Source organism: Hemitrygon akajei, chromosome 1, assembly GCF_048418815.1.
Source record: "Hemitrygon akajei chromosome 1, sHemAka1.3, whole genome shotgun sequence".
In the NCBI taxonomy this organism is placed as follows: Eukaryota; Metazoa; Chordata; class Chondrichthyes; order Myliobatiformes; family Dasyatidae; genus Hemitrygon; species Hemitrygon akajei.
This window is the reverse complement of record NC_133124.1, coordinates 107,022,392-107,157,578: the sequence shown is the minus strand read 5'-3', so window position 1 is coordinate 107,157,578 and position 135,187 is coordinate 107,022,392. Positions and strand designations below refer to the sequence as shown.

The 135,187-nt window shown below is 40.9% G+C and overlaps 1 protein-coding gene across 1 annotated transcript; it reads left to right on the top strand.

The window, feature by feature from the left end:
• Nucleotides 1–36,478: 36,478 nt before the first annotated feature.
• On the top strand, nt 36,479–129,446 carry pth1r (parathyroid hormone 1 receptor). The gene is made up of 13 exons (XM_073049124.1): nt 36,479–37,004; nt 90,518–90,623; nt 103,113–103,220; nt 104,438–104,562; nt 106,034–106,128; nt 109,728–109,917; nt 111,082–111,235; nt 112,229–112,289; nt 118,200–118,266; nt 118,372–118,466; nt 119,174–119,315; nt 123,631–123,672; nt 127,243–129,446. The coding sequence occupies exons 1-13, from the start codon at nt 36,930–36,932 to the stop codon at nt 127,603–127,605; spliced, it is 1,623 nt and encodes a 540-aa protein (XP_072905225.1). The 5' UTR covers nt 36,479–36,929; the 3' UTR covers nt 127,606–129,446.
• Nucleotides 129,447–135,187: the final 5,741 nt, after the last annotated feature.

Here is a 135,187-nt window from a genome sequence, read left to right as displayed (position 1 = left end):
AAGCCTTGTTTTTACATTCAGTAACCCATCACAGTGCTAAAGAAAATGAGCAAAAGAAAAACAGAAAGTGATAGTAAGCGTGAATTCAATGAACAGTGGGAAAATAAGTTCTTAGTTACAGTGTTCTCACATAATAGAAGACATGATCTTAATAGACACCACAAAACACAACATCAGACTGAAATAGAAGGAAAACTGAAGCTAGTGCTTGGGTCTGAGTTATGGAAAGAATATGTGATTAAGAAAAAGGAAGAAATCAAAAGAAGACAAAATATATTTGTTAAAAGTATCATTAAGGTAAGTAATGTTTATCTTGTTTTTATATTAAATCAATGTATCATGTAAAAATGCTAAACATGTCTATACTAACATATTTTTACAAGAATTGAATGGGGGTACAAGAGTTGTATGGCGCATCTGAACTCGTGCATGAAAAAATTGACGCATGGAATGTAAAAATTTAGCCACCTCGCTCCAGACATTCAATCTCTTTTTTATTGTTACCACAGGACTGAATATGTTTGATACTTCCAAGATGTTCTAGAGCAATTCACCAGTGTTTCTTCAACCACAGCAATCCCCTCCAACCTATGACAACTACTGGAAAGAACTAGTGTAGCATACAAACAAAAGCTTCTGATCGTGCCTCGTGTTACCTGGAATTATATTGGTTTTCCTTCATGAACTTTGAGTCAGATTTCTGGAATTATTTATTTTTCAGAACTATGAGAGCACCTTCACTAGACAGGGAGTAGAAACTTAAGACAATAGCTCACTATGGTCTCTGCAAAAGTAATCATACATGGCCACTACATGCTGGTTTTAATATAATACACAAATTTGCCTAAACATAAATAAATAAATTATGACCCTTGCATTTTTCCACAATGTCCAGCAGATGGCAGGCTCTGTTCATCTGTTAGACACTACTGCACAGAAATGTGGTCCAATTCACAAAAAGCACTCTCACAGAATTATAGCTTGTTCCTAATTCTCTTATTAGAGGCAACACGGCAACACTTTGTATGAAAGTTTATGTTGATATTAATCTTTTCTTTAATTTCCTTCTTAGTATAAGGAAATGTATTTTTGGAGAAAATAATTAAATTATCCATCATCCTGAGGATAAACCATCTGAACACTAGCCCATAACTCACTCGAGGATATGCTGAGCTTGTCAATTTCATCAATTTTGCTTCTAACTTCCACCCTGCCCTTAAGTTCACTTGTCCATTTCTGACACCTCCCTCCCTTTTTTTGATCTCCCTGACTCTGGAGACAAACTGTCAACTGACATCTTTTATAAACCTATTGATTCCAATGGTTGTCTTGACTACATCTCTCCCTACCCTGTCTCCTGTAAAAATGTGATTCCCTTTTCCCAGTTCCTTTCTTTCTAAGACATTTGTTCCCAGGATGTGTGTTTCCATTCCAGGACATCAGAGATTTCCTCCTTCCAAAGAACAGGGTTTCCCTTCCTCCACCTGCAACTCCTCCTTAACTTCCTTAACATCTGCGCTCACCCCTTCTTCCCATCTCCTTAACAGTGATAGAGTTCCTCTTGTCCTTGCCTGTTACCCCATGAGCCTCCGCATCCAACACATCATCCTCCACAACTTCTGCCATCTCCAAAGGGATTCTTCCACCAAACACATCTTAACCTCCACCCTTCTCTCCGCTTTCCGCAGGAATTGCTCCTTCTGTGATTCCCCAGTCTATTTGTTCCTTCATACTAATCTCTCTCCAGCTACTTATTCCTGCTAGTGGTCAAAGTGCTGCTCCTGCCCATTTATTTTCTCCCTCACTTCTTTACAGGGCCCCAAGCAGTCCTTCCAGGTGAGGCAACACTTGACTTTGTTACTTTGCTGGTGTCAGCTACTGTGTCCGGTGCTCCCAAAGTGGTCTCCTCTACATTGCTGAGTCCCGTTGTAAATTGGGGAAACTGCTTCGACAAGCACCTCCGCTCCAACCACCAAAGGTGGAATTTCCCTGTGGCCAAACGTTTTATTTCCGATTCTCATTCCCATTCCGACACGTCAGTCCATGGCCTCGTCTTGTGTCACCCTCAGGGTGGAGGAGCAACACCTTATAATCCGTCTGGGTACCCTCCTACCTGATGGCATGAATATCAATTTCTCCTTCCGGTAAAAAAAATTTCCTCCTCTCCAGCCTTCATCTTTCCTACCCATCTGGCTTCGCCTATCATTTCCTAGCTATTCACCTTCTCTTCCTCCCACCTTTTAAACCGGCATCTTCTCCCTTCCTTTCCAGTCCTAAAGAAGGGTCTTGGCCCAAAACGTCGACTGTTCATTCATCTCCATAGATGCTGCCTGACCTGCTGAGTTCCTCCAGCATTTTGTGTGTATTTCAAAGATATCTATTATTCTATATGCAAGCTATATCAATCATCCCTTCATGTAAATCTAGGCTGTAAATAATAATCTATAAATCATCTAAGATCCATATTTAGGTGCAAGACACACAACACGGCTTTCCGCAGGGATCGCTCCCTTGTCCATTCGTCCCTCCCCACTGATCTCCCTCCTGGCATTTATCCTTGCAAGCGGAGTAAATGCTACACCTGCCCCTACATCTCCTCCCTCACTACCATTCAGGGCCCCAAACTGTCCTTCCAGGTGAAGCAACACTCCAGCTCTGAGTCTGTTGGGGTCATTTACTGTGTCTGGTGCTCCCAGTGTGGCCTTCTGTATACTGGTGACACCCAATGTAGATTGGGAGACTGCTTCACCAAGCACCTACCAAAAAAAGTGGGATCTCCCAGTGGCCAGCCATTTCAATTTCACTTCCCATTCCCATTCCAATATGTCCATTCATGGCCTCCTCCACTGTCGTGATGAGGCCACACTTAGGCTGGAGGAACAACACCTTCACTCACCCCACCTTCATCATTTCCCATCGCTTTTTCCCTCCTCTCACCTTGCCTCCTTGCCCGCCTGTCACCTCCCTCTTGTGCTCCTCCCCCTGTTGTTTCCTCCATGGCCTTCTGTCTCTTTCACCAATCAACTTCCCAGCTCTTAGCTTCATCCCTCCCCCTCCAGGTTTCACCTATCGCCTGGCGTTTCCCCCTCCCCTCCCTCTACCTTTTAAATCTATTCCTCAGCTTTCTTTCTCCGGTCTTGCTGAAGGGTTTTGGCCTGAAACGTCGACTGTGTTCTTTTCCATAGATGCTGCCTGACCTGCTGAGTTCCTCCAGCATTTTGTGTGTGTGTTGTTTGGATTTCTGGCATCTGCACATTTTATCTTATTTATGTTTAGATGCGAGACCATCACTTAATCTTGGTATTTAATTATTATAGATATGAACTATAAAAAAATCTAATATATAAAAATAACTGAAAATATACTAAATTATAACAAATTAAATAATGTAGGGATGCAGCATCAGACGATGTGTTGTAGCTGCACGATATGGGAGCTGGTGGACCCCACTGGGTTTCTGATGACTACATCTGCAGCAGGTATTGGTGCTTGAGGAACTCAGGCTGGTGGGCAATGAGCTGGAATTTGAGCTTCAACCACCATGATGCAGCAGGGAGGGGAAGAGTCACCTGGACACTGTGTCAGCAACTGAACCATGGCACCGTGTGTCAGGAATCATTTATGAGGGAGGAGAGAATTTGTAATTGTGGATAAAACAGCCAGGGGAATAGACACAATTGTCTGTTGTGAGAACTGAGGGCCCCGAAGGCTGCGTTGTTTTCTGGTGCCTGCATTCGGGACATCTCATCTGACCTGCAGAGGAATTTGGAGGGGAGGGGTGAGATCCAGTTGTTGTGGTCCACATAGGTGCCAATGAAGTAGGAAGAATGAGGGAATAAGTTCTGCTGAGGGCATTTGAGCAGCTGGGGACTAAATTAAAATGCAGAACCAGAAAGGTAATTGTCTCTGGATTGTTAGTTGAGCCACGTGCAAATAGGCACAGGGTTAATAAGATCAGCGAGTTAAATGCGTGGTTTAAAAATTAGCAAGGGAGAACGTGTGGGATATTGACACCTGTATAGGGGAAGGATGGAGCAGGTCCAATGAAACAGGCTTCACCTGACCTAAGCTGGGATAAGTATCCTGGTATATCACATTACTGGGCTGTGTATACGTCTTTAAATGAAATAGCGGGGGGTGGGAGGGGATATTCCACTGCTTGGAAAAGTATGGATAAAGTAAAAGGGAAAAAAGGTGAGTGCAGAGAAGTTATTGAGGTCTCCAAAATAAAGAATACGTCAAAAAGATTAGAAAGGAATTAAGTTCAAGCAACAGGGAGACAAAACTGAAAAGGAGGGTGGCAGATACAGAACAAAAGGTGTTAAATTTGAATGCACACAGTACACATGATAAGGTCTTTTAGTGCAACTAGAAATCAGCAGGTATGATATTGTGGACATCACAGAGTCGTGGTTGGAAGAAGGTCACAGCTGGGTGTCTTCGGTGAAGGAACTCTTGGAAGTGGTGATCATGGTGCGATAGAATTGACTCTGCAGTTTGAGAGGGCGAAGCTAAAATCGGATGTATCAGTATTATATTGGAGTAAAGGAGCACAAGAGAGGTGCTGGCCAAAGCTGATTGGAAAGAGACATGAGCATGGATGACGGTAGAGCAGTAACCATTGGAGTTTCTGGGAGTAATTCGGAAGATGGAGGATCAGTTCATCCCAAAGAAGAAGTAGACTGGAGAGATAGTAATGAGGAACGTTTACTGAGCACATTGTGTCAGTCTTCACTGTGGAAGACACGTAAAAGCCAGAAATTTGAGAGTGCCAAGGTGTACGAGTTGAGTGTCGTTGTTATTGCTAAAAATAAAGGTGTTTGGAAAGCTGGAAGAACTGAAGGCAGGTAAGTCACTTGGATCAGATGGACTACACCCCAGGGTTTCTGAAAGAGGAAGCCAAAGGGGTTATGGAGGCATTAGTAGTGATCTTTCAATTATTACTAGATTATGGAATAGTTCTGGAGCACTGGAAAATTACAAATGTCACTCCACTCTTTCAGAAAGAAGGAAAATAGAAACATACCAGTTAGCCTGACTTCGATGATTGGCAAAATGTTAATCATTATTAATGAAGAGTTTTCGGTTACTTGGGGCCATATGATAAAATAGGCTGAAGTCAGCATGGTTTCCTTAAGGGGCAATTTTGCCTGACACATTTGTTGGAATTCTTTGAGGAAATAACAGGCAGGGCAGACAAAAGAGAGTGAGTGGATGTTAATTACATAGAACATAGAACATAGAAATCTACAGCCCTTCGGCCCACGATGTTGTGCCAACCATCTGACCTACTCTAGAAACGACCTAGAATTTCCCTACTGCATAGCCCTCTATTTTTGAAAGCTTCGTGTACCTACCTAAGAGTCCCTTAAAATACCCTACTGTTTCCACTTCTACCACCATCGTTGGCTGTGCATTCCACATCCCCACCACTCTTTGTGTGAAAAACTTACCTCTGACATCCCCCCTGTACTTATTTCCAAGCACCTTAAAGCTATGCCCCCTTGTGTTACCATTTCAGCCCAGGGAAAAAGCCTCTGGCTATCCATACAATCAATGCATTTCATCATCTCATACACCTCTGTCAGCTCACCTCTCATCCTTTGTTGCTGCAAACTATGTTCATTCAACCTATTCTCATAAGGCACACTCTCCAATCCAGGCAACATCCTTGTAAATCTCCTCTGCACTCTCTCAATTGTATCCACATCATTCCTGTAGTGAGGTGATCAGAACTGAGCACAGTACTCCAAGTGGGGTCTGACCAAGGTCTTATATAGCTCTAACATTACCTTACATTTCTTGAACTTAATCCCACAGTTGATGAAGGCCAACAAACCATACACCTTCTTAACAACACTGTCAGCCTGCGAAGCAGCTTTGAGTGTCCTATGGACATGGTCCCCAAGATCTCTCTGATCCTCCACACTGCCGAGAGTCTTACTATTAATATTATATTCTGTCTTCAAATTTGACCTGCCAAAATGAACCACTTCACACTTATCTGGATTGAACTCCTTCTACCACTTCTCACCCCAGTTCTGTATCCTATTGATGTCCCACTGTAACCTCTCACAACCCTCCAGACTATCCACAACACCCCCAACTTTCGTGTCATCAGCAAACTTACTAACCCACCCTTCTACTTCCTCATCCAGGTCATTTATGAAAATCACAAAGAGGGGTCCAAGAACAGATCCCTGCAGAACACCACTGGTCACCGACCTCCATGCAGAATACGAACCATCTGCAACTAATGGAATGTTGGCCTTTATTACAAAGGGAATTGAGTACAAGAGCAAGGAAATCCTCTTGCATTTGTACAGAGCCCTGGTGAGACCACACCTGGAGTATTATGTACAGTTTTGGTCTCCAGGGTTAAGGAAGGACATCCTGGCTGTAGAGGAAGTGCAGCGTAGATTCACAAGGTTAATTCCTGGGATGTCTGGACTGTCTTACGCAGAGAGGTTAGAGAGACTGGGCTTGTACATGCTGGAATTAAGGAGATTGAGAGGGGATCTGATTGAAACATATAAGATTATTAAGGGATTGGACAAGATAGAGGCAGGAAATATGTTCCAGATGCTGGGAGAGTCCAGTACCAGAGGGCATGGTTTGAGAATAAGGGGTAGGTCATTTAGGACAGAGTTAAGGAAAAACTTCTTCTCCCAGAGAGTTGTGGGGGTCTGGAATGAACTGTCTTGGAAGGTAGTGGAGGCCAATTCTCTGGATGCTTTCAAGAAGGAGCTAGATAGGTATCTTATGGATAGGGGAATCAAGGGATATGGGGACAAGGCAGGAACCGGGTATTGATAGTAATTGATCAGCCATGATCTCAAAATGGCGGTGCAGGCTCGAAGGGCCGTTTGGTCTACTTCTGCACCTATTGTCTATTGTTTATTGTCTATAACCACCCTTTGCCTTCTGTTTGCAAGCCAAGTCTGGATCTACCATGCAAGGTCTCCTTGGATCCCATGCCTGCTTACTTTCTGAATGGAGAACCTTATCAAATGCCTTACTGAAGTCCATATGCACTACTTCACTGCTCTACCTTCATCAATGTGTTTTGTTACAATCTCAAAGAAGTCAATCAGGCTCATAAGGCACAACCTGCTCTTGATAAAGGCATGCTGACTATCCCTAATCAGATTATGTCTCTCTGAGTGTTCATAAATCTGTCTCTCAGGATCTTCTTCAACAACTTGCCCACCACTGAAGTAAGACTCACTGGTCTATAATGTCCTTGGTTATCTCTATCCCCTTTCTTGAACAAAGGAACTTGCAACCCTCCAATCATCTGGTACTTCTCACATCTCTGTTAATGATGCAAAGATCATTGTGAGAGGCCCAGCAATCTTCTCCTTTGCTTCCCACAGCCGCATGGTGCCTAACTCGTCTGGATCCGGCGACTTATCTAACAGTGCTTTTCTGAAGTTCCAGCACATCCCCTTTCTTAATGTCTGTATGCTCAAGTGTTTCAGTCTGCTGTAAGTCATCCCCACAACTGCCAAGGTCATTTTTCATGGTGAATACTGAAGCAAAGTATTAATTACCTCCGCTGCCTCTTCCAACTCCATGCACATGTTTCCATTATCACAGCTGATTGGTCCTATTCTCACACGGCTCATCCTCTTGCTCTTCACATACTTGTAGAATGCCTTGGGGTTTTCCTTAATCCTGCTTGCCAAGACCTTCTCATGGCCCCTTCTTGCTTTCCTAATTTCATTCTTAAGCTCCTTCCTGGCAACATTGTAATTTTCTAGAGCTCTAACAGTACCTAGTTTCTTGAACCTTTTGTAATGTTTTCTTTTCTTCTTATCTAGATTTTCCACCTCCTTTCCACATCCTTCCCTGAACATTTGCCACATTTCTGCCATACATTTCCCTGAGAACATCTGCTCCCAATTTACGCTCTCAAGTTTCTGCCTAATAGCACCATAGATCCTCCTACCCCAATTAAATGGTTTCCCAAATTGTCTGCTTCTCCAGTGCTATTGTAAAGGAGATAGAGTCGTAATCACTACCTCCGCAATGCTCTCCCACCGAGAGATCTGACATCTGACCAGGTTCATTTCCCAATACCAGATCAACTACTGCCTCTCCTCTAGTTGGTTTATCTATATATTGCATCAAGAAACCTTCCTGAACACACCTAACAAATTTCACCCCATCCAAAGCCCTTGATCTAAGGAGATGCCAGGTTAATATTAGGAAAGTTAAAATAACTCATCACATCATTCCAGAATCTGCCTCCCTATCTGCTCCCTGATGTCTCTGTTACTATTATGGGATCTATAAAAAACACCCAGTAGAGTTAATGCCCCCTTCCTGTTTCTGACTTCCACCCACAATGACTCAGTAGACAATCCCTCCATGACTTCTTCCTCTTCTGCAGCTGTGATGCTATCCCTGATTAGCATTGCCACAACCCCACCTCTTTTGCATCCCTCCCTGTCCTTCTTGAAACATCTAAAGCCAGGCACACTCAGCAGCCAATCCTGCCCCCGAGACATCCAAGTCTCTGTATTGGCCACGATGTCATAGTTCTACGTATTGATCCATGCTCTAAGTTTATCCGTCTTGCTTATGATACTCCTCGTATTAAAATAGGCACATCTAGCTGACTGCATCTTTGCTCTTCCATCTGCCTATCCTTCCTCACAAACTCCCTACAATCTGTCTCTACTTGTGCGTTAACCACCCCATCCTCTGCCTCTTCAATTCGGTTCCCACCTCCGAGCCAAATCTAGTTTAAACCTTCCCCAATAGCATTAGCAAACCTCCCTCCCAGGATATTGGTTCCCCTCCAGTTCAGGTGCACTCTTCCCATCACGAATATTCTGCAACCACTCAGAGACATCCTGTACCCTAGCACCCAGGAGGCAACACATTATCCTGGCATCTCTTTTGCTCCTATCTGTCCCTCTAACTATCAAGTCCCCCATGACTATTGTTCCGCCTGACTTCACCCTAACCTTCTGAGGCTCAGAGCTGACCACAGTGCTATTGGTCTGGTTGTTGTTGCCTAGCCCAGATAAGTCATCCCCTCAGCAGTATGCTACCTGTTGCTGAGGGGAATGACCACAGGGGGACCCTGCACTGACTTCTTTCTCCCTTTGCCTCTCTCGGTGTTCACCTATCTACTCCCCGAATTTTGCACTCTGGATGTAACCACCTGTTCAAAAGTCTTGTCTATTGATTGCTCTACCTCCTGGATGATCCTTAGTTCATCCAACTCCTTAATGCAGACTTTCAGGAGCTGGAGTTGGCTGCACTTCCCACAGGTGTAGACCATCAGGTTCTATGAATTCCAACACCCAACAGGAGGAGCATTCCGCGGCCATATCTGCCATCTTGCCTGTACTGTAACTATGGGCAACCAAGACCAAATCAGCAATAACAAAAGGAAAAACTTACCCTTCTTACCTGCTTCTTTGGTCTCAGCTTCTTCTCGTCGAAGCCCCTTAAGTCAAAGCTTCTAAGTTCCCACTCTGACTCTAGCCCTCATCCCAATGACGGCCACTCTGCTGGATCCTATCTCTCTTTTCTGGTTTAAAAAATAAGAAAACCCCCACGCCAGGAGAAAGAACTCACTGTGTTTGGTGGCGCTCTGCCTGCAGTCTGCTGCCGCCAATGCCTCTGGTTTTCAGAAGGCATTTCACAAGGTGCTGTACATGAGGCTGCTAAACAAGATAAGAGCCCATGGTTTTGTAGGTAAGATACTAGAATAGACTGAAGATTGACTGACTGCGGAAGGTAGAGAGTGGGTCTTTCCTGGTTGATTGCCAGTGACTAGTGGTGTTCCACAAGGGTTGGTGTTGGGTCCACTACTTTTCATATTAAATGTCAATGATTTGGATGATGAAACCGATGGCTTTGCCATTGTTTGCAAACCATACAAAGGTAGGTTTAAGGGCAGGCAGTGTTGAGGAAAGAGGGAGTATTGGGAATGGGCAAAGAAGTGGCAGATGGAATATAGTGCAGGGAAGTATATGGTCATGCACTTAAATAGAAGGAATAACATTGTTGGCTATTTTCTAAGTGGGGAGTGAACTCAGAGTTGCAAAGGGATTTAAGAGTCCTGGAACAAGATTCCCTAAAGGTTTACTTGCAGGTTAGACTGTAAGACCATAAGACATAGGAGCAGAATTAGGCCATTTGGCCCATCAAGTCATGGCTGATCCTTTATTTCCTCCTCTCAACCCCATTTCTAAGCCTTCTCCCTGTAACCTTTGATGCCGTGTCCAATCAATAACCTATCAATGTCTGCCTTAATACATCCAATGACCTGGCCTCCACAACTGCACGTAACAATAAATACCACAAAATCACCACCCTCTGGCGAAAGATATTTCTCCGCATCTCCGTTTTGAATGGACGCCTCTCTACGCTGAGGTTGTGCCATCTTGTCCTAGACTCTCCTGCTATGGGGAACTTCCTTTTCACATCTACTCTTTCTAGGCCTTTCAACATTCAAAAGGTTTCAATGAGATTCCACCCCCTTATCCTTCTAAATTCCAGTGAGTACAGACCCACAGCCATCAAACGTTCCTCGTAGATAACCATTTCATTCTTGGAATCATCCTTGTGAACCTCCTCTGGACCCCCTCCAATGCCAGCACATCTTTTCTAAGATGAGGGGCCCCAAACCGTTCATAATACTCAAGGTGAGGCCTCACCAGTGCCTTATAAAGCCTCAGCATCACATCCCTGCTCTTGTATTCTAGACCTCTTGAAAGGTTAAGTCAGTATTAAACAAGGCAAATGTAATGTTAGCATTCATTTACAGAGGACTAGAATATAGAAGTAAGGATGCAATGCTGAGGCTTTATAAGGTATTGGTCAGTCTACATTTGGAGTACTCTGAGCAATTTTGGATACCATATCTAAGAAAGGATGTGCTGGCATTGGAGAGAAGATTCATGAGAATTGGCCCAGGAATAAAAAGGTTAAGAAGCAATTGATGGGTGTGGATCTGAACTCACTGGAGTTTGGAAGAATGGGAGGGGGTGATCTTATTGAAACCTACTGAATATTGATTTGTCTACGTAGAATGGACATGGAGAGGATGTTCCCCATAGTGGGAGAGTGTAGAACCGGAAGGCATAGCCTCACAATAGAAGGACAACCCCTTTTAGGAGAGGTTAGGAGGAATTACTTTAGCCAAAGGTTGTTGAATCTTTGGAAATCATTGCCACAGATAGCTGTGGAGGACAAGACATTAGGTATATTTAAAGTAGAGGTAGATAGGAGTTTGGCATCAAAGGTTACGGAGAGAAGGCTGGGGTATGGGGTTGAAAGGGAAAATAAATCAGCATGATCGAATGGTGAAGCAGACTCAATGGGCTGGATGGCCTAATTCTGCCCCTATGCCTTATGGTCTAAGCTTCTGTTAAGTTAAAGGGCATCATAAAAGGTTCAAGGGGGTACAGATTTACAAGTCTTTAAAGTAACAACTTTGTTCCAAATTACAAAAAAATCAAACAGTTCAGGATTCACCTCTTGAGAAATAGAATTAATATACACAGTAGTTACGTTAAACTTATGAAACTACTTCCACTACAAATCAACAGAAAGTTTATAAAGCTCGAAAGAAAGTGTGAGAAAGAAGGTGACAGCCCAGATACTAAGCAGGTACAAGAAACCTCTGTTTATTTCTCTAGACAGGAGGCCGACGCATAGATTTGGAAGAGGAAGGTATAGCATATCTAAGTTTGCTGATGACACTAAACTGAGTGGAAAAGCAAACTGTACAGAGGACTCAGGATTTGAGTGAGTAGATTTTCCCAGCGAGTAGTGAATCTGTGGAATTCTTTGCACAAGGAAGCAGTTGCAGCTTCCTCATTAAATATATTTAAGACATAGATGTGTTTTTTTTTGCACAGGAGGGCAATTAGCGGTATCGAGAAAGGGCAGGTCAGTGGAGCTGAGTCCATGGCCAGATCAGCCATGATCTTGTTGAATGATGGAGCAGACTCGATCAGTCAGGTGGTCTACTCCTGTTCTTATTTATTATGTTCTATTATGTAATAATTCCTTGACACAGCAAAAATCTTATCTATATTTAGATCAGTTTTCAACTGATTTTGAGTACGGTATTATATCTAAACAATTAAAATAAAATTTTATCAATTTTTGTTATTGTATTTGAACAGTCGATTGCACTCAGAGTTTGCTGAAAATACTGCCATTTATTTATTTAGTGCAGGTTCAACATTTTAAAAAGACCAGAGACATCAATTTTATGTAAAGTACAGATTGGGTTGGGTTTGTTTGAAGCCAAGTAAGAGTAAGAGAGAACGATTTTACAAATTATAATCAGTTGGCAACAAACGCACATGTGAAGATTTTGATTCAGCTGGGATGCCAGTCAGATATTTGCACTCCAGTCTCTCTCTAGGTTTCACATGAAGCATGGCCTTCAGTGTAAAAGTATTTTGCAAAGGTGTTGGGGATGGAGACGAATGGAAACTGAGTAGGGAATAAAATCTTATTTATGTAAGCATCATTCAAGCAGCAGAGGTCAGAAGACGTATATGTATTTCAGATACTCATGATATTTCCAGCCTTCTCCATTGGTTTTCTTAATGGTAAGTTATATGCTGTTTAAATCTCCAGTGGATGCTCAAAGTTTTCTGGAACAATGACATTCTATCGGGCTGACTAATGTAATTTAGTCTATAGATTTGGATCTGTTACAGAATGATGTTTGGGGTTTTTTTTTGGGTATGGCTTACATGTATTTTTTATATACGGTTAAAGCTCTTTTTGCTGGGCTTATTTTGACTTTATTATTTTTCCATATTATTAACCTATTAGCATTGAAAATAACTTATTAGGTTTTTTTTCCTTTTTGTTTTTCTTTTTAAGCTGATATACGCTTTTTTATACTCTTAACATTTAAATATTAAGATTTTTTAAAAAAATAAAATGTCGTTTCTTCTTCCCGACAGACTTCAGTGCTTGGAACGTCATATCTGTTTTGATGTGTTGGAAAGTTTTAAACTTTCATTTAAAATACCAATCCAGTATTAGTCATTTATGGATTTTATCATTTTAATTCTTTTTTAATCCTTTTGTTTATATAGATTTATAATACTAATTTTATATTTTAACTTTTGTTACACCAACCCTCTCTTATAATGTGGGTTGTTTGTATTTTTTTTAACTTTGTTGTGTCTGAGTTGCTGTCTTGAGACACGGGGGTAATTTTAGTATTAGATTGCTTGCTTGCCTCTTTTTGGCTTTTTTCCTGGGGTTCTGAGGGTGGAGGGAGGGGGATTTTTCTTTTTTCTTTTCTTTTTGCTTGCTTTCTGCTTAGTTTTATTTCATGGGCTTATATGAAACTACAAAAATGGTCGCAGTGCCGTGACTTCTGGTTTCTCCTTGAACTTACTTCCTTCTTCCGGGTACATGAGTTCACTTTTTTTTCAAACTTATGTGTTAACTGTAATAAATATTGTCAATATGGATAGGACTATCAACTTTGTTTCTTGGAATACTAATGGTTTAAATCATCCGATCAAACGGAAAAAAACATTCAAAGTATTCCATAGAATGAATGCTAATGTTATTTTTGTACAAGAGACTCATGTAAGGAAGGTGGATAGTCAACAGTTGTTTAGGTTTTGGAAGGGCCAACAGTATCACTCAAATTCGCAAGCCAAAGTAAGAGGTGTTTCCATTTTTATAGATTCATCAACTTCTTTTATACATCATGAAACAATTTCAGATCCGCAAGGTAGATTTTTGCTTATTACTGGTCTACTTTTTAATCAAAAAGTTGTTTTAGTTAATGTTTATGCTCCAAATACTGATTGTCCTGAATTTTTAAATGTTTATTTACATCCTTTCCTAATTTGAATCAATATAGATTGATAATGGGTGGGGATTTTAACTGTTGTTTAAACCCTTTGATGGATAGATCCAAGCCCACCCAAACTCTTCCGAATAAATCGGCTTCTCTCATTAACTCTTTTATGATTGATTCAGCTATTTGTGAAATTTGGCGTTTTTTACACCCTAATGACAAAAAGTTTTCATACTTTTCCCATGTTTACCATAATTACTCAAGAATTGATTACTTTTTCATTGATCACCATTTACTTACAGATGTTATGGATTGTAAATATGACTCTATTACCATATCTGATCATGCACCTTTGAAGTTATCTATTAAGATGACGGATTCATATATTAATACTAAAGGTTGGAGGTTTAATCCTGTTTTATTGCAGGATTCTGACTTTGTTAACTTTATTAAACAGCAAATTGATTTGTTTTTCTCAACAAATTCTACAGCAGAGATCTCTAGTGGAACTTTATGGGATACTTTTAAGGCATATATTCGTGGACAGATTATTTCATATTCTGCTGGAGTTAGGAAATGAACTAATTCTAAAATATTAACTTTTAGAATATAATTAATATTGCTTTGATAAAATCAAAGCAATTGACAAGATTTATTCAATGACCCCTAGTAAAGAACTTTATAAAGAAAGAGTGGAACTTCAAATGGAGCATAGCTTATTATTATCCTCCTCGATTGAAAGTCAGTTAATTAAATCAAAAGCCCAATTCTATATATATGGAGATAAGTCTGGTAAATTACTAGCTAACCAATTGAAAATTGCTTCGGATAAACGACAGATTACTAGGATTCGTAAACAAGATGGTACTTGGACGATCGATCACAAAGAGATAAATAAAGCCTTTCAAGATTTTTATAATTCCTTATATCAATCAGAATGTACTAAGGACTCTTATATAATAAATGAATTTTTAAGGAAATTGAATATTCCAAAAGTAACCGTTGAGGATAGTGTATTTTTGGATACACCTATTATGGAGTCTGAAATAGAAAAGGCTATTTTTTCAATGAATTCGGGTAAAGCTTCTGGTCCAGATGGTTTTTCTACAGAATTTTAAAAATCTTTTTCTTCCATACTTTCTCCTTGGTTTTGTAAAATTATTAAAGATGCATTAAGTATAGGCAAATTACCACAATCTTTTTATGAAGCTTCTATTTCTTTAATTCTTAAAAAAGATAAAGACCCTACTGAATGTGCATCCTACCGGCCTATATCCTTGTTGAATACGGATTTTAAGATTTTTAGTAAAATTTTGGCTATTAGATTAGAAAATATATTACCTTGAATTATTTCTGAAGATCAGACTGGATTTATTAAAAATTGCTATTCATCTTTTAACATTAGAAAATTAATTAATATTATTTATACCTCTTCGTCTAAAATACCAGAATGTGTCATTTCTTTAGATGCTGAAAAAGCATTTGATAGAGTCGAATGGTCATATTTATTTAATACAATGCACCATTTTAATTTTAGTTCAAAATTTATATCATGGACTAAATTAATATACCATAAACCCTTAGCTTCGGTTTTTACCAATAATCAAAGATCCCCTTTTTTTCCAGCTATTTCGTGGTACAAGGCAAGGTTGTCCTTTAAGTCCTTTATTATTTGACATTGCTTTAGAACCCTTGGCTATAGCTATTCGTGAATCACCCAATATTTTCGGTATTACCCGTGGGGAGACGACGTATAAGGTATCATTATATGCGGATGATTTGTTATTATATATATCTGACCCTGAAAGATCTATTCCTGCTATTTCTTCTTTGCTTGCTCAATTTAGTAACTTTTCTGGTTATAAATTGAATTTTAATAAGAGTGAACTATTTCCATTAAATATGCATGTTCCAATTTATAATCATGTACCATATAGAATTGTTACAGATTATTTTACTTATTTAGGTATTAAGATTACTAAAAAACATAAAGATTTATTTAAAATTAATTTTCTACCTTTAATCGATCAAATTAAGCAACTTGCTAATAGGTGGTCTCCACTATCTTTGTCTTTGGTAGGCAGAGTTAATGCCATTAAGATGATGATACTACCTAAATTTTTATATTTATTTCAAGCATTACCAATTTTTATTCCTAAATCTTTTTTTGATATGGTTGACTCTAAAATATCTTCTTATTTGTGGCAGAACAAAAATCCTAGACTAGGCAAAAAATATTTACAGAAGCCTAAGAAGGAGGGCGGCTTGGCTCTACCAAACTTAAGATTTTACTATTGGGCAGTTAATATACGGTATTTAATATTCTGGACACAAGAATCGACTACAGCTGCTTGCCCACAATGGGTAAATTTGGAATGTAAATCTGTGCAAGATTTTTCACTGATTTCAATCTTAGGATCTTCACTTCCTTTTTCATTATTCAAAATGAATAAACAGATAACTAATCCCATAGTCAAGTATACATTACGAATTTGGTTTCAATTTCGTAAATTTTTTGGCTTGAATAAGTTTATGCTGTCATGTCCTATAATATCTAACTACTTCTTTTGGCCTTCATCTATAGATCAAGCTTTTCTCTTATGGAAAACAAAAGGTATAACATGTTTTCGTGATCTGTTTTTGGATGATAACATTATGTCCTTTGAACAGCTATCTAATAAATATAATTTACCTAAAACCCATTTTTTTAGATATTTGCAAGTCAGAAATTTTTTGTATAATGAATTAAAGTCTTTTTTGAAAGAATGTCCATTGGACATTACAGAAAGAATTTTAGCCCTCAATCCTTGTCAAAAGGGTTTAGTAGCTATCATTTATAATATGATTATGAGTGTACAGCCAGATGTATCAGAAAAAATTAAGAAGGAATGGCAAGAAGAATTGCATTGTCCTATATCTACTGAGCAATGGGAAAATTTTTTATCATTGGTAAATTCGTCCTCTATTTGTGCTAAACATGCCCTAATACAATTTAAGGTTGTACATAGAGCTCACATTTCTAAAGATAAACTTGCTCGATTTTATTCTTATGTTAATTCAACCTGTGACAGATGTCATTCTGATGTTGCTTCATTGACTCATATGTTCTGGTCTTGTCCTTGTTTACAAAATTATTGGAAAGATATTTTTAATATTATTTCAAGAGTTTTAAATATTAATTTCCAACCGCATCCTTTTACTGCAATTTTTGGTTTACCAATGATAGAGAATAATCGTCTATCCGCTTCATCTCAACGAATGATTGCATTTGTTACATTAATGGCTAGAAGATCTATTTTACTGAATTGGAAAGAAATTAACCCTCCAACTGTATTTCAGTGGTTTTCTCAAACTATTTCTTGTTTGAGTTTAGAAAAAATTAAAAGTGTGGTTTTTGATTCTTCAGTTAAATTTGAGGAAACTTGGAGACCATTTATTCAACATTTTCATATGAGTTAAATGGTCTGATCCTAAACCCTACTGTTATTATCCTTAATTATTTGGATGGAGGTTCGGAGTTATCAGCACTACTGTATGTATTTAACATTATGCAATTGCCCAGGTTGGTTAGTTTTTTTTAAAGTTTTCTTTTAGTTTTTTTGGGGGTTTTTTTTCTCTTTTTCGATTCTTTTACATTAATACTATGAGTTTGGGAGGCCTTATATATTGATTATTATATATCTGATTGTCTATTTAAACTATTAATTATGTACTCTCAAACGTTTTGTATTCATATTTCACTTACGTTTTTCTTAAAATTAATAAAAAGATTTAAAAAGAAAAAGCATGATCTTCCTGCCTTTATATTCTATTCCCCTTGAAATAAATGCCAAAAATACATTTGCCTTCTTTACCGCAGACTCAATCTGTGAACTAACCTTCTGGGAGTCTTGCAGGAAGACTCCTAAATCCCTTTGTCCCTCTGATGTTTGAATTTTCTCCCCATTTAGGTAATAGTCTGCACTGGTGAACCTTTTACCAAAATGCATTATCATACATCTCCCAACACTGTATTTCATCTGCCACTTTTTTGCCCATTCTTCCAACTTGTCTAAATCCTGCAGTATCTATGGGAGAAAAGGAATTGTTGATGTTTTGGGTCAAAACTCTGAAGGACTTCGACACAAAATGGTTTCAACATGAAATATTAACAGTTCATTTCCTCTTACAGGTGCTGTTTGATCCAATGAGTTCTTTCAGCAGATTGTTTGCTGCATTATGTAAAGGTATCTTTGCCTTTTGTTATTTATCTACCCTCTCCAATTATTACATACAATTTAGGGAGGACTAAAGAACATGCTTGCTTGAGTGGGTTGATTTGGAATAGAGGTTAGGTTGATTGGCCAACATATCCTACTACTACAATCAATGGTCACTCTGTTAGGGCCACCTGTATGTTAAAGCAAATATCTAATCAGCCAATCACGTGGCAGTAACTCAATGCATAAAAGCATGCATACATGGTCAAGAGGTTCAGTTGCTGTTCAGACCAAACATTAGAATGGAGAGGGAATGTGATCTAAGTGACTTGGACCATGGAATTATTGTTGGTGCCAGACAGGGTGGTTTGAGTATCTCAGAAACCTCTGATCTCTGAAGATTTTCACACACAACAGTCTCTGGAGTTTACAGCAAATGGTGTGAAAAACAAACAAAAAAATCCAGTAGGTGGCAGTTCTGTGGATGAAAATTCCTTGTTAATGAGAGAGGTCAGAGGAGAATTGCCAACCAGGTTCAAGTAGACAGGAAGGTGACAGTAACTGAAATAACCATGTGTTACAACAGCGGTGTGTAGAAGAACCTTCAACTTTGAAGTGGATAGTCTACAGGAAGAGAAAACCACAAGCATGCACTCAGTGGTGTTTTCTGGGGTACAGGAGGTATCTAATAAAGTGTTGTTTAATAGTCAACAATATATTTCAACACAAACAACATGCAATTATATAGAGATTTAGAAAAGAAACAATTCAAGCCACTGCCATAGAAACCTAAATAGAAATATTGAACCAAAGGAGGTGATATTGAAAGGGATGGGTGAACACATAAAAAGATAAAGATAACGATCAGCTGTATAACGATCAGCTGTATTTATCTCACATATGTCTAAACGTTGAAACATACAGTGAAATGCGTTGTTTGTGTCAATGACCAGCGAAGTCCTGGATTGTGCTGTTTGTGAAAGTGTCACCATGCTTCTGGCAACAACGTGCAACAGCGTGCTCACAACTCACTAACCCTAGCCAAACGTCTTTGCAATGCGGGAGGAATCCGGAGCAGGCAGTGGAGACCCTTGTGTTAATGTATGAGGAGAATGACAGTGGTGTGAATTCAACCCTGGCCGGTGATTGTTAGCACTGTAAAATGATTGAGCTAACCATTACCCTATCATGGCACACCAATTCATTGAAAAGATGTGTGTTAATGAGAAGAAAGGGGTAGAAATTTCAGCATGTGGACCCAAGATGGCCTAAGGCTAATGCTGGATAAAGGGGATGGATTTTGCATGGGGAAGTGGAGGAAGACAAAAGAGGACCTCCCAGAGAACCGTGAGACTAAAAGAGAGTCCAGAGGTAGTGAAGAGTTGTACAACTAATTAGTATTAAGTCAAGTTAAATCAAGTTTATTGTCATTTAATGATATACATGTATATAACATATATAACCATATAATGTATACAGAAACTAGACAATGTTTCTCCGAGCCAGGGTGTAAGGCATAGTAGTGCACACAACATATATGACACAATAACTTATGAAGGTAAGGATACAATCTACAGATGAATCATGCATAAATAACAAACTAAAGTGCATTAATATTAAATACTGTAAGGTATGGAACAGATTAACCAGTGACACTTCAAATACAAAGCAGCAGGTGTTAGTGTGAGTTTTTGGGTCGATGATTCATTTATACAAATGACTTCGGTCACCAGTCTTCTGTTCTCTGACAAAGTACTGTGGATTGTGTTCATAACAATGCATTTCCTAAAAGCTGTGAACCCAGTTTATCTGTAACAATGCTGTTCCTAAAAGCTGTGAATACCGGAATACTAGCCCAGACGCTGTGGATGGAAGTGTGAAATTTACAGGTAGTTTCGAAGACAGCATTATTTATACTTTGTAAATATGAATTGTCCTCTATGTTAGCACGTAAAATACCAAATACCTGTATTGTGGATTTAACTTGCATTCCTAAAGGCTGGGAATACCAGCCCAGATGTCCTGGCGTCGGGAGGAATGGATGAAGTCAGAAGGTGTGATGTTTTGTATGTAGCTTCAAAAGAAAGCATTGTCTATACTTGTAAATATGAATTGTCCTTTGTGTTTAGCAAATAAATATCAAGCCCACATTGGGCTAGCAGACCTTTTCCACCGAAAGCATCTCCGTCTGTATGATGCCTGCTGAACCTTGTGTTGTTGAATAAAGAAGCTGCTTTGTATCTACCAGTAACTCTAATGAATCACTACCCAAAAACTCACTCTAACAGCGGGGAGTTCAGAAGCCTGATGGCCTGGGGGAGGGAACTGTCTCCCACCCTGACCGTTCTTGTTTTATGCATCGGAGTCTCCTGCCTGATGGTAGAAAGTCAAAGAGGATGCTGGATGGATGAGTGAGATCCTTAATAATACTAAGGGCCCGGCATACACAGTGCTCCTGAAAAATGTCCCCGATGGACAGTAGTGAGAACCCTGTGATTCTCTCAGTCGTTCTCACAGTCCTTTGTAGGGACTTCTGGTCTGATGCTTGGCAGCTCCAATACCAGATGGAGACACAGCTTCAGCTTGTCAGGCCACTCTCAATGGTGTTCCTGTAGAATGCAGTTAAGATGCACACAAGGACAAGGATTACGGCCACTGGAGGGACAAGGAACCCATCTAAGTCATCAATCATGTGAACGATGAGGTTACATGATAGTCAGCAGCGGGATATAGAGAAGACTTTGGATGGTTGGGGTGTAAGGAGAAGGGTAGATGTGTGATTGACCGGGCTAACATTGGATCAGTTCTCCATGTAATAAAGACTGGGAATGGACGAGGGTTTCAGTAGATACATGGATGTGCATTGTTATGTGAGTGAAAATGTGAGAATGCTCAGCCTTTCTGATGATGTTTGGAAGTCAAGTTAAGTCAAGTTTGTTGTCTCTTAACTAAATACAGTACATGTATATAACCATATAATGTATATAGAAACAAGACAACGCTTCTCTGAACCAGGGTGTAAAACACAGTAGTACACATAACATACATAACACACTAAAACTTATGAAGGTAAGGATAAGCTCTACAGATCAATCACACATAAATAACAAATTAAAGTACATTAATATTAAATATTGTAAAGTACGGAACAGATTAACCAGTGACACTTCAAATACAATGCAGCGGGGAGTTCAGAAGCCCAATGGCCTGGGGGCAAAAGAATCTGTTTCCTATCCTGACCATTCTTGTTTTATGCATAGGAGTCTCCTGCCTGATGGTAGAAAGGCAAAGAGGATGCTGGCTGGATGGGTGGGATCCTTACTAATACTAAGGGCCCGGTGTACGCAGCGGTCCTGATAAATGTCCCCAGTGGATAGTAGGGAGACTCCTATGATCCTCTCAGCTGTCCTGAGTCCTTTGAAGGGACTTCTGGTCCAATGGTTGACTGCTCCCATACCAGATGTAGATGCAACTTATCAGGACACTCTCAATGGTGCTCCTGTAAAATGCCTTTATGATGTGGGGGAAGCTTTGCTTGCCTTAATCTTCTTAGGAAGTGGAAGTGCAGCTGTGCCATATTGTTCAGGGAGGTGGTATTAAAGGACCAGGTGAGGTCATTCATGATGTGAATTCCCAGGAATCTGGGGTACATTACTCTCTCTATAGAGGAGCCATGTATTCGCAGAGGGGTGTGGTTCATCTGCACCTTCCTGAAATGGTTTCTATGTTTCTATTTAAAAGAATTGCAGAAGGATGGGAAAGTATGTAACAGTCTGGTCAGAATGTGGAATTAATGGGTCTGGAATTTGACTCTTCTCTCTAAGTTGTGAGAGCTCCAGAGCTTTGCAGATCAGTGGCAGTGACTTCTGCCCCTTTCCCCACTACTGATCCACTATCCTGCTCGTGGTCTTTCCTGACGCAGGGATTCTGACAGCTCTTCCATCCACCACAGACGCTGAGTTCCTCTCCAGATTGTTTGTTGCATCCTCATCTTATGCCTGGACTCCGATTTGCTCACTCTCCTTCTCTACCTTCATGACCAATTCAATTCTCTCCCAAATACATGAATATACATACTGGAGCAGTAGTAGTCCAACTCCTGGTTGTTCTGCCATTTTAAGAAGACCACTACCATCCTGGTACCTAAGAAAAACAAAATAAGATGCCTGAACTGCCCAGTGGCTCTGACATCCACCAACAAGAAGTGTTTCAAGCAGCTGGTTAAGCACATACATTTACTCCAGTCTTCCAGACAACCTTGACCAATTGCAATTCACCTACTGCCGAAACAAGTTCCTAGGAAAGACTGTCACTAATAGTCTGTGCTGATCCAAACACATTGACACCACAACTAAGAAAGATCACCAGTGCCTCTATTTGGCATGTCCCTGTTGACCATGTCTCTTACCATTTTTTCCATCTGAATAACCATCTCATTTGTCTTGTTGACATTGAGGGAGGATTTATTTGACTGGCACCAGGCCTCAACCTCTTCCTCCTCCTCTTTGGAGACTGCCTTATCATTGCTGCTGACGTGCCCCACCACTGTTGTGCCATCGGCGAACTTGACAATATGATCACTTGGGTGTTTGGACATACAGTCATGTGTAAGCAGAGTGTACAGCGATGGGAGGCACCTGTATTGAGGATGATGGGAAGGGTGGAACGGGCTGTGCATCCTGACTCTCCGAGGGCTTTTGGTTAGGAAGTCCAGCACCCAGTTACACAGTGGTGCATTCAGACCGCGGAGTAGGCATTTGTTCACCAAGGTCTGAATGCCAAACTGAAATCCAAAAACAGTATTCTAATGTAAGTGTCAGGAAGTGTCATAAGTAGCATGAAGTCCTAAAGAGAGAATATAGGAAACTGAAAAGCAGCATCTTAAGAGAGGTAACCTCTACGTTGCTGCCTGTCCACGTGCTAATGAGGGGAAGAATAGGTTGAATGAATGGCTAAAGAATTGTGTAATGGGCAATGGTCAGATTTGTGGATCATATGAACTTGCTGTCAGATTTTCTAGAGCTGTAGCGAAGAGTTTAATCTAGTTTGGAAGGGGGATGGGAGACAGAGTAATGGGTTAGAAGATGAAGTAGTTGGTGCAAATATAGACGTTTTCCATAGAGAGATTGTGAGGAAGGATAGGCATTGGAAATGGCGTGATTTCAGTCAGTTGGATGGGATAAAATAGGTCTGTTTTAATGTGAGAAGCATCTGGATCCAGGGTGATGAACTTATGGCATGGGTCAGTACATGGAACTATAACATTGTGGCCATTCCAGAGACATGGCTGTCACAAGAGCAGTGATAGTTGCTTATTGTTCCAGTGTTCAGATGTTTCACAAAGGAGAGGGAGCAAAGGACAAGACTTGGGGAGTGGCATTGCCAGTCAGAAAGAGCCACCCCAATAGCAACAGCGACACTGAGAAGCAGATTCAGAGGCAGATTTTGGAAAGGTGAGAAAAATTACAGGGTTTTTGTTATGGTGATTTCAGCTTCCCTAATATTGATTGGCACCTCCTTAGTGCAAAAGATCTCAATGGGATGGAATTTGTTAGGTGCATCCAGGATGGATTCCTGATACAATATGTAGACAAGCCAACTAGAGGAGGGATCATATTGGATCTAGTAACAAGCAACGAACCTTGTCAGGTGACAGATGTCTTGGTGTGTGAACATTTCAGAGACAGTGACCACAACTCCCTGCATGGGATTCAGGATAGGTTTGTCCCACTGAGGCAGGGAAAGAATGGTTGGGTGAAGGAATCATGATTGACCAGAGATGTGAAGCATCTCGTCAAGAGGAAGAAAGAAGCATACTTAAGGCTTAGGAAGCAAGGATCAGAGAGGGCTCTGGAGAACAAACCAGGAAGGACCTTAACAATGGGCTTAAGAGAGCTAGAATGGGACATGAGAAGACCATATGTGAAGAAGAGGAGGATGACTAGAATGAAGATAGCACCAATCAGGCATAGAAAAGGAAACTTGCGCCTGGAATTGGAGGAGGTAGGGAAGGTCCTTAATGAATACTCTGCTTCAGTATTCACCAGTGAGAGGGTCATTGATGATTGTGAGGTCAGTGTAGAGCAGGCTGATATGCTGGAACATATCCATATTAAGAAAAGGTATGTGCTGGAATTTTGAAAAACATTAGGAGAGATAAGTACCTGGGGATGGATGAGATATACCCCAGGTTACTATGTGAGGTGAGGGAAGACATTGCTGCACCTTTAACAATGATATTTCTGTTATCACTTTTCGGAGTAATAATACCAGAGGGTTCAAATGTTATCCATTTGCTCAAGAAAGATAGTAGAGATAATCCTGGGCATTACAGATGAGTGATTCTTGCGTTAGTGGTGGGAAAATATTTTGTGAGGATTCTTAGAGATAGGATTTATGAGCATTTGGAGAAGCTTAATCTGATTAGGAATAATTAGCATGTCTCTGTGAGGGACACGTTATGCCTCACGAGCCTAACTAAATTCCGTCAGTAAGTGACAAAAGAAATTGATGAAGATTGAGCTCAGGATATGGCGTTTATGAATTTTGACAAGGTTCCCCCATGGTAGGTTAATTCAGGAAGTCAGGAGGTATGAGATCAAGGGTAAACTGCCTGCGTGGATTCTGATTTGGCTTGTCCACAGAAGGCAGAGTTTGGTATAAGTTAGAGAGTATTCTGTCTGGAGGTTGTTAACCAGTGGTGTTCCTCAGAGATCTGCTCTGGGTCTCCTGCTCTTTGTGATTTTCATAAATAACCTGGATAAGGAAGTGGAAGGGTTGGTTAGTTAGTGTGCACATGACACGAAGGTTGGTGATGTTGTGAATATTGTAGAAGATTGCTGTAGGTTACAATGGGACATCAATATGAGATGCAGAGCATGGCTGAGAGTGGCAGATGGAGTTCAATCTGGAAAAAAAAGTGCAGTGATAAAATTTGGAAGGTCAAAATTGAAAGGAGGTTATTGGGTTAATGGCAGGATTCCAAGTGGAGGAACAAAGGATCCTGGCAGCTTGGAGGCGAGGAAGAATCAAGGCAGCGGGTCCTGGGCCTGGGTCCGACAGCGAATCGAAGCAGCAGGGCCCAGGTCTGAGAATGATGAACGATCCGAGGGTTGGCTGATTTAAGTGCTAGGTCAGGGTGTCAGAGACAAGGGACAGGCCGATTCAGCTCACTGCTCCATGAGGTCTACTCATCTCTGTGCTGAACTGAGGCTGTGGCCTTCAGCTAACGGGCTCCAGAATTGCCTGCTGTGATGACCGGCTCCGTGGCTGTGGACTCACTTTTATGAATTTCAGTTCTGAATGTTAATTTGTTACTTTTATTGTTTGCATGATCTTTCTGCAATTTTTTTCACCTACAGTTGGAAATCAATGTCATTGAGAAAACAGAAGTGGTATAGTTAATGTAGCATTGATTTTGAGAGGACTAGAATATAAGAGCAAGAATGTAATGTAGAGGACTTATAAGGTACTGGTGGGACTGCACTTGAAGTATTCTGTGCAGTTGTGGGTCCCTTATCTAAGAAAAGATATTGGAGAGGGTCCAGTGGACGTTTATGAAAATAATTCAGGGAATGAAAGGGTTAAGGTATGAGGAGCATTTAATGGCGCTGGGCCTGTACTTGCTGGAGTTTAGAAGAATGAGGAGGGATCTCATTGAAACCTATCAAATATTGAGAGGCCTAGATAGAATGGATGTGGAGAGGATGTTTCCTATCGTTGGGGAGTCCAGGTCCAGAAGTGAGGAACATTTCTTTAAAGCAGAGATGAGTAGGAATTTCTTTAGCCAAAGGGTAGAGAAACCAAACCATGGACGGCTGTGGAGGCCAAATCTTTCGATATATTTAAAGTGGAGGCTGATAGTTTCTTGATTAGTCAAGGCATCAATGCTTATGGAGAGAAGCAGGAGAATGGGATTGAGAGGGATAATAAATCAGCCATTATGGAATGGTACAGCAAATTCAATGGGCTGAATGGTCTAACTCTGCTTTGGTGTCTTTTGCTCTTATGTTCTATGTTCTATATAAATATCAAGCTCTGACTGTTTTGTTTTGAAAGCATAGTTCATGCACAGTGGTATCAGGAAATAAGCAGCCTGTTGCAAATCTGACAGAAATATTTTCAATTTTAACATCACATTTTCTGAAAATATATAATCCCTCAGAGGGCACATGTCATAATTCTGGGAACAGAAATAAACCAAAGCAGAGTGAATTGTAAGATAATAATTCATATTAATTTGCTCATACTACTTACTGAGCTCCTTTTCATCTTCCGGTTTTGAGTTTCCATTCTGGTATGTAGTCCATATATTTGATGTGATTATTGAAAGAGGTGAACATTTCTCTCCTTTCTCTTGCAATATTACCTGAATGACCATCATATATATGTTTTCAGATTCATTGAATCCTAAAAATATTACCAAAAACAATGGAACTAATCGGAACCACTATGAGATACCATTAAATCTTATCTGATAGAACTCTGGAAAGTTGAACTGTTGAACATAAACGAAACACAAGCAATTAATGGCTGGTTCAAAGGAAATCAATGTTCAAGAAAACACAAGTTGTTCTCTTTCTGCTGGAATTTTTCACTGGAATGATAACGCCCTTTAGTTATTTATGCTTTCTTTTTCAGTGTAGTTAATGAAAGAACTCATGCAGTATCAAGAAAAGATTCACCCACGAAATTCGACCATGACGAATTCCAATTAAAAGTGTGTATGGAACTGGAGGAGATAGCAGAGGTACTTAATGAGTACTTTGCTTCAGTATTTACTATGGAAAAGGATCTTGGCAATTGTAGGGTTGACTTGCAGCGGACTGAAAAGTTTGAGCATGTAGATATTAAGAAAGGGGATGTGCTGGAGCTTTTGGAAAGCATCAAGTTGGATGAGTCCCTTAGGCTACTGTGGGAGGTGAGGGAGGAGATTGCTGAGCCTCTGGCAATGATCTTTGCATCATCAATGCAGATGGGAGAGGTTCTGGAGGATTGGAGGGCTGCGGATGTTGTTCCATTATTCAAAAAAGGGAGTAGAGATAGCCCAGGAAATTATAGGCCAGTGAGTCTTACTTCAGTGGTTGGTAAGTTGATGGAGAAGATCCTGAGAGGAAGGATTTATGAACATTTGGAGAGGCATAATATGATTAGAAATAATCAGCATGGCTTTGTGAAAGGCAGGTGGTGCCTAATGAACCTGAATGGATTTTTGAGGATGTGACTAAACACATTGATGAAGGTAGAGCAGTAGATGTAGTGTATATGGATTTCAGCAAGGCGTTTACAATGTATCCCATGCAAGGCTTATTGAGAAAATAAGGAGGCATGGGACCCAAGGGGACATTGCTTTGTGGATCCAGAACTGGCTTGTCCACAGAAGGCAAAGAGTGGTTGTAGACGGGTCATATTCTGCATTGAGGTCGGTCACCAATGGTATGACTCAGGGATCTTTTCTCGGACCCCTATTCTTCGTTATTTTTATAAAAGATCTGGATGAGGAAGTGGAGGGATGAGTTAGTAAGTTTGCTGATGACACAAAGGTTGGGGGTGCTGTGGATAGTGTGGAGGGCTGTCAGAGGTTACAGCGGGACATTGATAGGATGCAAAACTGGACTGAGAAGTGGCAGATAGAGTTCAACTCAGATAAGTGTGAGGTGGTTCATTTTGGTAGGTCAAATATAATGGTAGAATATAATATTAATGGTAAGACTCTTGGCGGTTTGGAGGATCAGAGGGATCTTGGGGTCCATCTCCATAGGACACTCAAAGCTGCTACACAGGTTGACTCTGTGGTTAGGAAGGCATACAGTGCATTGGCCTTCATCAACCATAGGATTGAGTTCAAGAGCCAAGAGGTAGTGTTACAGCTATATAGAACCCTGGTCAGACCCACTTGGAGTACTGTACTCAGTTCTGGTCACCTCACTACAGGAAGGATGTGGAAACCATAGAAAGGGTGCAGAGGTGATTTACAAGGATGTTGCCTGGATTGGGGAGCATGCCCTGTGAGAATAAGTTGAATGAACTTGGCCTTTTCTACTTGGAGCGACGGAGGATAAGGGGTGACCTGGTGGAGGTGTATAAGATGATAAGAGGCATTGATCATGTGGATAGTCAGAGGCTTTTCCCCAAAGCTAAAATGACTAGCGTGAGAGGACACAGCTTTAAGGTGCTTGGAAGTAGGTACAGAGGAGATATCAGGGGTACGTTTTTTATGCAGAGAGTGGTGAGTGTGTGGAATGGGCTGTCAGTGACAGTGGTGGAGGCGGATACGATAGGGTCTTTTAAGAGACTCCTGGAGAGGTACATGGAGCTTAGCAAAACAGAGGGCTATGGGTAATCCTAGGTAATTTCTCAGGTGAGGATATGCTCGGCACAGCTTTGTGGGCCAAAGGGCCTGTATTGTGCTGTAGGTTTTCTATGTTTCTATGCTTCTACTTACTAAAATATTATTTGCATATTCCTTAAGCCGAAATGGTCATACCCTCTCAGTTCACAAGCTCATTGATCCAGACCGTGGCTTTTCTAATTTCATAAACATGAGAAATTCTGCAGATGCTGGAAATTCAAAGCAACACAAAATGCTGAAGGAACTCAGCAGGCCAGGCAGCATCTGTGAAAAAGAGCAAAGAGTTGAAGTTTCAGACTGTGATCCTTCTTCCGGACCCTTCTAATTTCATGTTTCCTTAGTTAAATCTTCATCTTATATTACTTTACTGTTGCTATGACAACATCATGGCAGTTGTCTCACAACTCCAACAAACAAGATTTGATTTTAAATTCCAGCACTCTCTAGGTGGAGTCTGCATGTTCTCACCATGGCTGTGTGAGTTCTTTTCCTGGGTGAAACATTCCAAAGACAAACTGGTTGGTAGGTTAATCTGCTGGTGGAGGTTGCTGGTGGGAGAATCGGGAGGTGTAAATGAGTATATGAGAGAAAATAGATTATAAAAACAAAGTGGGAATAGTATTGTTCTGAGAGTCGACATAGACTTGATGAGCTGGATGACATCCTTTACTGTTTATATTTGTGACCAGAGCATTGTAAATTTTTGCAAGTTATCCTCTGACTTATAGTCCAATATGCTGTCTATAAGTCTATAAGGTATAGGAGCAGAACTAGATTATTTGTCCCATTAAGACTGCGCTATTGCTCAATCATGGCTGAATTTTTAACTTAAATCACCGAATCAGCCTTCTCACCAAAACCGTCTTGCCAATTAGAATCTAATACACCCATTTCTTGGCCTCTACAGCCTTCCATGGCAATGAATTCCAGATTCATCACCCTCTGGCTGAAGAAATTCCTCCTCCTCTCAGTTTTAAAGGATTGAACCTTTATTCTGAGGCTGAGCCCTCGGTTTCTAGACTGTCCGACTCCACACTTTATTTGCTTTGTTGTCTGATGTGCTAATACATGATTGGACTTGTTCAGAATTGAACGGAACAGAGTATATTTTTTTTAAAAATCAGAAGCCTGTGGAATGAATTTTGAAAGTCCTTACATAATATCCACGAAATAGCTCTCCCACGTGAAATTAATTAAAGACTCAAAGAATTCCATTAGATTTGTGACACATAACATATTGCTTTTAAATTCATGCTGAGTAACTCCTCTGCAATGTTTAGATAAACATTTGTATCTCATACAAAATTCTCAAGCGTGTTCTGGGTAAATTTTCTGGGTAAATTAGTTACCTAATAAAGTCTGCCTCCTTTTTGGATATTTTAACTGCAGTTATTTGGTTTTAGTCTTTCCACTGAATATACTGAGAAAGAAACCAGAGGAAAGAAGAAAAGGAAAAAAAAAAGAGATTTAAAAAAAACTAGAGATGGAAAGAAAGAACTTTAATTTATAAGCCTCTGGTAGACTATTAATACATGACATGTAATTACTGCTGCAAGTAATTACACATTTTCTGATCAGCCATGATACAAATGCACTCCTGATTAACCTTAAAGAAAGTTATTCACAGCAATTTAGTGGTCACCTTTGTTCTATGACAGGGAGTTATTTACTCACTTTAAGGAGTACCTAACAATATCTCTGGCATTCCGTATCAGTGATGATATAAATCAGGTTTGAAGTGCCAATCATATTGATGAACTTTCAGGCACAAATTGAGAAGTAAAAAGCACAACACACACAAAACGCTGGAAGAACTCAGCAGGTCAGGCTACATCAATGGAAAAAGTGTACATTTATGTACATAAGAGTGCATCTACGGAAAAAAAATTTCTCTCAGCATTTTGTGTGTGTTGCTTGGATTTCCAGCATCTGCAGATTTTCTCTTGTTTATGAGTAAAAAAACAATCTTTGTCCCACTTTTTAAACATTTTATGAAAAGCAAAATAAATATTATAACATGCACATAACGTTAAGATGGAGCTTGACATAACGTTAAATAATGAAAGCAACACACACAAAATGCTGGTGGAACGCAGCAGGCCAGGCAGCATCTATAGGGAGAAGCGCTGTCGACGTTTCAGGCCGAGACCCTTCGTCAGGACTTTCATTAAATAATGAAAGCTGAAATATCTGACGGGTTGACAATCCATGGACACAAGATCATTCTTTTAGGACCAGGAAAACAGTTCAGCAATGCATCTTCAAAGATCATTAAAAACTAATTCAAATCTCATGAAATAAGCTGCAAGGGTTTTTAATAACAATAAATAATTTGTAAATTGGAAGTTCTCATCAGACCTCTGATTCATGAAGATTACAACAGATAAAATCCCAAAGTGATGCTCCCTTCAGATGACAGCAGTGTCTGCATTTCCGTGACTGAGTGTGAACATGCAGTCTTCACTCGTTGCTATGAGCTGTCCAGCATTCTGTGTGTGTCCATAGATGCTGCTTGACCTGCCTGGTTCCTCCAGCATTTTCTCTGTGTTATTAGCTACCGGCATGCAACCCAGACAAAAGCTGACCTACACCTGCAAAATCCAGTATATAGGAAAATGAAGTAACTGATTAGCTGATAGGAAGTTGCCATAAATGACAATTCAGTGAAGAGTCACTTTCTCTGCTTTTGATTATGGTGATTGATTGATTGTTAGAAGCTGGCTAAACCAATTTGGAGACTCCCACAACTGCAAAAAATCTTCAAGTGGCGACATGGGATCCTTACATTCAATCAACAGGGGAAATCAGTTTAAGCTTTTTGTTCAAAGACAGCAATTCAGCATCCTCTGCACCTAAATTTTAAGCAGCAAAAAGAGTATGGTTTCAAGTCCCACAGATACGATAAGAAGTGAGATTTTAATTGTTGAGCCACACCTTTCAATGGTCAGTATAAATTTGTATAGGGACTATTTTAGGTAACTTTAAAGTTAATGAGAAGAGGGCATATCCTAGTTGATGGGGTCCTTAATAATGGATGCCACCTTTTTGAGGCATCAGCTTTTGAAGATGCCTTTGATGGTGGAGAGACCAGTGTCCATGATGAAGCTGGTTGAGTTTTCAACTCTTCGCGGCTTTTAACAATCCATTGTAGTTGTTCCTCCAAACTATACAGTGATGCATGTACAAACAAGCTGGATGAACTCAGCAGGTTGGGCAGCATCCATTGAAATGTCAGGATGTCCTGACAAAGGGTCTCGGCCTGAAACATTGACTGCTAGTTTCAATGGATGCTGCCCAACCTGCTGAGTTCAATCTGCTTGTTTGTATGTGTTGATTTGACCCCAGCATCTGCAGTGTACTTTGTGTTTACTATACAGTGATGCAACCTGTTAGAATGCTTCCATGGTACATCTGTACAAATCTGCGGTGTCATTGGTGACATACCAAATCTCCTCAAACTCCTATGAAGTATAGCCGCTGTTGTGCCTTCTTCATAATTGCATCTATATATTGGGCCCAGGATAGATCTTCAGAGATGTTGACATGAAGAACTTGAAGTTGCTCACCCACTGCTGATCCCTTGAAGAGTACTGATGTGAGTTCCCTCAACTTTCCCTTCGTGAAGTCCACAATCAGTTCCTTGGTCTTATTTACAATGAGTGCAAGTCATCGCAACACCACTCAACCAGCTGATGTATCTCACTCCTTCTTGTCTTCTCCTCACCAGCTGTGATTCTGCCAACAAGTTGTGTCATTGGAGAATTTATAGATGGCACTTGCGCTGTTCTTAGCCACGTAGTCATGGGCATACAGAGAGTAGAACAGCAGGCTATGCACATATCCTTAAGGTGCACAAATGTTGGTTGTCAGTGAAGAGGAAATGTTATTTCTGATCCACACCAACTGTGGTCTCCCAATGCAGAAGTCAAGGGTCCAATTGCAAATGGAAACACAGTTGTCCAGTTTTTAAACTTGTTAATTAGTACTGAGGGGATGGTGGTGTTGAACTCTGAGCTGTAATCAATAAACTGCTCTCCCTTTCCACTGTTTGATGCAGGAATTGCTGCTGTTCATTTTGTCAAATGCTGAGTGGAGAGCCAGTGAGATTACATCAACTACAGACATGTTGTGGAGGTAGGTAAATTACAGCGGTCCAGGTCCTTGATTAGGCAGGGGTTAATTCTGGCCATGATTAACCTCTCAAAGCTCTTCATCACAGTAAATGTGAATGTAACTGGATGATAGTCGTTGAAGCAGTTCACTCTGCTCTTCTTGGACATCAGTATGATTAATGCCCTTTTGAATAATCAAGAATTTTTAATGATAGATCTTCTGAAGCAGCAGAAGATCTTTATATTTACACGAGCTTTCCATGTCTTTGTACTCCAACCCCTCCTATCCAGGGTCTTCAGATCGATCACACATAAATCCATTGTTTCTGCGGAAATATATTTAATTTTTTGACTCCATCTATGTCACAACTTCCATGAACTTCCCTAGACAACTCATACCACAACTATACTACCCCCTGTACACCACGTATTTTCTTTACGTTACCAATTGTTTTGTATAAGTCCTTTGCCACATGGAACATTTATCTGGTTGGTTATATTCTTCTTGAAATTCTGTTGCTTCCAGATTGGATAACACAATGTAAAGAACATAAAAACTATTTTAATTACTGATTACCAGGAAATAAGATGCTGGATTTATTTTTAAAAACTCAGATATTTGTGAGGATTTCAGGAATGGAACAACTTTTCATTTCAAGGGCCCAGAAGCAGCATTGCATAATGCCCATACAAACACAACACAGAGTAAATATGGTGTGAATATTTGTAGCATTGACGTTTCCAGTTCAGGTGAATGGCAGAGATACTTGAAGGCAAATTAAAATCTGTTTGACCAGAAGCTCCCACTACCCTGTGACCAACTATCTCAAGTGCTTCACATACAATTTCGTACTTTGAAATTCAATGAGTGCTCATGTTATATTTGAGATTTATTACACTAGTCATTGACCTAGTGCTGTAGAGGCATGAGAAAGGAGTATGTATTTGAAACAAAATTTACAATGTGGTTGACAGAGAGGAAGAATGATTTTGACCAGGAGAATTTAGATGGTCAGATTAACTGGGCAGAGAAGAGGGAAATAGATTTTAATTTGAGTTACTTCACTTGGGAAAGTGCTCCAGGACAAGGGAATAAGTAAAATATGTGAGAATAATAGGAAATATGGAGGAAGAGAGGGATCTTCGAGTGTATATTGAAAGATCCTTAAAGTAAGGAGGACCATAAAACCATAACACATAGGAGCAGAATTATGCCATTCAGCCCATCGAGTCTGTTCTGCCATTCCATCATGGACAGGCAGAAAAAGTGGTTAAGGTACATTCAGGTCAAAGAAGGTAACAGCAGGCTACATCTTAAGCAATGTTAAGCCACACTTTGAGTATTGTGTTCATTTCTGATCACCATATTAGAGCAGTTATCTAGTTCACCTGACATGGTGCATGGTTTACCAGGAACTTGCCAGGTGAGGAAAGATTGGATAAACTCAGAATGTTCTCTTGTTTTCTTTGAATGAGGCTGAGGAAGACATAAATAATGTATGTGGGATTATAAGGATCTTAGGTAGTGTAGGAAGAACCTTTTTCCCGTAGCTGGATGTTGGAGGTGGCAAAAAGTAAAGAATGAAGTAATTAAACAAAAGATTAGAGGACAAGTTTTGTCACTAAAAGCAGGACAAGTGTAATCTGTTAAGTACCTTTCCCCTGTCTCAACCTACTTTCAATTAACAGCAAGCTAACAGAAGTTGTTATCCACGGTGCTATCAAATGGCATTTATTCTCTATTAACCTAGTCTCTGGTGTCCTGATTAGGAACCACTAGAACCTCTATAGGAGTTCCTCAAGCCAGTATCCTGCGTCCAATCAGCTTCAGCTGCTTCATCAATGCCCTTCTTTCCATCAAAAATCGAAAGTGGGGATGTTTGATGACTTTGAAGTCTATTCACAGCTCCTCAGAAAACTGAGTAACCTAGCCTGCATGAAGGAAGACGAGGGCAATACTCAGGCATAACTTGATAAGTAATAAATAACATAGTCACTACGAGCGGCCTGATGAAGGATTCTGACTCGAAATGGTGTCTGCTCATTTCGCTCCGTTTATGCTGCTTGATCAGATGAGCTCCTCCAGCATTTTGTGTGTATTACTCATGACAGAAGTGCCAGAGAATGAACTTGTCCAACAAGATAGAATTGAACCACCTGCCCTCAATATCGAATGACATTACAATCATCAAGACCCCTCTCATCAATGTCCTGTGGGTCAACATTGACCAAAAATTCAACGAGATCAGCTACGTAGACCCTGTTGCTGCGAGAGCTGCCGAGAGACTGGATACCTGACATCTTCACGTCACCTGACCTTTTCACCCTTTATGAAGGGCCCAGAGGTAAAGATTTTAGGATGAGAATTACAGCTTGTAGAGATTTCTGACCAAAGCTGTATCAATTCAACGATGACGTACAAAGCTCAGATAAAGGTGACACTGATTTAGTCTGGTACGAATAATAATTATGAAGAATTTGGGTTTGTGAGTTCTGCTGAAGATCTCAGTGCCTGCAACACTTCTGCTATTTTTAGAATTACTGTATGACCCCAAATCAAGCAATAATGGAACTGGATGTTTTAAGGGAGGGCAGCTTTGGAATGCAGAGGCTAAACTGAAGCTCTGACGGTCACTTGAGAAATGTTCCATCAGCTATGGATTAACTGATGTCTTCCTAGTGCAGCTTTGCCAGTGCCACCCAAGGTGGACAAAAAGCAGTTCCTTAGAGACAATCCAGAAAGGTTCAAAGGAAATAGCACAGTGACTGCAAAAGCAACAGCAAGAAAATGGAAGTGTCCAGTATTCACTCATTGCGTAAAAGCAGATGAGACAAATAGGGAGCCTGAGGAAGCAACTGAAGTGCAGATATTTGTGGCTGAGGTCATGGTACTCGGTAATATTTCAAATGCAAAGTTTAACTTTAACTACTGTAGTTACAGATGAGAGCTATCAGTCCCTGAGCTAAGTTTAATGTGGACAGCTCAATGACTGCAGGTGACTCACAGACTACATAATACAATGTATTCAAAATTGATATTGCAATAGGGTATAACTGCAGACAAGAACAATGAAGACCCATTCCTTCAATCTGACTTCTGCTGACTGAGACCCTGCACAAAGAAATTCCTCTCACTAAATTACCTAGTGGATAATGTGCATGTTCAATATCTGGCACTGATTATCACAGATTATTGCAGTTTAGTCTTCATACATGACAGCTGGCATGGAGAAGACCACAAACCAATGAATTATTCAACGGGAATTAATTATTCCAAAAACCATTTAAAGACTTCCATCAATCATTCATAGAGTATGATCTGCCAGAACTTTTCAATTAAATCTGCAAATATAAGATCCTGGGATATACTACAATGATTCCCAGATTTTTTTCCCCTTCTCTCAAATTTCTGCTGTTTGCTTTGGGACTAGACTTTGACTGCCAAGTGAGAAAATAGCTTAACAGATTCCAGCAGGAGTCAGGAAACCATCTACTGGCAGGAGGCTGGAGATCACGGCATGTTAAAGGAGGGGCAGAACCAGAGAGTAATTGTGCCACATTTTTAAGATATTTCCTCCCTCCCTTCTCTGATACCTGCCCAAAAGAAACACAATGGACAGACAGAGTGAGAGAATGGGGAGAGGCAGAAAGGAAGGGGTGGGGGGGGGGGAGATTTGAGTTTGATGTACATCCTTCTTCACGATTTTGTCTTTTTCAGGATGGTCACAGCTGGTGAGCAAATTGACTGGATGGGATAACTGAAAATGGAGAACAGGAATGCTGAAATTAAATCTGAATTGAAACTACACATAAAGATGAAAAAAAAGTGTTCTTTAATATAATTTCTACTTCGGAATATTCTAACTTACAGAGCAATTTAAAAAAAAACCCGGACTGTCGCGCAGGCGAACGCGAAAGTGGCAGAAGTGACTTGAAATTAAAGCGGATTTTAAGCGGCGATATGCATGCGCGAGAGGTGGACTCTTCCCACACCATCACCCCCACCCCCCCGGAAATCCTGGAAAAGGATTAAGGAAAGTGTAGAAAGGCGCCTAATGTGACAGCACAGAACGCCGGAGCCTAGGGTTATAACCTGCCTCTTGCCAGTTGGGAAGATTCAAAGGGGGGTGGAGTAGACAGAAATTTAAAGCAATGGGTTAATAAACAACTGACTTCCGTCATCTAGCTGTGATTTTTTTCTGTGTAGCTCCCTAACTGCAGGGAGAATCAGTCAAGAACAGTGACAGCCTCAGATCTTGCTCTCTCCACAACTTGAGGAAGAAAAGTTAACGAGAGTTGCAATTAGTTTTTTTTTAAACTCTGGGGGGAGGGACAAATTAGAATGGACTCGTTGATCCGATTCAGCCGAAGGTGAGGAGAGGGAAGGCGTTTGAAATAGCGAATCTGAAAACTGGATGAAGAGGAAGGCGCCGTACTGACATCGGCCGGTGTCAGATATGGGGACCGTCACCATCTCCAGCAGCTTAGGGGTCCTGCTGTACTGCTCGGTCCTCAGCTGTGTGTATGCTCTGGTAAGTGTGTTCCTTACAGCAAGAACATGTTTCTTTTAATAGCGTGGTACAGATCAATTCACTGATTTATGCCAGTCTGAAGATCCCATATTTCTTATATTAATTTCTACTGCTGAACTGATTAAGCCTCACTGTTCTATCACACAATCAGTTCTTATGAACGTGCACCTGGATCCAGGGAGGTCAGCACGTTACAGTTCTCATTTCCAAAATCACCACCTCTCTTATCCAAGTGAGATGATATGAGGGTGTAAAATAAGACAGAGCAAAAAACACTTTACTACCAGTATTTTATAGAAAAGACTCTGTTCATCTCTACGAGTGACGGTAGGGGATGCAGAATATGTTTTCTTGGTACGAGTAGAATGTTCTGCAAGATCTAAGTTGGCTAGAAGGTCACAAATTTTAACCCTGATCTTGCTAAAGTATATTCAGTGAAATCTGCTGAAATCCAGTGCTAACTGTTTGCTATAATCATTTCTGTTGTGAGTGTGTGTGTGTGTGTGTGTGTGTTCAGATCACTCATTGGCCTCACTTGTCCATGTCACTGAGATTTCCTCTAACCTTATAAGTCTGAAATTTCCATTTCTGCCTTTTTTCAAAATTCACTTATATACCACTTATATACAGCTGTGGCCAAAGCACTGGAATTCTCTTCCTTAGCCATCTGGCTAATTAATTATTTGTCCTCTTTTACTTCACTTCACAAAATCTATTTCTTTAACCAGGGTTTTGATCATCTGTTCTTTTTTTTTGTGTGGCATGTGCCATCATGTTTTCCCAATGATGTTCCTGTAAAGCAGCTTTGTTTTAAAATGATAATATGAATTAAAATTAATACGTACTTGAGCATGGACCAGTGTGAGAGCTAATGCCATTGTTTGTGCCTCTGATTGTACATTAGAGTGCCCATGAGAACATGTGTGTGTGTGTGTATCCATGCATTTTCACAGATTTGATGCTAATTATCTGAAACTTGTCCTCTGTGGTTATGGACCTCAGTGGAAAATACTTCATATACTTTATTAAGGCTCCTAATATTGAATATAATAAATGTAATGGAATTACTCCATAAATATTAAGAATTCATCAAGTCATGCCAACCATGAAGAGTGTGAAAATTCTTACTTCAGCTAAGATAAATTCATTTACTTATTTTCTTTAAATTCATTTCAGTAATAATTGAAATGCAATGGCCACACAATGCTAGCAGCAGCTTGTCATTTTATTATTTACTAACTAATTTTTCCCTAGTTACTCAAATTTGCATTGACTGTGGATATTCTGATACCATTTTCCCTGCTCTCTTTCCCAGCTATCTCACCCTTGTATCTGTCCTTTGTGAGTACTGGAGAGTCAAATACAACTGCTAAGGTTGAATGTGAGATCTTTGCATCTCTGTCTCTCAGTAAAGGGAGGATGAACAAGCTTGTATGTATAGAAGCATATAGCACAGCGTCAGGGGAGCACAATGTACTCATGGCCAATGACATACTTTTGAAAGGTGTGCAGGTGAATCATGTAAAGCACCAGATAATCAGCTTTACGGGTCTTGGTTGAAGAATAAGTGTTGGGTAGGACACCCTCGCCCGTCTGTTTTTCTGCGGATGGTGCAATGGGATCTGTGAGGGTAAGTGGAGCAGTTGTCAAACCACATCTCCAATAGTGCTGCAATCTTTCATCAAAGCACTTGGATGTGGTGTGTGAACCCCACAACCTGTTGAATCAGAGATGAAAGTGGTATCAGTTGAACCACTGCTATCACAGAGTACACACGCTGTGAATAGCAGCCACGGGGTTAGAATGTCGGTACCATAAGAAAGTACACTGGATGTGCTTGATTAAAAAGTGACAAAAAATTAATCTGAGCTGTAGATAAATACAGGAAAGCTGCTTAGAAGTCCATGATGGTTTGCGAATCGGTGTGTTAAATATCAAGGCATGACAAGAAATTGTGTTGGGAATCTGACCACTTTACTAATTTTAAAAGAGGGAGAAAGTAAAATTTCATATCTTAAATGTAAGAAAAGGTTTCCATTAACAACTGGAAGACATGACAACAAATATCAAGAGAATAAAACAAGATAGAAGTTAGACTTGGGCTTCAATTCTACCTTAACCACTAACCTCACAAATGGAATTTGCTGCTTTGCTTTAAAATATCTTCAGCCCTTAACTCCGGTTTATGGCTGACCCTAAAGACCTTCAATACCATTTCTGCTTGAGTACGTGATGTAGGCTGGACCTTCAGAGCATTGTAGCTGCCAGTATAAAATGTAGAAACAGAAAATAATTTAATTCCATGACAAGATGTGCAAATTAATATCCATAAAATTGTAGAATTCATAATGTTAGTTTTGATTATAGAGTATTGTGTAGAATGTATAATAAAACATCAGTGTTAAACTGAATATATAGATTGGGCAATATCAGATTAGAGTAAAATGAGCAATACATTGCTGGAGAGTGTTGCAATTTAACGCCTTTCAGTTGAAAGAATATAAATTTAAGACATAAATATTGTTAAAATTTAAAAATTCAATGAAATTGGAGGTAAATTTGCTTGTAAAATACAGGGATGTGGAAGTTCAACTTTTTAAGCAATTAAAAAGATAAAAGATCTTTGTACACAAGTGATAATAAAACTTAATAAAAAGTTAATTTCTTCTCTTCCCTTAATTATGCATTCATGATGGAATGTAAATAAATGTATAAGAACCCAAATGGAAAACCATTGATAAGATGGCTTGTTTGCCTATTGTATTTGAAGGGTGCATAAAGTGGATATGCTAGCAGTAATTAGGAGGGTTTTGTTTGGACGTTCTCAAATTCAATTAATAATGAAGATTTTGTGAAGTTTTACAGAGAGCTGGAATCCTAAGATGGCAGATACTAAATGTAAGAAGAAATAATATTCAAGTCTGTGTGGATTTAAAAATATTGCATTGTATACAGAACTGGAAGTTCCCAATGAGAAGACAGGAATGAATAAGTTAAAGGGGCTCTGCACAATGGAATAGCTTTAAGGGGAATAGATAGCAACTGACCTAGACTGGAAGAATCAGGGAAGTGAAGAATGAGAAATTATGGAGTACATAGAACAGATACCACATTTGTTCTAATCTGTCATGGTAAAATTCTACTCAATTGGATTGTATGTCTGCTTTATTTAAAGTTTGAGTTATTCATGGTAATTGAATAAATTGATTTTTTTTCTCAATCAGTTTGCACTACAAATTATTTTAAAATTTTGCAATGTTCAAACGTAGAAAATTTGGAGTATTTTTATTGACAATTTAAATTTTACTATAGATTAGCACAAATGAAAAAGCTACTGAATTTATTCAGGATTATTTTCAGTGATAGTGTGTCCCAGAAATGAGAACAGGCTCAGGTATATTAAAAATATTATGAAATAATGAGTCAGATTTAACAGTCAAACAAATGAACATTTATAGAGTGACATTCCTGCCACTGAGTTCAATAGACATTTCAAAGAGAGAAACACAAAACTACTGCTAGGATTCTGGATTTAAGTAAAGCTGATTTCCATGCACTAAGGCAAAGAATGTCTGTGATAAGCAGGATATATATATATTAATGGGTAAAATGATGAAAAAAGTACTGGAAGATGTTCAAAAGGAGGGTTGTAATGTTAAAAAATAAGAATTCTAATTATGAAAGAAAATCTAATGGATGACCAAAGAGTAAAGAACCGTATAAAACCTGAAAGAAAGAGCATTCAAAATGTGAAAACCTAGCATATGTATAGATGGCTGGGAGAGATGTAATGGACAACAAATGTAGCCGAATAATTAGAGCTACAAATGGAGTGTAAAAAGAGAATCAGCACAAAACATTTGGAAGAAGAGTGGTGAGCAGCCTGAAAACTGATAATAATTATTTGCAACAGCATTTACCCTGAAGAAACTTTATTGAATCAGGGATGGGGTTAATTAAAATTAATGACATAAAATGATAGATAAGAAGACCGACAATCCCTCAGTAGAGATGGTTTCAGACCCAGTACTTTAATGCAAGAAGGTGAGAGATTGCAAATGCAACAATAATCTTCACATTTACTATTTTTGGATTGCAAAATTGCATGTTAGACTTTATTTTTTAAAGAAGGTGACAGAAGTAAATCTGAGAATTATCGACCAAAAATGGTTGTTGATATCTGAAATGAAATTTTAAAAAATGATGGAGATTCTCAGAAGGCTAGGCACCATCTGTGGAGGTGAGAAATGGAGTTAATATTTCAGATGTATAACATTTCATCAGAAATGGTGTCAGAACTTCAATTCTGGTGAAGGGGGATCAATGTATAATGTTAACTTCATTTTTTTCCACAGGTACTGCATGATCTGCTAGGTATTTCCAGCCTTTGCTGTTGTATTCAATGAAATTATGGATCAATTGTCCTAACATCTGCAATTAGGAAATTAAAGTCCGTAATTAGGAACAATAGCACTGAATGCTTTGAATAATTTCAATTTATTGGATTAGTCAGCCGAGATTTGTAAAGAGTCAAACCATCGACTCACCCCTGCCCATGATAAATTGGATTGCACTGTTTGTAATGTTGACAAAGGGATGGTCTATAGATTTTAGTTATAAGGAATTCCAAAAGACATCTGATGAAGCTACCTCCAAACGAAGGAGATACCGTACTTTCCAAAAGTGAAATATATGGAACTGAATCCAAATTTTTTACCTGATAGCAGATTTGGCTGAGAGGCAGGAGATCTAGTTGGGCTGATGAAAAGGCTCACTTTAGTAGATGTAACTAGTGTCAGCTTACAAGGAATCTTGTAGGTGTTGTAAATATTTAAAAATAATTTAAAAATGAAATGGAAAACTAAGCATCCAAGTTTGCCTGTGACATGCTGAATGTGGAATTCGAAGTGTGTATGTGGAAGAATTACGTTACAAATTAATATTAATAGATTAAATGAATTGATAGAAGTGTACATAAACTGATTTCACAGTAGGTTTATGTATGGTTCTCCATTTTAGTCTGTAGGGGATGGAAAATGTTGAAAAGTTAGAAGTAATGGCGGTTCTAAAAAGACAGCACATAAATCGGAGGTACAGAATACATTCAGAAAATAGTTTAAGAGGCTAATAGAATGCTGGCTTTTACACTAAACTAGAGTGTAAAGAAGTTAAGGAAAATAAAAAGAAATAGCAGAGGCTGTAAATCTCAAATGAAAACGGAAAATCTTGAAATCGTGCAGAAGGTCAGGCTATAAGTGTGGAAAGAGAAACAGATTTAATGTGGGAAGCTGAAGAGCCTTTGTCAGAATTCAGAAAGAGAAAGCAAGTTAGAGTTAAACTGTAGGGAAAATGTGGGAAGGATGGATAGAATAAAAGCGAATATCTGCCATGGGATGAGGCCAAAGTTTCCAAGGGAATAAGTTGTAAAGGTCATTTAGTCAATAGGCTAAAGGGGGCAGTTGTAAAAAGCAAAAAAAAAAAATCAAAAGTCATGAAAATAGGGTGGATAAAGAATGGGGTTACAATCAAAGGAACATAAAGATTGCAAAATGCAGAGCCATAGGATGTGCTCAGGCTGAGCAAAAATTATCAATAAGTAACGTAGTTGTAATCCACTTAGCGGCAGTAGTTCAATGCAATACATAATATAGAAAAAAAATGAATAAGTAAATCAATTACAGTGTGTGTATATATATATACAGAATAGAATTTGTAGAATTTGGTATTGAGTCTGAAAGGCTGCAATATGCCAAGATGGAAGATGAAGTACTGTTCCTCAAGTTTACATAACACCTTGTTGTAACAAGGTCACAGACAGAGAGGGCTGGATGGAAGTTGAGGCAGAATTAGCTAACAATAGGGAGCTCAGATTTGCCCAGACAGAATGAATTCAGGTGCTCCACAAAGCAGTCACCCACCAAAGAAGAGGCCACATTGTGAGCATTGAATGTGGTGCACTGGATTGTAAGAAATGCTTTGCTTGAGATGACTGAATCGTTGGGTGGGGCAAGGCAGAAATGAAAGGGCAAGTATTGCACTTTCTGTGGTTCCAAAGCAAGGAGTGGTTGATGTGAATGGATAGGCAAACCATGGAGATGGGAATAGAATGGCCAGTTTCAAATACAGGAGAGGGAAAGATGTTCGGTGCTGGGACCTTCTTGAAACTGGTTAAAAGTTGTGAAGGATGATCTGTTTAATTCCATAGTTTCTGGGGTTGAAGGTGAAAACCCTGTGAAAACTTTCCTTGCTCTATCCAGAAGGAGAACAGATGAGATCAGCAATACAAGAAGTAGATGAAATGTGGTCAGTGCACTCTGGTAGGTGGGAAGCCATATTTTAGAATGCAGAAAGGCAGCTCAGAGGCACTTATGTGGAAAATTTTAAGCAAAAACAACTGAGCTGGAGGAACTGAGAGAATGCGTGGAGTTGTTAAAAAGCAACCTGTGCATATCTGTGGGTTTATTATGAATATTTATCCCTAGCCTGATCTCTGAGATGGAGACAGAGAGAACTAGAAAAGGAAGGGAGATGTCTGAGATAGATCACACAAAAGGGAGGACAGGGTAGAAATTGGCTGTAAAAGGACGGATATTTTCAAGTTCTATTTCAGTGCTGGAAGCAGCCCCAGTACAGCTTAGGTTAGAAGAAGATTAGAAGAAGTCAGAGTAGAACTGAAACTGAGGCTGCTACATGTATCCCACAGAAAGACCAGGTATAACTAGGGCCCATACGAGTTCCCATATCTTTGATATGGAAAACAGGAATCGAGTTGAAGGAGAAGTTGCTCAATGTGTGAGAATAAGTTCAGCCAGGTGAATTAACGTGGCAATGAAGGGAATAATTCAACGAACAATCAGAGGGTTGTTAAGTCATTGTGGTGTGATACAGAGGGTTGGTGGGATTGTACATTCGTGATAAAGATGAGCACTTTGGGATCAGAGACTTGGAAACAGTCTAAGTGGCAGAGGGCATCGAAGGTGTCATAGATATAAGTGGAAAGGCGCTGGACCAAGAGAATAAAGGGGGAAGGAAGAAATAAGCTTGGTGTGACAAGAAGACTAGGTGAACAGTCCTGTTGGTATTTCTTGGGCAGGAGACAGATGAAGGCTATCTGGAGCTGAGAGAGTCCAGGGCTAGGGAGGGAAGCAGTCCTGAGGAAATGAAACATAGAAACATAGAAGCTGATGACTGGGAGATAACTGCCTGATGTTTGGTGATGGGAGGTGTATGCTTTGGAGAGAAGTATGAGGATATGTCTAAGAAATTAATGTTTGGTCTCTGTGAGATAGAATGAACCTAATCTTAAGACTGGGCACGTTATATATTTTCAGGCTCAATAATAAAATCTACAACATCAGGTAACTTGCTTTGCATAAACACAACAGATTCGGCAGATGCTGGAAATCCAAAGCAACATACACAATGCTGGAGGAACTTAGCTGGTCAGGCAGCATCTGTGGAAAGGAATAAACAGTCGATGTTTCGGACCAAGACCCTTCTTCAGGACTGGAAAGGATGGGGGAAGACACCAGGGTAAAAAGATGGGAGGGGTGGGGAATGAGTGTAGCTAGAAGGTTATAGGTGAAACCAGGTGGTTGGGAAAGGTAAAGGGCTGGAGTGGAAGGAATTTGACAGGAGAGGAGAGTGAACCACAGGAGAAAGGGAAAAAGGAGGAGCACCGGGGGAGGTGACAGCCATTGAAAAGAGATAGAGGCCAGAGTGGAGAATAGAAGAAGAGGGAAGGGGGAGGGAATTTTTTTAACTGGAAGGCGAAATCGATGTTCATTCCATCAGGTTGGAGGATACACAGATAGAATAGGAGGTAACTTGCTTTGTCTGTGCTGGACCTGGCCTTTTCAACATCTCTGATATTGGCTTGGTTTGTCCCTTCTCATTTATAGTGCCCAGCCTGCTAGATGTGTCCCACAAGCCTCCATTTCACAGCTTTTATCTTTCTATTAACTGTTTGCAATGTTACACCTTAACTACCTGATAATTTGCTTCCACATCCACCCTGGTTTAACTCTTGTCAGTGATTTTCCCATTGTTCTGCCCATCACTGTCCCATCTTAAAACTGACTTTTTTTTCTTCCCATTTCTGACAAAGGGTCTTTAACCCCAGTATTAACCCTGAAATTATTTCCAGACTTACCGCTGTTTGGTTTTTCTTATATACATAGAACTGTTATCAGACAGTTTTATAGCAATCAGTGAGTTGACTTTCCTAACAAAAGGAGCTTCATCGGGACCTGATGAAAGGTCTCAGAATGAAACAGCAAACATTTATGTCCTCCACAGACGCTGCCTGACCCGCTGAGTTCCTCCAGCATTTTATGTTGCTCAGTATTTCCAGCATCTGCAGAATCTTACTGCAGTTGTATAGGATCTTGAGTATTGTGTGCAGCTTCTGTCACTTTTCAGAGAGGATGTTCTTGCAGAGGAAAGAGCAGAACAAATGTTCACTCGACCAGTTACTGGGATGGCAGGACTGAAGAGAGTTTGGGATAATTAGGCTTATATTTACTAAGAAGTTTGATGGGGTGCTTCATTAAAACATAAAATCCTGATAGGACTGAATGGACTAGATTTTGAAAGATTTTAAAAGATTAGCTTTATCTGTCACTGGTGCATTGAAACGTATAGTGAAATACATTGTTTTGTGGCAGTTCCAGGGTGTGTTGGAGGTAGTCTGCAAGTTGCTGTGCTTCTGGTGCAAACATAGCAATGCCTCCAGCTTAGTCACTCTAACCCATATGTCTTTGGACTGTGAAAGGAAGAATATTCCTGAAAATCCAGAAGGATGAGCAACAACCTTAGGATATGGGGTAATTAATTTGGGAATGCCATCAGGAGAAATTTTTCAACCAAAGCCTGGCAACCTTATGGAATTCTCTACTGCAGAAGGCAGTTGAGGCAAAGTCGCTAAACATTTTTAAAAAGTTGGATGTCGTCCACCAACTAATCCTATCTCACCACTCCTCTTCCCCTCTCCATGCTGGCCATCTCGCTTCTCCACTCTCAATCCTTTGTAATTTATTTTTTAATTGAAGTTCATCATCAAACAAACATTTCCATAAGATGTATTTCAGACATTGTACATATATATCATATAATCATATATATCACAAATCTCCACAAAGTATTTATCTGAGGTACACACTTATAGAAAAGAGTGGAAAGAAAAAACAAGCAAAAAGAAAGAACTATGTACAAGTAGGGAGTGATTTTTTTTACAGCATATTCGTTGATTTGTGAGAATAAAATCAGGCCTATGAGGCATTATGTAGTTAAACCATTTTTCCCAGTATGAATCAAATTGTTCCAGCTTATGATTAACAGATGCTGTTATCTTCTCCATTTTGTAAATGTCCATTGTAATTTCCATCCATGCATTTAAAGTTGGGCTCTCCTGTGATAACCATTTCCTAGTAAGAGCCTTTTTCCACTCTCAATCCTGATGCAGGGCTTCCTTCTGAAATGCCAACAGTTCCTTTCCTCTCACAGATACTGTTCAATTCACTTAGTTCCTCCAGCAAATTGCATCTGCAGTCTTCTGTAACTTTCTAGATACAGTTTAGTTCTAATGGTTAAAGAAATCAAGGAACAGAATATTGAATTTGGATGATCAGACTATGATCCTGTTGATAGATCTACTCCTAATCCCATCTTCTGTGCTTTGTATTATGGTATCGCTGTGACTTCCCTTGAGTTCAATTTCATTAGATGGTGAAACAGAGCCATGTGGTGCAGTGAAATCTGTGCTGAGTGAGCTAACCTCAGTTGTATCCATGGGAAAAAAGGTATACGTGGCCTCGGTTCACCTGCTGCTGCTTATTGCTGATCAGTGACCAATGTTCCCGTCCATATCGTCACAACTGCTGTGAAGAACTCTGGCAATGACACTCAAATTCGCAGAATAGGTCAAAGGCACTCACTGTCTAGATCTTTGACTGGGACTTCAGAGAGCTGGTGGAACCATCGGAAATAAAGAGTGGTCAAGTGAGATAACATGGAGAATGGTGACATTTATAAATGATGAAAGTTTGCAAGTTCCTTGGAGGACACTCTGAACATAAGACTGCTCTTTCAGCAGTCAGGATACACTGAGGGATCTATGGGAATGGACCCTCAGGCAGAGACAGCACTTTAGTATGGGTGAATATCGAAGTTTGATGAGAAAAATGTGAAACAAATTGGCAATGACTGACAGAGAAATGAAAAGAATTTGCAATATGTTTAAATGCCATTGCAGTTGAATGGCGATAACTGTGGTGTTTCAGCTGTTTTGGTTCCTGGTTCAGATTTTCCTTGCCTGCTTGACTACTCAGAAAGGCAGACCATAGTAATTTCTTGTTGATTCAATTCTGCTATATTTTTAGAGCTGGGTGATGGTCGTCTTTTCAATCCTAGTACCGTGGGCTGCTCATTCTGTAGTTCCAGATGCTGCTGTGGAATTTGCCTGCTTTTAATTCTCCACTGACAGTTCGTTGGGGGCACGCGGTTACTTAATCTTATGGGAAGCTCACTCCAAAGTCGTCTCTGCTCTGTGAGTGCAATGTAGAGAGCTCAGCAGCAAATATGAACACTCATCGTATTTTCACCAGCCAGGTGGTCCTCTTACATTGCTGGTCATCGATGCAATGTCCGCCTCTCCTTTTCTCTATAATTAGTGAATGTAGTTTCAACTGAACAAGTACTAAGCTCCACCCATTTCTCCCTAAACCATACTTCCCCCACTACAGACCTCCCTTACCATGTATTTCTTTGAGAAAGATTTTTGTCACCTGTCCTTTTAATTTCATCCTTGGCTCAGCCTTAACTATTGTCTACTGATGTTGCTCTGAAGAGTTCCACGTTTTTTTTACTATGGTAAAATTGATGTACTCTATGCAGTCACTGGCCACTTTATTAGGTACAATAGCGGAACCCAGTGTGGTCTTCTGTTACTATATGCCGACCGTGTCAAGGTTCAACATGTTGTGCTTTAAAGGCTGATTTATACTTGTGCGTACAGGCTATGGCGCAGCCTACGCCATGGCCCTGATTTTCACTTCTGCGTCGCTCTACGCCGTAGCGAGCATGCGTTGGTGTGCGCCAAAACGCTGGTTGGTGGTGGGGTTTCTATGCCACTGTGTTGAGTTTCTTCGTGAGAGATGTGGACGAGAAAATGCATTTCAAACATTTTCGCACGTCGGCAGGTAGATTTGACAATTCGATTCATCTATTTTGCATTGGTGTACAGACATGGCGGAGAAGAAGCAACCGGAAATGCGATGCTACCAAGTGGACCAGTCACAGTTGTTGTGGTCTGCGTCGCAGCGATGCTTGAGTTACTCTTTTGGGGAGGTGCATGTCACCCTGCGGTGTAGGGTATGGTGTAGGTATGGTGCAGGGTACACAGTACCTACGGCGTAGATGTGATGCACAAGTATAAATCAGCCTTAAGAGATGTTCTTCTGGACGTCACTGTTGTAACATGCTTGAACCAGTCTGGCCATTATCCTCTGACCTCTCTTGTTAACAAGGTGTTTGACCCACAGAAATGCCACTCACTTGTTTTCTGATGTTCCACCATTCTCTGTAAACTCTAAAGAATATTGTGCATGAAAATCCCAGGAGATCAACAGTTTCTGAGATACCTAAATCACCCTATCTGGCATCATTCCATGGTTAAAGTCGCTTAGATCACATTTTTCTGATTTGGTCTGCACAACGGAACCTCTTGACCATGCCTGCATGCTTTTTATGCATTGAGTTGCTGGCACATGATTGCTAATTAGATATTTGCAATAATGAGCAAGTGTACAGGTGTGCTTAATAAAGTAGCTACGGAGTGTAAGTTAAAGGTTGTTTCTGCATGAGTAAGTTCCATTTGAAACGAGAAAATCTGCAGATGCTGGAATTCCAAGCAACACACTCACAATGCTGGAGGAACTCAGCAGACCAGGCAGCATCTTTGGAAAAAAGCACAGTTGGCGTTTTGGGCCAGAAGCTTCCATTTGAAGCTTTGGTTATGATCAGTATTCATAGAAAGATAAGATTAAAAGTGGGGATACTATTAAAATATTTTGAATGAACAATATATCTATACAAATCAAATGAATGTTGATAAATAGTAGATTAATAGTCCTTGATTAATTTTATAAAGAGAATACAACCAAATTGATACAGAACTGAATTGCTGGTATTACCTTGACTTTTGATCATACTGAAGCTTCATGTTAGTAACTAATTTGAGGTTTCGAGAAACAGGAGGCCATTCAAGGTCAGTAAAAACTGTGGGTGAGGGTGTGGGCAGGGGGAACTATAAATGGGGGAACAAATGGAATGACCAAATGTGGGTGGAATTTTGAATTCTAATTCTGCTCTTGGCTTATTATGGCTCACTGAGCAGTAAATAAATTTGTAATGCTTGAATTCCAATCATAGCTGATAGCAATAACATACTGATTATCCAGAGTTATGGATGTAACACAATATTTGACAAAATTAGCTATAATCTACTAATGAGATTCATCTAGAAATTATATTCAGAATGTCCAACTACTGTGCAGTGTATGAGACAATAGAATTTTTAACCCTCTCCTTGGACTGATTTGGATTCATATTCTATGAGATGGGGAATTTTAGTTACAGATAATTCTATGCTTGTGCTCCATACAGACTCTAACACTCTTGAAAAATGATTGAAAAGACTTGGGACTTGGTCTATTTTCCAAACTGAATTCAGTAAAAAAAAATTGTTAAACCACTCTCTGGGCTTGGATTCAAACTTCCATGCGAGTTTCCATAAATATTATAGCACAGGTGGGATCTTTCAGCTGTAAATCCATTCCTCCCAAGCCATTAATAGTCCTCCATTTTAAATATTTATACTGCTCCTTTAATTTCATATTCTGGTTCATGCCTCAATAGCTAATGATGATGAAGCATTTCATGGTACAATACTCCTGTCCACAAACCATTCTTCTCCCTCGCTCAAGTCATGGTTACCAATGTGAAGGTAAAGTTCAACTGGCCAGAAGTGAAGGAGAGTTGTATGTCAAACAGGTTTAAAAAAAAGCAAGGCTTTTGTCACCGAGATTTTTGAGAATCAACAATGTAGAACAGATGGGAATAGACATGATGGGGGAATGGGTAAATATTGGTGTCTACTTCGCAGCATTTTGATACATCAAGGAAAGTGGAGGATGGAAGAAGAGATGCTGTGCTGGAGAACACTAGAAATGTTGTCTTTAGATTAAAGAACTTCCAAGTGCTCCCTTTGATAAAATTCAATTTCTCTGATGTTCTATAGATGCAAAGGTTGCATTTTACCTCATTTCGCAGTCCCTGCCCCGTCAGTTCCTCCAGCTCCAGTCTATTATCACTCTCTCTGTCTACCCAAGCCCATTGTCTCCAGTTCTCACAAGAGGTTCTGTAATGCTAGAAATCCAGAGTTTATTTCTCTCCATAGGTGCTGCCTGAGCTGCTAAGTTCCTCCGGCATTTTGTGAGTGTCTCCAGTTCTCAATCACCTACTTTTCCATTGTTGAATTCCAAGCATTTGCCTTGCATTCCTGATCCTCCTCTTCCTACTCATTCTATGCCTCTCCATCCTCTGTCTTGACTCATCCTATTCGTCCAGCATTGTAAATGCCAATCACCTGTAAATGGAGTGGCTGGAGTGTTGCCGTGGGAGATTGCGCAGAGCCAGTTACTTCCCTAGAGAGGCAGACACTGGTGCAACGAAGATAGTGCAAATGGCCGTGGTAATATATCCCTCTTCAATAGTGGACACTTGCAAGGAACTCTATAGAGGAGAGCTGAGGCGGAGCGTATTTTTTTGCAAAGGAGGCAAGAGGCTGAAGAAAGATTGTCAACAGTCAGACAGGGAAGATGAAAGAGAAACCTTACAAGGCCAGTATAAAGGGTAAAGGAATGATCAAAAAGTGGGACTGGAAGTTTGATATTGCAGGGATAAGATAGATTTATGAATAAAAGTGACATTTTATATATAATACATCATGGGATAAAGAGCTAGTCCTGATTAGGGGAGGGGCCAATAGGCCAGTTGTTCCTCAAGTGGGTACAGTAAGTCCCTTGTGTGTATCTGCTACACTTGCTCTGTGGGCTCTGTTTACCAGTGGCTGTAATAGAAATATTTGCAGAGACTAAGTTGTACTTCTTGGACAACTCCCAAGAAGTATTTCTGCACTGTGAAAAATTACCTGTGTGAAACCATGAGGCCTCTAATGGCAAACTATCTATTATTCTGTGGTCAATGTGAATGATGTGTTTTTTCATGTTGCGTTAGGTAGGTTCGTGGAAGCATTAGTGCTAGTTTTAAAGTGACCTTTCCTCCAGCAGTAAATGAAGTAATGGGTTGATTGCCTATCCCACACCTGCTTTTACTCACTGTTAATTTACGTAGCAAAGATTAGAATTACATCCGCAGTCTAATTGGGGTTTCAGCTAATTTGTAGACAAAATGTGCAATCTTTCACAGATCGGAACCCCCATTAGTGTACTTTGCAATACTTATTGATGTGTAGGCACTGTAGTCATGTAGGGACCATAACAGCTATTTTTTACACAGTAAGCCCCCACCAATAATGCTGTGGTAAATGTCCAGTTAATCTGTTAAAATGGCTTACCGATAGAAAACTGACTTTAAGATAAAACATTAGACCAAGGCCCCATTTTCTTTCCAAAAGAATGAGGAAGGTCCTATATAATTATTTAAGTGTTCCCTTTGCATCCTGGATAACCCTCATTTCTCAGCTACATCAGATTACCTATGTGATGATTGTGAGGTATAGGTAGATGTCACTATGTTGCCAATTGAAAGTGATCATGTGTTTAAAAAGGGGAAAACATGTATTTGAGTGCCTGTGTGTTTGTGTAAATGAACACTAGTGAAGGTGCAAGTCTGGACAAAATAGAGTTTGACAATTCTGCCTCTTCTGCTGAATTTCCTGACACTCAACAATCTGGTCAGTTTATGAAGGCTGGTCACGTGAGTGAGAGGCTAAAGGTGCGCAGAACTGCAAAGTGGAAAGGATCAGTATTACTGATCTAAAGAAGGTGGGGGGCAGTTTACGAGACAACTGGTGAACTTGGTGAATGGAAGTATTTTCAAAGTCAGATTAAAACATTATTGGAGGTAAAAAATCCCTCAGTTCTTCAGAATGTTTATGTAATAGTCACATTACAGTATCAGTAATTAACAGAACTAGAGTTACATTATGGTTTTAACAAAAGTCCGAAAATAGAATGCTGATTTTCTCAGGATGTGACTTTAAGGCTGTTGTGGATTACTGCAAAAACCCAACTGGCTGAAGCTTCCATCCTAATCCAGCCTGTTCTGCTGAGGGTGTTTCCTCAAATTCTGAAGGGCCTAGAAACTCCTGAGAACAACTCCAGTGAATAACATCACTGGGCAGTTGAAAATTGATTTAAACTGGAGTAGAACAATTCTCTGCACATATTTTGGTATTATGGGCAAATTTAACACTTGATATTGTGGCAGAATTTCTATTTTCTGTTGTATCTTTTGTCTAGTGTTAAAAGTAAATTCTCCAAATTCTCCAAGAATAGCATTAGCAGCAATACAGCATACAACATTCAACCGGAGTGAGATTTTCAACCTCTCTGATCTGAGGCAGCTACTTTCATATACTTTTTTTCCCTTGAGGTAATGCTGTTTTAAGAACCAACACTTTTATTGCCTTCAGTGTCGGTGACCTCTGGTGGACTTGAAACAACTTTGTGCTTTTCTGGTTGTTTTCAGCTTTATAATCTCAGTACCACTCGAGGCGGCTGCTGCTGCTGCTGGTATCTGCCACATCTCAGCTTCTCCTCATTAGGGAGCTACTCAAGCTCCTTACTGTAGGAGGAAGGTCATGAGTAATTGTGTGTTTTGTGGGATTTCCACGTTGCCTATACATGCCCCTTAGTCATCCAAGAAGCACCTGGCAGTCACCCCAGCACAGAGAACATGCCATTTATTGGTGCTGTTCCTCTTTAGCCAGCCCAAGTTCCTTCTCCCAGGAACAATCTCCCGGTGCCTTCTTTTTTTCCAGCTTCTCGTTGTTCAGAAGCTTACTTCTCAGTGGCTGGAAGAGTGTTGCTTGCATTGTGTGTGTTCTTCTAAAAGTGTCTTATGGAGGTCACTTGAGCAATGCTGAATGCCGGCTGCTGTGGGAGCCTGTACCAAATCACTAGAGGATGCCACACAGTCAACACAACAACTCTATTTGTGCAAAAGCATATTGCTGGTCTTGGTTTCTATGTATGAGGGTTATGCACAACATTGTTTGAATGCCATAAATAGGTAGTAAAGCAAGTTCTAGCTCATCACACTAGATACACCACACCATTGCTTTCACTGGCATTTGTGGCGGGAGTGGTTCTGTTTCAGTGCTTATAGATCATGATACAGTATGTGGCTTTGCTCTTCTAAATTCTGAACAAGACAAGAGATTGGAGTTACGTTTTCTGGTTTCATCTTATAACTATCAGCTGTGCGTATGCACACACACGTAAATTTAATGGCCACTGTTTGTAGGTATACCTCTACACTTGCTTGTTAATGCAAATACCTAATCAGCAGCAACTCAATGCATAAAAGCATGCAAACATGGTCAAGAGGTTCAGTTGCTGTTCAGACCAGGCATTAGAATAGGGAAGAAATGTGATCTGATGACTGTGGAATGATTGTTGGTGCCGGGGTTTGAATATCGCAGAAACTGCGGATCTCCTGGGATTTTCACACACAGTTGTCTCTAGAGTTTTCAGCAAATGGTTCAAAAAAAACAAAAAGCAGGCAATGAGTTGCATTTCTGTGGGTGCAAATGCCTTGTTAATGAGAATGGCCTGACTGGTTCAAGCTGACAGGAAGGTGACAGTAACTCGAATAAACACATATTACAACAGTGGTGAGCAGAAGAGCAATTCTGAAATCATGACAACTTGAACCTTGAAGTGGATGAGCTTCAGCAGCAGGAGAGTGGCCACGATTATTAGGCACAGGAGGTATAGGGCCCAGATTTAATGGGAATATAGAACTCTGCAAGAGTTTTACGCACATGTATATAGCCAGACATTTGCACAGTACTGTATATTATGTCTTCCCAGTTACCAAGTAACACTAAATACTTCTGAGCTAATACAAAGCTAACTTCTCTTATTTCTGTTTCCCAACCAGCTTCCTATTTTAACTAATGTACAATACTGTGCAAAAGTCTTGTGCACCCTATCTATAGACACATTCCAAAGATTTTTGCACAGTACTGTATTTTGGCAGTACCCTCTGTATTGGCTGATGTTTCCTGCCATTATTGCCGCTACTTAGCGATTTCCACGTGAACGTAGAAGTTCTGAAGATGTGATAATTTTATCTAATGCATTCTGACACATAGAAACATAGAAAACCTACAGCAGATTACAGGCCCATTGGCCCACAATATTGTGCCGACCATATAACCTGCTCTAGAAGCTGCCTAGAATTTCCCTACCACATAGCCCTCTATTTTTCTAAGTTCCATGTACCTAATTGAGAGTCTCTTAAAAGACCCTATCGTATCCGCTTCCAGCACTGTTGCCAGCAGCCCATTCCACACACTCACCACTCTCTGCATAAAAAAACTTACCGCTGACGTCCCCTTTGTACCTGCTTCCAAGCACCTTAAAACTGTGCCCCTCGTGTTAGTCATTTCAGCCCTGGGAAAAAGCCTTTGGCTACCCACACAATCAATGCCTCTCATCATCTTATACACCTCTATCAGGTCACCTCTCATCCTCCGTTACTCCAAGGAGAAAAGGCCAAGTTCACTCAACCTATTCTCATAAGGCATGCTCCCCAATCCAGGCAACACCCTTATAAATCTCCTCTGCACTCACTCACTCTGCATCCATATCCTTCCTGTAATGAGGTGACCAGAACTGAACACAGTACTCCAAGCGGCTCTTGAAATCAATCCCACGGTTGATGAAAGTCAACACACCATACGCCTTCTTAACAACATTGTCCACCTGCGCAGCAGCTTTGAGTGTCCTATGGACATTGGCCCCAAGATCTCACTGATCCTCCACTCTGCCAAGAGTCTTACCATTAATTTTATATTCTGTCTTCAAATTTGACCTACCAAAATGAACCACTTTATACTTATCTGGGTTGAACTCCATCTGCCACATCTCAGCCCAGTTCCGCATCTTATTGATGTCCCGCTTTAACCTCTGACAACCCTCCAGACAACCCACAATACCCACAACTTTGTATCATTGGCAAACTTACTAATACACCCTTCTACTTCCTTATCCAGATCATTTATAAAACTCACAAAGAGGAGGGATACGGGAACAGATCCCTGCGGAACACACTGGTCATCGTCCTCCATGCAGAATACAAACTATCCACAACCACTCTTTGCCTTCTGTAGTTAGGTCAATTCTGGATCCACAAAGCAAGATCTCCTTGGATCTCATGCCTCGTTACTTTCTGAATGAGCCTTGCATGGGAAACCTTATCAAATGCCTTACAGAAATCCATACACACTACGCTCACTGCTCTACCTTCATCAATGTGTTTTGTTACATCTTCAAAGAAATCAATCAGGTTCGTAAGGCATGACCTACCCTTGACAAAGTCTTGTTGACTATCCCTGATCAGATTATGTCTCTAAATGCTCGTAAATCCTGACTTTCAGGATCTTCTCCAACAACTTCCCACCACTGAAGTAAGACTGACTGGTCTATAATTTTCTGGGTTATCTCTATTCCCTTTCTTGAACAAGGGAATAATGTTTGCAACTGTCCAATCCTCTGGTACTTCTCTCGTCTCTATTGATGATGTAAAGATCATTGCCAGAAGCTCAGCAATCTCCTCTCTCGCTTCTCACAGTAGGCTGGGCTATAGCTCTATATTTCTTAATGTTTATACACTTAAGCATTTTAGTCCACTTTATTTCAACCCCACAATTGCCTAGCTCCTTTTCACTGGTGAATACTGAAGCAAAGTATTCATTAATTACCTCCACTACCTCCTCTAGCACCACCCACATGTTTCTACTCTCACTCCTAATTGGTCCTATTCTCACACGTCTCATCAGTTTACTCTTCACATACTTGTAGAATGCCTTGGGGTTTTCCTTAATCCTGCTTGCCGAGGCCTTCTCATGCCCTGTCTAGCTCTCCTAATTTCATTCTTCAGTTCCTTCCCGGCAACCTTGTAATTTTCTAGAGCTCTAAGAATACCTAGTTTCCTGAACCCTTTCGTAAACTTTTCTTTTCTTCTTAACCAGATTTTCTACATCCTTTGTACACCATGGCTCTTTTTACCCTATAATCCTCTCCCTGCCTCAAAGGAACATACCCATGCAGAATTTCCTTGAGAACACCTGCTCCCAATTTATGTTCCTGCCTAATAGCATCATATTTCCCTCACCCCAATTAAATGTTTTCCTAAATGTTTTGCTGCTATCCCTCTCCAGTGCTAAGGTAAAGGAGATAGAGTTGTGATCACTACCTTCAAAATGCTCTCCCATCAAGAGATCTGACACCTGACCAGGTTGATTTCCCAATACCAGTTCAAGTACAGTCTCTCCTCTAGTTGGCTTATCTAGATGTCAGTCAATATTAGGAAAGATAAAATCAACCATCACAGTAACCCTATTATTATTGCACTGATCCAGAATTTGCCTCTCTATCTGCTCCTTGATGTCTCTATTGGGTGGTCTATAAAAAAACACCCAGTAGAGCTATTTTTCCCCCTTCCTGTTTTTGACTTCCACCCATGGAGACTCCATAGACAATCCCTCCAAGATTTCCTTCCCTCCCTGTCCTTTTTGAAACATCTAAAGCTCGGCACACTCAGCAACCATTCCTTCCCCTGAGTCATCCGAGTTTCTGAAATGGCCACAACATCATAGCTCCATGTATTGATCCACGCTCTAAATTCATCTGCCTTGCTCATGAATTGAATTGAATTGAGTTTATTACTTGCATCCTTCACATACATGAGGAGTAAAAATCTTTATGTCTCCATCTAAATGTGCAATGTGCAATTTATAGTAATTTATAATAAATAGTATGTACAACAGGACAGTCAATGTAACATAGAAATACAATTGTATCAGCATGAATTAAGCAGTCTGATGGCCTGGTGGAAGAAGCTGTCCAGGCTTTTATGCTGTGGTACCGTTTCCTGGATGATAGCAGCTGCAACAGTTTGTGGTTGGGGTGACTCGGGTCCCCAGTGATCCTTCTGGCCCTTTTTACACACCTGTCTTTGTAAATGTCCTGAATAGTGGGAAGTTCACATCTATAGATGCACCGGGCTGTCTGCACCACTCTCTGCAGAGTCCTGCGATTAAGGGGGGTACAGTTCCCATACCAGGCAGTGATGCAGCCAGTTAGGATGCTCTCAATTGTGCCCCTGTAGAAAGTTCTTAGGATTTGACAGCCGATACAAAACTTTTTCAATCGTCTGAGGTGAAAGAGGCGTTCTTCTGTCTTTTTCACCACACAGCCGGTAGGTGCAGACCATGTGAGATCTTCGGTGATGTGTATGCTGAGGAACATAAAGCTGTTTACCCTCTCAACCCCAGATCCATTGATGTCAATAGGGATTAACCTGTCTCCATTCCTTCTGTAGTCCACCACCAGCTCCTTTGTGTTTGTGACATTGAGGGAGAGGTTTTTTTCTTGACACCACTGTGTCAGGGTGATGACTTCTTCTCTGTAGGCTACCTCGTTATTACTTGAGGTTAGGGTAATCAGTGTAGTATCGTCAGCAAATTTAATTAGAAGATTGGAGCTGTGGGTGGCAACACAGTCATGGAGATACAGAGAGTAAAGGAGGGGCTTGGGACACACTCTTACCACCTACCGGTGATCTGATAGAAAGTCCAGGATGCAGCTACACCTTGCATTAAAATAGACACATCTGAAACCGTCTGGCTGAGTGCTTCTTTGCTCTGTCCCCTGCTTATCCTTCCTCATAAACTCTCTACAAGCTGTCACTACTTGTGTGCCAACTGCCCCATCCTCTGCCTCTTCCCTTTGGTTCCCAACCCCTGCAGATCTAGTTTAAACCCTTCCCATTAGCATTAGCAAAGGTTGGCAAATTCTGGTGATCCCACACCGAAACTGGAGCGTTCTCTGTGAGATTAGATACTAAAGGCATGGCTTCTCCATGGATTTCACTGGACAGGAATGGTTGCAAAGTTTCATAATACATGCAAGTTAGTTTAGGATTTTTCAGTTTATTTAAACATTTTACATGTTTTAGCTTTATTTACTTCTTATAAAATGATTTTTTATTAGCTTGAATAGTGTATCTAGATTTAAATGTTGAAGGTTGTGTCCAGAAGACCCTATTATTTCGTTGGGTTGTCCAGTGATGGATACAGCCACTAAGATCCTGCTCAGATAATCATCTGAGGAAAATGGAATGATTTGTTGATGGACCTCAGTAAACACAAGCAGCTTGTCCCTAAGGTTGTCAACATTGTATTGCAACAACAAAGGACAGTTGTGGATGGCACTGTTGGTGATCTTTGTTGCCTCAGCAAATCCTCTTGTATAGCAGAAGCACCCAAGTGCAGCCAAGATTAAATTTAGCTTTTGCTGTTGTAACCATTGATTTCCTTTGAAATTATGTTGAGTAAGGGATAAAGGAGAATGAAAGCATAATGTGGGATCTTACTGGTAACCCACTCTGAAAGCTGATTATTTTTGAAAACAGTGATGTTTTGAATGTGCATTCAGAAGTAATTCGAAAAAATTCTGAGAAAGAATACATAAAAGCCAAGTGTATTTTCTCTAAACTCTAGTTGATCATCTAGATTGCTCAATGGGCAACTATTTTGCTCTCTTGTGTGAGGAAGCTGGACATGGTTCCTCCTTCAATAATCAAGGCCCTTCTGCAGCACCAAAGGATTCCTCATGTCCATTTAAACGAGCCTTCCTGCAATAAGAACAAACACTGAGACCGAGGCTGTGGCGGTGATGTTAAATCAAAGGCTCTTGTAGCCATTTGTGCTCTTTATAACAACACTTTAAATTGCAGTAAATGCCAGCTTGTGGCCACCAGAATAGGAACCAAATCGGGTTTATTATCAATGACACATATCATGAAATTTGTTTTGTGACAGCAGTATAATGCAAGACATAAAAATATCACTATAAGTTACAATAAAAAATAGACAGATAGTGAGGTAGTGTTCATGAGTTGATGGATTGTTCAGAAATTTGACAGCAGAGGGGAAGAAGCTCTTGTGTATGGGTCTTTAGGCTGCTGCACCTCATTCTTGATGGTGGTAATGAGAAGAGGGAAGGTCCTTGATGGTAAAGGTTTCTTAATGATGGATCTTGAAGATGTCTTGATGGCGGGGAGGCTTATGTCCTGATGGATCTGGCTGAGTCTACCACCCTCTGCAGTCTCTTTTCATCTTATGCATTGGCACCTCCATACCAGACAGTGATGCAACCAGTTCATCTGCAGTCCATTTTTTAGAAATTTGCAAGTGTCTTTTGTGACATACCAAAACTCCTCAGATTCCTGTTGAAGCAGAGCCACAGGGATATCTTCTTTGTGGTTGCATCAATATTTTGGGTCCAGGAAAGATCCTCTGAGATATTGACACACAGGAACTTGAAGCTGCTCACCCCTTCCACAGCTGACTCTTTGATAAGGACTGGTGTGTGTTCTTCTGCCTTCTCCTTCTGTGCCAATGTTGCACCTGAAAGATTTCTGTTTTAGTGACAGCCTGATAGGATGTTAGTCATAGGCTTTTCACTCAGACTCTGAGGATTGCACAGGGCCTGACATAGTCACTGGTCCATGTGTTCCTGGTCTTGATCCATGGGTCTCTCTGGTCCTTGGTGAAAGGGTTAATACAGATGAAGCCTTTTTAAAAAGTGTTAAAGAGGATGTTGAAAGCAAGATTCTATTTTTTTCTTAATAGCTTGCAGCTGTGACTGGTCAATAACTTTTTAATTTGATTTTCTTGGACAATCCTCGTGATTGGTAATCCTAGTGAATCTGACACCAGTTTTCTCTAAGTTTAGAATCAGTGGTATTTAACCCTTAACTTTGTGACTTCTTTTGGTATTTCCCTGTAAACATCCAGCATGCAATAAAATTTTGCCGGAGCCTTCAAACAGCCCCTATATTTATTTAAACTCCTGCTCTGGCTCACACCCTTTTTCAGTCAATTGATGAAGAAGCTGAGTCTGGCACTCAACCAGACTCTACTAAGTATATACATTGTAGTGCATAACACAGCTAATATTGAGCAATCTGATTCTGTGCATTCATTCTATATGCTCATTGGAAAATGGGACGCTATAAATTGTCTTTAAGTCTTTCCAATGAAAATTTCACCCAATTACTGTAGGTGTGTTGCTTTACTAATCCCTGTGCAAAGGGCAAGTGATATTCAGTGTGCACTGGTGTTTTACTTCATTGCTTTGTTTTAAATCTCATTTTTCACATGCTGCAAAAATTTCTAAGTGATGTTCCTGTAAATTGACAGCATTCATCTAGTCGTCACAATTCTTACCTGGCTCAATATCCCAAGTTCAAGATCCATTCTGATGAGCTGTGGACATCATCCGTGCTAAGGCAGTGCTGCACTATCAGTGTGCCTTTGGAATGTGGCATTACATTTTCTGCTGACTGAAACAAACAGAAAAGGCTCACTATTTGTAGAAGAACAGAGGAATTCCCCGTATCCAGGCCAAAATTTAGCCCTCAACCAAAAATACCTCTACAGAGTATTTGGCTACTTATCTCATGGCTGTGTTCACAACCACATTATGAAATGCACCCAAAGAAATGGAAAAATACATGGAGGCCGTCACATGCAATGAAAGGGTTTCATTTTGAATTTATTTAAATCTTACATCCATCTCATAACGTGAGGGAGTAAGAATCTTTGCGTTATGACTCCGTCGCAATGTACAGACATGTGAATTTAAAAGTCTAATGGCTTGTAGAAGGAAGCTGTCCTGTAGCCTGTTGGTCCTGACTTTAATGCTGTGGTACCATTTGCCAGACGGAAGCAGCTGAAACAGTTTATGGTTGGGGTGACTGGTGTCCCTGATGATCTCCCAGGCCTTCCTTCTGCACCTGCTGCTCTAAAGGTCCTCAGTGGAGGGAAGTTCACATTCACAAAAGTGCTGGGCTGTCTGTACCACTCTCCGCAGTGCCCAGCGATCAAGGTTGGTGCAGTTCCAATACCAGGTGGTGATACAGCCAGTCAGTATTCTCTTAATGAATTGAATTGACGTTATTACTTACATCCTTCATATACATGAGGAGTAAAAATCTTTACGTCTCCATCTAAATGTGCAATGTGCAATTTATAATAAATAGTATGTACAACAGGACAGTCAATATAACATAGAAATACAATTGTATCAGCATGAATTAGTCATGCCCCTGTAGAAGGTCCTGAAGATTCAGGGGCCCATGTTGAACTTCTCAGTCACCTGAGATGGAAGAGACTCTGTTGTGCTTTTTTTTTGCCACACAGCCGGTGTGTACAGTCCAGGTGAGATCTTTGGTGATGTGTATACCAAGGAACTTGAAACTGCTCACCATCTCAACTGCAGACACACTGATGATGATTGGAGCGAGCCTGTCTCGGTTCCTCCTGTAATCCATGATCAGCTCTTTTGTTGTTTTGGACATTGAGGGAGATGTTGTTATCCTGACATCGCTGTGACATCAAGCTCTCCTCTCTAGGCTGTCTCATCACTGCCAGAAATGAGGCTGATCAAAGTCATGTCATTTTGTCTGCAAATTCAAAGAATAAGACCGATTGTATATTTTCCTGTTTCTGTGGTAAGTATACTTCTATAAAAGATCATTAATTAGTTTAGAAATTTGTGATTGCCTTGTAAAGATAAGTAAACATCTTTCTTTTGATATGCTTCATTATTGCTCATATTTTAGCATAAAAAATGTGGCCTCACTCTAATTGATTAATTTCTTTGGTTGGATGAAGGTACTGTCCCTGGTGTTCCTGTATAAACCAAAAATTCCAAAGATCATTTAATGGGAAGTGTGAGCCTAACTCTCAGTGCTACATCTGGTCTCAATGCCTCTTGGTTAATGGGAAGAAAAGAAAAAACTCTCGATTATCCTCCTTTCTGTGAGTTTGGAAAAGCTGTAAGGTTTTCCATCAGATGGGCAGAATGGTGGAAGAACTTGCTTGCTACTCTTAACCATTTTTCCTTTCATTGATTTCAGTTGATCTGGGAGCACTATTTTATCTCCTGTTTATTGGCTTTTAACTTCCAACTAGCATCTGTGGCACAATGTTTATTTTGCCAGCTGTGGTAAACTATGTATACCTGTCTGGACACGCCCTTCTGCTGACTGCACCTGTGGCTCCTCCCATAGACCCCTGTATAAAGGCGATTGGAGGCACTGCTCCTCCCTCAGTCTCCAAGATGTCGTGCTCCCTATTTGCTGCTAATAAAAGCCTATAGTTCACCTTCCGTCTCCGAGAGTTATTGATGGTGCATCACCAGCACTGGCTATGTGCTCCAGACTTTCTCGTGTAAATGATTCAAGGTGTTATGTGGTCATGAGTGAGTGATGTGGGACAAGTAGAAAACATTATTTAGTTGCTAATGTAGGTTTTTGTTTATTCAAATAATATAAAACAACTAAAAATGGCCATCTTCTGTTTCACAGTTTGCATCTACGCTGACTTCCACTCCACTCCCCATCAAAGTTATTACTACCCCCCTCATACACCCCCCCAATACCAACCTGACTAATTCTTCCTCGTATTAAGATGATGAGTAAGAACAGGAATCACACTAACTGCTTCTGCAGTCCGTGGTTAAACAGTGAATGACACTGATGTGAGGTCCTCAGGGTATGGCAACTGCCTGGAACAGAATGTTAACTGGGTGTTACATCTAGAGGAGGAAAGGGAGAAGGGAGGAGAGTTAAACATTAACTGTTGGTTAATTCCATGTGTAAGTAATTGGATGTAAATGAATATCATGTGAAGGAGTAGAAGTAACAGAGTCTTGGTGAGTTTAAACAAGCATTTGGCTTCAGAGAAAAAACAGTAATTAAAAAAAACTTTGATCGAGGTAGATAATGCAGTAAGTATAATTATTTAAGGTCATTTATTTATCTTTTAATTTGTTTATTTTAATACATGCAGCGTAGCAGGGACCTCACTCCATATTAACCTGTGTCATATGGGAACTCCAGGATCTTTTCCATGTCCTGGACAAGCACAGATGTACATCAGCTGGAGGTGCTTGAGCCCTGGGCTTTGGGCCTTGAGGATAGACTGTTCTCACAGATACTTGCACGCAGGTGAAGAGAAGAAATGGTGACATCCACACTCAAAACATAAGAGCAGACAAGTAGTTTAGGAGACTCCCATGGACTTACTTGCTCAGTCGCATTCTGATAATACTGTTGAGAAAGAGGTTTCCACTGGGAAGTGTAGCTAAGACTGTAGGCATTTGCTGTGACTTAACTATACAGTGGGGTGTAGTACGAAGGTGGGGGTGGGGAGGGGAGACGATGGAGGAGTAGAGTACAGCAGAAGGAGAAAGGTCAAATAGTTATAGGGGATATTGTGGTTATCCAAACGGAGAGAAGTTTCTTTACACTTGCAAGGCAGCAGGACGGCATGTTTCCTCCTTAGTGCCGGGGTCGAGGATATCAGTAAGTGGTTATTCTGGGAGAGGTCGGTGCAGAGCTAGAAACTGTAGTTGATATGGGTGCCGACTGAAAACAGAAGAAAGTCTTGCAGGCAGATACGAATAGAAAATGTGTGAAGAAGCACAGTGACACTATGGTTCCGTGAGCCTGAGTTCAGTAATGATGTTCAGGGCTGCCTGGGGTTTGCTCATTACCTCAGGTGCTCTATATTGCAGAAACCTGCTGTTTGCTAGGTTATTGCCTGTTGTAAATTACCCCCATTGCAGGTGGCTGATAGGAGAGTCGGGAGAATAATATGCCATGTATCATTGAGTATAAGAATGGGATAGAAAAGATGCATGTAGGTCTGAGGAGATGGTGCAGTGAGGTTAGGTTTCAGATTCATAGGTACTGGGATTAGATCAGATTAAAAAGGTACCTGTACAGGTCAGAACTGGGGTTAATATCTTTGCAGGTTGGTTTTCTGGTTATGTTAGTAAGGATTTAGTTTGTCATAGAAAGCAGAGTAAGGCTTCGGAAGGGTGAAGAGCAGTTCTGAAATTGGAAGGCAACAAAAAAGTGGGAGAATTTGGAATACCAGGGACATAAAGCTGGGAAAACCGACCAACAGCATGCGCACTTGTGCGTCATGGTTCAGACTTGTATGTAGAGGCTGATTGGATGCAAGGTGAGAACCAGGGGAACTCTGTTTTTGCTCTCTTCGGGAGAGGGAGTGACAGCAGAGGTGCAGGAAATAGATGAGGTTATGAAGGGGAAGCTGCAGTTCAGAAAGAAGGGTGACATTTTGGGGACAGTTTCATCAATGGAGCAAATACCACAAAAATGGGAGATCTAGGAGAATGGAATGGGATCCTTACAGCCAGTAGATTGGGAGGAAATATAGTCAAGATCACTGTAGGATTCTGTAGGCTTATTGTGGATGTTGGTGGCTTGCCCAACTCCTCCGATTGTGCCATTCCATTCCACAGATCATCTTTTGCAGTTTCTATCCAAATCTTTTTTATTATTATTATATCCAAAATAACAAGAGTACATCAAAGTAGGGAACACTTACAATGTCTCAAAGGAAAAAGAACAATGTTTGAAAGATTGAAAATAAGAACCCATTAGGTGTTCAACCCCGGAGCCATGTGTCATACAAAAAGCCTCTAAAGATAAACATCAAATTGCCATCTTTCGCAGTTTCTTTCAGCTCCATAAACTCGAGAGATTCTGCAGATGCTGGAAATTCAGAGCAAAACACACAAAATGCTTGTGCATCTCAACAGGTTAAGAGGTGATCTGCCCGACCTGCTGAGTTCCTCCAGTATTTTGTGTGCCTTCCTCCGTCTTTGACAAGATTCCATCACTGGGCACAAATTCCCCTCCTACCTCCTTTCAGAATTTTGACCATCTGTTCTCTTTGCCACTCCCTGATCCACTTGTCTGCCCCCACCAATTTCTTCCCATCTTGAATCACTTCCTTCTGCAACCACAGGAGATGTCGTATCTGTCCTTTCACTTTACCCCATCCAGAGACTCAATCAGACTTTCCATGCAGAGATGCGAATCACTTGCACTTATAATCTTTTATCTTTTCTTCTTCCTGTTTGGTGTGCTGTATCTGGAGTTTGCAATGTCGTCTCCTTTACTTTGCTGAAACCGAAATGAGGTTGTGTGATTGCTTGGCCGAGCACAAGTGTTCAGTCTGTGGGGCTGACACTGAGCGTCCTGTTGCTTGCTCTTTAATCCTCCATCCCACTGCCATTCTGACATTTCTGTCCTGCATTGTTGCATTAAGGCTCATCATGAGCTGAAGAACTTAAGAACTTTTTAAAAGCTATTATTAATGCTTTTTGAGATAGTGATTTAGATGCATATCATATTTTTTACTGAGTTAAGTATTGTATGTAATTAGTTTTGTTACAACAAGTGTATGGGACATTGGAAAAAAAAGTTGAATTTCCCCATGGGGATGAATAAAGTATCTATCTATCTATCTATCTATCCGGACACACTGTAGACCTTTGGAACAAATATCAAATTCTCCAACTTTAGTTAATTTCCCTTCTCTCTCTGTATCAGAATTGCTCATTTCTGCTGCATGTCGCCTGACAGTGTTAGCTCAGCTGTTTTTCTAGATTATTGCAGCCTGACCTGCTGAGCATGTCCCACAGCCCTGCTATTAGCAACACATCACAATTTTCTCCTATTTTATCACACTCAAACTGCCTCCATTAACCACTTTGACAGGAGAACTCTCCACAAGGCAATCCAGACCTCATCTTTTCGCAGATACTCCTTTCGTCCTATTCACTCTAGCTGCCACCATTATTGTAATTTACCGTAGATTCCGGATTATAAGCCGCTACTTTTTTCCCACATTTTGAACAGCTTTGAACTCTGCGGCCTATAATCCAGAGCGGCTAATACATGGTTTTTTTTCATGCCGCCTCGTAAACATTTTGCCTCGTAACAGTAGACCAATAAAATTGATGAGTAGTTCACAGAGGTCCAATGAAATTGTACGATAAATCAAGCGCACTTTCACAATTAAATTATTGTAAATCAGTCATTTGTACTCACCCTCATCAACATGGAAAATACTCGAAGAAAAGCAAGACCCGAGCGCGTCAGACCCGATTAGACCCGATCGCATTGCGCAAGCGCGTCAGACCCGATCGCAATGCGCAAGCGCGTCAGACCCGATTAGACCCGATCGCATTGCGCAAGCGCGTCAGACCCGATTAGACCCGATCACAATGCGCAAGCGCGTCAGACCCGATTAGACCCGATCGCATTGCGCAAGCGCGTCAGACCCGATTAGACCCGAGCGAAAACGCTGCTTTTAAGTTAAAGTCGATCAATAACTTTTCCTGGTAGGCTGCAGTATATATATTTTTACCAGTCGCTAGGAGATATTGGAATGTTGTTTGTGCTGTTCAGTAAAAAAGTATATGCAACGTAATTTGTGTTACCGATACGTATGTATATTTAAAAGTAGCGGTGCGGCCTAAAATCCGGTGCGGCCTTTACAATTAAAAAATTGATTTTATTTCTAAAATTAGAGCCTGCGGCTTTTAATCAGGTGCGCTCTGTAGTCCGGAATCTACGGTAAATCTACCTTTTTTATTTTCTCTTTTTCACTGTTCTAATGAAAGACCTTGCTCTGAAACTTTACCTCTGTTTCACGTGCTCAGGCACTGCCAGGTCTGCATGTGGTTAGAGCATTTCTGATTTTATGAGCTGAGATACAATCAATACAAAGATATAGTATGCACTAAGTGCCTTATTTGCATTCAGAAGTATACGGCAAGCCCCGTCTGAGATTGCAATTCTGCATTTAGTTTTAAGCAAAGACGTCTGGCAGCAATGTGAGCAATAAGCAATAAGTGCAGCAATGTGAGAGCATGTTGATCCACATGAAAGTAATGAGGCATGGGATCCAAGGAGACCTTGCTTTGTGGATCCAGAATTGGCTTGACCACAGAAGGCAAAGGGTGGTTGAGAGTGTTTCGTATTCCGCATGGAGGACGATGACCAGTGACGTTCCGCCGGGATCTGTTCTGGGACCCCTCCTCTTTGTGGTTTTTTTTAAATGACCTGGATGAGGAAGTGGAAGGGTGTGTTAGTAAGTTTGCTGATGATCTAAAACTTGTGGGTGTTGTGTATAGTCTGGAGGGTTGTCAGAGGTTACAGCAGGACGTCAATAGGATGCAGAACTGGGCTGAGAAGTGGCAGATGGAGTTCAACCCAGATAAGTGTAAAGTGGTTCATTTCAACAGGTGAAATTTAAAGACAGAATATAATATTAATGGTAAGACTGATGGCAGAGTGGAGGATCAGCGAGATCTTGGGGCCCGTGTTCATAGGACATCCAAAGCTGCTGCACAGGGGGACGATGTTGTTAAGAAGGTGTATGGTGTGTGGGCATTCATCAATCATGGGATTAAGTTTAAGAGCTGTGAGGTAATGTTACAGCTATATAAGACCTTAGTTGGACACCACTTAGAGTACTGTGTTCAGTTCTGGTCTCCTCATTACAGGAAGGATGTGGATGCTATAGAAAGCATGTTGATTTGTCATGGACATGATTGAATAAGAGCTGGCATAGTAATGAGGAAGGATAAAGATAAAATAGAACATAGTGAACATTTGGAGTAAGGATGATTTTACAATATTGAAAAGAGAGTTACCAAAAACAGACTGGAACTAGTTACTGAAAGTCTCAGTGTCAGAAGGATGGAAGGTTCTCATCTGCAACAACAAGAAAAGGACTGAGAAACCAGATTCTAAACTGGTGGGGTGAGAACCACTGCTTCAAGAAGTTCTGGTTAAACCTGTTCCCACCACAATAAAAGGTAGGACTATAAATATGGAGCCTCCTGGATCCATCAGGGTAAGATTTTTTAATGAAGGGGAATTATGTCAGATACCAAGAACTTAATACTGCTGAAAACTTTAAAGATTTGAGAGAATCTAGGAATGAATTCAAATAGACATTTGGAAAGCAGAACAGGAACACTGGAAGGTAGAATCAAAGCCCGAGGATGTTTTATAATGAGCATGAGGATACTAAGGAAAGAGTTGTGCTTGTTAGGGACTGATAAGATAACTTTTGTGTGCCAGCGGAGAATTCTGAATGTTTGCCTTGGTAAAAAAGGGGCGAATATTGATGTTGTATTGTCAGAGGTATTGAACATAATAAACCATAAGTCAGAGGGTATTAACAGATTGAGATGCAGTGGATTCCGGTTAATTGGGCCATTGGTTAATCAGGACAGCTGCTTATTTGGGACAAATCTTAAAGAATAAAAACTAATTGAGAAAATAATCGGGATTCTCTCCTTTTATTTGAGACATGATGCTGCTTAAATGGAACAGGAGTCTGTTGCCTGAACAATTTCTAACCAGAGTCAGTAGCATGCACTTTTGTGGCCGCTAGACACTACATTGTGCTTAGAGCAAACAGTTTTTAAATAGTGTTAGATGTGTGTGTGTTGTGTCAAAAGGCAGTGATTCTTGTCACTGATAGTTGGTGAGAAATATGCAGAAAGACAATTTGTTGTTTTACTCAGAGATTTCAAGCATCCCAGTTTCACTCTGCCTCCTGCAGCTGCCTATCACCTCTCTCATGATTCTGCCTTCTTCTACTACACATAGTGCTTTCCCCCTTACATTCCTTCTTCACCTTTCCTGCCTATCCCCTCCCTGCTTCCCCTCCCCCACCCCTTGATCTTTCCTCTGATTGGTTTTTCACCTGGCACCTTCCACCCTCCCCCCACCTTCTTTATAGGGCCCCTGCCCCCTCCCTCTTCAGTCCTGACGAAGGGTCTCGGCCTGAAATGTTGACTGTTTCCACGGATGCTTCCTGACCTGCTGAGTTCCTCCAGTGTGTTGTACGTGTTGATTTGACCACAGCATCTGCAGTGTACTTTGTATTCAGACTTGGAGATACCTGCTGAAAATTAAATTATCAACAGGGTAGGAACTACGAAGAATTTGAAGGTATTGGCAATTGTCTTGAATGTTATAATGAAAATGAAGGATTTTGGAGGATGCGATCATCGAAGGGATTGTATGGAGACACTCCAGTATCTGCACTAAGTGTCTGTTCATTCATAGTCAATCAAAAGAACACGGCAGCGTACACTGGATGAATTCCCCCATCAATAACTATTAGGAACTAACGTGTAGTTTTATAGTATTGTAGTAGTATCGGTAGTATTCTAATTTGTTCTGTATATCTTTTAGAAACATAATTTGTTACACAGTTAAATGGTAGCTTACTCTTTTTATACATTTTTAACTATTTTCATGCAACTTTGGCTAATTGGGCCAAAATGTACTGGTCTCAATGTGTCCTAATTAACTGGAATTCACTGTATTTGAATGTGAATACAGTCGGCTCTCCTTATCCGCGAATCACGAAAACCCGGAAGTGCTCTTCCAGCACTTGTTGTTCGAGCATGTACAGACTTTTTTTCTTGTCATTATTCCCTAAACAATGCAGTGTAACAATTATTTTACATAGCATTTACATTGTATTAGGTATTATAAGTAATCTAGAGATGATTTAAAGTATACGGGAGGATGTGCATGGGTTATTGTGGATTGGGATAAAAAAAATCGGAAGTTCTCTTACTAAGTAAGTCAGAACAGGTACATCCGGTATTATTTAGCATCAGTTAGTCAAACGTTTGTCTTAGTATATAGTATATATTTTACCTTTCTATGGATATAAAACATTTAAGAACGTATGTTTCAGCGCCGGGCTCGGGAAGTTCCGAGTTCGATCCAGTGACAGACCACCCCCGAGCGCGCTCTCCACCTTGCCAGGTTGATGTGGAGGATCAAAAACCCAAAACCCCAAAACCCAATAATTAAACCACTGTGTTGCTTAGTAATAATTGTAGCTTTCATCGGGGCAGAGCCTTTCTCACTTTATCCTTTAAAATTGTTCCGATTGTTAATCGACGTAGCCTAACGCTTCTCCAATGACCGATGGCGTTCCACCTCTTTCTGATTGCTTTATTATTTCCACTTCATTTTCAATCGTGATTGTGTTTATTTTCGTGAACAGAAACACTGTGGATTCAGACCTCTGCCACTGGGTCCTAATGTCCACCACAATCCTAATGTCCACCACACTGATACAGGCTAAATAAGGTTGGGGTTCCACAGGGTCCTAAGGTCAACTTGAGCATCCATGAATTTTGGTATCCATGAGAGGTCCCGGAACCAATCCCTCGCGGATAAGGAGGGCTGACTGTACTGTATTGCAAGTAGTTAAAGTAAGTTCGTGACGCTTTGACCTCACAGTATTCAGTACTCTCTGGCTGTGGGATTGGAACATTGCCCGTGTTGTACCATTGTTCAAAGGAGGGAATAATATAACAGATTCATCATTTTAACCTTTTCAGTGGGATGATTACTGGTAACAGTTCTTAAGATTAGTAAAAAAACTTCCTGTAGAAAAGTACAGATTAATCAATGATAGTCAATGAGCTTTTGAACAGTTCAATTTTTGAAGCAGTAACAGAGTTAATGAGGGCAATGTATGTGGTGCGGCTTACTTTGACAAGGCTGGCTGGTCAACATTCAAAGTATGTTTATTATCAAAGTATGTATACCATATGCGACCTTGAGATTCACCTCTTTATAGGCAGTCACAAAACCAAGAAAGACAACAGAACCCATTAAATAAAAGACCATCAGACACCCTGTGTGAGAGGAGGAAAAACAATCGTGCATGCAATAAAAGTAAGCAAGTAGCATTCGGAACTGAAGTTCACAGCCACAAAGCCAGTTGTCACTGCAGACGATCCACAAGCCTGTTAGTTGCAGGCCACATCCTTAGTTTAACGCAGAAACAAGAGTACCTTGCAGAACAGTGAGCTGAATATTGGCCCGTCCCTCACCTTCAGCCCCGACACCCTGAACTTTGCAATCTGGCCCTGGCCAGCAAACTATGGGTTGTTCCTCACTGTTAGAGCCCAGGCTCCATTGCATCAACTCTGCCTTGCCTCGCCTCAGCTCTGTCACATCGAACAGCCTCCAGGTCCGCTCTAACAACAGCCAAACATTGGCTCGTTACCCACTCTGGGGCCTGGGCCCCACTGCTTCGATTTGGCCCATACTCACCACACTGCAACTGTCCTGCATCTTTGAGATTCCAGTTCGCACTGTAAAAATACCATGCCGTTCAGAAGCTCGACTCTGAAAGGGAAGTTACAGGCTGTTGATTGCAGTGATTGTATCTGAGAAAAAGTTTAATTAATACCGTAGTTTATAGTTTTGTCCGCTGTGCTTCACTGTGCCATCTTAAACTAGAAAAAGTAAAGGTGAGTGGAATCGAAATAGACTGGCAAATTGGATCCAAAATCAGCTCAATGGCAGAAAGTAGAGGTTACATTTGACAGTATTTTTGTGACTGGATGACTGATGCCCATGGATTTTGTAGTATATATTAATGATTTAGACTTAAATGTAGTGTGCAAGATAAAGAAGTTTGCGGGTGGTACAAACATTTACTGTGGTTGACAAAGAAGCAGAAGGCATTTGAGTTTAGGAACATAGATGATTTGATGAATTAGTGTGAATAGAACAGTGCAGAGCAGGTACTGCAGATGCCTCACATCTTCAGTGATCCAGGTTCAATACCGACCTCTGAAATGGTGTGCATGCAGTTTGCACATTCTCTCTGAAACTGTGTGGGATTTCCCACAAATATTCTTCACATTGGTTTCTTCCCACATACCAAAGACACATTGCTTAGCAGGTTAACTGCCTACTGTAAATTGCCCCCAGTGTACTGTAGGTGGTTTAAGATAGGGGTGTTAATGGGTATGTGAGAAAGAATGGGTTTGGTGAGGTTGCTCTAAGAGCCAGAGAAGAATTAATGAGTCGAGTGGCTCCTTATTAAAAATATGAATGCGCCCTATCCTCGTTATATGTATCTTCAGACTATGCGGATTCACAGTTATGCGAGGAGCCTATTTCTACCAACGTCTCCTTTTATGCGTCCAAACTCACAGTTATGCGACGAGCACTGCTTTCCCACCAATACAACGCACATGCGCGCGCCTCACAATCCCATTCCCGCCAGTCTCGCATTGTTTTTGGCAAGGTGTGGATGTGTGATCTTGTGCTCCTAAACTTTTGAGTTTTATCACTTTTGAGTGATTTTGTGCTTGAAATATTTAACTATGCCTCCTAAACGTCCGATGTCAATTCCTGGGCCATCGGCCAAGTGGCAGAGGACTGCTTAAACGCTTGAAAAAAAGTTGGAAATTATAAACAGGGCGGTGTTAGGTAAAGGTAACACAGCTCTGGGACGCTACTGCTGGGAACAGAAACTTGCCTTTAAAGTTCTTTTGCTTGACAAGGCACTAGCCCATCCTAAACATTTGGACAGCATTCATCTTAACATAACAGTGCGTTTCCTGCTACCTAACACAACTTCGCTGATTCAACTACTCGACCAAGGTGTGATCCACATTTAAGGCAATTTTTTTATGGTGAACTATCTCTCAGATGCTGCAAGCAACAGACGATTTTGAAAATCCCGGGAGGTTACCAACGGTGAGGGAAGGGTGGAAGTTGGAACACTTGGCATAAATGACGATGGACATGGACCCAAGTTTAGAACGGAGTCAGCATTTCAGTCGTTCCCTGTCGTCAACACTTCTTTCCTACAAGCAAATTTATGCTGAAAAACAAAATGGTGCCAAGAAAACCACCCTCACCACTTCCTTCAAACCAGTGTCATCTCCTGCTTCCGGCAGTTCTGAGAGTGCTGTGAGTCTTCCTTCACCCCTTGCTGTGCTTGATCCTGACGACCCACAACCATCCACCTTATCCATGTAAAGCTGCCCAACACCACAACCACCACTCATCTCCCGGAGCGAACACACCTGCCACTGTTAGTGAGTACTGTACACCCTAGTACGTTAACTTTCTATGATTTATTACGTTGAATATTACCTTAAATTAATTAAATATAATACGAATGTTGCCTTTTGGGTCTGCTTTTGTGTCGTATTGGTATGAAAATGTAAATAAATTACAGATAAAACATATTTAGGACGTCCTCTGGAACGCATACCTATTTTCTCCATTTAAATAATTATTCACATTACGCGTTTTCATACTACGCGTCGACTGCGAGGAACATCTCCCCTGCATATAACGAGGACAGGGTGTACAGTAATTTGGCCAAAATAGTTGAGAAATGAATTTGATCAGAAAATTGTGAGGAAATGGATTTGGTGAGGCGCATGAAAGCAAAGGAATAAATGGATTCCTGCTAATTGGACCATCAGTTAATTGGGTCAGCCACTTATTTGGGGAATCTCAAAAAGAACAAAAACAAATCGAGAAAATAGCCAGAGTCTCCTTTGTTTACTTGGGATACTCTGCCACTTAACTGGAATAGGGGATGTTGCCGAGCGATTTCTCACTGGCGTCAGTCGCGTGCACCTGCGTGGCCATTAGACACAACATCATGCTTGGAACGAACAGTTTTTAAATTGCATCACTTGCAATTAATGTGCATGAGGCAGGGATTTTTGTGACTGATACCTATTGCAGTTGGCAAGAAATAAGTGATAAGAAAATTCAGAACTGTTTTGCTCACAGTAGTTTCAAGCAAAGTTTAAAGTTTAAAGTTCAAAGTAAATTTATTATCAAAGTACATGTATGTTACAATATATAACTCTGCAATTCATTTTCTGTGAGCATTCACAGTAAATCAAGAAACATGATAGAATCAATTTAAAAGAAAAACAACAATACAGACAATCAATGGGCAAAATACAACAAACTGTGCAAATACAAAAAAAAAGTAATAATAATAATAATTAAATAAGCAATAAATATTGAGAGCATGAGATGAAGAGTCTTTCAAAATGAGTTCATAGGTTGTGGGAAGAGTCAGTGACGAGGTGAGTGAAGTTTAGTGAAGTTATCCCCTCTGATTCAAGGGCCTGGTGGTTGAGGGGTAATAGCTGTTCCTGAATTTGGTGGAAGCTCCTATGCTATCTTCCTGATGACAGCAGCAAGAAGAGAGCATGATCTGGATGGTGGGGGTCCTTGATGAAGGATGCTGCTGCCCTGCGACAGCACTCTATGTAGATGTGGTCAGTGTTGTGGAGGGCTTTACCCATGACAGATTGGCTTTTTCCATTCAAGGGCTTTGGTGTTTCCATACCAGGCTGTGATGCAACCAGTCAATATAGTGTCCACTGCACATCTATAGAAAAGTTGTGGAAGTTTTGGATGATAAGTCAAATCTTCGCAAACTTCTTAGATAGTAGAGACCCTGTTGTGCTTTCTTTGTAATGGCACTTGTTTATTGGACCCAGGACAGACAGACAGAAATGATAACTGAGGAATTTAAAGTTGCTGACTCTCTTCACCTCTAATCCCTGAATGAAGACTGGCTCATGGACTTCTGGTTTCCTCTTCCTGAAGTTTATAATCAAGTCCTTGATCTTGCTGACATTGAATGAGAGGATGTTATTGTGGAATCAGTCAGCCCGATTTTCAATCTCCCTCCAATAAGCTGATTTGGCCAACGACAGTGGTATTGTCAGCAACTTAAATGTGGCATTGGAGCAGTGCTTAGCCTCACAGTCATAAGTGTAAAGCCAGTAGAGCAGGAGGCTAATCACACAGCTTTGTGGTGCCCCTGTTTTGATGGAGATTGTGGAGGAGATGTTGCCAATACGAGCTGACTGCCGTCTGCAAATGAGGAAACTGAGAATTCAGTTGCACAAGGAGGTATTGAGGCCAAGATCTTGAAGCTTCATTATTAGTTTTGAAGGGTGATAGTATTGAATGCCGAGCTGTAGTCAATGATATGTATCCTGATATATGCATCTTCATTGACCGGACGTCTCAGGACTGGGTGAGAGTAATGAAATGGCATCTGCTGTTGACCTGTTGTGATGGTACGTGAATTGGAGTGGATCCAAGTCACTTCACAGGCAGGGGTTGATATGTTTCATCAACAACCTCTCAAAGCAGTTCATTACTATGGATGTAAGTGTTTCTGGATGATAGTTACTGAGGCAACTTACCACGTTTCAAGCATTGTAATGATCACATTATCAAACTCGAAGTATTCAGTCTTGGAGATGACAGAAAGGGCAAGGAGTGAAAATGAAAAGATTTTACTGCTTCACAAAGTTAGGAATTATGAAGAATTTGAAGGCATCAATAATCATCTTGAATGTTACAATTAAAATGAAGATTTGGAGGATGTGATTGTTGAAAACATCGTATGAAGGCAGTCCATTATCTGCAGTAGGTGACTGCACTGATCTTCTCATTTACATCAATCAAATGAACACAGCAGTGTACACTGGATAAATTCCTCTGTCAATAACAATTAGAAACTAGTACACAGTTTTATAGTATTTGTAGCGTTCTAAAACATTCTGTATTTCATCTAAATACATAATTTGTTACTCAGTTCAATAGCGGTTTGTCTTTTTTAAACATTTAGCAATTTCCATGTAACTTTGACTAACTGGAGCAGCCACTTAATTGAGCCAAAATGTACTTGTCCCGATGTGTCCCAATTAACTGGAATCCAATGAATATGAAAATAAAGGAAGATGATGAGAAGTGTGGAGAAAAGTGTGTACACAGGTAGATAGCCTGGAAAAGATGTATGGCATGCCTTCCTTTATTACTTAAAGTATGGAACACAAGAAGAGAGAGATATAGAACACATGCTAGGCCACAATTTGAGTATTATGTCCAGTTCTAGGCCCATATCGTGCTGAAGAAGGAGTAGAGGAGATTCAGGAGAATATCACCAAGAATGCAAAATGAGTAAGTTTAGATAGTGTAGGCTTTTATTTTGGACTGAAGATGGCTGAAGTGAGATTTAGCTGTGCTATATTGAATTATGAGGGACTTGGGAAGGGTAACTATGAAATAGATATTTTCTGCAATAGATGTTCAAAAGCTAGGCACTGAAAAAATTAAAATAATTAATGGAAGGATCAGTGGAGAAATCAGAAATAAATTACACCCAAAAGATGATACATATTTGGAACTCACTAGGTGAGGAGGTAGTGGAGGAAGAAGAAACCATCAATGAATCAGGAATCTGTCTGGATATATATTTTAAATCCCTTACTTTAAAGCCATGGTGTTAGAAGGTGAACTTTGGTGTTGGCTTTTCTTAAATGTTATGGGTACAGTAGGCTGAATAGCTTTCTTTTGTGCTGTAAATAATTCTAACATGAGGCACCTGATTTACACATACATCAATATTCAAGTAATAAAATTAGCATAATTGCATGTATGTGTGTGAGCATGATCATTTTCATAATCGCAATAGTTATGCTGAAGTTATTTGGTGATCAGAATTATATGGGCAAGTGCATGCCTTATGAGATTTAGGTATATATACTATATACACACACAGAAAATTTGATTGACAAGCTAAGAGCAAATACGTGTGGTGATTGGCAGAATTATGTAGGTTGATAAATGTCTTCGTAAGTGTAATTATCTCTATTAATGTAATTGTCTTGCATCCGCAAAGGAAACAGCATTATGAAGGACCCCATGCACCCCTCATAGAATCTCTTTTCCCTCCTGCCATCTGGGAAAAGGCTCCGAAGCATTCGGGCTCTCACGACCAGACTATGTAACAGTTTCTTCCCCCAAGCTATCAGACTCCTCAATACCCGAAGCCTGGACTGACACCTTGCCCTACTGTCCTGTTTATTATTTATTGTAATGCCTGCACTGTTTTTGTGCACTTTATGCAGTCCAGTGTAGGTCTGTAGTCTAGTGTAGCTTTCTTTGTGTTGTTTTTTTTTTACGTAGTTCAGTCTAGTTTTTGTACTGTGTCATGTAACACCATGGTCCTGAAAAATGTTGTCTCATTTTCACTATTTACTGTACCAGCAGTTGTGGTCGAAATGACAATAAAAGTGACTTGACTTGACTTGACTCTAGATCTACGTAAGCATGTAAGTATGTCTTTTGTAAGATATTTGGCTGTTTCTTATGCTCTACTGTTCATATTACAACATTATTATTTTATGTACCTCATTTATGTCTTCCTCTTGTCCACAACTCAGTGTAAAACGCTGAAGTAGATTCAATAATGGACCAGTGAAGAACGGATTTGATCAGTGTGACCTATTAAAGTCAGTGTTATAAAATTATAATCATTTACGGGTGTGGACATTGTTGGCAATGCAAGCATTTGATGTCCACCTCTAACTGCTCTTGCCTTGAGGACTTGGTTAAGTGTCAACCACATTGTTGGATATGGAGATACATACAGCCCAGACAAGATAAGGATGCAGATTTCCTTTCCTGAAGGACATTAGTGAACCAATTGTTTTTTATGACAATCCCTAAAATTTAAGGTTACAGATGCAGTACTAGCCTGTGTATAAATGTTCCACTTGCCATCAGCTGCTGCGGGGCGAGGTGAACATCAGGTGTGGAGATGCTGGGGTGAAGGTAAACGATGCATTCTACAAGTCATTTATCAGTCATTGGTTGGATGAAAGGAGGGGATGCAAGTTGTTGCAGATTCTCTGACATTTAATGGATTATAACTAGAGGTAATGAGGGAGGAACAGGCTTCCATTTCTTCAGGAAAATAGAGAAGGTAATTTTGAGGGTGTAATGGGTAATATTGGACTGCAGTTAAATTGCCTTTGTGGTGAGGCTATTTTGGAATCTCTTAATGGAAAAATAAGACACCCTAATAGAATTGTCTGGAAGGATTTTTTTCCCTTCCATGAACAGTGATAATTATGTCAAATTTATCAGATAGAACATGCAACATAAGTCCTATCTTTTATATCTGATGGTTATCAGCAAGGACAGGAAAAGCATATCACCACTGAGAAACCAGATTCCTGAGCTGGTTGGGGTGAGAACCACTGCTTCCAAGAAACATGTCTCAACATTTGCTTAGGCTGTTGGGAAATCCTTTTTCTTTGAAGCCTCAGTTTCTTGGCAAGATTTCTGTCCAACCAAGTGAGGTTATTGCAATAGTGGAATGGTTATATTGCTGTACTAATAATTCAGCAAATTTATCTGTAAAGGCAATGTGTCAGCATACAGCGTTCAGGCTTAGGCTGTCGAGGATCAGTTACATTCGGGCCACAGCCGCCTTCTACAAGAAAGTACTTGATCGCTAATATTTAACATACTGTAGCTCTACTATAATTTTTTTCCCACCATCATCATCATCATTATGTGTTCACCAGTGAACAGAAATTGGAAGTGGATCAGCCATATAAAGGATGTGTTTCAGGACCAGATGAAAGGATAGTGACATTCTCCAGTGCTTTCCATTGTGTGCACAACATACATGAGAATATGATGGAGTACCATCCACTTGCCTGGATGAGGCCAGTACCTCCTCCACTCCAATGATGTGCTGGCAGTTTAGTAGCTCTGGTCAATGATCCATTGGAATGGATAATGGCAAAGCCCACAGAAGGCAAGATCATGTGCAAGAGAGAATAAGCCTCAGGGTGATTGGAAGTGGATAAATAGGAGTGATGGACTTACTCCCCACGAGTCAGCATAGACCGGCTGGAACAAAAGACATCCTTCTATGTTGGGATGTTATGGGTACAGCATACACTTAGTGGCCACTTTATTACGGCTGTACACCAACTCATTAGTAGAGATACGTGGTTCGTCCGTCATGCGGCAGCAACTCAATGCACAAAACCATGCAGACATGGTCAGGGCTCAGCTATTGTTCAGATCTAGCATCAGAATCGGGAAGAAATTACTTCGACTGTAGAATAACTGTTGGTGCCAGACAGGGTGGTTTGAGTATCACAGCAACTGCTGATATGCTGGGATTTTCACGCACAGCAGAGTTTCCAGAGAGTTGTGCAAAAAAAAAGTGTCCAGTGAGCGGCAGTTCTGTGGGTGAAAACACCTTATTAATGAGAGAGGTCAGAGGAGAATGGCCAGCCATTTCAAGCTGACAGTAAAACAGATAACCATGCCTTACATCAGTGGTTTGCAGAAGAGCATCTCTGAACGTGTCACATGTTGAACCTTGAAGTGGATGATCTACAGAAGCAGAAGACCATGGACATGCACTCAGTGGCCATTTTATTCAGTACTGGACATTTTATTAGGCTACTGAGTGTACGTTTATATAATTACATAAGTGATATATCTCTTATTCTCCTTATCTACAAAACATTTAACATTTCATTTTTGATCACTTGATTTGACTCAGCATTTATAATAAGCCAGTGCAAATTCCAGAGATGAAAATAGATTTCCTGATTCTGTAGCTGAGTGAGTTAACTCTACTTCTGAGAATGTTTCTTGTGGTCATGGAGATAAAAAAAATCATAGTTTCTTTGGGTTAAAACTAAGCAAGGGAACTGGTGGAGGGGTGTGGGAGTATTGGTGACTAGGCAATGTCCAACATGGACAACACAAGGGTATAGCAGGAACCTGATGGGTCCAGGGCTTAATACTGGGCTACTGTAACTTTTGCTGAAGAGATTGCAAGGGCATCAGCAAGAGCACAAAGCACTTTGGGTTCTCTCCCAGCAATCAGATGGTTTGGGCTGTCCGTTATGGTGGTGGAGGGTGTAATAGGAGTCCAAATGTTCCTTGTAGGGCTTAGGGATTGCACATGCTGTGTCTGATTCATAGGAACTGTATTAATTAAAACTTCTTTGTCCTCCAGTTTGCCCACAGTTTGCTTCCAAATAGATTTAGCCCGATGGTGAGGTTATCAGTGTCCAAGTAACATTGTTAAGAAGTGAGTTGGGACCCCAAGTTAATAAGTAGAATGGCTCATTAATTTAGTATTTGAGTTGTGTGTCTTCTATCAAAGAAGCAATGAAAACTTTCTGATTTTAATTGCTGTTTGTTCTGTATTCTATCAGTAGAATTGACTTAAGACCCCTCTTCTGTATAAGTATTGGCATCATGGGTTAAATTTATTTTATTAAATGTCTGCTAGCTTGCAAATGTGTTTATGCTGCCTCTTTGAAAGTGAATTTCCATTAGTCACAATTTGTTGCTCTTTTATCTTTGTCCTGCTCATTTTCAGTGTTCAAATATGTGATCAATTCAATTCTGAAAGCTGCTTTTGATATTTTGATCTCCTTTTCAAGAAGGCAATTATAAAAACTTGTTGATGTTTTTAAAGAGTGTCCAGACTTTCCACTGAAGAGTTTTTTGCTCCCTGACTACTTTTGTATGGCTGTCAAATTCTTTACAGATCAAGAGCTCTTTGTAGTTCTTTCCCTCAACTTGGCCCTGGCATTTCATTGGCGCGACCTATTGAGGTAGTGGAAGGCACATGTGGAAAGCCAGGAAGATTTGCCAGCTCTGTAGATCAGGATTTACGTTCAGCTCAGCCTTGGGGAATGATGGGCTTCTCTGTCTAGGTCTATGAGGTTCAATGTGAAATCAGAATATCTTCTTCCTGCTTCAAAAATAATGGAAAAATATTTTCAACTGTCTCTGGAGCTGTTCATTACTTATCAAGCCATGTATCCAAATAAAACTCTGAAATTTGTCTTCTTCAAATAGTCATGAAAGAAAGACAGAGCATGAAAGTTATTGAGAGAGGAACATCAAACATACCTCCTTTCACAAAAAAGGAACAGCATCTCAATCATCAACCCCCAACATCCTCCCATGAAACAGAACAAGAACATTGATCCTTCCAAAAATAACCCTCCCCCGCACAATAAACTAACAGAACATCAACCCCCAAATGCCCTCCCCTCACACAACAAAATGTAAAAGGAACGGGCGATTTAAAAAAAACACAGACTATGAAATCCGTAAGTCTGAAGAAGTCCACTGTCCATAAACCATAAACGCAGAACCATGATACCATCCTCTGATATCACCGACATTCGTCGAAAGAGAGGGGCACCACATGAGGCAGTGAGACCTACCTGCCCGACACAGCAATAGGCCGCTCACGGACGCCCCCGGCAGTGATCAGGTAGTCGGCGGTGAAACTCTCGCTCGTCGTCTGCATTCGTCTCGATGTCTTAGTCTTCCTCGACAATTTAATCAGCGATAAATAGACGCTTTAAATGGCGAAATAGAGGCACACCCCATCTCGAGGTATGTTTGCATTGAGTCTGACTGGGTATGCGCCGGAATCCTCTCAGAGCCAGTAAAGCTCTGGATCACTCGAGCGATCTTCAAACTGTAAATTGCAGGCTCTAACAGTCTCAGAAACACATTTAAGGTGAAAGGCAGATGTAAAGAGGTAAAAAAGGGATCTTTGTTATGTGGAAGATGTCGACCACGGAGGCATTGTACTCTGGTGCCATCCTGACTGGAAACACTGGTATGAAAATTGATACACAGAGGAAGGGCTGGAAATCTTTCACAAGCGAAGGGGAAAGAGTTAAAATTTTTTGTCAGTGGCCTTTAAAATTATCCTAAAGATGATCGTTTGGTTCCTGGTCGTTATATGACCTGAGAGAATGCTTGGTTTAACAGCATCAGGGAAGCTTTGAATTTAATCTGTTCTGTACCAGTTCTGGAAAACAATTATCCTCAGTTTAATCCTCCCCTTTTACAAACAAAAGGCTTTGAGAGATAATAAACTAAAGCAGAATAGTTTGATTAACGAAGTGATGTATATTCACTATCTAAGGCTAGAGGGCCTTCTTTTTTTGCCACGCTCAGCTTTCTAAACGCAGAAGCTGATACCTCTTAGATCAGGGGTGGGCAAACTTTTTGACTTGTGGGCCACAAAGGGTTCTAAAATTTGACAGGGGGGCCGGACCAGGAGCAGATGGACGGAGTGTTTTGGTAATACACCTCATAAGAGAAAATAAAATATCATGGGATATGTAGAAAACATGTGCTTTAATTTCAATTGAAAAGGAACAAATGCATTACAACAAAATATCTGTCTTTGAAGTCCCATGGTATTTAGCTATTTATTGAAATGACTTTTAAAACACTGAAAATTAAATGAATAAAATACAGCTTTTTTTAATAGTACCAGTTATTATTTTAAAGCACTGAAAATTCTGTTATCCTTCAAGATATTATCATCATCACTCTCCTCCTGAATGTCTTTATTTCAAAAACGGTAGGAGATGCAGGTCTACTTGTCCTGCTCCTTCTTATTCAATTGTCCTCTGTGCCAAAACTCAACAATGACCAGCACAAGGACAGAACAGTGACAGCGCGCCAGTATGCGGAGCGCGTTATTTGATCTGGAGCGCATTTTTTATTTTGAGAACGTACGTGCACCTGCACACTACTCATGTCCATCACTTAACAGAAATGACATATAACATGTAAGGCTTATTGAAAAAAATATTTTCAAATGCATTTTTACATAACACAACGAAGAAACTTATTTTTAATTTCAGTGGGAACAGTGTTGTTGGTCTCCCTTTTTAGCCAGCGCATCAAAGTCTGGATTTAGTTTTGTTGTGGCGATTCTCAGGATGGATCTGAGGTGTTAACAAGGTTTATTAATATAATTTCATCAAGTTCTGCGGGCCGGATTAAAAAGCTTAACGGGCCGCATATGGCCCGTGGGCCGTAGTTTGCCCATGCCTGTCTTAGATCAAAGTTTTGTTTTTAAGTAAATTAAACTTCTTTGTTTAGCTTCTTGTCATAAATAGATGCCAGTCTTCAGTTAATGTAAATGTGAAGCAGTAAGTAGCCTGAAGTTAAAAAGGACAGCTTTGCAAAGATGTGCTGGCTATAGCTGAGACTTGCTAACCCATAACATGAGGCTAACTGTTCAATTGATGCAGTATAAGGCAATGGAGTTCTGTTAACAGGGCTTGAATCAAACCAGACAATGCTGGCTAGGTTATTTAGTTCAAAGAAACTTGCAGAACAGACTGATACCATCACTTAGCACATCAAATAACTGATTTATTTATTAGTTAGAAGGTTTGTCTGCTCAGAGAATCTGCTCACAGTACTAATGGTGGGTACCTGGCAGGTCTGTCCCAAGCAGCTTTTAGCATGTTTATGTGAAAAAGTATTTGGAAAAATATCATGTGTGCGCAGTTACCCAAATTGCAGAAACCAGTATAAATGTAGAGAGAATGGGTGAACTAGAATCCATTCTTTCGCCTTCAATTCTGTAACAAACAATTTGTTTATCTGCAACTTGTTAGTATGTCATTTTAGCTTACAGCAATTGTACCCATGTTTGGGAAATCCTTTGTGTTTTAGAAATGGATTGTAATTTGGAAATCTATTAGAAATCCATAGAATCATAGAACAGTACAGCACAGAAACAGGCCTTTTGGCCCTTCTTGGCTGTGCCAAACCATTTTTCTGCCTAGTCCCACTGACCTGCAGCTGGGCCATATCCCTCCAAACCCTTCTCATCCATACACCTGTCCAAGTTTTTCTTAAATGTCAAAAGTGAGCCCACATTCACCACTTCAACTGGCAGCTCATTCCACACTCCCACCACTCTCTGTGTGAAGAAGCCCCCCCCAATGTTCCCTTTAAACTTTTCCCCCATCACCCTTAACCCATGGCCTCTGGTTTTTTTCTCCCCTAGCCTCAGTGGAAAAAGCCTGGTTGCATTCACTCTATCTATACCGATCATAATTTTATACATCTCTATCAAATCACCCTTCATTCTCCTACACTCCAGGGAATAAAGTCCTAACCTATTCAACCTATTCATCCACTCTAAGTTTTAAATGTGTTTTAAGAATTTTGTTTGAATTTAAACTTGTATCACTAAAAATAAATGAGCTGTATTTAAACCACTTTGTTAGCTGGAAGCATCTCCTCCCTGGTAGGGAGGGGGACCCACTGCTCAAATTGTGGGTATAGGCAGCTAAACTCACCATGGAGGATAAACAGGGATGTAAGCTAGCCTTTGAAAATTTGGTGGTTACAGTATAACTGTCTTTAGTGAGGGTACTTGTAGCTATCTGCATCGGATAGGGTTTAAGATCTTTGTCTGACCTTGGAAGTTTGCGGTCAGCAACCCCAATACCATCACTACAGCAGCTAGATGGGCCAAATATTCATTTCTTTATGAAGCCTCATGATTTTATGTAACTTTAGAACTAATCAGAGAAGAGTATCTGATTTACAGCAAAGCAATCAGTACTGTTAGTCAGAAGGTTATGTGAGCCTTGGAAGTGTTGGTCCAGGAGACTGTAAATGCCCAAAGGGGCACAGTCTGAGTGACAGAGGACTCTCAGGAGTGAGCTTGCAGACAAGTTAATAGCAAAAGAGATAAGCATGAATGACGCACACTTTAATGGAAATGTCTGTTATTAATATTAATTGTAGGCTGAAATTCATTGGAAAGCACTTTTGCAAATGTTTTTGTATTGAATAGATTTGCTGAAGAGCTGATCTCTGATTCACTTTAGTGAAATCTGATGTTAAATTTGAAATTTCTGGCATGAAATTCGGCTATTTATTTATTTACTTATTTAGAGATAAGCCCTTCCAGCTCTTAGAACTGCACTGCCCCACAGCCCCAGTCAACCCTGATTTAACCCGAATCTAATCACTGTAAGCAGAAACCCGAGGACCTGGAGAAAACCTGGAGCATTCTACGGGGAGGACACACAGGGACTCCTTATGGAGGACGCTGGGATTGAACTCCAAACTCCGAAGACCTGAGCTGTAATAGTGTCACACTAACTGCCACGCTAGGGTGTCGCCCACTTTCTTGTTAATATTAACATGATTCAGATTTCAGCTGGAAGAACAAAGGATGCATGGAAGCCTTCACCCAGTAACCTCTGATTCGGGGCCTCTATTCACCTCCCTCATTTGGAGCTGAATATTCCTTTGATACTCACACATCTGCGATCCTGTATTGCAGGGGTTTATTTGTAACACAGAAGCTCCATGTTCTCAGATGGAGATAAGAGACCCCACGGTTCTGCCTAGAGCATATATGTCAAACTCAAGGCCCGCGGGCCGTGGAATTATCTTTCGCCCGCAAGATAATATCTAATTACTATTAAAGCTGGCCCCAGTAATCGAAGCGCCTATGGCGTATGATATGGCTAATGCTGAGTTTATTCAGGTACCAGGTTTTCAGGGTTTTTAGTGTTTATTCGGCAGTCTTGCTCGGCAGTCTTCTTCATAAGAAACGGAATTTGTAAAGTGAAACACTTTGTAGTTATAGCAGAGACTGAGACACATGACAGCAGGCTGAAAAAACGGAGGCAACGAAAGCTGCGTTCGCACGCGTCCGACTGATCCGGCCCGCATGAAGCTGCATTTTGCTCAATCCGGCCCGTGACCTAAAATGAGTTTGACACCCCTGGCCTAGAGGGTAGAAAAAGCAGAATGATTTGATAAAAATAAGGCCAAAATTTATTTCTCAATCGCCTTGCATGAGCCTGGACAAACATTCTGCAGAGCTGCTTTGGGCAGGGACATTTGTGAGCAGATGATGTTGTCCTATGTTCCCACAGCAGGGTGCCAGCCATGGAAAATCTTACATTGGCCAGGGAGAGGGGCACTCTTCAAGGCATGGCAGGGCTGCCACTTCTCAGGCAGGCAAATTGGCCCATTAAACCGGCACCAGGTTTAAAACAATCCCCCTGGGAGAAATATGGCAGCCTGGTTTTGTAGTGGTTAGTGTAATGCTTTACAATGCCAGGGATCAGATGATTGGTGTTCAAATCCCGCTGCTGTCTACAAAGATTTTGTATTTTCTTTCTTTGACTGCGAGGGTTTCCTCTCTGGGTGGTCTAATTTCCTCCTACATTCCAAAGACATACAGGTTAGGGTAAGTAAGTTGCGGGCATGTTATGTTGGCGCAGGAAGCATAGTGAAACTTGCAGGCCACCTCCAGCACATCCTTGGATTGTGTTGGTCATTGATGCAAACAACACATCTCACTGTATATTTTGATATCTCGATGTATCTGTGACAAATAAAGCTAATCTAATCTAAAAAGGTTGCTGAAAGAATGATAGGTAATGCTTTTAAATAAAAATAACAAGAACTACAGTGGTGCTAGAGAGTTTGTGAACCCGGTAGAATTTTCTCTATTTCTGCATAAATATGACCTAAAATGTGGTCAGATCTTCACATAAGTCGTAAAACTAGATAAAGCGAACCCAATTAAATAAATAACACAAAATACATTATACTGTGCTGAATTTCCTCCATTTGTAGATGACAACTCTTATTGTGGACTGATGAACACTCAAGTCTTTAGAAATGCTTTTGTAACCTTTTCCAGCTTCATACATCGCTACAGTTCTTCTTCTAAGGTCCTCTGAAAGGTATTTTGATTGAGGCATCATGCACATAGACAGACTCTGTCAGTAACCTGACATTGTGTATCTTTTTCATATGGCAGGGCACCTTTATAACCCACGCCTCCAATCTCATCTCATTGATTGGAACACTTGACTCCAAGTAGCTTTTGTAGAAGGCATTACCCCAGAGGTTCACATACTTTTTTCAAGAGATGCATGTGATATTGGATCATTTTTCTCAATAAATAAATGAACTAGTATAATGTTTTTGAGTTATTTATTTAATTGGGTTCTCTTTATGTAATTTTTGGACTTGAGTGAAGATATGATCACTTTTTAGGTAATATTTATGCGGAAGTAGAGATGATTCTACGGGGTCTAGACCCATTGTACATATATTCAATTGGTCAGGAAGCATTTTAGATTTCCAGCATCTATATTTTCATTTGTTTTGGAGGTGAAGGTTTTTAAAAATTGATTTATTTAAATATGTGAGTATGTTTTCCATCTAACATTGAGAATCCTTTTTAGAAAAATATTACAAAGTTTTTGGCACTTTTACTTTTTCACAGGTGCTGACGGATTGCGAGAGTTGGTGAAGACTTTGAAGTTGTAGGTTTGTTGGCTGAGCACGGGCTATCACTACGGCCGTGACTTTTGTGACTGCTGTGGCTGATCACCTGCATTAGGAGGGGCTCTTTGTCTTTCTGCTGAGCTGGAGCTTCTCTGCCAGTGCAAGCCAGTGCTGTAAAGCATACTGGAAGGCACAGCATGGCCCAAAGCACAGGCAACTGACTATTTCAGTTTGGAGGAGGATCTGCCCCTCCTGCTGCAACACTGCAAATTTCCTTCTTTGTTTTCTGACTTCTCTGTGGCAGATTTCCATGATTTTACAATTAGGAAGCGTCACTTTCTAAAAGTCTCCTCACTGTCTGTAATATAGCACCATATACACCTTTATAACAGCTGTGTAGTATACAAGCAATAAGCATCAGTCACAATAGTTGAAGACTACCAGTTTAGTTTATGTGGGAAAGAGGCAGTGATTGGAGTTGTGATTTATAAAGTAATAGGGTGAGCTGGGCCACAGTTAGCATACCAATTTAGAAAGGAAAGAAATTACTTTTAGAAGGTGACCTTTACTTGTTGCTTGTTTATCTGTAAAATCATGAAAATCAATGGCACTGAAGGTTATGAGCCAAAAACTGAAGCTAATTAAGTTACTTCCAGCACTCAGTCCATAGTTTTGTAGATTCCAGCTCTTCAAATCTTCAGTTACTGTAGCTACCTTGTTAAAATGGTGGGAGTTTCTGCCTTCACCTGGCCTTTGAGGTTATGATGTGCAGATCACTACCATTTTTGGATAAAAAATGTTTTATTCATTTCAATCTAATCCTTCTGTTAATTACTGTATAATTACATCCATGTCCATCTCTGCCAATGGGACCAGGTCCCTTCTGTTCATTCTCTTTGAGCCTTTCATGGATACTGAGTGCTTCAACTAACTCCTCTCTCTGCTCTTATTAGAATGGATGCTGGTACCAAACCCTCAGTTTTGCAAAATGGCAATTATGTTCGGCTAAATAATCACTTTCCTTCAATGTAATTGTTAGTATCAGAAACATTGTGAGATGTTCCAGAAGGTATTTATATATTTATGTAAATGCATTAAAATATTTCATTGGCTGTAAAGTGTTCTGGGAGTGACCTGAGGCCATGCAAAGTTATTATCTATAGGCTTGAGTTTTAAAGAAGCTTCTATTCACACACGTTCTGTGTCTAAGTCAATGATGCTGTAGTCTGAATTTTCACTTTTTCCCTTATTATCCTGCTCAGTCTTTCAAATAAAGTTTCACCAACAAAATGGTTTTCACCGACGAAATTCTTAGAAGTGAAGGTCCCTTTATCCTGTAAATTATGGGTAAATTAGGTTTTCATTTCTAAGTATTTTGTTTGTGCAATCAAAGATCCTGTGATTTGAGCCACATGATAACAATTGAATTCATCTGCAAGCCGCTGGAACCCTTGAAGCAACGAGAGTGAACCTTTAATAACCTCCTGCTGTAAGTTTGTTAAAGGCATTGTTTTGTTACGTTAGGGTTATATACTGTTACATGTCTTGTCATTCTATGAACCTTCAGCAAGACTGTTTATTAAAATTAAAGCAAGTTTGCAGAACTTTCCACTCAAATGAGCATTCTTCCATCAAATTTGCGGAGCAGGATGAATCTATAAATCAAAGGAAGAATCCACCATTGTGCATGTGTTTTTCACTCAGGAAGACCTAATCTTCTACTGAAAGACTCCTTATTATGAGAGATGTTTCCTGTGCAAAGGAATCACATTTTCAGAAGATCAAAGCATCAGATGAAAGTCTCATTCTCTTAGAGGGTTGCGCTGGGAGTAACACCTTCAAGTGATGGTTTACTATTAAAGAAAAAAATAGAGAAGTGAAAAACCTGAAGTGTCTCACATCCTTTGGACCCAGAGGACTCCATAACAGGTGACAGGGTCTTAGAAAAGATGACTGCAGAGTCAGCAAGAGGATTCATTATGACCTTTCAAGACTGCTTAGATTCTGGAAGAATGACATATTGAAAATAGCAAAAATAACACTTCCAATTGAAAATTAAGAGAGAGACAAAATAAAGAAATGTTGACCTGATGGCCCAGTTTCTATTGCTGTAAATGTTTTTGAATTGATCATTACGTATCTGGTAATAGGGCACAGATGAATCTGCAGTACCAATGAGTCAACGTAGTTTAATGAAGGGAAGATCAGGGTCAACAAATGTAAAACGTTTTTCAAAGTAGCTATCATTTTAGGTGATGGGGATCATGTTGACAGAATACTTATGGCGATTCAAAATGTGGTTGATAAGTGTTTAAGAAATGAAACAAAGACCCACAGGATGAGAGTATCATTTCAACATTGGTAATTATAGGAAAAACTCCCTCTTCTCAAATTGACCTTATTAAAGAGTGGTTCTCACTGTTAAGGAATGAAATCCGATGATTGATTTAACAGATCTATTTTGAGGTTGTCATACTGTTACTGGTGAGGTGCCATAATGTGTTATTGGACCCTCAGCAATTCATAACCTGATTTAAAGACTTGGTCAAAAAGCAGAATGTAAACTGCCCGAATATGTTAATGACACAGAGCTGGATGAGAACATGAACACAAAGTCTGGAATTGGTAGGATGGTAGCAGATGGGACAAGTATTGTTGACTCCATCAATTTCTTTGGCAATGAGTTCCAGACATCAGTAACTCTATGGACTGCACCTCATGTCCTATTTTTTTCACCTTAAACCTATGTTGTTTTGTATATGATACCTGTAACATGGGATAAAGTTTCAGCTATCATTTTATAATTGTTGCCCCCTCCTTCCAATTTCTTGTGGCTCATCCGGGGAAATTGAGGGGAGGTCAGAAACAAGAAGTGTGCTTGTAGGTCCTAATCAATGGCCCCTCAGAGCTTTGTAAAGTAGCAATTAATGATGTTCTGAAGGAACGACAAAGAACGATGGAAGCTCCCCTCCAAGAGTAGGTTGGATTTGGTGGTTGTCCAGTGACCCCTGCTGGACAAGTAGTCTCAGATATAACACTACCCATGGTTGAGTTGCCTCAGAGATTTGTGAGGTACAGGAATACCTTACCTTTGGATCTCTACCCTCATCCTCAACCACTGGCCTTTATCTTGCATGTACAAAAGTCATCCTTAAGATCAATAGGGAGGGTAGAGAATTGGCATGGAAACTTTACAGCCTTCTTCAGTCATTTTATTTGATTTGGTTCAAACCAATATATAAATGACAAGCTCAAGGTTTCTTAACTGTCATTTGTCAGAGCAACCCATTGCCCACAGCCTCTCTCACAGAAGTCTATGCTTTATGTAGCCAATTTTCCCCATGAAAGATTCAATGCCCTTTTGGGAAGAGCATTCCAAGCTGCAGTAACCCTTAGGATAAAGAGGTTTCCTTTCCATATTTGGCGATTTTATTAAATTGGTAAATCTGAACCATATCATTTCCTCCTGCTCTTCCTCGTCCTCACCTTAACTCATTGTTGACTAACGTCTGCACATATCTCTTTGCTATATTCAGGTAGATGCAGATGATGTTATTACCAGAGACGAACAGATTTACCTGCTGCTTCATGCTAAACACAAGTGTGAACAGAAATTGAAGTCCAGGATAACTAAAGCTACTGGTGAGTCCTCCAGCAATTCTGACCAAGTACTGTATTTACTGTATTAAAGATCGCAAGTTGCTTCACAAGAATGCAGTGTTACAAGCCATAACAGAAGAGATAGCCAGTGGGGTGGGGAGGAAGGTGATTGAAAAGGTTTTAAGGAATCTCAAAAGAAGGATGTAGATGAGAATTAGAGGGATGCAATTCCAAACTTCTGTGCATGTGCAGTTGAGTGCATGGCTGCTAATGACAGGGGAACAGAAGTGGAGAGTGCAGCATGCAGAATTTAGAGGTGTGCAGAGTTTCTGTGTTGGGGAAAGGGAGAAATCTAAACAGCACCAGTGGGTGAATTGGGATAAATACGGTGGCTAATGTGAAGGATTAATAATCACAGTAAAAAAGAAAGCAGAATGTTGGAAGTATTCATCAGGTCTGGCAGCATCTGCCAAGGGAGAAACAGATTTAATATTTCAGGGCTGTGACTTTTCAGCAGAACCTTGGAAGTTTAGAATTGAACACATCCTGAGTTGCAGTAGAAAACTGAACAACATGCGTGTTGTTACTGGTGCTTGGCAAGGACTGTTAATTACTAAATTTTTCAGGGGAAAATATTAATATAGCAAGATGAATGAGGGTAAAGGAGGGAACAGGAGAGCTATTTGCGCTTTGAAATAAACACTGCAACTGTTGGAAATCTGAATAAAGAGAATACCAAGGGTGAGTTCATTGTCAGATGCACGAGTACATATATACACATGTACAATAAAATACTTAATTGCAGCAGCATCACAGGTTCAAAGGTTCATTTATTGTCAAAGTATGTCTGCACTATACAATTCTGAGAATTGTCTTCTCCAGATAGCCACAAAACAAGAAAACCATGGAAGTCGTTCAAAGAAATACATCAACAACAACCCCCTGCACAAAAAACTTACAAATCGCCCCATATTAAAACTTACAAATTGCACCAAAGTTAAATAGCGCAGCAGCAGCAAGAGCACCAAACCCCCCCCACCCTTCCAAGCAGTAAAGAACATCAAACCTCAACGCCCCTGCACAAAAAACACTTACAAATCACGCAGTGGCAGCAATAGTATCAACCACCTCCGCCCCCATGCAGAAAAGCAAATCAGCAAACTGTGAGAATATCAAACCCCACCCCCTACAAATCAAATTGCTCAGATGACAAGAAAGACTGAAATTTGTTTTTTGCAGAATAGTGCAAAATATGTAAATTACTATAAATTGCAAAAATTGAAGTAATTAAATCATTTATTTTCCAATTTTAGAGCATAAAATATTTATTTTGTAATGTAGGGATTAGAGTTTTGCCAGCTAGTTCAAAAATCGAATGGTTGGAGATAATTAGCTATTCTTGAAGCCAGTGGTGTTGGACTTGAGGCTTCTTTACCTCCTGCGCAGTCGTAGCTGTGAAAAGATGGCATGGTCTGGATGCTGGGGAACTTTGATGTATGTTATCTTTTTGAATGTGGGAATGCAATTAAGATGGCATGTGTGGAGAACAAAGTAATTGATGATAAATTTACAGCTTGATGCCTTTTATCACAACTAGTTTGAAGGTGAGATGTGGTTCCTCAAACGTATTGGGTTTTGAGTGTAAAGACAAAATGGTTGAAATTGGAGAGAGGTGGAGAAACAGGTGCTGCCCAAACTGCTATTCCCAGAATTTCATTTCTGATTTTCGACAACTGCGGTCTTTTGCATTTCAATGATTATAACGGGGGATAAAATGCCTCTTATAATAAACAGGACGAACAGAAATAGCAGGAGATGCAGCAAGTTTAAAGCCAGTACTGCTCATCAGATGGATGTGGACAAATTTAAATAGAAATGTAAAGCTATGCTGCTGGATTTTAAATGGTGAAAGTGACAATCTAGACATAATATAATATGAAATAGTGAAACTGAGGACTCAAACTAACCCTGTTTGAAAAATATGCAGAGTGACAAGAGCTGTGGAACAGGAAAGTGAGACAAATATGTACAGTGACAGGAACAGTGAAGTGTGTGTGCATGATGATAAAATTGGTGAAGTTTGTAGGAAGTGTGAAATGAGTGGTAACTGGAACACCCAATAGTAGGTGGAAGTGTGAGGTGTACATGCATCTGTGATGGTAGGAATTGTGAAATCTATGCACAGTGGAGGGTGGTAAAAGACTTGTGAGCAATTTGAGTGCTCAGTGACAGGAATCGTGAGCGCTGCCTACACAAAGACAAGAAGTGTGAGAAGTGTGTCCCGGTGAGTAGAGTTGGAAAATATGAATCAAAGGTGACAGGATCTATATAGAGTGTGTGCACGGTGACAGAATTTAGAGAAATTGTGCTTAATAACAAGATCTGCGAACTGCTTTTGAAAGGTATTCTGTATGTGCAAAGTTACAGGAAACTTATAAATCATGCATATTCTGTCAACTTGTGCGACACAACATAAATTTGGGCTTGGACTTGTGAAACTATGAAACACACAAATACTGACACGCATGGTGATAGCTCTGTGAGTGATAGCTGACAGTGTAAACATGTGTTCCTAGATATGATAACCCACAGCCAAGCAAGGACACCCTTCAGTTATTTATAGAACAATAGACAGTGCTTTGCCAGTTGTGACTGACTAGGGATTATTAGGCTGGGTTTTTGCCTGCTTCTGGAAAACAGCGTCTATTCTAAAGTCAAAAGTTGAAGAAAAGTGAGCTGAAGATCAACGCCTGTGCAGTCGGACAGAGTTGGGAGTGGAGGGGGCAAGAACTCCGAGGAATCAGCTTGGTTTACGAGCAGTCACATTTGGCTTCAGTAGAGACACTTGGAGAGAGCAGCTGAGCTGAGGGAGACAAGGGCAGCCTATTGAACTCAAGTCATTAAATAATGAAATTGGCTCCAAGTTGTTTGCTTGCTGAAAGAGCTCAACCTCTCGGTGATATGTAAAGGCTAGCTGTGAAATATTCCACAGTTTATTATTATTTATTTTTATAAGAGGCACTGAGTGATCTTTCCCTTTTGCCAGCTTAGCAAGCCATCTCAGAGCTCGTGCTGGAGGGTGGGCAGGAGGGTATGGGCAGCTGAGGAAACCGCGGCTCTGCGTTTGGCAGGATGCCCTCGCCCTTCTGACTGACACCCTGAGTCATGGCATCAAATGCTGACAAAAAGGCTCATTTGGCAGAACTGCACTACCTCCGCCACCTCTGACAGTCACAGCAGTGATATTGTGAGTCTAGAGGTGATGTTTTAAAACATCTTTTTCTAATAAAGATAAATTATCTGTAGAATTGGTTAAGAGTAAAGCACTTACAGAATACAAAAAGATTTCGTGCTGAACGCAGTCCTTTGATATATAATTACATGCAACTTTTATATAGTTGGAAAGGAAAAGGCTAGCTTTTCTGTCACATCTTCGTAACCTCAGGGAGCTCCGATGATCCTGAGAGCCAATGAAATGCTTTCTGAAGTTGTATAGGAACACGTTGCAGCCACTTGAGGACTTGTACTCTCACAAACCGCGGTGGGATATGCGGTCTGATCGTATCTTTTACTGATCATAACAGCCGTGTTTGTGTTGCTAACTTTACAATTAAAAAGAGGGCCCAGAATTTCTGCATTTTAACCTTGACCAGAAATAGGAAGTCATCAATGTAGATTATTAGTATATATCTGGAACAAACTTCTAATTTTAACCTGGTTTTGGATTCTTTATTAACCAAAGTTAAGTGAAAAGGTTAATATTCACTAATATAGAAAAATAAGGATTTTTCCAAGTAGTTCTACCTCGCTGTCTTTTGGAATGCATGATCTAGATTAAACCAGTTACCTAATTCCAACATCATCAAAGACAGCTAAGGGAGTGTTTCTAAGTTGCAGCTTATGGCTATACCCACTCATGGGGAAGGCTTTGGGAGTAAACCCTGAGGGAAAATCTGGAGCTGGAGCCCCTAAGGCAGTCCGATGTTGAGTTCAACGCTGACTGGCACCTCCTGCCAATCTGTATTATCAGGCTCTACCGTTCCTTTCGATTTATCAATTGCATGAAGAGGGGAAGCCTGTTGCATAGGCAATAGCCTGCTCTCCGAATCATACTGCCCTGGTTTATGTACTGGCCTGCCTATCACACAGGTGGCAGCTTAGGACACAACATCCATAGTCGACCTCGACCAACGGACGGCGTCTCTGTTAGGTTGCATATCCAAACTTTAGCGATGGCTCCTGCGCATGAGGGAATATTCACATTAGATTAGTGTGCTCGAGCCGATCAGTCAATCATTCATGCAGTGAACGTGGGATCTAGGGTTAGTGAGAGACACAGTAAACCATTCTAATCCCTAGAAATACTATCCCACAACTGGAAGAGTACACAATGTTCAGAAGGTTCTGTGCAATAAATCTCTTAGACCTGCTACATGCAAGATAGAAAAAGTACATTTCTCTGATAACTGGAATGACTGGGCAGTTGCCCAAGGGGATTGTGGGATGGCTGTTTTTAGCAGTCTGGTTAGGGGTTGTATACTGAGTTTTACTGCAAACATACCTAACCTTGTTTCAAGTTTCTCTGCCACACAGAAGCATGCTCTGTACACTAGGCTACCACTGATTGCTCTCTCCAAAACCTAAAATTAGCCTCTAAGAATATTTCATTCCCAAATACCACAATATCGTTTTTTTTCTTTTTCTCTGGATGACAGTGTGTCACTATTTTAACACAGCGCAGCTTTGCGAAATCCAAACACGCATGCAAGCAGGACCCAACCGACAGTGTGGGCTCGTAGAAACTTGGGCCAGGGAGGAAGGGCAGCCAAAAATAACTTTCTTGTTTACCAAAATCTTGGTAATTTAAGATTATTTTTCAAGTTAAAGGAATGTGGAGATTGAATATTTGTAAATGGACTGATGCTGCTGGAAGAGAAGAGGCTGGTGCAAGGTCTTGTCATATATTTATCATAATTATTTGTTGTTGATCTGACTTCATTCCTCTCTGTTGTGTTGCTACATGCTGTATTAACGCTGCATAGAGATCTGTCAAACTCCTGCACTTCAGTCCAGTCATTTCTCAATCCTGTTATATTCCATTGCAGTGCTCAATAAAGCATGTTATATGGCCATTGCATGGAGCAGCCGTGGCTGTCTTGCTCATGAACGAGCGACTACGTAAGCGTCTTGGCTTACCGTGCTACCTAACTGGGAGCAACCATTGCTCCCAATCCCAGAACAATATGCTCCCATTTTCTCAGAGAGAATTAAACCTGGGAAATGCCTGGACAAAATTCCACTTTGATGCAAAGTAACCTGGAAATATCATTATTACATTTTATTCTGGAATGCTTCAGTTTTCAATCACATAACTTTTTGTGAAAACTGCATAATAATATATAAAATACCCACTAACATGAGGGACATATGCAGTGTATTTTATACAATATTACATGAAGTATTGTGTATATTATGTATAGGAATCTTAAATCCAATAGTGTATAGATGTGCTATACCCAGTAATACTGGAAATATTATATAACGTTATATCTGGTAACACAGAAGTTCTAAGTTGTTGCATGAAAGCCAAACAGTGTCTCTGAAGAAAGATTAAACATTTGGGTGGGTTCTCATTCAAAAGATGAGTTTAAGAGGCTCCCCACAGGAGTGCAGCTTCTGCCTCTTTGTTACTCAGCACTGAGAAGAGATTGTGATGCACCATCAATAACTCTCCGAGACGTGAGGCGAGATAAAGGCTTTTATTGGCTGGAAGAAAGAACAAGCAGCAATTGACCACCACACTACATCCTGGTGACTGAGGCCGGGGCTCAGGCCTCAATCGCCTTTATACCGGGGTCCGTGGGAGGAGCCACAGGAGCAGTCAGCGGGGGCGTGTCCAGACAGGTATATGTAGTTCACCACAGATTGCCAGCCAACTAAAGGCACCTTTCGGATGGGTGCCAGTCATCAACAGCACATGCAGTGCTTTGGGGAAGAGGGAAGCAGCATTGACAGGGATGTTCATTTCCATGCTTCTGTCTTTTAGACCCACAAACCCTCTGCCACACTGAGCCCTTTACTTGTAACAACTGAGTACTCGTAATACTTGTTTCAGTCTTTGTAATTGAATCATTTTTAGGGATGTGGGCGTTGCTGACATGGTTGGTATTTATTGCCAATTCTGAGTTAATCATAAGGTGGTGGTGAGTGAACTTTAAAGGTAATCCTAAAATGCTGTTGGATAGCGACTTAAGATCCTGGATTTAGAACAGGAAGGAATAGCGATATACGACTAAGCTAGGATTGTATGTGACTTGGAAAGATGTCTGAAGGTGGTTGTGATCATGCCTTGCTGTCTTTGTCCTTACTGGAAAGACACTGGCTTGAGAGCTGTTGTCCAAGAAGCCACAGTAACTTTGTAGTTGTTGCACACGGTTTCTCTTGTACACTGGTGGGGAGGTGAGTGAATATTTTAGATGATGGGTGGACGCCTGTCAGGTGGGATGCTTTATCCAGGATGGCGTCAAGCTTCTTGAGTATTATTGGAGATTCAGTAGAGAGTATTCTGTTATTCCGCTGATTTGTGCCTGGTAGATGATGAAGAGTTTTTGGGATGGCGGACGTTGAGTCATTTGCTGCAGGATGCCGAGCTTCTGGCGCTCTGTACCTGACTGATCCAAATGAGCTCTTGGTCAATGATTCCTCCCTCAAGGTAGTGAGGTATTTGTTAAGGATAGTATCACTGAATGTCAGGTGTAGGTGGTTAGACTCTTTCTTACTGGAGGTGATTCTTGGCATATTTGTAGCACAGAAGTTGCTTGGCATTTACTGTACCACTGCTAGAATGTTGCCCTGAGGAGAGGTATTTCCCAAATATCATGTAATAGCTTGAGCATAGAATGAGTAACGTGTGTATGAGTGGGCTTCAGTGAATGTTAACAGACTTCAATATCAGCAGAGAGACCCCTTAAATGATGTTATTTTCTATCTTTAGCAATGCCGGTTTACCAGGACAGGAGCTAAGTTTGTGTCTTGAGAGATTGAAACATGCACTGCACGATGATTGAGTTCCTTAGGTATACATTATCACACAGGAAATATATACTAGAAGGATCCCTGCCAATTTTGTGATTGCTGTCATTTCTCCCAGAAATGAAAATTAACATGTTTTTTTTAATCCTGGGATGGTGAACTTACCATACAAGGAAAGACTGTGTCAACCTGGCCAGTATTTACCAGACTTTAGAAAAGAAGGAAAGTACAGAATTCCAATAGGGATTATCAAACTGGATACAGAGAGGATGTTTCTCTGGCTGGAGGTGGGGGGTAAACTGATTTTCTTTTTCACTCCTGCCTCCAGAACTCCAGCACAGCTTTTAGTAAGAACCGATACAAACCCAGCGTTAAGCTCAAGTAATAATCCCTGACTCCCCGCATGCTTGACAGATGTGGTGTCCCAGGAGTAGGCACCTCAAAGAACTGGAGACGTAGTACTATACTGTCTCTGCAAAATTCTGACAGAATTAAGAAATTAAGTTCAGTTCCTTCTCCCAGCCAACGTCCCCACCATCAATGTTGCACTTGCACCCAGACAGCCCCAGTGGCTGGTCGTACCGTCTGTGCATCCAGCATCAGACCCTCCACTCCGAACTGCAGCATTTTACGAAATTTCTGAGAAATATCATGAGGAACATTCTGACTGGCTGCATCACTGCCTGCTGTGGAAACACCAAAAGAGGCTGCAGAGGTTTGTAGACTCAGTCAATTCCATCATGGCACAACCCTACCCTCCATCGTGGACATCTACAAAAGGCAGTGCCTCAATCAGGTGGCACACATCATGAAAGACCTTCTCATTACTACCATCAGGAGGAGGTAGAGGGTCCCGAAAGCCCACACTCAACACTTTAGGAACAGCTTCTTCCTCTCTTCCACCAGATTTCTGGACAGTACCGCACTCTTCCTCTTGCACTGTTTGTTTGTTTTTTATTGCAACTTACTTCTAATATTTTATGACTTGCTGCCTCAACACAACAGATTTCATGACATGTGTAATTGATAATAAGTCTGATTGTGATTGGGATTTTTGATTTGGAATGTTCTCAGTATTTCCTTTCAAAATCATGACGACCCCACTGACTCATGGGAATCCTTGATCAAACTGGAGATGTATCCAGGAAGACGTTGATCACCATGAATTTCTTCACTGGGGTAAATGCAAAAAGCAGAGCCTCCCAAACAACCTGTATCACCTGTGGCAAAGGTTACAGATTACAGAGCAGAAGACTTTAAAGGTTAAAGGTTAACCTTATTGTCATACGAACATCGGAACATACAGTGAAACGTGCATTTGCATCAACAACCTACACGGACCAAGGATGTACTGGGGCGGCTGCAAATATCGCGATGCTCCCACACCAACACAGCATGCCCATAACTTACTAACTCAAGCATGTGCATTTTGAACTTTGAGCTTTGCTCTAATATAAGGGAAGAGATATCTAGTGTAACATTGATGCAGATAGTGTGTTCTACTGGAAAAGGCAGAAAATATTGCAACATTTACAAACAAAGAGCTAGATAATTAATCTGAGCTGGAGGTTTGAGGGGCTGCAGATACTGGAATCTGGGGCAAGAATTGCACTGCCGAACAAACTTAGTAGGTCAAGCATCAATTGTGGAGGCAAAGGGATGGTTGATGTCTTAAATTGAGACCCTGCATCAGGACTGAGAGTGTAAAAAGATGATGGCCAATGTAAAGAAGTGAGAAGGCAGGAACCAAATTGAGGGGATGATGGGTATCTGTAATGAACATAGTAAAATTGAATATGAAGGGAATCTTGATCCAGCAATGCCCTTAACTGAGATAAATTGCTTTGCTCAGTTCCTTTCACAATGTTCCAGTTGTCAATCAGCATTAAGGTGAAAGATGTTTGTTGTTGTTTACCTCAGACTCCTGTATTCCTAATGAAGGCCTGATTGTCATACCAGTGTCCCTCAAACATCTGGTAGAATAAACACAAGGCACTGACTTGCCAGGAGTGACGTTCAGCTGTCGTCTACAGACTTGAGCCATTATTCCTCGGCCAAGTGAGTGAGGGATCTTAGTCTGCAGTTCACTTGCATCCAGGTCCAATAAGCCTCCAGCTGGATCAGAACATGAAAATGCACACGCGTCATGTCATCCCAGAGATAAACTTGGCCATGCTGATACATAACAAATTTTAACAGCAGTATTTTAGAAATATAATGATGTGAATTGTTAACAGGTCTGAAATCTATATAGTCCCCTCCTTGACATTGGTAGATGCATTTACTCTTGTCTTGCTTGAAGGCACAAGCAACAGGAGTTCAAATCCCAACTGAGGTGATTAAAATCAGTTAATAAATCTAAAATTGAAAAAAACTAGTTCCTGGGAAGCTATCTATTTTTGTTCCATCCACACTCTCAAAAGTATTTTCTGAAATAGACGAGCAAACCGCTCAGTTTTAAGTAGGGTTGGGCAGTACACCGAAAATAAATCAAATCAAGCTTTTTGGTCTACAGATTTATATTTCTACCCTGATCCATGCTCAAAATATCTTCCTGGGTCAGGTGGAATCGCTTTCCCTTTTAAGTTAAGAATTCATGACCAGGTTCACCTCATGACTTGACCACAAAATATAGTCAGTGTCATCAGCATAGTACTGAGAGAGTGTCATCAGTATAGAGCTGAGAGGATACTGCCCATCAGGACAGTGAATGTGAATTTAACTTTATATCTAATTTACAATAAATCTAATCCAGGATGGCGATTTTAATTTTATTCTTTTAATGAGCATGAAAGAAAGTAAACCAGTTGTCCAAAAACTTGTTCCATGTTGGTAGTATGAAATCTGATATGTATATATAATATTTACTCCTCAAAATCTACTGGAAGGGTAAGAAAACCAATGTCAATGTCTTCTCCATGTCAACTTCAGCAGCATCGAGACCCAAGTTACTCTCAGTCCATTCTTTTGGGTAGGCCAGATGATTTACATGCCCACCACAGGACTGTTGAAAAGACATTCTGTTCCTAGCTTAGTCACAGAAGAGAATGCCAGGTAGACCAGGAAAAAAAATTCGAAGAATGTGCTCAAGTCTTTAAAATAGTGCAACATTCCCACTGACTCCTGGAGTATTTTGGTACTGGACTTGTCAAAGTGGAGACGGCATTTGGGATGGTACTGAGAATCTTAGGGCTATACATTAGGACCACACAGACTCCCTGAGTTTGCACTGAATGGGGCAGGCCACCTCATGAACACCCACCCATCACAGCAGAGACCTACTGCCACTTCTGTGGAAGAGCCTACAGTTCTTGTGTTGGTCTCTCTGAACACCACAAAACTGGAGTGCAAGTAAGTCATCCTCAATCCTGACAGGCAACTTAGGAAGGAGAAATGCAGAAGTGCAAATGTATATATTCTGCCTCTGAAGTTGTGGTTCCATTGACGCCACTAAGCAGTGTGTTTAGTGCCACTTATAATGTCACCTTCACTAAGTTATAATATACGAGTGGGTTCTGACTCTTAATGTCTTCTAGACATAGAACTGCAAGTGATCACGAAGATACATCTGAAACTCTTAAATTCTCACAACCCCTGAGTGAAGACATTTTACCTCATATTCCCCTTAAACTTTTCACCTTTCACCCTTAACCCGTGACCTGTGGTTGTAGTCCCACCCAACCTCAGAACGCATGGGTTTCTTCTTTAGTTTGCTTTCTGCGACTGCTCCAAGTCCAGTGTCTGCTAATGTATAATACATCAATATTTACATATACAAGAGAATTGATAAAGAGTGTGCTCTTCTTGGCAGTGGCAATGAGGAACTCAACAACTGGGTAATATCTAACTCAAGCCTCGCCACGAATCAGTCACCGTTCTCTGAACTCATTCCCTGAAACAGTTCTTTCCAGTTCTGTCCCTGTTTCCTAGTAGGATTCATTTTGGCTGAATTACTTGAGCTTTGATACCAATATGTTTTATGATTATCCATGTCAGGTGGAAAGTGGAGCATTTTATGAAATATTTTAATACTCTGAGACAATGGTAATGTCTAGATTATAGTTGCATTTCCATCATATTGGGCTTTCTACGTGTTTGTAATGTGTTCCCTTATTTTTATGACAGTTGTGTTGGTGGTTCTTCATCAGTTTGCAAAAAAAAAAGTACATCTGTGATTAATTTCTTCATATTTGTAGCAAGGCTCAATCTTGGGTGACAGTGGCTAGTTGCAAGATATTTTAATAGCTGGCCTAGATGTCGTAGGCGATGTGAGTTTGCTGACGTGGAAGGACATTGATGTTATACGTTCTTTGAGTCTTGCAATGTACTCTCAATTTGCCTGAGGTCATTGGCCTGAAAAGCTGACTCGCTTTCAGTCAGCGCTGATGCATCCTGACCTGCAGCAGTTTGCAGAACGTACAGCTATGCCTTCAGCTTTCAAGCATCTGCAGTATTTTGCTTTTAGTTTGTTAATGTGTAAGGCTGGAGTAGGAAACATGTTTCAGAAGGTGCTTTTGATGTCAGAGAAATGTATACAATATACTGATGCACCAGCAATAACTCTCGGAGACAGGAGGCGAACGTTCGATAGGCTTTTATTAGCAGCAAAAGTGACCACAACATCTTGGAGACTGAGGGAGGAGCAGTGCCTCCAATCGCCTTTATACAGGGGTCTGTGGGAGGAGCCACAGGAGCAGTCAGCAGGGGGGCATGTCCAGACAGGTATACACACATAGTTTACCACATATACATCCTGAAATTTTTCTTTGCAAACATTGACAAAAGCCAAGGAAAATGAATGAATGCCCCAAAGCATGAATGACGGTTAAAAAGTCAGAACCCTAAAGCCCCCTCAACCCCCCGTCCCATGCACAAGCAGCAGCAAAGCAATGACCTGCCCCCCACCTGCAAAAAAGCATCAGCACCCTCTGCCGAGCACTCAAGCGTGCAGCAAAGCTTCAATAAAGACACAGATGCACTACCCCAAAGACTACTTGTGTATTCTGTGTTGTGTGTTTATTATGTGTATTGTGGTAACTAGTTACATTAGTTGGGTGATGTGGCGGAACTGAAGAGAGTAAGTTATGTATCCATGCTTATTTCATGGCAGTTTGTAGCCTGAGACCGCATAGGTCATACCTTTGCCGACTGCTGAGATAATGCTCAATTGTATGTTTGCTAATTGCTGATGGAGGATGAAAATAGGGAATTCGACTCTGGAGCAATCACTTGGATCAGTTTTGCTGCTACAGCTGGTACATAAAGTGCTTTTGGGGGGGGGGTCCAACCCTCTTTCATGTGGCATTGACATTTCCTTCAGTTTTATTTTTCTTGGCATATTTGATTTGTTTAATATCCAAAGCTGACCTGCTTCTCTTGTCTTTATTTAGGGTGTCCTATGTACTGCAGGCCATACTGATTCACACAACTTTAATCCCACCTGCCCCTGAGCATTTCCTTCATTGCTTTATTATGTTTTTGTACTTTGCTCCACGGTAGGATTTTGTGCTCCCCAATGGGATGGCATCCTCTGCTGGCCCGAAGGACCACCAGGCAAATTGGTTCCAGTGCAGTGTCCAGATTACATATACGATTTCAACCACCAAGGTAGGAGCTACAAATTCCTCCAGACTGCTGTATTTGAATTTACATTTCTTAGAATGTATCAGAGAGGCCATGAAGGCAGAAAGATTGCTTTCATTGTGAGTTTGAATAATAAACTGTATTCTTGAAAGAAATGGACCAAGGGTGACGTAAATTTGCTTGCGAAACTTCCAGGGAGTAAGCCTTGCAACGCCCACCAAATGCTGGAGAAACTCAGCAGGCCAGGCAGCATCTATGGAAAAGTGAGTAGTCGACGTTTAGGGCCAACTGTACTCTTTTCCATAGATGCTGCCTGACCTGCTGAGTTCCACCAGCATTTGGTTGTGTTACTTGGCTTTCCAGCGTTTGCAGATTTTCTCTCGTTTGAGAGAGTAAGCCTTGGTGTTTTCTTCATAGATGGTAAATAATTAGCTCCTCATACCCTTGGTCCTCATGCCCATTGTGCTAGGAGGGTTTTAAGTTCATTCTGAATTTTAATCTCATTCCTACTAATTAGTTTAGTTTCAGGATTTCTCCTGTGTGGCTCTGGGATTTTTTCTCCTGTCTATGTAAAGCCATAAGAGTCTCACAATCTTACTTTGCATTTTTATTACTAATCAAAGAAATTTAATGGAAGATGAATGAAACCAGTGATAGAAAGTGCATAGATAACATTCCGTGTAGCTCAGTGGAAGGAAAGCAATACTTTGGCTGATTTAACGTTTGATATGAGTGTGGGAAAACAGGATGAGCTATCTCTCACCTGTTGTTACGGCCACCAGGCTTGAGCCCCACATCCAAGCTGGAAATTTAGTTTGGGACTCTGCCAGAGTCTATAACAATTATAGCTTTCCCAGCAGGCTCAGGATACATACTGAGTTTGTAAATTAGTAATTTGACTCTGAGAAGTCTAAACCTCACAGTTCTTTGTGTCTACTTTCCCAAACAGTTACTAAAAGCCTGATTTTCCTTTAATAAATTTCAAATGTTGCTTTTTTTTATCCAACTGGCTCACATTTGTGATTATAATGTGAATGATTTTACTATTGGGCTTAAGATCAAATTCATCTCCCGCAGAATTAAGGAATCACACTTGTAGTTCACTTACTTCTTTTTGGCTGTGAGATTGCTGGTGCCACCCAAATTAAATTTTGCCCCACCTTGCCTCAGGAGTTGATTATGGAGGTGGATGAAGAGACAAAGATACCTTTGTTACTTACTTACTTTGTGAAATTTGCCAGGCCATGCTTACCGGCAGTGCAATATCAATGGGAGCTGGGAGCTTGCAATAAACAACAACCGAACATGGGCGAATTACACAGAGTGTTCAAGGCACCTTCCAATTGTGAACCAGAGCGCAGAAGAGGTGACGTACACTGATAAATCATTCTTATTCTGATATAATTCTGAGCACATAGCTTATCAGAATATTGGAAGGCTCTGATCTTCTACCAGTAACATTCACAATTTCAGTGAGGTGAACAACCTCAGAATCTTTTAGTGTCAGCCAGGAACCTGAGGAATCTTGTGCTCTGAATAACTAGAACACCAAACAGCAGCACTGGAGCAGGAATAGGTCATCTGAGTTTTTAAGCTTGCTTCATCATTAAGACTGTGGCCAACCTTCTACCTTAACTATACATTCCCACATTATTTCCAAATCCATTGTTATGGTACAAGGATTACTTCTGTAACAAACGATCTACATTAATAGCTTCGATGAAGGGATTGGGTGAAGTGAAAGGGGAAACAAAGTGTGGGGTCTGGGGTCTGTGTAGGAAGAACTGGCAGAATAGGGACATGGATGAAAGAAAATATGGAAGATTATGGGCTATGTAGGAGGGAAGGGACAGATTGATTGTGGAGTAGATTTAAAGGTCGGCCCAACATGGTTGGCCACAACATCCGTATTGTTCTATGTTCTATGAAATTGGTAAATTCAGTGTTTATGCTGTTAGTTTATAGACTTGCCCAAGTGAAAATGCAGGGAGATGTACCTCTCACTTACATTGGCAGTGAACAGATGTGTAGCTGTGGGAATGGGGAGGAGAAAAAAAAGATTAACATCCAGGAGCACCAGACTGTCATGGTGGATGGGAAAGTGGATATTCATTTGGTGGAATAAATTTTCAAGTACTTTATGAAAGACAAACTTCGTCAAAGTTTGTGTTGTGTCGTTAGTGATTAGTGTGATTTTATATATGTCCCAAGGTCATATCAGAATTATAACTTTGAAGACGGCCCATCACTATTCCCTGCTCCCTGCTCCTCCCCTGCCCTCCACACACATTCCACTCGTAGCATGAGCTGTCAGTTGTTCCATTACTGAGCAGTGTTATGGTGCTGAACGAAGCTCTCTGCCAGTGTCTTGAGGCCAGTGTGAACCAGAATTTGTGACATCTCATTACATTCTGCAAACAGAGTACAGTATACACTGTGAAGTTTGGCATTGCAAACCTGGAGTCCATATATAGACCAGTATATCTGGATGCCTAGAATAGGCTGAAGTAAGGAGAAAAAGATTGACTATGGCATTAATAGAACACTGAAATGGAGTATTTTGTTGCTGCAAAACTTGAGTGTTAATCATTTTATGAACATAAAATAGCTTCATGTTACATCAATTGTGATTAGTACAAATGTACACCTATCCCTTGATAGAGCTCTAAATATCAAGACAGTTCTTCAGTACTAGCTGCCAAAAACATACCCTGCACAGCATGAATTGTCAGTCATTCAGTTCCTATGCATCAGTTGTTCTGCTGATAGGAGTCCTGTATGTTTATGTCTTGTGGCTAATGTTAACCAGTCAGTGACACATCATTACTTTATTTCAGGATATCTTTTATCGTCTGTACCTCATATACACAGTGGGCTACTCTGTCTCATTTGGCTCGTTGACTGTGGCTGTTATTATACTGGGCTACTTCAGGTAAAGAATGTTGTCTGGTTATTTCACAAATCCTGTAATTAGCAGAAGGATTTCTTTCTCATTGAAGGTCAAACTGGTGATAGGGTAAATGGAACTGGCTTTATGTGGGCATAACTTAGCAATATTCTGTGTCCTGTTATCAGTGTTCTGTTGTTACACCCACTGAGAAAAAATTCTAAATTATAGTCAGTTGAAGAGACAAACCAAAGGAACTATCAGCAGGGCAATAAATTAATTAAGAATTAACACTATAAGAAATAGAAACAGAAGATGACTAGGTGAGGCCTGATATAGATCGGGGGACCACTTTGTCAGTGCCTTTGCTTCATCTGCCACAAAAAACAGGATTTCCTGATGGCAACCAACTTCCTATTCCTATTCTGACATGTCAGTCCATGGCCTCCTGTACTGCCATGATGAAGCCACACTCAGTTTGGAGGAGCAACCTCCTATTCCGACTGGGTAGCCGCTAACCTGATAGCATGAGCATCAATTTCTCTAATATCTGTTAATTTCTTCCATCTCTCTCTTCTCTCTTTATCCATTTCCCATTCTGGTTTCCTGTTTACCCTTTCTCTTCTCCTTGCTTGCCCATCTCCTCCATCTGATGCCCCTCCTTCCATGGTCTACTGTCCTCTCCTATTAGATTCCTTCTTCAGTCCTTTACCTCTTCCACCTATCACTTCCTCAATTCTTACTTCATTTCCCCCTCTGCCAGCTTCCTACCTTTTCCCTTACCTGTTTTCACCTATCACCTTCCAGCTTGTACTCCTTCCTCTCCCCCACCATCGTATTCTGGCTTCTTCCCTTTCCCTTTCTATTCTCGATGAAGGGTCTCAGCCCGAAACATCAACTGTTTATTCCTCCCCACAGAATGCTGCCTGATTTGCTGAGTTCTTCCAGCATTTCGTGTATGTTGCTCATGATTTCCAGCATCTGTAGAATTTCTTGTGTGAGGATGACCACACAACCTCTCATGACTACTTTACTATTTAATAAGATCATTGTTGAGTTTGTTAACTCATTGCCAATTGCATCAAAGACATATTCTTTAATTCTTACAATGTTGAAAGATTTATTGAACTCTGAATATATGTTGCAACGGCATCTCTTAGATCAAAAATATTCATTCCATTTGTTGTGGGAAAAGTTATTTCTTATTTCATGGCTAATGCAGGGTTTAGGGCCAGTGATAACTATTTCTAGGCTATGTGGTTAGGGGAAACATCATCCCTCAATCTATCCTATTAAACCCCTTAAGAAGACACAAGCAATTCTGCAGATGCTACAAATCTTGATCAACATGCACAAAATTCTGGAGGAACTCAGCAGGTCAGGCAGCATCAATGGAGGTAATGTGCAGTTGGCATTTCAGGTTGAGACCCTTCATCAGGATGAAGGATCTCAGCCTGAAAGGTTGACTGCTCATTTCCCTCCATAGATGCTGGCTGCCCGCTAACTCCCTTAAGAATTTAATGTTTCCAAGAGATCGCCATTCATTTATTTGAAACCTAAAGGAATGTGGCTGAGTGTTTTGCCTCTCTTCACAGAATAATTGACATTCAAGGAATCTGTGTTGCACTTCCTCTGTGACAAATGTATCTGTCCAAAACGAAAAGAGACCAGACTGTGCACAATATTGTAGGCTGTGCCTCACCAGGCCATATTTACTTTTGCACTTAAATTCTCTTACCATAAAGACCTATATAGTGTTTGATCTAAATCCTTACACTACCTGCAGTTTAGCTTTCAGTGATTTGTGTACAGAGAAATCCAGATTCGTCTGTACACCAACACATTTCAACCTTAATCCTGAATTGAACCTTGCTGGAACTGTGCACTGGAAGCCAGATACCTCATTAACGTACCTATTTGAATTGGTGTAGGTCACACACAAAGTTCATGCTCACAAACTTACGAACAGGAATTTGGGCCTGAGTCTGTGTTAGCTGAGCTTCCCATTATCTGGCTCATGACATTGTGGTTCAATTTTTGTGAAGAGGCCTCATTTGTTGAAGTTAGCTAGTACTGATTGATGCCTCATCTAACATGGTACAAGCACCTTCACTGTCTGCACACACGTGCATTGTATAGGCGCAGCATTAATATGCTTTACCAAGGTTGCTCAGATATAATGAGATCCATTTGTGCTTCAGATTTATTTTTGTCCATCCATGATTTGTTTACATGAGCCCCAAAAAGTTGTCTTATACCTTTATTTTTTATTCCATCTTCTGTGAACTTAAAAACTTTTTGTTTGTTCCTCTCACTTTGGTTGCCTCTATTGAAACCTGTTAACCATAGTTTTAGATAAGTGAAGTGGATATGGCAAGTAGAATATATTGTGAAAAATGTGAGGTCATCTATAATAGTAGAAAAGGTAGTGAAATGGTGGTGTTTCTTTTAAATAGCAAAAGGTGTTAGTGTTCAGAGGGACTTTGCACAGGAATCACTTTGTAGGTTCAACAAGCAATTAGGAAGGCAAGTGTTAGGTTGAGTTTTATCACAAGAGGATTGGTATAGAAGGGTAAAGATACCTTGCTCCTGGTAAGACTATATCCAGAAGGTCTCTCTACTGAAGTGTAATAAATTTGTAATGGAGAAGGGTGGTGAAAGTACACAGGATTGTTTTCTGGGATGACAGTTTGTTGCTGAAATGGCAATTAATTAGACCACATCTGTGCTCTCTTGAATTTGGAAGCATGGGAGGTAAACCTATTGAAATAAATGAACTATTTTAAAGATATTGACAGCAGAGTTACAGAACTGATAATCAGTGTAGCTGTAATGTCTAGAGCCAGAACTCACAGTCACTAAATAAAGGTTGCCCAGTCATAATTTCTTCATCGAGGTTGAGGTGAATCTTCAGTAGTCATGGACCAAGAGGGTTGTGAAAGCTGATTTATTGAATGCAATCAATATAGAAATTAATAGATTTTTAGATATTAGGGAACGAAAGGATGTGGAGTTATTTCAGAAAAGTGGCACAGAGGTAATAGGCCACTATAGTCATATTGAATAGAGAAGTAGGCTTGAGGAAGCAAATGATCTACTGATGGTTCTGTTTCACATATTCTTACCTAATCTTTTATGATTATAGATATACTAATACTTGAACTTTGAGTACCCATTTTCAACCTTGTATAAGAGTAAGACAACAACATTTTCTAAGAAAGTTATAACAGTATGCTGAATTCATCTCTTTTGTTTTGCATTGAAAATGCAAGCAAATGCGCTTCATCCCACAACCAAACAATTCTGAATTGGCAGTTATCAACGTGATTGATATCCTTCAGTTAACTCCCTGACTTCGGATCCGGAGGCGTGCATTCAGTTTGCTACATTTTTGCCTCGGGAATTAAATTGAGTCAGTTCATCTTGAGGAGTTTTGTGACATCCTAATTCTGTGAACCGACATCCATACCAAAAAAAACCCTTTGCATAGAAGGAAAACGGAAAGTAATGTTAAGGAGGTGTTTTTAAAATAAGATGAAACACTTTTACTTGATTTTGCAGTGAGTGTGAAAGGGATTTTTTTTTGGAGTCTATAGAGTGTATAGATTTCACACTGACCATTATGTGTTTCTATTCCCTCACAGACGCCTTCACTGTACCAGGAACTACATCCACATCCATCTCTTTGTGTCTTTCATGCTCCGAGCAATCAGTACCTTTGTGAAGGATGCAGTGCTGTACTCAAAGACAGCTTTCTTAGATATGGAAGGGGTTGACTGGGTGAGCCTGAAATCTATAACTGAATCTCCTCCATCTCAGGACAAGTCTGAATATGTAAGTGCTGCCTTTTTCTGCGAGCAATTTCTTAAATTACACACAGTTAGATATTACTGATTATTTATTCACTCCCATCGCTGTTTTTCACTAGCAGTTCTCATTCCTTCCTTACAGAAGCCATAACGCTCACAGCTGTCTCCCAGTGCTAGACACAAAATCATGTTAAAAAGTTAATAATCTTCTTTAAAAATATTAAATATTTTGACAAGGTTCAATCATTGATGGGTATTGGAGGAAGGCTTGTCTATTTAATAAGTCACCAACATCAATTTAAAATCTATGATTATTGTCAAAGAATTCAAATTCAATAAAACAAAAACATGGAAAGGGTTAATGCCAGTAATGATGACCACTAAGGTGTCAGACAGCTTAGCACCTTTTGGGGAAGGAAATCTTCCATCTCCCTTCTATGATCCTTGGTTATCCTCTGCAATTACTTTACCAGTCATTTCATTGTATTGAAGGTTTTCATCACACCTTCTAGAGGGAAAGGTCCCAGTATGAAGCAGTTGCTGTGGTAACCAGGGATAACCAATAAATGCTAGCATATTTTAATACCGAATGGCAAGTAGCAAATTCCTGAGGTGAGATTTTCAATTGGAACTAGAGAGAATTTTGCGGACTGGTCATATACACAGGACACAAACGTCCAAATGTATTCCAGTTTGCATTGAACAGGTGGAGGAGATTTTCACCTTGCAGGGTTTATTTTGAAACAACCCAACATCTTTACCAATCTGAGCAGCCATGAAGTGTTTTACAACCAGTCCACTGTACATTGACTCTCCAACTTACATTACCAAAGATTGCACTGAGCGGTCATTTCCATGTCTGAGAAAGAGTTAGAACTCCACTGCATCACTTGCCCAATCACGTTTAGTAATTATTGCTCATTATTGATGAATTTCTTCATGAAACAGCAATAGAAAATGTGGAATGTGAGGATAAAGATTGGGATTGAGAATTAGTATATATTTAAGTTTATATATTTGGTGCTCCTAAATTATTAGAAGTGGGAAGTGCGTGAGAGCTGAAGAGAATCGTGCATGTAGGTGTTTATCCCTAATTTTTCATCCCAACACATCACTGTAATTTCAATCAGCATTTTAGAGCAATAGCTAGCTGTTCCCTGCTGATAGATTTCTCCGTACTCTCCTCCAGATTGGATGCAAGGTGGTTGTCATCATTTTCCTTTACTTTCTGGCTACTAATTACTACTGGATTCTGGTCGAAGGCCTTTATCTCCATAGCCTCATCTTCATGACATTTTTCTCTGATAAGAAGTATCTCTGGGGCTTCACCTTAATTGGCTGGGGTAAGGTATCATTTTAAGCAAACTTCATTCTGCACTGTGTGCTGTCTCCCTTCCTCCCCACTCCTCCAGCTATTAATTTGTTGTCTGAATGGTTTCACCTGTTTACAATTAGACAGTGTCCGTGCATTTTTAAGCTTTTCTTAATAGACAGACATTCTCAACATGTGGTTTTCTCCATATTTTGGTGTGGATGCCTGAACAATAAGAAAGAAATCCATCCCTTAGTGATGCACTATCAATTACTCCAAAAGACTGGAAGTAGAGTAAATACTGAAAGGCTTTTATTAACAGTAAAATGGATCCATGTCCATGCTGGACTGTGGGAGGAGCAGTGACACAATCGCCTTTATCCAGGGGTCTGTGGGAGGAGCCACAGGAGCAGTCAGCAGAGGGGCGTGTCCAGGCATGTCCAGACAGATAACCCAGTTACAACCTATATACATGGTTTACCACACTTAGGTAACCACTTACCTGAAAAAAAAAGACAGGAAATATTTTTTATCACATCCAAGGTACTAGATGAGTGATGGAAAAACTGTGTCACTGGTTTAGGATCCCCGATAAATATGAATGTGAGATACAGAATAGATAGAAACTGCACCCTCTGCATTGACAGTGGAGTTATTAACCTGTCAAATTGTCATTACTAAAGTGCTACGTGTGTGGGAGGGCATGCCATACACACGAGGGAGTTAGTAAGATAACTATGATGCAGGAGCAGGCCCATCAATTCCAAGCTGACTCCCAGCAGCTTAGTCACGTATACCATTGACACTGATCTCTTTATTTCCCTGAACCACTGCATTGGATTACCAAGTTCTGTGCTGGAATGAAGCCTGAGGCTCTGCAACAGGACCCGGGCCTCAGCACTTTTGTTAGAGTGATATAATTAATGAGTAACAGATGAAACAGAAAAGCAATATGGAAACAGAAGATAATGCCTTGCACAGAGTTTCTGTTTTATTAATTTTTTGGGTTGTTTTTAAACCGTAGGGGTCCCCGGTGTGTTTGTCGCAGCATGGACAAGTGTGAGGGCAACTCTGGCAGATACACAGTACGTATGGAGGCGTTACCAGCTTGGGTAGTGATTTTCTGTGGCAAATTTGTATATGTGAAATAGAGCACAAGCAGAAATGACCTAAGGTAACTCACGTGGTCCTCCAACTTGCTCAGTAAGACTACTTTTAATTATTTTTCCCAATTCGGCAGCACATCTTGAATTTAGGAGTAGGCTGTCTAAACCTTTAAACCCATTTCCTTAATCAACTGAATAATGGTTGATCTGAATATCACTTCCATTTAATTGCTTTTATTGTTTGACAAAGATAACTATGACAAGATAACTATGATGCAGGAGCAGGCCCATCAATTCCAAGCTTTTTTAGTGTTCGACAAAAATCTGTCGATCTCACCCTTCAATTGATCTACCATCATCAGCCTTTTGAAGGGGAATACCCTTGATTATCACGATACTTTTTATGAAAAACTGGCCTTGTAATGCACTTATAAATGGTTTGGTCTTGAATTTGAAATTCATGAGATTAAAGGATTAGGATTTTTAATGTTGCCAAAAAATGCAGATCGATTTAAGATTGCAAATCTTCCAGATTTCAGGAAAGGATCAGTAAGAAATATAAGAAAGCAAGAAGGATAAACACAATTGTAAAAGCTTCTGCAGATATGTGAAAATACCTGGACTATTCCTCTTCCCACCCTGTCTCTTGCAAAAATGTTATCCCTTTCTTACAATTCCTCCGTCTCTGCTGCATCTGCTCTGAAGATGAGGCTTTTCATTCCAGGACAAAGGAGATGTCTTCCTTTTTTAAACAAAGGGGCTTCCCTTCTTCCACTATCAACTCTGCTCTCAAACGCATCTCTCCCATTTCCCGCACATCTGCCCTCACCCCATCCGCCCACCACCCCACTCGGGATAGGGTTCCCCTTGTCCTCACCTACCACCCCACCAGCCTCCAGGTCCAACGTATAATTCTCCGTAACTTCTGCCACCTCCAACGGGATCCCACTACCAAGCTAATCTTTCCCTCCCCCCCACTTTCTGCTTTCCGCAGGGATCGCTCCCTACGCGACTCCCTTGTCCACTCGTTCCCCCCCCCCCCCCCCATCCCTTCCCACCAATCTCCCTCCTGGCACTTATCTTTGTAAACGGAACAAGTGCTACACCTGCCCTTACACTTCTTCCCTCACCACCATTCAGGGCCCCAGACAGTCCTTCCAGGTGAGGCGACACTTCACCTGTGAGTCGGCTGGTGTGGTATACTGCGTCCGGTGCTCCCGGTGTGGCCTTTTATATATTGGTGAGACCCGACGCAGACTGGGAGACCATTTCGCTGAACACCTATGCTCGGTCCGCCAGAAAAAGCAGGATCTCCCAGTGGCCACACATTTTAATTCCACGTCCCATTCCCATTCTGATATGTCTATCCATGGCCTCCTCTACTGTCAAAATGAATCCAAACTCAGGCTGGAGGAACAACACCTTATATACCGGCTGGGTAGCCTCCAACCTGATGGCATGAACATTGACTTCTCTAACTTCCGTTAATGCCCCTCCTCCCCTTCTTACCCCATCCCTGACATATTTAGTTGTTTGCCTGTTCTCCATCTCCCTCTGGTGCTTCCCCCCACCTCTTTCTTTCTCCCAAGGCCTCCCGTCCCATGATCCTTTCCCTTCTCCAGCTCTGTATCACTTTCGCAAATCACCTTTCCAGCTCTTAGCTTCATCCCACCCCCTCCAATCTTCTCCTATCATTTCGCATTTCCACCTCCCCCGACTACTTTCAAATCTCTTACTATCTTTCCTTTCAGTTAGTCCTGACAAAGGGTCTCGGCCCGAAACGTCGACAGTGCTTCTCCTTATAGATGCTGCCTGGCCTGCTGTGTTCCTCCAGCAGTTTGTGTGTGTTGTTTGAATTTCCAGCATCTGCAGATTTCCTCGTGTTTGCTGTGAAAATGAAATGGTTAGAAAAGGTTAAAATGAGTCTCTTAAAATGAGACTGGGACTAAAGAAATTATATTGAGCAAGGAACCAATAAAGACATTAAATTCATGAAAGAAGATACAGAAGACCTGCCAGAAAAACAATGGATATAGAGTGAGTGAAGAGCTGGATAGAAGTAACATCATTAAAAAAAAATAGTAATTGAAAAACTAATGGGAGTGATAGTCAATAAAATTGCATAATCTTGTGACATGAACCTGATGATTTGCAAGATCTGGCTCTGGAGATGATGGGTGCACTGGTTGTCATCTTCTAAATTTTCAAGGGGTCTAGAGCTCTTCATACAGTTAGGAATATATTGGATCTTGCAGCCCAGCTATTTACAATCTATGTTACTAATTTGATAAGGGGGTTTTGTGTAATAAATTCAGAGCTAATCAGGATGATATTGTGAATTGTGAGGAGCTCAAAACTATCCAGTATTGACTGTACTAGCAGTGCCTTCATCCCTGAAGTTCTAAAGAACTTTTATGCATGCTTCGAGGCGTGCATGAATGACTTTAGAAAGTCATCCCCAGTTTGGCTGTGAGATACAGGCCGAATACTCAGGAAGTATTCACACCAGCGCATGGACATCTTCAAAACCTCACTCATCCAGGATGCTTATCCTGCGTGCTTCAAATCAGCCACCACTATCCCCATACCAAAGAGCTCTACACTTTCAGAACTAAGTAACTATTGCCTGGTGGCACTGATGCCAATCATCATGAAGTGCTTTAATTGGCTGGTAATGGCACACATCAAAAACTACATTCCTGTCACACTGGGCACTTGCCAATATGCTTACTGACAGAGTTGCTCTACAACAGGTACCATAGCATTTGGCACCTGGCCTTGACACACCTAGAAAGCAAGGACACTGATGTCAGAATGTTGTTTCTGGATTTCAGTTCGGCATTCAGCACTGTTGTCCCACAGACCTTGGTGAACAAGCTCCTACTCCTCAGTGTAAATATACCACTGTGCACCTGGGTGTTGGACTTCCTAACCAACGGAGCTCAGATAGTCAGGGTGCACAACTGCTCCTCCCTCCTCAACACGGTTGCCCTCTAGAGCTGCTTGCTAAACCCATCGCTTACGCATGACTGTGTGGCCAAGCACTTGAGTAATGGCATTGCCAACTTCGCTGATGACACAACAGTGCTGGGGCTCATCACCAATAACGATGAGATGCTCTACAGAGAGGAGGTGGAAGAGCTCGAGACCTGGCACCAGGCAAATAACTTCTTCCTTAATGTCAGCAAGACAAAGTTCAAGTTCAGTTTATAGTCATTCAACCGTACACATCTATACCCCCAAACAAAACAACATTCCTCCGGACCAAGGTACACAACTCGGTACATATAACTCACGTACACAACACATAAGGTAGATTAACTATAATAAGGCGCATTTACACCACAAGTTAAAAAGTATGCTGTATAACGCTACTGACGCTTCATACGTGATGAGACCTTGGTGGTAGCAAGGAGTTTATTTTTCTCACAGGCTGAGGGAAGAAGCTGTCCCCATCCTAACAGTCCTTGTTTTAATGCTATGGTACCTCCTCTCTGATGGTAGGGGGTCAAAGAGATTGTTGGATGGATGGGAGGGATCATTGCCAATGCTAAGGGCCCTGTGTATGCAGCGTTTCTGATGGTTGGACGAGAGACCACAATGACTCTCAGCAGCCCTCGCGGTACTTTGAAGGGACTTGCGGTCAGATGTCTTGTAATTCCCATACCAGATGGTGAAGCAGCTGCATCAGGGTACTCTCGATGGTGTTCCTGTAAAAATCGGTTGGAATGGGAGCGATGGGGAGCCGGCCTCACTGCAATCTCCTCAGGAAGTAGAGAAATTGCTGTGCTTTCTTGATCAAAGAGGTGGTTATTGACTTCAGGAGAACTTGCACCACCTGCATCTCTCTTTATATCGAAGGCCTAATGCCCTTCCCTTGGACAACATTGGTGGCGTGGAGAGGGGAGACTTGCAGCTTGGGCAACTGCCGGTCTTCCATTAAAAAAAAAACCTTGTCCAGGCTTGTGCCCTGGAAACTTTCCAAGGCACAAATCCATGGTCTGTTGAGACTAACAGAGGCCTACACACACAGCAGTGGAAACTCCGAGCATTTTCAAACTCCTAGGAGTGCACATCTTGCACAATCTCTCTTGGTCCCAGAAAAAGCTTGGAAAATGCCTGCACTTTTTGAGGAGGCTGAAGAGAGCGGAGCTACTGTACAGCTCTCTACAGATGTGCAGTAGAGAGCATCCTAACCTGCATCACTGCAGGGTACGGAAGCTACGCTGCGGCAGACAGGAAAACTCGAAAACAGCCCAACACATCACTGGCACCATCAGGACAGAAAGGTGCCAGAAAAGGACCAGTAACCTCATGAAGAATCCCATCCAGCCTGTTCATGGACTCTTTGGCCCACTCTCACCAGGGAGGAGACTACACAGCATCCATGTCAGACTCAATAAACAGTTACTTTCCCCAAGGCAGATCAACACCTCCAGCCACTAACCCACCCCTCCACTTGCCCCACCACCACTAGTTTACCATTTTCTGTCAAAGTCAGTAGCAATTATTTTGCCCTCCTTTACGCTGGTGTACTGGAGATGACATTAAACAATCTTGAATCTTGAAACTAGGGCTCTCAAATCTATCCCAGCACCCAAAGTGATCCTGACTGATCTTCTTCAGAATCAGCATCAGGTTTAATATCACTGACATGTATCGTGAACTGTGTTAACTTTCAGGCATCAGTACAATGTAATAGAGAAAAAGAACTGAATTACAGTATTAAATTAGTGTATTAAATAGCTAAACTAAATTAGTGCAAAAAATAGAAATAAAAAATTAGTGAGTAGTGTTCATGGGTTCAATGTTCATTCAGAAATCGGATGGCATAGGGGTAGAAGCTGTTACTGAATTATTGAGTGTGTGATTTCAGGCTTCTGTACCTCCTCCCTGATGGTAACAATGGGAAGCGGGCTTTTGAGGCATCACTTCTTGACAGTGTTCTGGAAGTTATGGAGGCTAGTGCCTATGATGGAGCTGACTCAGTTTACAAATCTCTGCAGCTTACCTCAATCCTGTGCAGTAGAGCCCCCACCTCCCATACCAGATAGTGATGCAGCCAGTTAGAATGCTCTCCATGGTACATCTGTAGAAATCTCTGTGTATTTTGGGTGAAATACCAAATTACCTCAAACTCCTAATGAAATATCGCCACTGTTGCACCTTCTTTGTAGCTGCATTCATATGTTTGGCCCAGTTTTCATCCTCAGCGATATTGACGTCCGGGAACTTGAAAATGCACACTCTTTTCACTTCTGATCCCTCTTCTGCACTGCCTCCAATGCTAGTACAATATGTCCTCACTTAAATAGAGGGGCAGAAACAGCACACAGGTGTGGCCATACCAACACTACAATTGTAGGGTGTAGGGAAACTTAAAAAATGAGGGAAAATATGAGCTCAACCACCGGTTGGAACAGCTAGAATAGTAGAATATTTTTTAAATGGTGCGAGATTAAAGCTTAGTCACTGAGTATATTTGGGATAGTGATTTTTTTAAATGAGTTTTTAAAGGCTTGGCATATAAAACACAATGGGGGATTACATGTGGAATTTGCTGAAACTCTGTATAATTCACCTTCCTCCAAGCCAAATTCCAAAATCTATGAGATAAACTTCCATTAACCATCCACTTTGATTATGTTGTACTTGTACAGTAGTGATAATTGCTTTGTATATCCAGACACATAGAGCATAGAGAATTTATCGGATTTTAGAACACAGAAGCCATTCAGCAAAGTCAATCACAGATTGTGAAAACTGATGTATCAAATTTCTCACTGTTCTTGTTAAGCTAATGAAAATATATACAGGAATTATAGATAATTGTTTCTTATATAACTAATTGCATCTAATGATATTCTTCCTCTATTTTTACTCCTATAGGTGCTGGGATCTAAGTGCTGGAAACTTAAAATTGATTTATCAATTACCTATTCTGGCTTCAATATTGGTGAGATATAATAAATTCTACCTTCCTCCCTTTAGGATCTAACTCCATTCTACAAACTCCTGTGTCATCACATTTTTCTGGTTTCACATTTCTCCTCTTTTTCAGGTGAATTTCATGCTTTTTATCAATATTATCAGACTTCTCGCCACCAAACTGAGAGAGTCCAATGTCGGAAGGTGTGATACCCGTCAACAGTACCGGTAAGCTCTAGGGCTTTGGTAAAGCAGGCCCTTCTGAAAAGTGGTGTTTAATGTAGAAACAGAAATGGACAAGGAGGCCCTCATCGTTTTTGTTAAATTAAAGCACCTTATTAGATCAATGTTCATTTATCTATTGCTACCACATTTGGCTTGACAATATTTGAAATATTAAAGAAACTTTACCCAAAACTTTAACAACAAAATGTTTGATGGGATATTAAAGAGGTAGTTTTATCCTAACATTTACTTTACAGTTTCTAGCACCACTTCTTGATAAAACCCCTACTTTGTAGTTCACAACCCATCGTCAATTCTAAAATCACTGATTACATTTGAACTTCAAACTTGGCACACAACTTATTTCTTATTTGAGCCTTCTGAAACCCTTCCATTTTCTTGTAGCTGAATAGACAGTCAAGGCCTCTATTCAGCTGAAAGGAATCTCTTTTCACAAATGTTGCCTGACCTACTGTGTATTTCCAGCATTTTCTTTTTTTTGCTTTAGGCTTTTGTTTTGTGTGTTTTGTCTGGAGGGACACCTCCAACAATGTTCAGCAAATTTAAGGTGGTTAACCTTCTTGCTTGTGGATTGGAAAATAACATGTCCAAGAATTGCTTCAGCCACTGATGGAAGCTGTGATTGTCGATGTAATCTGTAAAATATGAAATTAAATGGAAATACCTCATCTGAGCTATTTTGTTTACAGGAAGCTGCTGAAGTCGACTCTGGTCCTGTCACCTCTGTTCGGAGTACACTACATTGTCTTCATGGCAATCCCTTACACTGAGGTGTCCGGCATTCTCTGGCAAATCCAGATGCATTACGAAATGTTCTTTAATTCCTCTCAGGTAATTATAGTCATAGAGTCGTCCAACATAGAAACAGGTCCTTTGGCCCAAAGTATCCATGCTGACCCTTTTGCCCAGTGGCAATAATCCTATTTACCTGCATTAGTTCCCTGTCCTTCTATGCCTTGCCTTTTTAAAATGCCTGTCTAAACAACTCTTTAAATGTAGTGATTTGATATGATTTCATCATCTCCTCTGGCAGCAAGTTCCCAATTTTTTTTTTGCGTAAACAGCTTTCCCCTTTAAAAATCCTTCCTCTCATTTAAACCAATGCCCTGTTGCTTTTAACACCAGATTCAGGGCAAAAAGGTCCTGCTTTTTCTGTGCTGCTTATGGTTTTTTAAAACTATCAATTCATTCTTTAGCCAACTTCACTCAGGGAATAAAAAAATAACCTATCCAATTTCTCTCCATAACTAAAATCCTCCAATCCAGGCAACGTCCCAGTGAATCAGCTCTGCACTCTTGCCAGTACATTCTGATACTTCCTAAAGAGTAGTGATGAGAACTGCATACAAAATTCTCAGTGCATTTGGACCCATGTTTTGTACATTTGCCTATGATATTCCAGCTTTTATATTCCATGTGTCAAGTTGTGAAGGTGAGCATGCTACATGTCATCTTCACCACTCTATCTCCCAGTGTCATCACTTTCAGGAAATTATGGACTTGAACACCAAGATCTCTCCATCCACCTTAGTGCCTTATCATGTTCTACTCCAATTTGACTTCCTATTGTCTTGCATTTTCTGGAATTAAATTCCATCTTCAATTCTCTGACCAACTGCCTTTTTCCTCTATATACCTCTGTACCATTTTACAAACATCTACCAAACGAAAGAAGTCCCAGCGCTGATCCCAAACATCACAACGTCACAGAATTCCGAACAGGAAAAACTCTTCCACTACCACCGTCTGTCTTCTGCTGGCTCTGTCGTCTTACGAATTCTCTTTTAAATAACTCCCATTTGTCAGCTGTCACATTACCCACGTGTATTTGCTCTCATTCTATTTTTGCCAACTCTTCTCTTAACACTGTTAAATCGGCCTCCTCATAGTAGAAGTTATTAGCCTGAGGAGAATATTATCCCTTTGCATAACTGCCTTAATTGCGTTATGGTCACTGTTCTGAAGTGTTGCCATGGCAACACTTCAACACCTGTCCAATTTCACTTCCAAAGATGAGGTCCAGAATTGCCCTGCCTGGAGATCTTCCTTTGGTCCAGGTTGCTACTGGATGTTGCATCCTAGCTGTCTATGTGATACGCAGAGCAGTACAACATGGAGAGCAAGCTGTTGCCTATACAGCATATTTTGCCCTCTCCATGCAGCTGATGACCCTAAAGGAATGGCAGACACCAATACAGCGTGGCATCAGCGGCACTGCAGGAGTTGCCAGTCAGTGTTGAACTCAACGTGGGCCTGCCTTCAGGACTGCAGCTCCGGATTTTTTCCTCGGGGTTTACTCCCGAATCCTTTGCCATGAATGGGTGCAGCCGCAAGCAGTGGAGGTTTGAGATCAGAGATTTCCTTCTCCTAGACAAACTGCCAACCACAGCTGACGAGGCCCAAGTTTAAGGCACCAGTAACCTGCCTTTGCACCTTCTCCCGTCAGTAGAAATGGTTCCTCTGGGCTTAGTAGCTAAGCCACACATGAAGGCCAGGAGCTGAATAGGTAGTGTGAGTTTATCCTCACTAACCACCCCCCAGCTCTATCAACCTTAAGGATGCATAATATGCCCTGCCTATAGTAGGCCCGACTGGAAATAGTCTTAAAAATCTCCCTTTGACTCGTTTGACCCTTCTATGCACCTAATTCTGACTGAAATTTGTATAAGAACATCAAGTCAGATTATTGTTGCAAGTGGTTCTTGGATGTAAGCTGTTAGATTGATTTAAAATTTGATAGCTTTAAAAAAGCCGATCAAGTCTATTGTTCATGCCACTTCTAACCTATAGCTCATTTAAGTACACTCATCACTGCCTTTTGATCGGCCAAACAGATGATTTTACTTCTGTTTACTCAGAGTAATTAAAAATTAACATAAATACTGTCTTTCGATGAAACCCAGATTCATAGAATAAAATATCCAGGTTTCTCCCGCTATCTGAAGGAAGAGCATTCCTATGAAACGGTTCATAAGCCAGAATGTCGTAAAGTGAATAAGCAATTACCATTTATTTATATGGGAAAAATTTGACAGCGTTCACAGTCCCAAAAAATAACCTACAAAATCATGCGAAAAAATACATAAAACCTAAAATAACAGTAACATATAATAAAAGCAGGAATGATATGATAAATACACAGCCTATATAAAGTAGAAAAACTTCTCTGAAATCATTGCAGCACTGTCTAGCGTAGCGAAAATCTCACTACGTAGCGCTACTAGTGTAGTGGATGCTCTCTCAGCGGAAGCACTCTCTCCAGTAACCTTTATGCTATGAAGCTGCCAAATCATACCAAATAACACACAAAAATACACAGCCTATATAAAGTAGAAATAATGTATGTACAGTGTAGTTTCACTTACCGGAATAGGGAAGACAGCGAGCACACTGATGATGGTTTGTTAGGCTGAGTCGTCGGAGGTTGGGGTGCTCGGCAATTTTTTCCAATAAATTGCAGTTTCATCACAGTTAAACACTTATATGAATAACCACCTTCTGTATCTATTTTCTTCAGTTCTGTTGGGAAATTTTTGGCCGCTTCAGTATCAGCCGAAGCACTCTCTCCAGTAAACGTTAAACTATGAAGCTGCTGAAAAGTTCCCAGCAGATTAAAAGAGACTACTTTGCTACGAGCAGAAACAATAATAACATCTGCAGCTTTCAAGGTTCTTTCTCTCTGCGTGTAAATAGTGCGAATGGTGGACGTAGGCAAGTTCAATGCGCGGACAATGTCCTTACTTCGTTGACCACGATCGAAACATTTAATTACGTCCAGTTTTACGCTAAGCGTAACACCCTTACGAGTTCTCTTAGGCTTTTCCGATACCTTAGGACACATCTTGCTGACGGATGCACAAAATAAATCGAGATAAAGTACAGATGCTCACAGACATGTGTTTAAGCTATGGCGGCTTGATGCTGAATGCAGATCCGGGGGAGGAGATTGGCTGCTCGGGGCGCGCGCTGCCTTTTTTCGTAAAAGCGAAAACTCTTTGGTTAGTGAAAACAGGTAACTAATGTAGGTCTTTCGTAAAAGCAAGGTGTCGTAAAGCGAACGTTCGGAAAATGGGGGCCACTTGTAGTTGGACTGAATCAGTTTTTTCCCCCAATGTTGTCAGTTATTGCGATCAATTGGGAGGTTTTAAGATTCTCAAAATTATGCTGGAAATGGCTTTTATATTTTTCCTAAATGGAATACAATCTTCATTCTAGAATGATACAAGATTGAATGTGAAAGGCATAATGAACTAGACATAATTTGGTATGTCATACACTGAATAACTTTAACGAGTAATTTATTCTTATCAAATACTGAATGGCCATTGTACTTCTCACCGATGACTCTGCCACAGGTAGACTAGACCTCAGAATGGCAAGGTATCAATTACCTCCGTGTCAGCATTCAGTCATATATGTTACTCTGAGAGAATTGTTCTTGTGCTTCAAAGTTCAAACACTAAAAAATAAAAATGTAGAAGCTAAAATTATTCATGGAAATATTCAGTTATTCAGCATTTGGAGAGATATAAGTAGAGTTATTCTTCGAGTTTGATGGCCTTTCATCAGTAATGAAAGTTAAAAAAAAGAAGCAGACCTTAATTATAGAGCCATAGAGTCATTGAAAAGTACAGCACTGAATGCTGAATGACCGAACCTTCTTGACCTACCTTCATGTACAGAGAGAACAATAAGTAGTAGTAGGATAAAAGAAGGGTTAGGTTAAATTAAACAATGAATAGGGAAATAAACTTGTGACATGGAAAGAGACAAAATATGCATTAAAATGAGGTTTAAATGGAGATTGCAGAAAAATGACTGATAACTGATTTCCAGAGAGCAGTAGATAGGAACTGAAATTGTTGAACACACTTGAAAGAAGGTAAGATGTCTAATCTAAAGATGTATGTCTGTCCACAATTTTGAGATTTGTTAGAATAAATCAGGTTATAAGGATAGTGAGCTCAGAACTGGGGTTTGGCCGAGAATCAAACTACAATCTACTGTAAGCTCGTAACTCGCCTTACAGACTGAGCAGAGGCGTTTCAGGGTGATCACTCAATTTGCACTTTGTCTCCCAAATGTGGAGTAGATTATGTTGTGAATAGCAAATGTGGCTTTAAATATTATCCTCTTAACTTTACAGGGTTGCTTTGTGGCTGTTATCTACTGCTTTTGCAATGGAGAGGTAAGCACTTGTGTTCCTGTGTGTAAGTGTATTGAATTTAGTGAGAGCGAAGTTTCAGATGTAATGGCTGACTGGCTGACTGAGTAGTTATAGCATGCTGAGAGCTTATCTAGTTCTACCCTGCAGAGTACTATTTTTTTAATAGGGGCTCTGATTCTTGAGTCCTAACATTCACTGCTGTGCCTTGTGTAAATTTTAAAAAGGCATTTGTTCTGGGAACCCCTGCAGCAGTGGCATGGTGGACTCGGTGCGGAATGAGCGACAAAGCCAATGTGCAGATGTTGCCAGTGAGGGCTGGTGACGCCTGGGCTGGGTCAAGTGGTGCTGTCAGTCAGTGGGGGGCTCGAGGCTGCATTGGGGCTGGCCTGGTGTCCCCTGGACAGGGGATTAGTGTAGTGGCCACTGGCCGTTGAGCTTGTTACTGCAGATAAATCACTAGGCTGGGAGCCAAGCAAAGGGACAGGGAGGCAGCAGTCTCCACCATGTTGAACTGGAGGTGATGGGAGAGACCACATAAGCTCAGTGGCTGATGATCTTCCATCAGAGCTAGAAGAACATAGACTATATCACAGTACAGGCTCGTTGGCCCACAATGTTGACCCGACCTTTTAACCTACTCCAAGCTCAGCCTAACCCTTCCCTCCCACGTAGCCCTCTATCTTTCTGTCATCCATGTTCCTACAGCAGTCCTCTAAATGCCCCAAATGTATTTACTTCAACTGACACCCCGCAGTGCATTCCACACACTTAACACTATAAAAAAAAATGCTTACCTTTGACACAAAGAAGAGAATATCTGCAGATGCTAGAAATCTGAGCAACACACACAAAATGCTGGCAGAAGTTTCATAAAATTATGTGCTGGATGCGGAAGCTGGTAGGGAGGTAGGTGAGGACACGAGGAACCCTATCCGTGGTAGGGTAGCGGGAGGATGGGGTAAGAGCAGACATGCCCTGCCCTTAAGTTCACTTGGTCCATTTCCAATGCCTCCCTTCCCTTTCTCAATCTCACTGACTCCATCTCTGGAGACAGCTTATCTGCTGATGTCTATTACAAACCCACAGATTCTCTCAGCTACCTGGACTACACCTCATCCCACCCTACTACTTGTAAAAACGCCATCCCCTTTTCTGAATTCTTCTGTCTCTGCCACATTTGCTCTCAGGATGAGGCTTTTCATTCTATAATGAAGGAGGTGTCCTCCTTTTTCAAAGAAAGGGGCTTCCTTTCCTCCATCATCAATGCTGCCCTCAACTGTATCTCTTCTCTTTCACGCACGTCCGCTCTCACCCATCGTGCCGCCACCCTACCAGGGATAAAGTTCCTTTTGTCCTCACCTACCACCCCACCAGCCTATGTGTCCAGCACATAATTCTCTGAAACTTCCAATGTCTCCAGTGGGATACCACCACCAAGCACATCTTCCCCCCTCCCACTTTCTGCTTTCCGCAGTGATCACTCCCTTGTCCATTTGTCCCTCCCCACTGATCTCCCTCCTGGCACTTATCCTTGCAAGTGGAACCTGCCCCTACACCTCCTCCCTCATTATCATCCAGGGCCCTAAACAGTCCTTCCAGGTGAGGCGACACTTCAGCTGTGAGTCTGTTGGGGCCATTTACTGTGCTCGGTGATCCCAGTGTGGCTTGCTGTACATCGGTGAGACCCGACATAGATCGGGAGACTGCTTCACCGAGCACCTTTGCTCCACCCGTCAGAACAAGCGGGATCTCCCAGTGGCCACCTATTTTAATTCCACTTCCTATTCCCATTCCAACATGTCCTTCTATGGCCTCCACCACGGTCATGATGAGGCCACACTTAGGTTGGAGGAACAACACCTTGTACTCTGTCTGGGTAGCTTCCAACCTGATGACATGATTATCGATTTCTCAAACTTTAAGTAATGTGGTAATGCTCCCCAGCCACCACCCCACACCTTGTCAATTTCCCATCCCCTTTTCCCTCTCTCAGATCTCCTTGCCTGCCCATCGCTTCCCTCTGTTGCTCCTTTCTCCCCCCTTTATCTTACTTCCATGGCCTTCTGTCACTTTCATCAATCAACTTCCCAGCTCTTTGCTTCATCCCTCCTCCTCCTCCAGATTTCACCTGTTGCCTGGTGTTTCTCTCTCCCCTCCCCCCACCTTTTAAGTCCACTCCTCAGCTTCTTTCCTCCAGTCCTGCCGAAGGGTTTTGGCCTGAAACATCGACGGTACTTTTTCAATAGATGCTGCGTGGCATGCAGAGTTCCTCCGGCATTTTGTGCGTGTTACTCACTTACCTTAGACATCCGCTCTATACTTTCCTCTGCTTACCTTAAAATTATGCCCTCTTGTATTAACCATTGCTGCCCTAGGAAAAAGGTGTAGGCTGTCCACTTCCTGCCTCTTAAAATCTTGTACACCTCTATCAAGTCACCTCTCATCCTCCTCTCCAAAGAGAAACAAAAACCTTTACCAGGATTTTAATTATGTACAGAGAGTATAAAAGTCAGTAGGGGGGAGGGTAAAACACAGGATAGGAGAGGTTAAATGGAGGAGAAGGGATGGAGCAGCTGATGTCAGTCCCCATCAATGATCTATTATCCATAGCACACGAGCTCAGCCCGATCAAGGTGGACAGCCATTGGACATTGCCTCAGTGACACACACATCAAGCCAATTGACAACAAGGTGACTTCAAATTTGTTTATCGTCGTGGGAGCAGCAACAAAGGGCTGAGCCAGTTTATAGACGCACCAGCAGGGAAGTTAGAGGATCTGGCCAGCTTTTCAGTATAGCAGACTGTCAGTAAAGCGAGTCTACAAATGTAATGTGATAATAACCCCCTCTAATGTAGATAACATTAGCTCTCTCAGTCAGAGGGATACATGCTGACTGCTACATAAGCTGAATCTTGCCCCTGGGTTGTTTCTGAGCACAGGAGTGTAAAACTGTGACATTAGATTTACTGCAAATATGAAGCTGTACAGATGGGCAGGAGTTTCCTTTAATGCTTCTTTGAAATTCTTGAGCTTATAAATTGCGTGGCATCTAATTATTTTACAGTCAAAGGAATGAGTATAAAGGCCAAGGTGCATGTGCACTCTGTGCACTTGGCACACGGAGCACCATGATGCTTGGAACACCTCTCCGTGCTCAGTGTTTGCCTAAAATTTGTGTTGTATTAACTTGTAATTTGTACTAGCCACGTCCTGCAATACCATGTCAGCAGGATGCAGCCTTAAGCCCCACATTTCATTTGTGAATCAATGAGTGTAGCTTAATGAAAGTTTCAAGCTACCTTTGTGTCATCTAATAAGATTCCAAGCTGCCCTTTAATTTGGGAAAGCCAAAAGTGTACGGATTAAGCTTTGCTGCGAGGGGTTGTCACAGGAGGTTAAGCTTTTATGCACTCTTACTGAGAGGTCAGCTGATCTTGTGGCTAATGGGCTATTTCTGGCTGTTTGATGAGAATAATTGGGGAGAAGAAAATGGCAGACCTGCAGCTGGTAATTTTGCTTTGTGCCGAGTGAGGTTTGGAACGCTGTTTTTTTTGCCTTTTTAATTGTGTATCTTTCTATTTTGCTTCAGGTCCAGAGTGAGATCAAAAAAGCATGGGCCCGTTGGATTTTGGCACTTGACTTCAAACGCAAAGCTCGGAGTGGAAGTACTGCCTACAGTTATGGGCCAATGGTGTCACACACGAACAACAGCATCAGTGCCAACCTAACCACCCGTGCACCACAAACTCTCCACCTCAATAGCCGAGTGGGTGGCGGGTTACTCGATGGGCATTGGAACCTGCCGGGCTACGTGAAGAGCAGCTCCGTGTCTGAGAACTCACACCCCTCCTCCCTTCCTGAGCAGTATGGCAGGGATGACGAGAATGGCAAGTCTCCAACATCCAACAAGCCTTCACTGGTTGTCGAGGAAGAGAGGGAAACTGTAATGTAATTGATAGACACACTTAAGAAACTTCATTTCCAACTGCACACCACAAACGTTAGACACTGGCATTGGACTGTATCATTTCTGCCACACTGGAATAGCAGGCTCCTGAAAATAGAAAAGGGAAAATAATTGTGAAGAGAGAGTTAGGAAGATATGACATGTCTGGCCGCATCATGCTTTCCTGCTATCTACTAAGGGTTGTCTGGACATTTGAGTAATTATTTAGAGCTTTGTTAAACACTGTTTCACAACATTGTCACAGGTGCCAGTGTTCAGTGGCTCGATTCAAAACAACTTGGATGACAATCATTGCTTCACCCAGCCTGAATCTAGCAGAGGAACTCCCTGATTCCAGTACTTCACAGCTCACTCAGCCGAACTAGTTGACCATATTAAGCTGCACATAATCTTATCAAATTCACAGGAGAGAGTGAGTCATCAAATCCCATTTAGGCAATAAAAAGAGAAAATGCTGGAGATACTCAGCTGGTCTTTGGGCTCCTTATTTTAGAAACGATTTAATGACATTGGAGAGGGTTCAGAGAAGATTCACAAGAATGATTCCAGGAATGCAAGGGTTACTGTATGAGGAACATCTGGTAGCTCTTGGGCTGTATTCCCTGGAGCTCAGGAGCATGAGGGGGGATCTCATAGAAACATTCTGAATGTTAAAAGGCCTGAACAGTTTAGATATGGCAAAGTTATTTCCCATGATAGGGGATTCTAAGACAAGAGGGCATGACTTCAGGATTAAAGGATGTCCTTTTAGAACAGAGATGCAGAGAAATTACTTTAGTCAGAGGGTGGTAAATCTGTGGAATTTGTTGCCATGAGCAGCTGTGGAGGCCAAGTCATTGGGTGTATTTAAGGTAGAGATAGAAAGGTTCTTGATTAGTCAGGCTTCAAAGGGTATGGGGAGAAGGCAGGTGAGTGGGGGTGACTGGAAGAATTGGATCAGCCCATGATTGAATGGTGGAGCAGACTTGATGGGCCAAATGGCCTAATTCTGCTCCTGTGTCTTATGGTCTTATAAGTCAGGCAACATCTGTGAAGAGTGGAACATGGTTAACATTTTGGGGTGACAGAAGTCAGATTCAGCTTTCCGAATGAATGACAAAGCTGTGGACATCTGGAGGGATTAGATAACTACCAGAGTGAAGGGTCTGGGAGATGGCCTGAACAAAATTATGCACTAGCTGGGGTTTAAAATGTGCCCCTTCCTATTGTTATAGAGTTGTTATGGAGATGTACCGCTTCACATAGTGATGCAGAGCCCCACTGAGGTGTGACACCATCCTGGACATCTTGCACTGATACTAGACCTTTTCATTTTAGGTGTTTAACAAAATGAAGATCAGAAATTATGTGTAGCAAGTAGATTCAGTAATCAACGTCAGGACAGGTCCTCAGTGAAAGAATCATTAGAATTCAGACTGAGCTGAGGTCAATTACTACCTGAAGGACCACAGATCAATGTCCCTGTAAGATTCAGTTATATCCAATGTGTTGAGTTGGATCGTAGTCACTCCAGTAAAATACAACCTCAATTTAAACCACGATCTTCTTCACAAAGTAGGTTTTGATATATATGCATGTATTAGGTTCAACTGACTTTGTGTCCACTTGCTGTCCAGTGAAACTAATTGAAGTGCATTCTAAATGTGCCTGGTTGTTGTTGCTGATTGAGTTTGTGATGTCAATGTTGTCTGGTTGATAATTGTGAGAAAAAGGAGTAAATTATTATTTATTGTTAATATTTTTAAAATTCAAAAGACTGCATCTTTAGTGAATGTGAAAAGAAAATAAATGTGCTGTCTCTACCATGACTGACAAGCAGCAGTGAATTGTACTCTGTTTGGATATTGATTTTAAAATAATATAGTGTGGAGAATGAGATGACAATCTGGGGGTTAGCTAATTTACCTGTAAAGGTTATTCGGATAGAATCCTCAATTACTCTTCATATGAGTAAACAGCATCTGTTGATGATAATGGGGAAGTCATGAATTTAAATCCTCACAAAATAAGTAGGGTATGTTGTTAAATACATTCAGTAATTCTGAAGCAACAGCAAAGCAAACTGTTTTGGTTTACTATGTCCTTCAGTAAGTAATAACATGCCATCTCACCCCGACTTGGTCTTCATCAGAACCACTCCTGTTCTTTCTTGTTGGTCTATGCTTTATGAAGTGGCCTAGCAAATTATAAAGTGCCACATAAAAAAGCATTATTACAGATCAGGATTAACATATCTACCCTGCATGGATGCCATAAATATGAATACTAATATAAATTTATAGCAGCTCTTGTGTGGAACCATACACAATAACAAATCAAATCATTGAACATGGAACAAAACAGCACAGGAACAGGCCTTTTGTCCCATAATATCTGCTCTGACCATGATGTGAATTTAAACTCATTACGTCTGTCTGCACACGGTCTATATCCTCAATCCCTTGAATAAGGGTGAAGCAACGTGGTTATGAGGAGAAGGCAGTAGAATGGGGATAATAAATAATCAGTGATGGAATGGCAGAGCAGACTCGATGGTCTGAATGGCCTAATTGTGCTATGGTGTTATAGTCTTATGGAAAGGGAACTGGTTCACGTTTACTTTCATTCTGTATTTTGGAGCATCTTTTGTTTCAATGATATCTATGTCCCTCTTGCCAGATTACAGTTTTGTTCAGGATGGGATTGAAGTTCTCCTGTTGCCTTTGAAGTTGCATCTGCTCAGACAAATAGAGAATATTTCAATTCCGTATGTCACCACATACTGCTCTGACAGTCACTTTCTTGTAGGCATTCACAATAGAACAAAGAAATACAATGCAATCAATGAAAAATTACACACAAAGTTTGACAACCAATGTGCAAAAGAAGACAAACTGAGCAAATGCAAAAAAAATTAGCAAACACACAAATAAATAAATTAACAATATTGAGAATAGGAGTTGTAGAGTCCTTGAAAGTGAGTTTATAGATTGTGGAATCAGTTCAGTGTTGAGGTTCGTGATGTTATCCACACTGGTTCAAGAGCCTGATGGTTGAAAGATAATAACTGTCCCTGAAGCTGGTGGTGTGGGACCTAAGGCTCCTGTACCTCCTTGCTGATGACAGCAGCGAGAAGAGAGAATGGCCTGCAAACAGGTGGCTTTGCACATGAAAACTCAGGTTTTTAACAATCTGAATTAAAATTTAATTGTTAACACCACCAAAGAGGATTTCACTTTGGCCAAAATCATTAAACGAACCCTTGCTGTTGCTTGCACAGCATGCAATTGATTCTGATGGAAGTTGCCCAGTTCCCTTGAGGACAGGCTGGTCTAAGCCATTCAGTATACCAGACCACTAATTACAGTTAATCAGTGTCATTAACGTCTGTGTGTGAATTGAAAGCAAAGTACTGAGCCCTCCTCATAAACTCAGGAAAACACCATCCACTACTAATTTTTTTGGAGTCTGTTTGGCTCTTAGATCCCCTCTTTATGGTTCATTGGGCAAGACCAGATCTCTGTCCTCATCTCTGTAGTAAAAGCAGATAGGAAATACGCTGTGGAAATGGAAAACAATTAATGTTTCAGAACCGAGCCCTTTGCCACTATTGTGAAAGAGGGTTGCAGGAGCGGAGAAGGTAGGGAAGCGAGGGCCAATATTTCTGATGGGGTGAGATCAAATGAGTTAATGTCATAGAATCAGAATCAGGATGCATTATGACTGACATACTGGACAAGCAATACCATCAGGCAGGTGTCTGGTCCGAGGACAATTACCCTAAACGCACAGCCAAGGTCATAAAGAACTATCGCCAGCTAAAAGAACACTCCACAAAGCCATGATCTCAATATCATAGAGTCATGGAATTGTAGAAAACTACAACATACAAACAGGCCCTTCAGCCCATCTAGTCCACACCAAACCATTTAAACTGGCTAGTCCCATCGACCTGCACCCAGATCATAGGCCTCCTTACCCCTACCATCTAAGCTTCTCTTAAACATTGAAATTGAAATTGCATCCACCAATTGAGCTGGCAGCTTGTTCCACACTGTCACTACCCTCTAAGTGAAGAAGTTCTCCCTCAGTTCCCATTAAACATATCACCTTTCACACTGAATGCAAGACCTCTAGTTGTAGTTTCACTCAACTTCAGTGGAAAAGGCCTGCTAGCATTTACCTTAATTATACTCCTCTTAACTTTGTATCCTCAAACAAATTCAATCTTGCCTCATAAATCAGGTTCTCCAGTCTTGGCTACATCGTAAATTTTCTCTGTACTCTTTCAAGTAGGTTGGTGACCAAAATTGCACCACAATATTCCAAATTGGGTCTCACCAATGTCTTATACAACTTAGCATAACATCCCAACTCCCGTACTCAATGCCAAACAAGAGAAAATCTGCAAGTGCTGGAAATCCAAGTAACACACACAAAATGCTGGAGGAACTCAGCAGGCCAGGCAGCATCTATGAAAGGGAGTACAGTTGACGTTTCAGGCTGAAACCCTTTGGCAGGATTCTCAGTCAGATGGACACAGTCAACTGTACTCTATTCCATAGATGCTGCCTGATCTGCTGAGTTCCTCCACCATTTTGTGTGCGTTCCTGTACTCAGTAATTTGATCTATGAAGGCGAAGATGCCAAAAGCTTTCTTAATGACCCTACCTACCTATCATTGAGGCTGTTTCAGATTACCTGGAGGAACAGATGAAAGCAAGAAAGCCAAAGCCTGCAGAAGAACTGTGGCAAGTTCTCCAAAATTTGGAACAACCTACCCGTGGATTTTCTTATAAAACTGCAGAACAGTGTATCTACGATAATGATGCAGTTTTAAAGACAAAGGGTGGTCACACCAAATATTTTTTGATTCAGTTTTTTTACAGTTTACTGCATTTTATGGTAATTTTTTGATACTTAGAAGCTTTTCATGTCATTATTTTTGAAAGCATCTTGGCTTTGCAGATGTTTTTTCACATGTGTCTCAGACTTTTGCTCAATTCTGCACAGAGGTCACAAAATCTTAGCCTCAAACATACTCTTGCATCCAGAATATAGTTGATGGGGGACTTTAAAGGCACCTGATAATTTCCTGACCACAGTGTTGATGGGGTCCAAACCCGTTGTCTCTTTAGTAAGCTATTCATTTAGTCAGCAAGTGGGACATTGTGGGAAGGCAAGGAGACCTTCAGAGTCTCTGACACTACAACTGTAAGAAGATCATCCAGCTAACAGTCCATGTTAAGGAGATAGAGCTGGAACCGGATGAATTCTGGATCATTTGGGAGGCTGAGGGATTGATAGGCACGAGATATGTGAGGTTGTTACACCCAAGGTGGAGGACACAGATAACTGGGTGACCGTCAGGAGGGAGAAGGGGATAGGCAACCAGTGGAGTGTACCCCTGTAGCTGTTCCTCCCACTTGCAGGTATATTGGTTTGGATACTGTTGAGGGGGGATGACCTAGTAGAGGAAAGCCACAGTGGTCAGATCTCTGGCATTGAGTCTGGCTCTGAAGGGAAGTGGGGGTGAAGAGGTAAGCTGTGGTGATGGGGTATTCATAGGCTAGGGAAGCAGAAAGGAAGGCTGTGGATGAGAATGAGATTCCCGGATGGTTTGTTGCATCCCGCGTGCCAGTGTCAGGGATATCTCAGATTGAGTCCATGGCATTCTTAAGTGAGAGAGTGAGCAGCCAGAGGTTGTGGTCCACGTTGGGATCAATGACTTGAAGTGAATTCAGGAAATTAGGTGCTAAGTTAAGGACAGGACTTCCAAGGTTGTGATCTCAGTATTGCTATCCATGCCACATGCTACGGAGGCCAGAAATGGGAAGATCATACAGTTTAACATTTAGCTAAGGATTTGGTTCAGAATTTTGGTTTCTCTTTTAGGGAAGGTGGGACCTATACAAAAGAGATTGTTTGCACCTGAACTGAAGGGGGACTAATATCCCAGCAGGAAAGTTTGCTAGTGCCGCACGGGGTGGGGGTGGGGTTAAACTAGAGTTGCAGGGTGATTGGATTCAGAGTGCTGGACGGATAGTGGAGTGGTTGTGGGGATAGTTGTTATACAAAGTCAGGAATCTAAAGGTCAAGCATGGTGGGACTAATGCTCTGAGCTGCGTACTTTTCAATGTAAGGAGTATTGTCGAAAAGGTGGATGAGTTTGGGGCATATGGAATTATGACATTGTAGCCATTAGTAAGACTTGGTTGCAAGAGTAGCAGGACTGGCAGCTCAGTGATGTGGGGTCCCATTGTTTAGATGTGATAAAGTAGGAGGTATTAAAGGGAGAGGGGTGGCATTACTAATTAGGAAAAATGGGAGCACAGCAGTTCTAAATCAGGATAGACCAGAGAACTCACCTATGAAGCTTTCTATGTAGAATTAAGGAATAAGAAAGTTATAGCCATGTTAGTGGGATTATATTTTGGCCACCAACGGTCTTTGGGATTTAAGGGAACAAAATTGTAGAGAGATAACAGACTGCCGCAAGAAACATAAGGTTGTGATAGGAGGTGATTCTAACTTTCCACATATTGACTGGAGCTCCCATACTGGATGGGAAAGAGTTTGTCAAATGTGTTCAGTAGAGTCCCAACTAGGCAGTGTGATACTATATTTCCCATTAAGGAATGAGACAGGGCAGGTGACAGAAGTTTGTGTAGGGTACAGACTTTGCATGTTTCTGTCAGAATAAAAGGCAAGGATGATAGGTTTGGGGAACCTTGGTTTTCAAGAGATATTGAGACCCTGGTTAAGAAAAAAAGGGGGCTGCATAGCAGGTATAGGCAGACAGGAACGAATGAGGTACTTGAAGGTTATAAGAAAGGCAAGAGAACACTTAAGAAGGAAATCAGGGCTAAACGAATACTTGAGGTTGCTCTAGCAGACAAGTGAAGAAGAATCCTAAGGGCTTCTACAGATGTGTTAAGAGCATATCTACATGGCCTTTAGCAAGGCATTTGACAAGGTCCCATGTGGGAGTTTGGTCAAGAAGGTTCAGTTGCTTGGCATTCAAGGTAAGGTACTAAATTGGATTAGACATTGGCTTCATGCAAGAAGTTAAAGAGTTTGTTGTAATGTAGATGGTTGCCTCTATCACTGGAGGCCTGTAACTAGTGGTGTGCTGCAGGGATTGGTGCTAGGCCTGTTGTTGTTTGTCATCTGCTGTAAATCACAAGATGCTGAAGGAACTCGGCAAATCAGACAGCATCTATGTAGGGGAATAAGCAGTCGATGTTTTGGGCCAAGATTTGTCAACAGACCTGCGGAGTATTGTTTCTGGTCCTGCCTGTGTAAGTCATCTTACACAGGCAGGAAAGAGTGAAGAGAAGATTTGCAAGGATGTTGCCTGGATTGGGGAGCATACCTTATGAAAACAGGTTAAGTGAAATCGGCCTTTTCTCCTTGGAGCAACGGAGGATGAGAGGTGACCTGACAGAGGTGTATAAGATGATGAGAGGCATTGATCATGTGGATAGTCAGAGGCTTTTTCCCAGGGCTGAAATGTTTGCCACAAGAGGACACAGGCTTAAGATGCTGGGGAGTAGGTACAGAGGAGATGTCAGGAGTAAGTCTTTTA

Excerpts from the sequence above, each read along its gene's own strand:
- pth1r (XM_073049124.1), top strand. The coding sequence starts at position 36,930 with ATGGGGACCGTCACCATCTCCAGCAGCTTAGGGGTCCTGCTGTACTGC. Across the intron at positions 90,624-103,112 it reads CAGGATAACTAAAGCTACTG|GATTTTGTGCTCCCCAATGG; the intron begins GTGAGTCCTCCA and ends GCTCCACGGTAG. Across the intron at positions 106,129-109,727 it reads ATTATACTGGGCTACTTCAG|ACGCCTTCACTGTACCAGGA; the intron begins GTAAAGAATGTT and ends ATTCCCTCACAG.